Source organism: Oncorhynchus keta, chromosome 5 (assembly GCF_023373465.1).
Source record: "Oncorhynchus keta strain PuntledgeMale-10-30-2019 chromosome 5, Oket_V2, whole genome shotgun sequence".
Taxonomy (NCBI): domain Eukaryota; kingdom Metazoa; phylum Chordata; class Actinopteri; order Salmoniformes; family Salmonidae; genus Oncorhynchus; species Oncorhynchus keta.
In genome coordinates, this window is record NC_068425.1 from 5581159 (window position 1) to 5725337 (window position 144179).

The window sequence follows — 144179 nt, forward strand, 5'->3', positions numbered from 1 at the left end:
GGTACTGTATATATACTTAAAAATGTCAAACTATTTTTTAAATGTATATACAATTATTGAGCATGTTTTGCCTTGAAAACAATTCTCAGTCAAACATACATGGATCATTACGAACATTTGGAAACAGAAATCACTAAGGTCTTCAGCTGTTGGCATGAAAGAAGAGATAACAAGCACCGGTCTGTCTGAAATCAACTGCTGGTATTCTAGTGCTAAGTCAAATGAGAGATCCCACCCCACCCCTCTGACTTTTCTCCTCCAATAGGTTTTGAGAAGGTGAGGAGAGAGGACAGGAGTATGCAATTGACATTCTCACTTGGATTTTAAGGACATATTCTATGTCAGTTACTAGTGTCAAGCCAGTGTTGGTCACATTTTGGTTGGCTGTCAACATTGGTGCATGGCGGAAAATGACTTGGCTTTTAAGTTGGTTCTGTACGTCCGACTTCTTTATTGGTGCTTACACGGCATCGTTATAGAGTTTGGTTACACATCTGTAACAGCTCAATGTGTGTAATTGTGGCTTGTCTATAGTTGTGCTTTACTGTTAGTTATTCGGTTCCTGTATGTCATACCCTGTCCTTTGGCCTGTATGATGGGATAACCGTTCAGATTTAGCACTGTTAACAGTAGGTTTGGCTTGGCTGTTAACTTGGCATAGATAGGCAGAAAACACTAAACAATGCAGTCCTCCGTGACCACGAGTAGACACCAAACAAAGAAAGCTAAACTGGCAGAAAAGATATGGCAAGCGGGTCCTAGGTCATTGTGTAATGACTGGGCCACAGTGTTGAGGCCCACAAAACACAGTGGTGTTACGTAGGACTTGTGTTGTTCTGGTCTCATCACCTATATCATCAGGTAGTTATGCACATCAATTGTATTCCTACAGTTCCTTCTTTAATTTGTGTTGATATATGTGAGAGTATAGGGGTGTATGAGTTCCAAGACTGCATCCTGATTCTCCACCTTTCTCCCAAAGTGAGCACCTGCACACCCCCCATCAAGGGTTGGTGGAAACTCCTTCCAGCCAATGCTTATACCAATCCCATTTTATCCATGATGGGGAGTATGCAAGTGCACACTTTGGGAGAAGTGTGGACAATTGGGACACACAGAAGTGAAGTAAGGCTGCAGAAAAGAACCCCTCTTCTGGTTAGAACTCTGTCTGATCCCATGGAAGTGGCCAACCAAAACTGCATCCAACCCCCCCCCCCCCACACACACTAAAGGCAAACTGCTTCCAGACACCGACCATGGTCTCTAAGAAGTCCCTCGCTTTCCCCCATACCCTGCCTCCACCTCCCCCGGCAATGCTGTAGCACTTACTTACACACACAGTGAATGCCAACCCATGATCCTGTTCCACCCTGTTAGCCACCCAAAGTCCCTGTCAGGTACTCAAGTCTCAGATCTGTTAGTGCTATCTTGCCAACTCCTACAGTGCCTTCAGAAAGTATTCATAGCACTCGATTTATTCCATATTTCGTTGTTACAGCCTGAATTCAAAATTGATTAAATAATGTACCTTATACCTTATAATGACAAAGTTAAAACATGTTTTTAAAAAGTTTAGGAAATGTATTGAAAATTAAATACAGAAATACCTCATTTACATAAGTATTTACTCCCCTGAGTCAATACATGTTAGATCCTTTGGCAGCGATTACAGCTATGAGACTTTCTGGGCAAGTCTTTAAGAGCTTAGCACATCTTAAATTGTACAATATTTGCCTATTAATCTTTTTTAAATTATTCAAGCTCTGTCCAGTTAGTTGTTGATCATTGCTAGACAGCCTTTTCAAGTCTTGTCATAGAGTTTCAAATTGATTTAAGTCAAAATTGTAACTAGGCCATTAAGGAACATTCAATGCAATCTTGGTAAGCAACACCCGTGTATATTTGCCCTTGTGATTTAGATTATCGTCCTGCTGAAAGGTGAATTTGTCTCCCAGTGTATGTTGGAAAGCAGACAACCAGGTTTTCCTCTAATATTTTGCCTGTGCTTAGCTCTATTCCATTTATTTTTATTTAAAAAAAATAAAGAAAATCCCTAGTCCTTGCCGATGACAAGCATACCCATAACATGTTGCAGACACCACCATGCTTGAAAATATGAATAATGTGGTGGTCAGTGCCATTTTGTGTTGGATTTACCCCAAACATAGCATTTTGTATTCAGGACATAAAGTTAATTTCTTTGACACATTTTTTGCAGGTTTTACTTTGGTGCCTTATTGCAAACAGGAATATTTTGATTCTGTACAGGCCTCCTTTTCACTCTATCATTTAGGTTAGTATTATAGAGTGACTACAATGTTGTTGATCCATTCTCAGTTCTCCCCTATCACTGCCATTAAACTCTGTTTTAAAGTCACCATTGGCCTCGTGGTGAAATCTCTGATGATCCCTTGAGTTAGGAGGATGCCTGTGTCTTTGAAGTGACTGGGTGTATTGATACAGCATGCAAATTCTAATTAATAACTGCCCCATGCTCAAACCAAGCACATTTTTACACCTGAACTTATTCGGGCTTTGCCATAAAATAAATAATGGTTGAATACATATTGACTCAAGACATTTCAGCTTTAAATTATTATTATAAAAAAATAATAATAATGTCAACATTTCTAATAACATAATTCTACTTTGACATTATGGGCTATTGTGTGTTGGCCAGTGATACAATCTAAATAGAATATATTTGAAATGTAGGCTGTAACACAACAAAATGTGTAAAAAGTCAAAGGGTTTGAATACTTTGAAGGCTCTGTATTTCATTATCACACCTACCACAAACAGATCTGGAACATGGCTACCTTTAAGCCACCCCATGTCCCATAAACCACAAACATGTCCCCTTAAACCACCCCTGATGCTAAATACCCCTCCCTGGGCTTTCTCCTCCTCCCTTGGCCCTCTGGCTCAGTACTCCTGGCCCTGGTAGCCAGTGGAGCCATCAAAGGCTTGCTCTGTGCTTGCCGCGGGGTCAATGTCGGCGGTGTAGCCCGTGTAGTCAGTGCCCATGGGGGCCGCAGCGTTGGGGTCGGCGGTAGGGTCAACATACTCCTGGGAGAAGAGGGCCGAGTCAGCCCCCAGCTTGTACTTCTGAAAGCCCAGGAAGGCCTGCACCGCCTTCAGAGCAGAGAGGGTGTTATGGGGAGGGCGAGCAATTGAAAAGGGAATGGGCAATAGTATAGAGGCGATGGCAAAATAATGTATGCGTGGAGAAGGGAAGAGGGAGCACAAACCATAAGGGGCAGCGAGCGATTGGAAAGGGGATGGGCAACAACATGAAAGCAATAGCAAAACAATATGTAGGGGGGGATAAACAGGAAAGGTAGAGACATGGGGTTGTGTGGGTGGGATTTGAATATGACAGATGGGCAGAATGAGATGACACGATCGACTCAACCAATGATAGTTGGGGGGGTATATCAGGTAGCATGCCATTGATTAAAAAGGTATGAATTAAGATTAGGAGGATGAATGGTAGTTAGATGATAAGAATGGTGGGATAACGAGAGAGAGGAAGGAAGGAAGGAAGGAAGGAAGGAAGGAAGGAAGGAAGGAAGGAAGGAAGGAAGGAAGGAAGGAAGGAAGGAAGGAAGGAAGGAAGGAAGGAAGGAAGGAAGGAAGGAAGGAAGGAAGGAAGGAAGGAAGAGAGAAAATGTTAGAGCGGGAGGATTAAATCCGTTAGTCGGCTTTAAGTGGGGTGTGTCAAAACAGATTACAGTGAGTGGTCTTGGAATGAAGCGAGTAACCTTTCACCTGATCAGGCACCGTCTTTGTTTTGTCTTTTCAACACAACAACAACGATTTAATAATAAACATTCACAAATTATCCCAGTGTCATATACAAGGCAAAAATATCCAAACAAAATTTAAAAAATCTGATTTTAATCCTAACTCATAATACAAAATAACAGAGGAAGATTCACAGTGGTTGCAGCCAGCTGGACCAGGTAACACTAAAGGCACGTCATTAAGCTGTAGTAGTTAGCTACAACTGTGGCATGTGTGTATGGGGGAGCATAAGGCTAGATTAGGGAAAGGAGGTCAACAGAGTTCATAGCTAGGCTTTTACTTCACAGATTTGCAGTTTTGGCATTGAAATACAATGTGAAAAATTAACAATTACTACATATAATAATAATAATAATATATGCCATTTAGCAGACGCTTTTATCCAAAGCGACTTACAGTCATGTGTGCATACATTCTACGTATGGGTGGTCCCGGGGATCGAACCCACTACCCTGGCGTTACAAGCGCCATGCTCTACCAACTGAGCTACAGAAGGATCTAAGAGACAATCTATCAAGGTCTGGGGTCAAACTGGTATGAACGCTGTAAATATTTGTCACCATCTAATAATTTCCTGAATTGACCCCAAACATGCAAAGTGACTCTACAGAAAATGTTCAATCTAATTTGAATGGTACCATGAAATCAAATGATTTCACCAAAAAGTTATTTTACAAAATAATACTTTCCATAAAAATATATGGAGACAACCAGCAAAGGGAAACATAGATAAAGTGGATTACTACGCCAGGCAATGAGAACCTAATATGTCAACAGTACCACTGTTTTAACACCACAAAGACACTAATTTCCGGCAATGTCAAGGCACTTTGGAAGTGCAATCTGAATCCAGCAAGCATATCCTAGCTAGTAAACAAATACAAGGTACTCCTTCACTGTGTTTGGCCATCTAAGGAACATATCATTCAGACAGCCTGGATGGGAAGTTGGTGTGAGGGAAATGATTAAGGATGAGGGTCAGGATATCTATCATTAGGCTAGTGGTGGTGTGCTCTGTGGAATGAACAGTTTGTTGTACTCTTCTTCGAACGACACTCTCTTTATCCTCTCCAGGGACAGCAGTGTCAGAGCACCCTAGAGAGAGAGACAGACAGGTCAGGGACTGGGTCAGTTATGGTAGAAAGGGTGGTGAGAGGATGACCCCAATATTCACCAGATACAATCCTTCCATAAAGTACAATTTTATAACAAAAACCTTAAGCTTTTTCTGAAAAAGACAGAAGCAAAGATTAAATTGGCAAAGAGGGAGAAACTTAGTTCAAATCTAGCTAAAAACAGAGATTAGACGTTACTGTGGACAACAATATAGCATAGACAAAGATTGCAATGGAGAAAAAGAGAAATCGAAACAGACCCAAAAGGAGAAGAGAAAATAAGGAGAGAAAGTTGAGATCCAGGTTTCAAAACTGCAGAAAAACAGAGACAGTAGACACTTCTAAAGATGAAGAAAAGCAGTGTTAAACAGAGGTAAGTTAAGACTGACAAAGAGGAGCAGAATGTTAGGACCAAGCTTCAGACTGAGCAGAATTAGAGCCTGATGAAGAAGGCAGAGGCGCTATGTAACCAATTTATTTGAAGGGCACTGATGGAAAAATGTGATATTAATACATTTTGTGTAATATACACAATATTTTCTATATTGTAGATGCACAAATGGCCATTACTCCAGACAGGAAGGTTCATTAAATGGTGGGCTGTTGTACTGTACGTACCCAGGTGAAGATGGAGAAGAAGGCGAAGGTAATGGCGGCTCGGGCTGCGTCCGCGCCCTCCCTTAAAGGGTTGTCCTCCTCTTTGGCAACCTGCCACTGGTTGGCCAGGAAACAGAACCCCACAAACCAGACAAATGACCAGAATGCTACAGGAAGGAAGGAATGATAGATAGAGATCGAGAAAGGGAGAATTACAAACAGAAACCATTAATACTATGGGTGGTAAAACTAAAGAAAGAAATCTGCTCTTAAAATGTAACATACTCAGTAATAGCAGATTACAAATGTCATGCCAATAACAGACTGGTCATGCAACAATATAAAAACATTAGATCAACTACTGATAGACAACATATTTTGCAACCAGTTTACAAGCCTCACAGTAATCAAAACCGAGCCTCTAAGTTCATAACGAGTATATTAGGGTATATCAGTCACACCACAACTAACCAGAGGGGGGAACCTATGCACATACAAAATGGCACCTACAGTACTCAAGTCTGCCAATGTCCTAGAGCGGTGATTCAAATTCCAGGGCTCTGTTCCAATACTATTAATATGCATCCTTCTTTAATCTTTTCCTTGATATAATATAATTTGTGAGAGCAATGCAGTGAAGAGCTTGCTTCTACACCAATCCAGTCACGTCGGAGTGATTGCAATCAAGGAAAGGAGGAAGGATTATACAGACAGGGCCCCAGCACACCTAATGGCTATTGAAGAAACAAGACCTTTATCAATGTCCATGTATTGATCAGTGTTTCCTAAGAGTTTAGAAAGGCTAAAGACAAAGGCCACATCCACCTCTGAACCGAATCTCCACAGAGCCCCCAGAAAAACCACGTGCCTCCAAACACACAAACTCTTATCATGACCAACTTCAACTAAAACAACCCGTCTTTGCTGTTAACGAACACACAATAACCTCCACCGACCCCCAGTCAAAGATAGTGTAGACGCACACCAACAAGCCAAAACAACATCCTTCCTGTGTGGGGTGAAGTCTGGAGTGATCTGGGTTCAGTTTTGAAATTGACCATAGTTATGGTTAAGGTTCGGCTTGGGGGAGGAGAAGCTGTTCCTAGATCGGTGCCTAGGGGAAACTACACCCCAGAGCTTACCAGACACTCCGATGTCAGCAAGCACAGCCTTCTTGCGGTCCTTGACGCTGCTGATCTGGGGGAAGTAGACATCCAGGGCCAGGAAGGCAGCACAACTTAGGAAAGCTAGGGTGCCCATCCCCACAGCGTAGTTACAGGCATTCTGGTTCCTGTTGAAGATGCAGAACTCCTCAATCTCGTCAGGCCGGTTCACATAGCCCTCGTTGGCTATACAGCCAAAGATCACGATGGAGAACAGCTTGTGGGGAAACAGAGAGGAAGGGAATATAGAAAGGGTGTGAGAAAGAAGTGGATTGAGGAGAGAGAGGGTAGAGTAGGGAGAAAAGGAGAAATGCAAAGGAGAAGACCCCGGCAAAATCAGTAGCTCCAGTATTAAATTAATGTTTTTCCTAAAATCTACACACAATACCCCACAACGACAAAGTAAAACGTTGTTTTTTTCAATATCTAATTTACATAAGTATTCAGACCCTTTACTCAGTACTTTGTTGAAACACCTTTGGCAGTGATTACAGCCTCGAGTCTTCTTGGGTATGACACTACAAGCTTGGCACACCTGTATTTGGGGACTTTCTCCTATTCTTCTCTGGAGATCCTCTCAAGCTCGCTCAGATTGGGAGCGTCGCTGCACAGCTATTTACAGGTCTCCAGAGATGTTTGAACTCTGGCTGGGCCACTCAAGGACATTCGGAGACTTGTCCCAAAGCCACTCCTGCGTTGACGTCCTGTTGGAAGGTGAACATCCGTCCCAGTCTGAGGTCCTGAGCGCCCTGGAGCAGGTTTCAATCAAGGATCTCTGTACTTTGCTCCGTTCATATTTCCCTCGATCCTGACTAGTCTCCCGGTCCCTGCAAAAATTCCCCACAGCAGGATGCTGCCACCACCATGCTTCACCGTAGGGATGGTGCAAGATTTCCTCCAGACGTGACACTTGGCATTCAAACCAAAGGGTTTAATCTTGGTTTCAGACCAGAGAATCTTGTTTTTCATGGTCAGACTCCAAGCTTGCGGTCATGTGATTTTTACTGAAGAGTGGCTTTTGTCTGGCCACACTACCATAAAGGCCTGATTGTTAGAGTGCTGCAGAGATTGTTGTCCTTCTGGAAGGTTCTCCCATCTCCACAGAGGAAGTCTGGAGCTCTGTCAGAGGGACCATCAGATTCTTGGTCACCTCCCTGACCAAGGCCCTTCTCCCCCAATTGCTCAATTTGGCCAGCTCTAGGAAGAGTCTAGGTGATTCCAAACTTCTTCCATTTAAGAATGATGGAGGCCACTGTGTCCTTGGGGACCTTCAATGCTGCAGCCATTTTTTGGTACCCTTCCCCAGATCTGTGCCTCGACACAATCCGGTCTTTGAGCTCAACAAACAATTCCTTCGACCTCATGGCTTTGGTTTGGTTCTAACATGCACTGTCAACTGTGGGATCTTATATAGACAGGTGTGTGCCTTTCCAAATCATGTCCAATCAATTGAATTTACCACAGGTATACTCCAACAAGATGTAGAAACATATCAAGGATGATCAATGGAAACAGGATGCACCTGAGTTCAATTGAGTCTCATAGCAAAGGGTCTGAATACTTATGCAAATAAGGTATGTTTTCTGTTTTCACTGTCATTATAGGGTATTGTGTGTAAATTAAATACATGTTTCTCCTCATCAATCAAGGCTGTAACGTAACAAAATGTTGAAAAAGTCTAGGGGTCTGAATACTTTCCGAATGCACTGTAGTAATGTATGGCGTAATGCAGAGATGACACAACATGATCATATCATCGCACCACCCACCTCAATTAGGCTAACTGACACTTTGGTGTAAGGTGAATCCAAAAACCTACACATCCACATTTGTACCCAGTTGTCTACATTCAGATACATGCATGACAGGACCTGATCTGACATGAGTGTAGATGAAGGAAGATCCTAATGACACAATGTGAAACAGTAAGCAAAGTCAAAACCGGCCCCTCTTGCACCAATGCCAGTAACTACATCATAAAACCACCTAGCATTATAGCAACATTAAAAACCTCTACTCATTTAAGTCACATACATTAGAAAAATGACTCATATGCTGGAGTAGTCCCAACTGCTTTAATCTAGGTTCAGGTCAGGGTTGGTTTGTTTTGTTGATGATGAGACGGAATGATATTTGGGGGCTTGTGTATACTACTGCATCTATTACGCTCAGGCACGTGCACATATAGTCAACCTGTGCCCAGCATATGCCTCTTTGAACTCCCACTCGCCAAGTGCCCTTTTGCGTGGTGGTATAATTATTATTTTATGTATACGTTTTTGTCGTTGTTGTTCTGAACCCATTGCCCACAAGTCGTTCTGATGTTGTCAAGTGCACCACCTCCAAACCGGTCCGTTGGTTGCACCGGATGGTCTGCCCTGTACTGAGATTGGATATCGGGCGTGCAAACATGCATGGCTTAAAATGAGGTCACCGGTCAAGTGTGTGTAGCAAGCCAACTAGTTTAAACAGTGCTGCCTCAGCTGCATAACGTTTGATAAACATTATTATTAATATTCAGTCTGGTTACACGCAGCAGAGAAAGGCTGAAAGAGAGGAGCAGCTGCATCAACGACCCTCGCTCCGACCCAACTCCATCCCTTCCTCAATCGGCAGCACAGGTAGTCTAGACTAGTTTAACCACCATATACTAAAATATCCACACAAGCCACTAGCCATATCATGAGTTAGAAGACTATGAATATTATGAAGTTATCTTTGAAAGCATAAGACATAGATCAAACTGTAAAATATATATATTTCCATCAATCATCAACGATCAGATGATAGCCCGCTCTCTCTTTCCAATGTCAGTTTGAGCACCTGCTCGCTGAAGGAGCTGTGCAAAGTGCTGACTCCACTCGGGGTGTGTATATGGTGTTATATACCACATGCATACCCATCCGTCCGTCCGTGTGTCTGTATATAGAGTTCCCCATCCAGCACTAGGTATGTGAGGGGTTTAGCGTGGGAGCCGTCCTGGCAAAGCCCGGCGGTTTTAAAAAGGGACGCACGATATAGCGGTAAGTATAGTGGAAAAATCGGCCGAGATATTTCAATACCATAAACCTAATTACTCATTTAAAAGTGCATCACCCCCAGACCTTCAGCTACTTCTTAGAACAAAAGCAGAAAAAAATAAGTGCACACTAAGTCGAGCAGTCATTTGAAAGAGTAAGAACATTTCAGCGAGGCAACTGAAATGACAAGATAATGGCATTCATTGCCCTTGTTCCGCCTTCCTTAAAAGTATGGGTAGCGACCCAAAGTGGGTCGCGGACCTGGTGGTTCGCGATGTGTCAGTCTACATTTATAATGGTTTCATTAATTATTGGAATTGATTTGGCCATGTACATCTGCGCTCTCTGTTCAGATCGCTTTCTGCTTAAACAGCGGCCTCTGCTCAGTTTGGCAGCTGCGAGAGTGTGAGGGAGATGCCCGTGTGCTTCGCGGTTTACCGGATCTTTTTTATGCAGTCTTCTTGAAGATCACTCCGCAACACACACGATGTAGCGCAGTCGTTCAGGCAGCAGATGATGTGCTGTCAGCCACTGACTTGTCATTCCCACTCACCGCTAGCATCAAATGTACTCATACTAGCCACAAGTTACGACTGAGTTCAATTGTCATGAAAGGCATATACAGCGATTAGTTTCGGTCTCTTTCATACACACTTATAACGAGGAGCGCCCACAATGTGTATTGTGTGTAGAATTGCTTAGTAATGAGACTCGCATAATGAACAAATTAATAAAACGACACGTCCTGACCAAACATCCACAAGGAGTTATTTCAGAACAGGGCATAATGCGTCAGGCAACAGTGCTTCGACAGTGAAAAAGTCAGCTAGCAAGGCATTGTTGTCATTTTATAACAGGTGATGGATGATACGCAGTAATATGGGAGTACTAATAACTCATAGTACTCATATGTGAGTTTCTCTTTCAAACAATCCCCTGGCCTTGTACACAGCTAAAAGCTAACATTCGCCAAAGCAAGCTGGCTACTTACTTAGTGCAACCCTAAGTAACAGTACAGCTGAAGATGAACAATCAGGCCTACTGTACATCTTACTGTAGAAATTATTGTTGAAAACAAGTCTAGGTTGGAACTGCTGCTGTTAAAATACAATAATAAATTGATGCAAAATGCTTTTTGAGGCAAACACACTCAGTTCTGGGTTGTTCATCGACAGCAGGAAGTAGTCTCCCGCCTGACTGGGAAACAGTAGATGTTCTGATCCAGTTTAGTACCACATACCTATGCGAGTCAGGGTTCTCAACTCTAACATACTTAAAGAACAAGTGCAGAAATGACCTCATTGCTGAGTATGACCTCAATGGTGCACTGTCAAAAACGGAGCCCAGAATAGACAAGCTCGTTAAAAACTTCAACCAGCTACACACCTCTCATTAGGACTGTGTGTTTATTTTCTGGATGTGATCAATCAGTTTATTCAGTTCAGAATAAAAAAACATGTATTGAATTTTAACAGCAACAGTTCCAACCTAGATTTTCTTTCAACAATCATTTCTACAGTAAGAAGTACAGTAGGCCTGACCATTTTTCATCTGTACTGTTACTTAGGGTCGCACTATCAAAAAGCCTGTGTGTGTTGTTATTCATCTGTGTGATGTGATCAATCCATTTATTCCAATTCAGAAGGAAAATGATTTATTTTATTTTAACAGCAATAGTTCCAACCTAGACAGATATGTAAGAGTGTTTTTAATGGGGGAAAATAAACATGAATACATATTTAATTTAATTGTTATTTGTTTTTGTCTATATTGCATTTGTTTTAGGCATAAGGGCAATTAAATGTACTGATATTTATGTATAGTTGCACATTTTCCTAAGCTTGGGTCCCAGTAAAACACAGAATTTCTCATTTGGGTCCCAGACTGATAAAGTTTAAGAACCCCTGCCCTTGACAATCAACCGTTCTCTTTCGTGGATGATGTTGGCTTTCGCCGACTGGTCGAGCACCTCGAGCCCCGGTACACACTACCAAGTAGGCGCTATTTTTCAGATGTTGCCCTACTGGAGTTACACAGTAGTGTTGAAACGCACATCCATGAGCTACTTGCTATGGGCGTCACTGCTATTAGCTTCACAACTGACATTTGGACCAGCGATATCAGCCCCATGAGCATGCGGAGTCAGAGCACAGTGGGTCGGCGAGGATTTCGTACTGAGGAAAGCCGTATTGCATGCTCAAGTAGGTGCTAGTTTTCATACCGCTGCTGCCATTTCAATGGCATTTGAGAACATGAACACACTCCAAGCTCCATTCGAACGATTGTCTCGAGAAATAAACTCATCAACTGAATCTGCAGTAGATGTGACGACAGAAGAGGCCATGGACAGACAGCTGAAACTTCACTGCTTGACATGTATGATGAAATCCTGGTTGAGAATGAAAAGACTGAACAACGAAACAGCACAGCAAGTAAGTGAAAGAGATTAGGTTTTGATTAGGTTTTACTGGTAATGGGGACATACGTAAATGCCAACAAAATAACTTTTTGGTCTTTAACTGTACTAGAATGCTTAAAAGTCTGCTACAATTTTAAACATCTGTATTGGAATTTTTTGTCAAGGAAAATATCAGATATCAGTATAGGCCAAAAACGTCATATCGGTGCATCCCTAGTTTTAACAGCTGGCCTCTTCATCAGACAGCACTGTGTGTGTGTGTGTGTGTGTGTGGAAGACAGAGAGAGAGCATGCACGAGGGGGTGGGGTGGTATGATAGAGCATCTCTGATGTAATACTGTGTGTTTGGTGAGCCGCAAGTGTGTGTGTGATCAGAAAATACACACTGTAGTGCCTTTACAGAATAGATTGTAATTCGGCAGAGTTTTTCCATTTGCTGTCAATCAATTCCCTATACACAGTGTGAGTGTGTGTGATGGTTACCCAGCCATCTGTCAAGTGAAGCGTGGGAATCTGATGGATCGTGGCTGGTAAGCATCCAGATGAGTGGATAAAAACACCATATGTACGAGAGGAAGGAGAGAGTGAGAGGAAGGAGAGCGAGAGAGGAAAGAGGGCGAGAGAGGAAAGAGAGCGAGAGAGGAAAGAGAGCTTCTGTAGCTCAGTTGGTAGAGCATGGCGCTTGTAACGCCAGGGTAGTGGGTTCGATTCCCGGGACCACTCATACGTAGAATGTATGCACACATGACTGTAAGTCGCTTTGGATAAAAGCGTCAGCTAAATGGCATATATTATTATTATTATTAGGAAAGAGAGCGAGAGAGGAAAGAAAGCTAGAGAGGAAAAGAAAGCTAGAGAGGAAAAGAAAGCTAGAGAGGAAAAGAAAGCTAGAGAGTAATGGCCTTTAGCCTGCTTTCAATGTGCATCTTTCCCATTGAACCATTATTAGCTGTGCTGAAGCTGGCCCACCCTGGTTGCCAGGAACTCCCAACACCTCAGGCTCATAACCAATTGAGTGTTGTACGCTCACTGCTCTTTGACTAAACTGATACTCATTCAATGTGAATATGCTACCTTCGAAACATACACTATATAGTGTGTATAGACTGTATATACACAATATGTCGAAGGAACAAGGCGAACTGAAAGCTGAATACTAAAGATTACTGTATATAACCAGATCCCTTGACACAAGAGAAAGCAAGGGGGCACTTCATGTTATTACATTCTCAAGGGTACAAGGTGAACTGACAGCCGAAAACTATAAAGACTATATAACCAGATCCTTTGACAGAAGAGGTATTACATTCTCAATACTTTAAGTGCTCACGTGCTTGTTAGCATCTCACAATGCCTAGTTTCAACCGTCCAGTATTTATATGAAGATTGTATCGTTGCCTCCTTTCTTCCATGTTCTGAAAATTAAAATAAATAAATAAATAAAGAGTACTGACCCATGGCTGCTATTTTGGGCTCCCGAGTGGCGTAGCAGTGTAAGGCACTGCATCTCAGTTCAAGAGGCATCACTACAGACCCTGGTTAGATTCCAGGCTGTATCACAATCAGCTGTGATTGGGAGACCCATAGGCCGGCGCACAATTGACCCAGCGTCGTCCGGGTTAGGGTTTGGCCGGGGTAGGCCATCATTGTAAATAAGAATTTGTTCTTAACTGATTTGCCTAGTTAAATAAAAATCTGCTCCATAATTTCCTGCTTTATTTGATCGCAGTAGTGATAGTCTTCCTTTGCCCTCGTTTCTCATCCCAAACTCCTTTTAACCATGCTTTATAGTTCCTAATGTAAGCATTTCATTGCACCGTTTACACTGTAGCCTGTGCATATGACAAACTTTGATAATGCAAAGAGGATAGCGGTTCTGCTTGTGGACATGATCTTTGGTCAGGATTTCATAAATCTGTGAATTCCCTACTCTCTAGTTTTGTCTGCTGGTGTGGTCTCCCTCCCGGTCCATTCACCTACTCCGATCTAGAATTACCAGGCTAGCAGCACCGCTCTCAGTCCTGTCTGGAACACAAGGCCCCAGCACCTCACAGACATATGAAGGTAGGCATTGTGGCTGGCACCACGTGGGATCCTGATCCTGTGATCATTAGCAGTAGGCCTTTTATGCTCCTGATGGGATTTAGTGTGTGTATCATGTGATCAAAAAAAATAATACAACTGCTTATGCATGACTTTCTCAAGTTGAGCAGCACTGGCTGTCTGTCTGAGTTCCAGGTTGTGCAGGGTGTCTTTCAGGCAGGCCTTCCAGTCAATCAGGCTATGCACACAATCACAGCTAGAGCCCCTTAGCTTTGCTGCAAGCTACAACAGAGCCCTACAGAGGCCATTCACTCTTGCTGTCATAGCAATACTGTGAGCAGACTGCACTGGATGCCCTCTCTCCCCTCAATCTGCTTGTGCTAGTCTCCTTCAGTCGTCAGTGTGGTCTCCTCCATCATGGAGTACCATTGATACAGAAGTACACAAAGGAGTCCTTGACAAACAAACATGGACACGCACACACACACACACACTATCACACAGACCACTTGCTGGCCAGGCGCCACATTTCTGCCCTCCCCCACAATCATTCCATTTTAATCTCCGTGACCTTGTGTTCACACACAGAGATGGAGAGAGAGAGAGCGAGCCGGAGCAACCAAGACTGTCAGATTCTTTGAGTCACAAGACTGGAAGTCTTTCTCCATCCTAATGCCCACATAAGTACTACCAGGAAACCAGAAATGCCAACTCCCTACATAGCGATGACTAGCTGAATATAGGCCTACCATGAGGTTACAGGTTTACACTTGAACGCATAGCTAGCATACAGCTCAACAAAAACAAACACAGGAGGAAAAGGCACCTCCATCCTAGTCAAACCAACCTTCAAACCCGATGTTTGCTATGGAAATATCAACAGAACAATGTTTACTAGTTAAAGTAAAAACAGAATGAAAACCAGTTACAAAATGAAAACCGATTGCTAGAGCAAGGTTGGCACTTGCAACTTCAAAACAAAAGGCTAAACAGTGTTTTTGAACACACCACTACAACCATGTCCCTGGAAAGCTAAGTGATGTCCATATTCTCCACGAGTCTTCTCGGAGTAGATTGTCCTCAGCTACTTACATCATAAGTCCTTATAACATGTCCCAGTCCATCTGCACCTAAAAGGCTGTGGTGAAAAAACCCTGTGCCCAGTAGAGCGTCTAGATCCAGATGCTGGTTTTGGCAGGACAACTATTATCTAAAAACAAGTGTGAAAACCACACTCAATGACACGGTCATTGTTGTTTTGGGTAACTGTATTAGAGCTCTGCTCCAATGAGCCGCACACACACACACAGACTCCGAGGTCCTCTCCACATCGCAGCGAATCATCGTCACACAAAGCACAAGGAGAGAGGGAAGGAAAAGACATGGCTAGTCGAGAACGTAGTGCTCGTAATAGAGAAGAGAAAGATAGCATTGGTATTGTGGTGGTGAAGTGTAGCTTTAGAATGACATTTAGCTGCTGTACCATAGTGTGTGTGTGTGTATGTATGTATGTATGTATGTATGTATGTATGTATGTATGTATGTATATATACACACACATATATATATATACACATATATATATACACATAGTTTGCTGCACTGAAAGTGAAGGGGCTGAATAATTTTGCACGCCCAATTTTTCAGTTTTTGATTTGTTAAAAAGTTTGAAATATCCAATAAATGTCGTTCCACTTCATGATTGTGTCCCACTTGTTGTTGATTCTTCACAAAAAAATACAGTTTTATATCTTTATGTATGAAGCCTGAAATGTGGCAAAAGGTCGCAAAGTTCAAGTGGGCCGAATACTTTCGCAAGGCACTGTAGGTAGGGGTAAAGTGACTAGGCAAGAGGATGGATAATAAAAAAATAGCAGCAACGTATGTGGTGAGTGTGAAAGTTGGTGTGTGTCAGTGTAAAAGAGTTAGTGAAACAGCAACAAAAAGGAAACCTAGATAGTCCGGGTAGCCATTTGATTAGCTATTTAGCAGTCTTGTTAAGTTGTCTTATGGCTTGGGGGTAGAAGCTGTTCAGGGTCCTGTTGGTTCCAGACTTTGTGCAGTGGTACCGCTTGCCATGTGGCATAAGAAAGAACAGTCTGTGGCTTTCAGCAGGACACACCGTAGCAAAATGTTCTGCAACGTAAAACAAAACAAGTTCCAGGTGGCAACTCCACATTTTCTTTTACAATTCTCCCTACTGAACATGGTTTGGAAAGCAAGCAAGAGTCAAAAGGACCAGGACTAGCAACATTCTGCAGAGGTAAAAAAAGCTCAACATCCAAACCTGGTCACCTTTTAATCTTACATACCAAACAAACAAACAAACATACATTCCTCTTTGGCTGGAGAACATTTCAAATCTGTCCCAAGGTCCCCAGCATTACTGCCAAACACCGGTGCAAAGCCTGACTGTGGAAATTAACTAATAGTGCTCTGGCTATAGTGACTCAGACATCTGAATGAACATGCCATCCACCCACACAGCCTTGTCTAATACAGTTCCATCAACTGTGGTGGATGCGTCATCAGGACAGTGCAGTAGAGTCTGGCTCAGCTCTGCTCAGTATTGTGAATAGGGTATAAGTGTCTATTTTTTGATTTGAGCCTCTGTGCCTAATTGGATAATTAAACACATTGACTAAATAGAGACTACACTCCCTTGATTTACCAAACCTAAAGCATCAGTTGCTAATTACAAGGTAACAACATTGACAAAGTAGCAGACATTGCAGCCTTCCAGGACCAGAGATCCACCCAAAGAAAATGCTTCTCTATTTCCAGGTCCCCTTCATCAATTAGCTCAATAAAGCTGGTACTGATCTGGTGACAGGCATTTCCCAATTGGACACCATCATGCATCACCCAATATCACTCGACAGATCCCAGTGACAACATTAACAGGAGTAGCAGAGAAAAATAACCATGTTATTCAGAGACTGCTTCCATGGAATTAAGAAAAAAAAACAGACAACTCATTCCACATTCCCTCATGACCCGCAAGCACGACTATTCTATTTGCTCAGACAAAGGCTTCACACTGAAAAGGCAGCACTTGATCGGACAAGGAAAAGAAAGCTGAACTAAAAAGGGGATGATAGATCATGTAACGTGACAGTTTAGTACATCTTATAACACCCCTAGTTACAAGGTTGCCATGATATAAAAGATCCAGCCATTCTGAAGACCGTCCCTATCCCCTTCCTCTGGTGAATAACATACTTGTGTCGTGAGCAAGTCTCCTCTTATTTGTCCCCATTCCTCCCTCCCTGCATCCCTTTCATGAGTGTGCTTGCTGGTGACATCTTGCCGGTGGTCTCTGACAGTCGTCATGCCAACGCAGCAGATCTCAATCAGCCAATCAGGATCTCGGTCAGGGGTGGGGGGGGGGTGCCTCCCTCTCATCCTGGAGAGAGAGCTGTGGGCCAACAAGTTAATACTAACCTATCATCATCACCACAGCACGCAGGGCTACAATGGCAGACTTTAAAATGGGAGTGGCTGAGCTTACATTCCCTTTCTCGATATACAATGGCAGATCTCTCCAAGACAAATGTGTTGGTGTCCATCTTTGTTTTGCCTTAGTATTCGTGAAAGCAGGTTCTGATCACACATTTCTGGATCGTAGCAGAATGAGGAATAAAACCTCCATGATCATTGGAGTAGCCACCCCAATCTGATGAACATCAAATATGCTGCAGTCCTATATAGTGTTGTACACCTTTTCTCTAATCACTATGCTTGACAGACATACATACATACATACACAGTATTTGTTACATGTATTTAAATTATTTCTGAGCATTTTGTAATTTTGTATTGCACTGGGTTACACTACAATGTATTTTGTAACAAGATACTCCCAAGAGTTGCAATTTGTATTTTCAAAATGCTAAATACTTTTCTACACCGGCGCACCATTTTGTTGCTCCCCTTTCACCCTGCATTGGTATCAGAAGTCTGATGGCACTATGGTATGATAAGAGCATCTGCTAAATGAAGTAAATATACATGTAGATGTAAAAATGAACAATTGCAAAGCATGCTAGGTATTATTCTAATATCCTCCTTCCCCCTCTCCAAAAAGGCTAATAATAATAATAATAATACCCAGTGTGCTCTGCAGTTAATTTAGGTATGCTCATTTTCACGTATACCTTTAGGTCATTTAGCAGACACATTCTTATCCAGTGACTTACAGTCCCTGCAATCAACTAGATACACCACAAATCACAGTCATAGCAAGTAAAATGTTTCTGTAACCATTACTGAGAATGTTGTTGTTATTGTTTGGGCTGGCTACTTGCAAATTTATTTCTGTATTTAAAAATAACAAATGAATGTTTTTAATTAAATACATTTCAAACTACAAGCATTTTTTTTGTTTATTTTAATATTGATCTTTATGATATTTTGTCAATTTTTTCCATCCCTGCACTCACACATATCACAGAGACACACACTCTTGAGAGATGCTGTATTTTAGGCTTGGCTATTGATTACTACAGTTATTGATTAGGACTATTTGGAAACATCATTTATTATGCAAGTCATTTCTCAGATCTAAATGAAACACCAGAACAAGAGAAAATGTATTATTTTTGTCTCTCTAGTTTGTTTAGATACAAAATAATATCCTTCATTCCATTTACATCTGTTTGCAACATTAAGGGCCTGAGAACCTGAACATTTTTTAAAAACCTTTACTTAACTAGGCTAGTCAGTTAAGAACAAATTCTTATTTTCAATGGCAGTGGGTTAACTTCCTTGCTCAGGGGCAGAACGACAGATTTTTACATTGTCAGCTCGGGGATTCGATCATGCAACCTTCCGGTTACTAGTCCAACGCTCTAAACAACTAGGATACCTGCCACCCCTGTAATTGAACGTAGCCTATAGCAGACAGGAATCTTTGGCTCCAGTGATTGAACCTGACGGTCCGCAGACACTGACGAGGCGCCAGGCTCGTGCCACCACTGTACCTGAGCTTGTAATCACAGCCTACAAAGCCTTGTCCTTACTAACTCTTTAAATCCTAAGCTTGCTGATCATTGTCTTTGTAAATACTAGCCTACAAAGGCCTTGTCACTACTAATTGTGCACAAAGAGTCCCATAATAACAATAACATTAAAGGGACAGTTTGGGATTTTGGCAATAAATCCTTTATCTAGTCAGATTAACTTGTGGATACCATTGTTATGTCTCTGTGTCCAGTATGAAGGAAGTTAGAGGTAGTTTTGAGAGCCAATGCTAACTTGTGTTAGCGCAATAAATATATGGATATCTACTAGCATGCTTATTGCCAAAATCCCGAAATCTCCCTTTAACGAGAGGAAATCAAGCTCTGGTTATCACATTGATGTGTCAGACTGAAAATCCTTCCATTCTTGTTTACAGAGTTCTGAGATGGTTCCAAAAATAGCCTGTCTACAATTACACAGACAGACCAAATCTAAAATTTTGCCAATCAGATCTTTACACGTCTTACAAAGCTGATTTGATTGGTCAAAATACCTATTAGTGAGAAAAAAATCATATCAGAATTGAGCTGCCTGTGCAGGTTGGTCTCAGACTAGACGTAACACAGTAAACGAAAATCAGGGCCTCTCAAATTAGTTTTATAGGTTACATTTGGTATGGTTACCAGGGCTCGGATTCCCTGTTGGCATTGATGGCCCGTCAATGCTCCCTTGTATGACAATAATGCCCCCTAAAAAAATCCATTAATTGTGGCCAAAGTGGACATTTACATTTTTTTTTTTTTTTTTACCAGGTAGGCTGGTAGGAAAAGAACAAGTTCTCATTTGCAACTACGACCTGGACAAAATAAAGCAAAGCAGTTTGACACATACAACAACAGTTACACATGGAATAAACAAACATACAATCAATAATACAGTAGAAAAATCTATAAACAGCATGTGCAAATGAGGTAGGATAAGAGAGGTAAGGCAATAAATAGGTCATGGTGGGGAAGTAATTACAATATAGCAATTAAACACTGGAATGGTAGGTTGTGCAAAAGATGAATGTGCAAGTAGAGATACTTGGGTGCAAAGGAGCAAGATAAATAAATAAATCAATACAGTTTGGGGATGAGGTAGATTGGATGGGCTATTTACAGATGAGCTAGGTGCAGTGATCTGTGAGCTGCTCTGACAGCTGGTGCTTAAAGCTAGTGAGGGAGGTCAGTAATCTGTTAACTTCTTAGTGATCCCTTCCCGCTCAGATCCCGGTAACAGGATTGATTTGACAACATCCAGTGAAATTGCAGTGCGCCAAATTCAAAAACAGAAATACTCATAATAAAAATTCACAAAACATACATGTATAATACATCAAAATAAAGCTTAACTTCTTGTTAACCAAGCTGCAGTGTCAAATCTCAAAAAGGTGAAAGCATACCATGCGACCATACATTGCAACCAGCCAGGTGCAACACAAAACTCAGAAATAACGATATAATTCATACCTTACCTTTGAAGGTCATCTTCTGTTGGCACTCAAAAATGTTCCAGAAACATCACAAATGGTCATTTTGTTTGATAAATTCCTTCTTTATATCCCCAAAATGTCAATTTATTTGGCGCGCTTGATTCAGAAAATACACCGGTTCCAACTCACCCAACATGACTACAAAGTATCTAATAAGTTACCGGTAAACTTGGTCCAAACATTTCAAACAACGTTCCTAATCCAAACTTCGGTATCGTAAAACTTAAATAATCGATACAATTTAAGACGGGATAAACTGTGTTCAATACCGGATGAAAACCAAGTGAAGCGCGTTCCAGGTTGCACGCACCAAAAGACTAGAGTCCATCTGGAGTGACACATGAAAATAACAGGGCTACTTCTTAATTTCTCAAAAGAAAAACATAAACCAATTTCTAAAGATTGTTGACATCTAGTGGAAGCCATAGGAACTGCAACCAGATTCCTATTTAAAAGGGCTTACCATAGAAAAATTATGGAAAACAGATTGAGCTCAAAGAAAATAACCCTGGATGGATTGTGCTTGGGGTTTCACTTGCCAAATCAGTTCTGTTATATTCACAGACATTATTCAAACAGTTTTAGAAACTTCAGAGTGTTTTCTATCCAAATCTAATGATAATATGCATATCCTAGCTTCAGCATCCGAGTAGCAGGCAGTTTACATTGGGCACGCTTCTCATCCAGACGTGAAAATACTGCCACCTAATTAACTTGGCTTTTAAAGACCTTAGAATGGCAGGGTAGAATAGATATAGGTCTGTAGCAGTTTGGGTCTAGATTGTCTCCCCCCTTGAAGAGGGGGATGACCGCGGAAGCTTTCCAATCTTTGGACGAAACAAAAAAGATGTTGTAGAGGCTAGTAATAGGGGTTGCAAAAATTTCGGGTAGATACTTTTAGAAAGAGAGGGTCCAGATTGTCTAGCCCGGCTGATTTGTAGGAGTCCAGATTTTGCAGCTCTTTCAGAACATCAGCTATCTGGATTTGGGTGAAGGAGAAGTGGGGGATGTTTGGGCGAGTTGCTGTGGGGAGCGCAGGGCTGTTGACCGGGGTAGGGGTAGCCAGGTGGAAAGCATGGTCAGCTGTAGAAAAATGCTTTTTGAAATTCTCAATTATTGTGGATTTATCGGTAGTGACAGTATTTCCTAGCCTCAGTGCAGCGGGCAGCTGGGAGGTGCTCTTATTCTCCATGGACTTTACAGTGTCCCAGAACATTTTTGAGTTTGTACTACAGGATGCAAATTTATGCTTGAAAACACTAGCCTTAGCTTTCCTAACTGCCTGTGTATATTGGATCCGAACTTCCCTGAAAAGTTGCATATCACAAGGGCTATTCGATGCGAATGCAGAACGCCACAGGATATTTTTGTGCTGGTCAAGGGCAGACAGGTGAACCAAGGGCTATATCTATTTCTGGTTCTACATTTTTTTTGAATGGAGCATGCTTATTTAAGGAAGGCACTTTTGAAGAATAACCAGGCATCCTCTACTGACGGGGTGAGGTCAATGTCATTCCAGGATGCCAGGTCGATTAGAAAGGCCTGTTCGCTGAAGTGTTTAGGGAGCGTTTGACAGTGAAGAGGGGTGGTCGTTTGACCGCAGAACCATTACGGATGCAGGCAATGATCGCTGAGATCTTGGTTGAAAACAGCAGAGGTGTATTTGGAGGGCGAGTTAGTTACAATGATATCTATGAGGGTGTCCATGTTTACGGATTTGGGGTTGTACCTGGTAGGTTCATTGATAATTTGTGAGATATTGAGGGCATCAAGCTTAGATTGTAGGATAGCCAGGGTGTTAAGCATGTCCCAGTTTAGGTCACCTAGCAGCACGAGCTCAGAAGATAGATGGGGGCAATCAATTCACTTCTGGGGGCAGAGGGTGGTCTATAGCAAGCGGCAACGGTGAGTGTCGTGGTAATTTCCTGTATTACTAAACATTGAGAGAGCAAACCACACACACAAGTCAGAGTTATATTATAAAGTCCATCTTTAATTATATATGAGCTTCACCATAGCCCGGTGACTCTCAGATCAATTCAGTGTCTATAAATGAATTCTCTGAGTGCTTTCAAAACAATTCTTAGTATAATTTATAGCCAAGACACACCTATCTCAACTCACATGACGAAACACAGATCTCAGGAACAGTTCACAAAGAATATTTTACTTGAAAGGTGAGTATCCCATAGCTAGATAGCATTAGCTATAAAATTATCGTTCAGTTTGGTCTCTTTAGATGTGATTCTAATTTCGTTCTTGGTACCACTTAGGACCAAAACATTACCTCATCCAATGGCATATATCAATTGTCAATTCTAAATACTCCCATCTCAAATACAAACCCTCATGGACAAGCTCACGGAGACAGTGAGCCTCTTAGGTCATATACTAGGTCAATATAAGGGCAACCTCAGAGGGGACATACAATAGTTACAGACACATTCCCATAAGAAGACAAGCCTCCATTCTGTCCTCCTCCCCTTCTGATATTCTTCATAGCATCACATGGTTTAACAGATACATTGACATATGAAGACAAGCCTGACCTCTCCCCTCTCTGGGCCCCTAGTGACTAAGCCCTGGAGAAGAGAGAGGAAAATGCAACTGCCAACAGTATTATCCAAAAGAAAACATCCTAATGACAAATATCACATAAGCATTATTATCTTATTTATTGATCAATGTTACCGAACTAATTCTGATTCAGCCACGACATTAGACACTTGTTTCTGGAAAGGGGAATTTTTAGAAGTAGAAGCTCAAATTGTTTTGGTACAGACTGGAGGTCGACCGATTAATTAGGGCCGATTTCAAGTTTTCATAATAATCGGAAATCGTTATGTTTGGACACCGATTTGGCCGATTTTTAAATTTTATTTACACCTTTATTTAACTAGGCAAGTCAGTTAAGAACACATTCTTATTTTCAATGACGGCCTCGGAACGGTGGGTTAACTTCTCTAGGATAGGGGCTGCATTCAGAATTTTGGTGAAAAGTGTGCCCAAATTAAACTGCCTGCTACACATGCCCAGAAGCTATGATATGCATATTAGTACTCTGAAGTTTCTAATACTGTTTGAATCATGTCTGACTATAACAGAACTTATTTGGCATGCGAAACCCAGAGTTTTTTTTTTTGCTTTTGAGGTCACTCTCTTTTCAATGAGATTTCATTGGGAATCCAGATTTCTAAGGGACCTTCTTGCAGTTCCTATCACTTCCACTGGATGTCAACAGTCTTTAGAAATTGGTTGAGGTTTTTCCTTTGAGAAATGAAGAAGTAGCCATGTTCAGAATGAGGCTCGAGGGAAGTGTACTCTTTGCTAGAGCCGCGTGACCTGAAAGCATGCTACACATCGTTTTCCTCCGGTATTGAACACAGATCATCCAGTATTACATTTTATTGATTATTTACGTAAAAAAATACCTAAAGTTGTATTACAAAAATTTGTTTGAAATGTTTGGACATAGCTTACAGGTAACTTTTGTAGTCATGTTGCGCGTGTTGGAACCGGTGTTTTTCTGGATCAAACATGGTAAATTTTGGATATGTATTGACGGAATTAATTGAACAAAAAGGACCATTTGTGATGTTTATGGGACATATTGGAGTGCCAACAGAAGAAGCTGGTCAGAGGTAAGGCATTAATTATATCTTAATTTCTGAATTTTGTGTCACGCCTGGAGGATTGAAATATGATGGTCTGTGTTTGTTTGCTTGGGTGCTATCCTCAGATAATAGTATCGTTTGCTTTTGCCATAAAGCATTTTAGAAATCTGACACATTGCTGGATTCACAACCAGTGTAGTTTTAATTTGGTATATTGAATGTGTGATTTAATAAAAGTTTAAATTTATAGTAATTTATTTGAATTTGGCGCTCTGCGTTTTCACTGGATGTTCGCCAGTTCAGTATATATTTTTAAACCTGTATATTTAGTTAATATTGCCTGTTAACATGAATTTCTTTTAACTAGGGAAATTGTGTCACTTCTCTTGCAACAGAGTCAGGTTATATGCAGCAGTTTGGGCCGCCTGGCTTGTTGCGAACTGTGTGAAGACGATTTCTTCCTAACAAAGACAGCCAACTTCGCCAAACGGGGGATGATTCAACAAAAGCGTGCAAAAAAAGACTGTACCTAACGACTGTACCTAACCATAAACATCAATGTCTTTAAAAAAAATCAATACACAGAAGTATATATTTTTAAACCTGCATATTTAGCAAAAATAAATCCAGATTAGCAGGGAATATTAACCAGGTGAAATTGTGTCACTTCTCTTGCGTTCATTGCCCGCAGAATCTGGGTACATGCAACAGTTAGGGCCGCATGGCTCGTTGTGAACTAATTTGCCAGAATTTTACACAATTATGACATAACATTTAAGGTTGTACAATGTAACAGCAATATTTAGACACCCATTAGATAAAATACGGAACGGTTCCGTATTTCACTGAAAGATTAAACATTTTGTTTTTCGAAATGATAGTTTCCGGATTCTACTATATTAATGACCAAAGGCTCGTATTTCTGTGTATTATGTTATAATTAAGTCTATGATTTGATATATGATAGAGCAGTCTGACTGAGCGATGGTAGGCAGCAACAGGCTCATACGCATTCATTCAAACAGCACTTTCGTGCGATTTGCCAGCAGCTCTTCACAATGCTTCAAGCATTGAGCTGTTTATGACTTCAAGCCTATCAACTCCCAAGATTAGGCTGGTGTAACCGATATGAAATGGCTAGCTAGTTAGCGGGGTGCACGCTAATAGCGTTTCAATCGGTGACATCACTCGCTCTGAGACTTGGAGTAGTTGTTCCGCGGCTTTTGTGGAGCGATGGGTAACGATGCTTCGAGGGTGGCTGTTGTCGAGGAGAGGGACGGAAGCTATACTGTTACACTGGCATTATTAAAGTGCCTATAAGAACATTCAATAGTCAAAAGTATATGAAATACAAATGGTATAGAGAGAAATGGTCCAATAATTCCTGTTGAAAGGAACCACCAGCTTTCATATGTTCTCATGTTCTGAGCAAGGAACTTAAACGTTAGCTTTTTACATGGCACATATTGCACTTTTACTTTCTTCTCCAACACTTTGTTTTTGCATTATTTAAACCAAATTGAACAGGTTTCATTATTTATTTGAGGCTAAATTGATTTTATTGATGTATTATATTAAGTTCAAATTAGTGTTAATTCAGTATTGTTGTAATTGTCATTTTTTATAAATAAATAAACATGTTTAATAATAAAAATAAAATAAAAAATTATTAAAAAGAATGCAAAGAAAAAGAACCTGAGGAAAATCCATCCAGTAAGTGGGATATTTTTGATGTGGGTGGTTTTCAATTGAATGCCTGGGTTAGGACCCAGATTGCAGTTCCTATGGCTTCCACTAGATGTCAACAGTCTTTAGACATTGTTTCAAGCTTGTTTTCTGAAAAATGAAGAAGAATGAGACCTTTCTGTGAGGGGATTGGGGAAGCGTGTAGTGCTGGTTTGCACGCCCTTCATTATTTTTCCTTTCTATTGAATACACTATTGTCCGGGGGAAATATTATCGATTATTTAGACAATTGACAACCTGAGGATTAATTATAAACATCGTTTGACATGTTTTGACGAACTTTACCGGTACTATTAGGATGTATTTGTCTGATTGTTTTGACCGCCTTTGAGCCAGTGGATTACTGAACAAAACGCGCCAACAAAACTGAGTTTTTGGGATATAAAATGAACTTTATCGAACAAAACAAACATTTGTATAGCTGGGACTCTTGTGACTGCAACCAGATGAAGATCTTCAAAGGTAAGTGATTCATTTTATCTCTATTTCTGACTTTCGGGACTCCTCTACTTGGTTCGAAAATGTTTGTATGCTTTCGTAAGCGGGCGCTATCCCGCTTACAAACCCCCCCCCCTTTGTTTAGGGACACATTATTTAATTTCTGTTAAATGTCTGTGGAACTTGTTCAGTTTATGTCTCAGTTGTTGAATCTTGTTATGCTCATACACATATTTACACATTTACACATGTTAAGTTAGCTGAAAATAAATGCAGTTGACAGTGAGAGGACATTTCTCTTTTGCTAAGTTTATTTAGCATGTTAGCTAACCCAACTCCAATCCTTAACCCCATCCTTATGTAACAGTGCTGATTCTATCCCTCTCCTCTCCCCAACCTGGGCTCGAATCCGGGACCCTGTGAACATTTACATTTAAGTCATTTAGCAGACGCTCTTATCCAGAGCGACTTACAAATCGTGAACACATCAACAACTGCCTCCCACGAAGCATTGTTACCTATTGCTCCACAAAAGCCGCAGCCCTTGCAGAGCAAGGGAAACAACTTCTTCAAGGTCTCAGAGCGAGTGATGTCACCGATTGAAACGCTATTAGCGCGCACCACTAACTAGCTAGTCATTTCACACCAGTTACACTTACTCCTCCCCCTTTGACAACCTCCTTTTCCGCTGCAACCAGTGATCCGGCACCAACATAACAGTGTTGCTTACATCCCTCTCCTCACTCCAACGGGCTCGAACAAAGGACCCTCTGAAGAAATCAACAACTGCCTCCCTCAAAGCATTGTTACCTATTGCTCCACAAAAGATGTGGCCCTTGCAGAGCAAGGGAAACAACTCCTTAAAGGTCTTAGAGTGAGTGATGTCACCGATTAAAATGCGTGCACCGCTAATTAGCTAGCCATTTCACACAGGTCACACTTAAACCAATCTTTAACGTTAGCCACCTAGCTAGCTACCTAGCTAATGTTAGCCACAACAATTTGGAATTGGTGACATATCATAAATATTGCAAATTCGTAACACATTGTATTAATTGCAATTCGTAACATATGATTCGAAATAGATGACATCAACAAATTAGTAACAAATCATGCTTATTTCAATGTCCCGGATTTTGTTTTACTATGTTACGTCTACCACCTGATTCCAGGTTGGCCCGTGTAAACGCAGCCTGTTAAAAGGGGCAATCTGCAGTTGCTACATCCATTTTTGGACAAACAAATTATTGATATGTACCCATTGAGTCTTGAACAGTATAACTTATAAATACACTATGAGCTCAGTTCAACTGTCTTACCCCAAAATATATGCTTTTTTTTACTCCAATGTTTGTAAACAAAGTACATGTAAACAAACACTCAATACCCTCAAAACATGGTTAAAACTAGAATGTTAATAGTATGGATGGTCAGTCCTTGGATCCATAGCTCTGTCTATGAATTTGAGAGTGGTTACATTACTTCCGCTCCATTCCTCAGCTTTCTGGGGTTAATAATGGCTGGGTGTGTGGCTTTGAATTGTTTGAACTACTGATTGCCACTTTAACTGACATTTAGTAGTCTATAAAATAGGGGTCTTTTTTTCAATGGTAGCCATAACATTTTAATTGAAGACAAATGGTTTTCAAGACAAGGTAGCTATAGTCAGTAGTCAAATATTATGATAGTATGAAAACAATATTTATTCTGTGCGCCCCATTAACGCCCTTCCACTCAAATGTGTGCGTAAACAGGGTATATAGCCTTACCTATGGGGTTAACAGATTGCCTAGGAATCAATCGGTTTGCTTTTAAATCCTACACATTTCTCGAATGTTTGTAGATATTTTGCTGTACACACACAGATGCCCGAATTATTATTAAAACGACATGCTCAAATAAACAACACAAAACATGACCACTCACCCAGCACACAAGCCGAAGGATAGTTTGAGGCTGTTGAAAGAACGTCAAAGGGTCGAAGGCTCCTCCAGCCTTCCCCGCTCCGTATGCTTGCATCCCCTGCATCACCCCCTCCATCTTCAGCTTCTGGTGGTGATTTCCCCGTCTCCGAATTCAGTACCCAGCCTAATACGTTCAATTACGTGGGTTTGTGCGCTCGTTCGGTGTATTGACCTTGGTATGATTAGAACGCTGCCCGTTGGAACGGGATTGACTCGGGTTTAATGTATTCTAGTATCTGCTCTGCCCCTTTGCCAATCCAAAGCCTTCCACCCGTGTCTGCTTTCTGTGGTTTTGAAGCTAATTTATTTCCCTAAAACAACCTCTTCCCCTTCTCCACTATATAGCCCTTTCTCATCTGAAAGGTGGAGAGAAATAAGCCGAGCAGACAAGCATTTCTTGTGAGTAGCGCGCGCATACGGCGCAGTCAAGTTTTTTGACGCGCACTCACTCTCGACAATCACAGGCGCGCTCCTGACATAAATCTTATTCAATAACACACAAAAAAAATCACTATTTAAAAAGAAACGTACACGCTAGAACTTGAAGTGTGGAGAAACACAAGCCCACTCACTACAGGCTCACATATTCAATATATGCATGGCTAATCAGCGATCTCTTCCTGATTTACAAATGGGATCAACTGCTTTGCTCAATCTGTTCGTCTCCCCAGTCTACGGTGTAGGAGAGGCCTATGCCACCTGGCGGATAACTATTCGCAGTGGCTCTCACTGAGGCAAAAATGGTTAATGACTATGCATTATGTTGGTTATAAATCTAGAATGTATGTTCAAGTAGTTTACAGACTGAGTTTTTAGTCCAGGGCCTAAAGAGCCACCTACAAATCCCAACGTAAAATTATATTTCATGAGAAATTGTGACATTACCACAAAAAAAAGATAGATTTAAAAGCCTATTGATTTTTCTTCAACGCTAACTGAATGACATTAGGACAATAAATGCATAGAAAAACATCTGTAAGTGAGCTGCTGATGCCACGCACACGGTACATATTCCAAGCACGCAGATGACTTGTTAAATGCTTTAATTATTGGATTGTATATTAACATTATTAATAACAAGCAATAAAAGTTAGCAAAGATTTGCCTCAGAAATATAGATCTGAGGGGGAAAGGAGGTGGCACCAGTTTACCATAACAGCACATCATCCCTCTGTCTGTTGCCTAGGAGACAACAACTGACCTTGTATAAGCACTCAAACAGTAGGCCTATAGGAATTATGATTAACCAGGCATTCACATATATAAAAATAACTGTAAAAAAAAAAAGTTAACAAAAATAACTTTCTCAAGTCATATTTAATCAGAACACACCCAATGTACACTGTTTCTAGCAATGACACCATCGTGTGGTAGGCTGTGATTTGTCAGAATTCACAGATGCTGCACTTGCTAATATGGGTAGTTTCATCAGTGGCTTGCCCTGCACTGACAGGGGTGGAGAGACTTGACACACTTTCAAAGATCTGACTGTCTTGTTTATAGACGTCGAACAACAGTATTATCCTTGTCCTCAGAACAATTTCTGATGTCAATTTCTGATGACGCCACATAGAACACACTATTCAGTAGTGCTTCGTAGGGCCAATATAACTAGTAGTGTTCGTGTCCCTTAAAATGACATCGGACATGAACTTTATCCCAAAAACATACCCTGGCCCCCAAAAAAGAAACAAAATAAGGAAATTCCATATCAGAGCTGAGCTGGTTAATTCACAGAGGCAGGTGGCTCAATTCTGCAAGCTTAAAACATCAAACCATTTTGAAGTTGAGAGAAGATGGAAAAAGAACACAACTCCACAAATGCTTATGAGAAGAGGAACATGCATGTTCGTTGTAATCTTGAGTCTCAAACCACAGGGAAACCACTTCACATACTTGTATCAACTCAGTAACTCAAAATGTGGAAAGTGTCAAACTTTAAAAAGAGATTTTCAAGGGTCATTCACATACTTTTGAATGGAGAAAGGGGGGAGAGAGAGAGCAGTGACAGTGTTGTTATCCCCCCCCAAAAAACAGTGAGTTTAAAACAGGGATTGTGACAATGCAGGTTTGAAATGAAGAGGACCATTGCTGTGCATCTCAAGCAAGGCCCTACACCTGATTTCCTTTAGGCCGTGCTGTATATTAGTCCACAAGGCAACGTGATAGAACTTCAACTGGACTTCATAAACCTGATAGTGTGTGTATGGCTTGATTGCCTTCAAATGACCCCTGATCATCAAGGTTGTGTACTGTTTGTTTAAATCAAAGTTGATTAGATAACGATAGCTGAACATTGTGTACGACTCAATATCGTAACCTGAAAATAATGAGAAAAACCATGTTACAGAGTATGTGTTAAACCCCAGGTTTAGCCAGTTGCTTTCTGAATGGTTGTACAATGGTACAACTGCTAGGTTAACATACCGAGGCCTTATGCTAAAAAAAGGCACTTAAGAGACTAATTGTTTGGTGTGATTTGTTGAACATGAACATTTTTAGGTCTGAGAAAACCTGGATGGATTCCTGTCTTATTGATCTGAAGGCTAATGATTAGATGTTTTGAGAATGAGCCAGTGGAGATTACTGACAATATAATATGGGAAGGTTTATGGGAACATTAGGTCATTGTGATTTCCACTCAGTCAACTCAGTGTCTTTTCCTTTCACAACATCTTTCAAGTTAGCAATAATACCCAATTATTCTGTTTTTTTAAGCTAATGTCTTACATGTCGGTATCATCCAATCCATGTCTGACTTTAAATTGATATTGCAACAAAAGGTACAGACTTGCAATGCTAAGCTAACAAACATGTTCTAGCAAACCTTTCTGTGATGCTCTAATTTGTTTCCAGCCATACTGCTTAATGAACATTTCAAATAATTTTTGTCAGGTACATGCTTCCATAGATTTTAATGTTACAAGTCACCAGGTCAGCAGGTTAGTAAAGGAAGAAAAAAAACATGACTAACATTTTCTGTCAGTAAGGAAAATGGCAACGCAAAACGGTTTGCATTATCCTCCAGGCTTCAGTGATAGTAACGTAGAGGTGGTTTTCTGCCATTATCTCCAAGGAAAATGTTAGAGTACAAAATGAAACAACAACATTGTTGTAAACCCTGGGTTCTAGGACATACTTATTAGGATTTCACAATCACAACAGCAACCTTTTTTCCAATGTTTAATACATTGATCTGACTCCTCAATGACATTAAGTACCACTCAGTCATAAAAAGAAGGCCATCTAATCTGTTAAAAAAAAGAAAAAGATTAAAGAGTTGAAAAAAAGATATACTAATTCATTCCAATTCTGGCCGACAGTCTTGGTTTTCCATAGGAATCAAAAGTTTCTGTTTGGCCAGCTGACACCTCCCAAAAGGTCTGTAAAAATGACTTGAGGTTAATGCTAAGGTAACAGCAAAATCGGATAGGTAACATTTCCAAGGCATTCTACAAACAGCATAGTGGAGAAAAACATTGTTGAGCATTTCTCAAGAATCTCAGAATACCAACCAGTCAGAGGAACTCTCCCATTTGTTCCCTCTCCCATTTGTTCCCATCTACATGCTTAGGGATCATGATTTAAAAAATAAATAAATCCACAGCCATGTGAAATTTCTAGAGATACGGATATAGCTACCGATCTCAGTGATGTTTTTAGAGATGCAGATATAGCTACTGATCTCTGTGATGACTACAAGCAAATGTGGGTCTTCAAAACACCTGGTCCTCTCTCGACTCATGTGACAATTGTGCTTCTTTGTTTGATTTCCATTCTCACGTCATAATCTCTTTCACACACATCTTTCTCTTGGTTCTCCAAGACAAACTCTCATATTCTCTGCTCTTCTTTCTGTAGAGAATCTACAAGGGACACAGTCAGAAATTAGGCGTTCATTGACACAGTGGTTTTTCTCACCCTGTTCTCTTGTAGCTCAATGTTCCCTGAGAGCCCTAGGTATATCTTACTTCCATACCATGAGGGGTCTCTCCTCGCGCTTCTGCCAGGGACTCTTCTTGTTCCCCTCCTCGTCTTTATCATCGGCATCCTCCCCATCCTCGGGGCTGGTGGCTGAGTCCCTGCATGTCACCTCGCTGGTGGTAGTGGTGGTACTGGTCCGGGCGCTGTTATCCTGTCTACGGCTCTTCCGGGGGAACGTGCCCCCACGGGGGGTCGTCTCCGGGGCCTCATCCAGCAGCGGAGCCAGAGAATTGTCCTCTGGAGAGTACATGGCAGCCTGGCTCTCGCTGCTGCTGCTGGGGGGGTCTGTGGTGTCGATGCAGGGGAGTTTAGTATAGGTCTTCCCTGCGTGACCCTTCCTCTCAACCGCAGCTGCAGCCTCCTTTGCTTCCTTGGCCTTCCTCTCCTCCTTTCCCTTCCGCTGCTTCATGTTGGCTTCGCGAGCGACGTCTACTCGGTTGTCATGATGACTCCCCGTGGCTCCTCCACCCCCCCCTCCTCCAGGGATGCTGAGAGTGTCTCCCCCCAGCTCGATGTAGGAGTGGCGAACCAGGGAGTTGGAGCGGCCGTCCAGGGAGACGAACCAGGCCCGGGGGTGCGGTTTCACCCCCAGCTCCAGAAGCTTCTTCTCCGTCAGCGCCTGCAGCTCTCCGTTCATCTGAGATATGGTGTTGTCATTGAACAGGACCGGGATGTGGACTGGAGCCGCGTTAGGGTCCGAGGCCCAGTTGGAGTGTCCTTCTGAGTCCTCCCTCTGCTGGCCTGGTTCTTCCCCTTCCTCTTCTTCCTGTTGCTGGTTCTGTGGTTTCTGCTGCTGATTCTGGTGTACCTGTCCCTGCTGCCTGGGCAGAGTCATGCTAACCTGGATTCCCTCCATGTCATGCTGCATCTGTTGCTGCCTCTCCAAGGCCTGCTCCACAGCCGACAGGTCCGACGACAGGCGCATGTAGTGGGCCGGGATGACCAGCGTGGGCACCACACTCCGGTACATGCTTTCCTTCATCTGGTCCATGGAGTGGCAGAAGATGAGCTGGCCAGGCTGGGTGTTTAGAGAGTTGGGCCTGGCTAAGAGGTCCCCGGTCTGGGACGCTGAGTACTCCGGGGGCAGTCCAGAGTACTCCTGGTAGTGCCCGGCGAATGGAGGCAGTAAAGGTGGTGGAGATGGTTGATCTGAGGAGTAAGCCTGGTTGTCATTGGCGTTGTGATTGTGGCGACGTCGAGGATCATGGGTATTATCCTCCGCTGAGCTGAAGCTGCGGGTGTCGTTGTGGAGCAGCAGCTGAGGGTCCAAGTTGTTAGTGTTAGTAGAGCGTGTTGTCACCTTCATGGGAAAACTCTCCCCACCGCCACGTCTGGTGATACTGTCCGTGTTCACCTTGGAGTGGCGCTGGGCCTTTCCTGGGGGCGTGTGCCGGAAGAAATCCTCCCTGGAGCTGTGGAGATCCCGTGTGGAGGACAGGTCTGATTTGAGGGCGTCTGGGTCACCACCGGTGGAGGAAGCTGTGTCGATGTGGATGTGGCCTGAGCTGATGAGGTTGAGGTGGGACATGGAGGTGCATTGATCTCTTTTGGAGCCGTCCATGCCGGAGGAGACATGCATCTTGCCGTGACGGTACTGCTGCCGTGGTTTCAGACATCTCCGCCTAAAACAAAACAGGGAAGGATTAAAGGGAGAATGCAACCAAACGCATCCATGTATCAAATTTGACTCCCTGTAAACAGGAAATTAAACAACAAGAAGAGTCCCGGATTGGTTATATTTTTATTTTACACTTTGGACCCAGGCCAGTAATAACGCCACAGATTCAACTAAGCAAGTGCCTGACAGGGTTGGGGTCAATTCCATTTCAATTCAGAAAGTAGTTCCAAATTTCCCTTGTTGAAAAGCATTGAAGAGAATTGGCATTGTAATTTCAGTGTATTTCCTGAAGTGACTGGAATTTAAATGGAATTTACCCTAAACCTGGTGCTTGATGACTCAGAGTAGCTAGTTCAAAACCAGTGCTGGGTTGGAACAAAAATGTGCCACACTGGGACTGACTACTCCAGGACCTGAGTTGAGACACGTTGGGCCTGATACCAACCTGCAGTAATAGAGCAGCAGACAGAGCAGCACCAGCACCAGCAGAGCCATGGAGCCCAGGATGGTTAGGAGGAAGATGGTGTGGTAGGTGGTGATGTCTCGCAGGCCCATGGGGTTCAAAGCTGAGCCTGCAACATAGGGGTGCACTGTAAAACATTTCCTGTCATTTTTATAGTAAATTACTGGCAGCACAGTAGCCTGTAGCTTATTGTAAATCTACAGTAAAATACTGTCAGCACAGATTTACAGGACCTTTACTGAAACACAAATGTACAAAATATTACTGTTACACCTGACTACAGCTACATGTGGTCTTTCCCAAATTTACAGTGCATTACTGGAAGTGTAGTGGTTGGTAAACTGTTGCAGATTTACAGTGCAGGCAGCTAGCGCCAATGATGGGCAGTATATCTGTTAGGTATTTCAATACCAATCATTTGTATTTCACTGGCCTGAAGTACAATTCATGTATTTTGTAACAGTTTAATTATAATACATGTATTTGTATTTTCTAATACAAAAATAAACCTGCAAGTAGCCCGCTTAATTACAACAACATTCTTGTTTAATGCACTCACTGTAAGTCACTCTGGATGAGTGAATTACCAAAATGTAAAAATGAACAATTGCAACACACACTGTTGGGTATTATTCTAATGAGCTCCACCCCCAAACAAATAGTTTGAGTGTGGAACTCACTAGAATAATACCCAGCAGTTTGCTTTGCATGTGTTCCTTTTTAAAATGGACATTTGGGTCATTAGCAGACTTTTCTGTCCAGAGCAACTTACAGTCATTAAACAAAACACGTATCACAGTCATTGCAAGTAAAATGTTTCTGTAACTGTTACTGAGAATGGTGTTGTAGTTAAGGATACATTGGTCTTCAAGGTATTTTCTATTTGTAACAAGATACCTTTTGATATATCTTTGCCCAGATCTGGCTAGTGCCAAGTACATTACTGTAATATTCACAGTAACTTGCTACTAGGTTCCTGTAAGTTACTGTAATATCAGAGCAACGATACAGTACAGTAAGAAAGTAAATGCTACTGTAAATGTAATATTGGTATTTTACTGCAATTACATGGGATTGGTGCAAGCAGGTTGGCTGCTAGGTATGTGTATATTACAGCATATTTATGAATATTTGGTGTTTTATATCACTTGCACTTCTAGAAGCCTAAACAAAGGCTTCGAAACTGTCCGTGATTACAGTAGTGGGCGGGAAACGAAACTTCTTGTAGCATTGAGGCTTTTCCAGCCAATTGTAACAGTAAATTCCTGGCAGCACATTAGTCAGTAAATTACTGTCAATTTACAGGTCAAGGTTTTTAGTTTCCAAAAATACGGTATGGTAGTGTATTCTATGGTGTACAGCATTCTCACTAATGGGTGCAACAAATATAGCGTATTACAAGGAATGCTTTTAAATATTTTAAATAGACCGAGATTCTTTCCCCGCCCACAACATTTTCCCACAATATTCCATCATTCACATTATGCTGCTGTAAATATACAGCAAAACAGGTAATACAGTACTCTACTGTAATTTTACCGCAGTGTAGCGGAATGCCATTGAGCCCCCATAATGCATTGCTCTTTAGAGTACTGTACATTAATATAGAATTACAATAGCTAACAAAATGTTTAGCAGTAAATTCACAGAAATTTGTTACAGTGATAAATAAGATACTAGGATGGGCCAAGTCTGCAACAGGACTCCCTATAAAAAGCTTTGTAATGGACAGACCACAACCCCTAGCTACACAGTTTCTTCGCAAGAGTGCACAAACAAGTGTTCATTATTCAATTTCTATCTCATATTGACATAGTCTTAAGACAAGCATCACCAACTAGATTCAGCCGCGGGACGTTTACATTTTTTTTTTGCAGATTTCCAAAATGAAAAACAATTTATTTTTGCTTAGAAAACTTAGGGGGCCAAATAAAATCACCCAAGGGCCACCAGTAGGGGGCCTACAGTGGGGCTGTAGAAAAAAAAATGTTAGAATGATGCAAACCTGAGCTATGTCAACATTGTTGACATCGTAAAAAAAATAACAAAATACCATTACAAAATACCATAAAAATCTAAGTATCAAAATACTTGTATTTTGAAATGTATTTCATTAAAATGCATGTATTGTGTATTTTAAAACAAGAAAATACATTTGCAAGTAGTTGGCACGTGCAGCAACAACATTCTCAGTAATGGTTACAGAATCGTTTTACTTGCTAGGACTGTGATATGCTGTTTATCTAGATTAGTTGAATGCAGGGACTGTAAGTCACTGGATAAGAATGTCTGCTAAATTACCAAAATGTATATGTGAAAATGAACATAGCAAAAGTATAGTGCCATAAGACTTCTGATTCCAATGCAGGGTGAAAGGGAGACAAAACATTGAAAATACAAATTACAGCTCTCGAAAGTATCTTGTTCCAAAATACACTGGACTGTATTTCAGCCCATTGTAATACAAATAGCAAAATACTCAGAAGTCATTTAACTACATCTTTCAAATACATGTAACGGAAATACTGCCCATCTCTGGACATAGTTACTGTACCTGTGGTTGAGGGAAAGGCAGCCAGCCAATATCCTAGCTGGTTGGCCACAAAACTCCATGTAAGCTGTGCTCCTTCTTTCTTGATGTATCCGGTACCTTTCCTGACCCAGAGTCCTGTTGAAGTCAGCATGAGGGCAGAATTAGTTAGTAGTAGAGTAGGAATTACATTAAACATTGTACGTCAACTTCCTTAACAATTTAAGAGATGTGTGTGTGTAGATTTCCATTAAGATACTTATCACTCCAAAATATATTCCCAAAACTGAAAATATATACAAATAAAAGGGAACACAACACTTAAACAACACAATGTAACTCCAAGTCAATTACACTTCTGTGAAATCAAACTGTCCACTTAGGAAGCAACACTGATTGACAATACATTTCACATGCTGTTGTGCAAATGGAATAGACAACAGGTGGAAATTATAGGCAATTAGCAAGACACCCCCAATAAAGGAGTGGTTCTGCAGGTGGGGACCACAGACCACTTCTCAGTTCCTATGCTTCCTGGCTGATGTTTTGGTCACTTTTGAATGCTGGCGGTGCTTTCACTCTAGTGGTAGCATACAACCCACACAAGTGGCTCAGGTAGTGCAGCTCATCCAGGATGCCACATCAATGCGAGCTGTGGCAAGAAGGTTTGCTGTGTCTGTCAGCGTAGTGTCCAGAGCATGGAGGCGCTACCAGGAGACAGGCCAGTACATCAGGAGACGTGGAGGAGGCCGTAGGAGGGCAACAACCCAGCAGCAGGACCGCTACCTCCGCCTTTGTACAAGGAGGAGCAGGAGGAGCACTGCCAGAGCCCTGCAAAATGACCTCCAGCAGGCCACAAATGTGCATGTGTCTGCTCGAATGGTCAGAAACAGACTCCATGAGGGTGGTATGAGGGCCCGACGTCCACAGGTGGCGGTTGTGCTTACAGCCCAACACCGTGCAGGACATTTGGCATTTGCCAGAGAACACCAAGACTGGCAAATTCGCCACTGGCGCCCTGTGCTCTTCACAGATGAAAGCAGGTTCACACTGAATACATGTGACAGACGTGACCGAGTCTGGAGACGCCGTGGAGAACATTGTGCTGCCTGCAACATCCTCCAGTATGACCGGTTTGGCGGTGGGTCAGTCATGGTGTGGGGTGGCATTTCTTTGGGGGGCCGCACAGCCCTCCATGTGCCTGCCAGAGGTAGCCTGACTGCCATTAGGTACCGAGATGAGATCCTCAGACCCCTTGTGAGACCATATGCTGGTGCGGTTGGCCCTGGGTTCCTCCTAATGCAAGACAATGCTAGACCTCATGTGGCTGGAGTGTGTTAGCAGTTCCTGCAAGAGGAAGGCATTGATGCTGTGGACTGGCCCGCCCGTTCCCCAGACCTGAATCCAATTGAGCACATCTGGGACATCATGTCTTGCTCCATCCACCAATGCCACGTTGCACCACAGACAGTCTAGGAGTTGGCGGATGCTTTAGTCCAGGTCTGGGAGGAGATACCTCAGGAGACCATCCGCCACCTCATCGGGAGTATGCCCAGGCGTTGTAGGGAGGTCATACAGGCACGTGGAGGCCACACACACTACTGAGCCTCATTTTGACTTGCTTTAAGGACATTGCATCAAAGTTGGATCAGCCTGTATTGTGGTTTTCCACTTTAATTTTGAGTGTGAATCCAAACCCAGACCTCCATGGGTTGATACATTTGATTTCCATTGATCATTTTTGTGTGGTTTTGTTGTCTGCACATTCAACTATGTAAAGAAACAAGTATTTAATAAGAATATTTCATTCATTCAGATCTAGGATGTGTTATTTTAGTTGCCTTTATTTTTTTGAGCAGTGTATTTGCGTGAGTATCCCTGCTCTGCACTAACAATACTGATTTACCAATTATTTTTTTTCCCAAAGCATGCTCATAATCCCTGTACACAACAATTTCAATGATAATCACATGTACAGTGTGGAGAACAAGTATTTGATACACTGCCGATTTTCCTACTTACAAAGCATGTAGAGGTCAGTATTTTTTTATCATAGGTACACTTCAACTGTGAGAGACGGAATCCAAAAATCCAGAAAATCACATTGTATGATTTTTAGTAATTAATTTGCATTTTATTCCATGACATAAAATACAGACCTTCTCCAGATCCTTCAGGTTTCGGGGCTGTCGCTGGGCAATACGGACTTTCAGCTCCCTCCAAAGAGTTTCTATTGGGTTCAGGTCTGGAGACTGGCTAGGCCACTCCAGGACCTTGAGATGCTTCTTATGGAGCCACTCCTTAGTTGCCCTGGCTGTGTGTTTCGGGTCGTTGTCATGCTGGAATACCCAGCCACGACCCATCTTCAATGCTCTTACTGAGGGAAGGAGGTTGTTGGCTTCACGGTTGGGATGGTGTTCTTGGGGTTGTACTCATCCTTCTCCCTCCAAACACGGCGAGTGGAGTTTAGACCAAAAAGCTCTATTTTTGTCTCATCAGACCACATGACCTTCTCCCACTCCTTCTCTGGATAATCCAGATGGTCATTGGCAAACTTCAGACGGGCCTGGACATGTGCTGGCTTGAGCGCGCTGCAGGATTTTAATCCATGATGGCGTAGTGTGTTACTAATGGTTTTCTTTGAGACCGTGGTCCCAGCTCTCTTCAGGTCATTGACCAGGTCCTGCCGTGTAGTTCTGGGCTGATCCCTCACCTTCCTCATGATCATTGATGCCCCACGAGGTGAGATCTTGCATGGAGCCCCAGACCCAGGATGATTGACTGATGATCTTGAACTTCTTCCATTTTCTAATAATTGCGCCAACAGTTGTTGCCTTCTCACCAAGCTGCTTGCCTATTGTCCTGTAGCACCTTCCCAGCCTTGTGCAGGTCTAAAATGTATCCCTGATGTCCTTACACAGCTCTCTGGTCTTGGCCATTGTGGAGAGGTTGGAGTATGTTTGATTGAGTGTGTGGACCGTTGTCTTTTATACAGCTAACAAGTTTAAACAGGTGCAGTTAATACAGGTAATGAGTGGAGAACAGGAGGGATTCTTAAGGAACAAACTGAATTCTTACTGGTTGGTAGGTGATCAAATACTTATGTCATGCAATAAAATGCTAATTAATTACTTAAAAATCATACAATGTGATTTTCTGGATTTTTGTTTTAGATTCCGTCTCTCACAGTTGAAGTGTACATATGATAAAAAAAAATGTACAGACCTCTACGTGCTTTGTAAGTTGGAAAACCTGCAAAATCGTCAGTGTATCAAATACTTGTTCTCCCCGCTGTACACAGTATATTCTTTGTAATCCTGGAGTGAGCAGATGGAACAGCTCCACCGTTACTGTACTGAACGTGTGCTGTGAATCTATTACTTCACATTGTAAGGCCAGCGGTGTTATGCATTCATATCCAGTGATGCGTAGCTCGTCTGTGCAGAACATACACAAATGATGAGCGAATAACGTGATCCAGGGAAGGAAGACAGCTTTGAGTCCAGGGAGATGCTTTCCGACCAGAACCACAATAACAAAAGAGGGGCGAGGGGGGACAAAAAAATATAAAAAGAGAAGAAATAAAAACTTGGTCACAAAAAAAAGAGAAAAGAAGAAGAGAAGAACCATTTCCCATGATGCCAGGCGCCCTGAGGAGAGGGTCAGGATTCAGTAGCTTAATGCGTCTTGACAGGGAGACCTCTGCCCACAGTCAAGGTCCCCTTCTACATCATCCTCCCGCTCCTAAAATAGTTTTAATTTCTGTCATTCTCGTTAGCATTTTCACTTTGCAGAAAACAAACACAGAAGCAGGTTATGATTAGGCCTACATGTTAGGTTACCCGATGTTACAGGAAGGTCATGCCTGTTCAACCCGCTATCATCCAGAAGGCGAGGTCAGTACAGGTGCATCAAAGCAGGGACCGAGAGACTGAAAAACAGCTTCAATCTCAAGGCCATCAGACTGTTAAACAGCCACCACTAACATTGAGTGGCTGCTGCCAACACCTTGACTCAACTCCAGCCACTTTAATAATGGGAATTGATGGGAAATGATGTAAAACATATCACTCGCCACTTTAAACAATGCTACCTAATATAATGTTTACATACCCTACATTATTCATCTCATATGCATACGTATATACTGTACTCTATATCATCTACTGCATCTTTATGTAATACATGTATCACTAGCCACTTTAAACTATGCCACTTTGTTTACATACTCATCTCATATGTATATACTGTACTCAATACCATCTACTGTATCTTGCCTATGCCGCTCTGTACCATCACTCATTCATATATCCTTATGTACATATTCTTTATCCCTTTACACTTGTGTGTATAAGACAGTAGTTTTGGAATTGTTAGTTCGATTACTTGTTGGTTATTACTGCATTGTCGGAACGAGAAGCACAAGCATTTCGCTACACTCGCATTAACATCTGCTAACCATGTGTATGTGACAAATAACATTTGATTTGATTTGATTTACTTATGCAAGTGTCCTGAATGATTTTAACACATTGTATGGGGAGAATGCAAACAGTGGTCTAAAATAAAAATGTCAAGTTTAAAGTAAGGTATAGCTTATGATTAATAACATATTTGAAAAAAATAAACATAACATTGCCTTTCAATTCGAATAAGCAATACAACTATTAGCTTAAATAACTATTAGATCAATATAATCTGTTTAGACTACAAACATTTGTTGGACTCTTTTAGTGCTAATACCCCAGGCAAGGGAAGTCTGTGAATATATTGCCTTTGTCATCACAGCAGCAATACAACCAGGGCCTGTATTAATTAAAAGTGCTCATCTAGGATCAGGTCATCTTATTCATTATGATCTAAAAGTCAAAACTGATCCTAGATCAGCACTTCTATTGACGCTTTGTGAATACAGACGGAGGCCTGAAAATCCATTCGGCCAGCTTTACTGCCCAATGGCTACAGTACATCTATTTTTAGACATTAATAGACGATCTGGCATCCACAACCTCAAACATCGAACCACCTGAGAAGTCAACATAGGACTTCTAGGCTACATATTGAGCCAAGCTCTAATTAACACAACCTAAGTGGTGTGAATAGAAACACACTCAACAATCCTCTAAAGTAGGGTAAAAGGGAGGTGAGAGTGAATTGAAGTGTGAATGTGTGTCATGCCAGATCACTTATCTCGGAAGTGCTCGACCATGGATGTAGTTCTGTATGTCGACCACTAGGGGTCGCCATGCACACTGATGAACAGTAGTAGGGGCTTTTGTTTATCTCCTCAGTATAAGGCAGGGGGATTTCCAAGCCACCCCCCACAACCCCCTGACAGAGTGTGTGCATGCATGTGATCCGTCTCCAAAACAAACACCGACACACAGCTGAGTCTGGAGAGATAATGGCGCCTCTGATTTAGAGTCTCCTGGGCTATATGGAACAAGAAACACTGTGTTGTCCTTCTTCCTCCTCCTTTCCCTTTTAAAGACGCCTTGAAGGAGGAGGATGGGAGGAGATCGCATGGGAGGGGTCATCATGGACAGAGAGAGAGAGAGAGAGAGAGAAAGAGTTCTCCTCCCGCCTGACGAAAGGGTCATGTTCAACTTTGATTCAACTTTTTTGACTCATCATCACACTGCATTTTCTCTTGTACTCAAGTGTCATGCCTATGTGCAAATGGATATGCACAGACTGCACGCATGCACACCCACATACACACAAATGTGTGATTCAGTCCGAAACAAATCCATTTCTCTCTTCAGCGGCAGCTCACTCTGGCCATCCACCCACGTCCAATGAATATTCATCTTCTCCATGTTTTCACTCTAAAATCTCATTTCCTCTCAGTCTCAATGTAGACTGACAGTCAGCAGCCTGGCATTACAGCCCATTTAGCTCTTCCTTGATAGATCTGTCACAGTGCCACAGTACACTTACAGTACCCACCAACTAAAGGCTTCCATGGCACCACCTGATTCTATTTGCTAGAGTATTCCGAGTGCTCCTGGCAGGTTTCCCAAACCTCCCCTTCTGCCCCAAACATCTACAAAACACATTGTGGATTTAAAGCCTTGGCACAAAGTCTTGCAAGTGTAACCTGGCACACTGGAGGAGTGGAGTGTGTGTGTGTGTGTGTGTGTGTGTGTGTGTGTGTGTGAGAGAGAGAAATCTGGTGTTAAACCTAACTCTGGAAGAGAGGCCCAGGCATCCAGACTTACAGTAACTCATAAATCTAGAGGACCCCCTGGGCATACTAGACTAGAGGCCCATTTCTCGACTCAACACTGATCTTAAAGCTCCACGGGAGTTTATTTTATTGCTCTGTGTGGGATTCAGTGTGGGATTCTACCTGTCTAGTAACCTGCGATGTTACTTGATTTGTTTTGAGTAGAAACTTTCGTGTTTACTGCTTCTGCATAGGTCAGGGAAAACTCAGGATAACTCAGGGAAAGAACGTGACTCCGTTGGACGTAAACTAAACCATGACGGAAACAAAGAATTCCTTATTCCTACGCGCTGTTCTCCAGAAGTGAACCCGCTTTTATGTATACAATATATAGTGAAATACTGTATAGAGCACTCGAGACATAATGTAGGACACCACTTGCTGCAGTACTACATGAGGGTCAGTGGGGGGGCACTCTCCCCTCTTAAGCAAACAAAAGCCCACATCCCCAGAGCAGGGTGTGTGTATGTGTGTGTGTGTGTGTGTGTGTGTGTGTGTGTGTGTGTGTGTGTGTGTGTGTGTGTGTGTGTGTGTGTGTGTGCGCATGGTGGAATTAGAGGTGACCCCTTTAGAGATGACACGGTTAAACAACACATCCACCCTGGTGTCCACATTATAATCAGTAAGCCTCTCACCACCTAGCTAACTGATCGTTCGCCACTGCAGATAATGAGATATGAGCTCTGGGCCTCCCACTTAGTGGACAGTTGAATAAAAACCCATACAGTTAAATAATGCATTAACCTAACGCTGCAACGCTCTGTTTGACTAATCCGTTTGCTTAAATCCTGTGCTATATTGTTATTTTGGGTTTTACTGTAAATATTTGATTTCCATTTACTCTCAGCTACGGTACAGAGTAAAACATTTGCACGCAGCGAATTTGAGCAAACTACTCAATTCAACACCCACAAATACCCACAATATAAGCCACTTAATGGAGCTCGAGAGTGAGAGATTGTTGTTAGTGGGGGGTGCCTAGTCAATTGGCAGTAACCTGTTTTGTCCCAACACTGAACGTTAGGGTCAGCACTCACAACCATTCATCCTCAGTCATCTTAGCCACCCTGACAGGATGTGAGCAATAGCCTACAGCTAACTCCAACAGACCAGCTCATCCCACTATCCAAAATCTCTCCTTCCACCACAGCTTTGTTGTCCCCTTTCTCCTCTACTCAAAAACAATAACCCTTCAAAACCTCTCCCCCCTCCCTCCTCCGTCCATCTGTGTCTCTGTTTGCATCTCATAACACGTCACCATGGCAACATAGGACCGGAGAGGTGGGGAACATTGCCTCCTCTGTCCCAGGCCTCCTGGAGCTACATAACAGGCCTAATCACATCATCAGGCTTCAGGACGACAACAACACTCTTCAGCTGCAGTTTTCCCACAGGGTGTTAAAAAGGGATGTTCACACAAAGCTTGTTCTCATATTTGCTGCACATTGAACCCACAACTATGGTATCGGAATGACACACCCATCTGTTGTGCATCATTGGGATCTGCCGATCAGTGCATGTCCATGATTTCTAAATGCGATAGTTCCGAGTTGTGCATGCATGTTGCTCTCTGTATTGAAGATACAATCATGGAAGGACCCCGGGAATCCAAATGGATCCTGCCAGATAGGTGCTTCATCATCTACCCTTGGGAAGACATATCCAGACAGGGCAAGTGTCTGGTTGGTTATTACTTTTTATTCATTAGACTTGCTCTTCTCAGTCCATTGTGTACTGTCCCATCCTTGACATCCAACTTCAAGAAGTTGAGGTCACCATGGAGATCTGTAGAAATAGGCCCATGGCTTTGGTAACACTTCCGATGAATACCCTCTTCATAATGCATTATAAGCGCATTTAGAACGCCTGAGCTACGAATCATGCATAATAATGCACAACATAGGCACTAATAACTGTTCATAAACATCTATGACTAAATCCATACTGCGTAATGAAGAGGACATTCATAGGAAGTGTTTACCAGGGTTTCTTCAGCATAGTTATGGTAATGTGAATCTCGGTAGGGAAATGCCAGGCATGTCAATGAGATCTGCAGTGATCTGCATGTTCCGGTTCAGACACACTGGAACAATGGCTGCCATGGGAAGTCCGGACCGGTTGTCAGGACAAGAAACAACCCTGGTCTGGAGTTTTTAGGCATCGGTTCCATAAAGCCAGCGGTGGAAAAAGTACCCAACTATCATACTTGAGTAAAAGTAAAAGATACCTTAATAGAAAATAACTCAAGTAAAAGTAAAAGTCACCCAGTAAAATTCTACTCGAATAAAAGTCTAAAAGTACTTGGTTTAAAATATACTTAAGTATCAAAAGTAAAAGTATCAATCATTTCAAATTCCTTATATTAAGCAGAGAAGATGGAAACATTTTCTTGATTTTTTTGTAATTACGGAAAGCCACGGGCACACTCCAACATTCAGACATAATTTACAAACAAAACATGTGTTTTTAGTGAGTCCGCCAGATGAGAGGCAGTACGGATGACCAGGGATGTTCGGTTGATAAGTGTGTGAATTGGACTATTTTCCTGTCCTGCTAAGCATTCAAAATGTAACCAGTACTTTTGGGTGTCAGGGAAAATGTATGGAGTAAAAAGTACAATATATTCCTAAGGAATGTAATGAAGTAAAAGTAGTCAAACAAATATATATAAAAGTAAAGTACAGATACCCCAAAAAACTACTTAAATAGTACTTGAAAGTATTTTTTACTTAAGTACTTTACACCAATGCATAAAGCAACGGAGGAAAGTGAGTGTATGAGAGAGAGAGAAAGAGAGAGAGGCAGAGAGAGTGTGTGCGTGAGAGAGAAAAAGGGGGCTCCTGAGTGAAACAGCGGTCTAAGGCACTGCATCTCAGTGCAAGAGGCGTCACTACAGTCCCTGGTTTGATTCCAGGCCGTATCACATCCGGACGTGATTGGGAGTCCCATAGGGCAGCGCACAACGTTGGCCGGGGTAGGACGTCATTGTAAATAAGAATTTGTTCTTAACTGACTTGCCTAGTTAAATAAAAGGTTACATTTAAATAAAAAATTCAAAAGAGAGAGAAAGCAAGAGGGAGAGAGAGGGAGGCAGATGCAGAGCAAGAGAGAGGCAGAGAGAGTGTGTATGTGAGAGAAAGAGAGAGTGAGAAACAGAATGAACGGGAGAAAGAGTGTGTTTGTGTGTGTGAGAGAGAGAGAAAGAGGGAGATGTGTAAGAGAGAGAAAGAGATGGAGAGCATTGTGTGGCTCCCTCCCTATGAAAGCATGCACGGCAGTTGTATAACAGTACTGTCAGCCAAGTGAACTGCGATATTTTAGACACTGAGAAGCAGCACGGAAGAGGATTAACCCATGTGAGACAGGATCAGATAGCCTGGGTAAACCACACTGAACTGAGGAATAAGGTGAATGCACCAATTTGTAAGTCGCTCTGGATAAGAGCGTCTGCTAAATGACTTAAATGTAAATGTAAATGAAAACACTGCTGGGCACAGCGTTCAGTCTGGTTGAACCAGGCTACCTGTGACCAGCTGGGAGTCCAGGCAGCCACAGTTAGTGCAGATGGACTGGAGGTTCCTCTTATTCGCCCCGTTCCAAGCTCAGACCACTGCCATTTATATGCCTTAGATTTGTGGTCCGACAGACGGTGGCTTACTATCAATGGCAGTTTTTTTTATTGACAGGCATTTTCATGTATGTATTTGAGTATAGCAGTAAGCCCAATTTTGATGAACAAATGAAACTGGCTAAAGTATGTACGAGGATGGTTCTGTATACAAGGACGTTTTTTTAGGGAAACCATTTTCAACTGACAGCACTCAAGAGTCAGCACTCTATCAAACAAATTGATGACACTTGTACATGGAGGGCTCTCAGTATTGGTCAGCTACGATGGTGGGTGGTTCCCTTTACCTGTCTTGTCGTCGAACCTCCACACGGGGACACTGGTGGCTGTCTGCAGGGGTGTGTCTAAGGGCAGGGGGATGCAGATATGGACGGGGTCCCACACCTGAACACTGGTCCCGTTACGACTGAAGAGCTGGGCATTGACCGCCGCCACCGCAGTCAGGCCCACCCAGCTACTGTTCGCCCCTGGGGAGAGACGACGCAAAGGTCTTTAGACCAAACACCAGTGTGGTGTGGAACCCGACAGTAGAAAATCCCAAACAAGGCTCGCTACCACGCCTCTCAACCCAAATAACGCCAACGCTACCATCACCATGCAAACATCACAATATTCACCCTCAGCATTTTACAGTTTGTTCACCATTCTAAGGCATCATCATCATCATCATGGTTGACCTGGTTTACACTTGTCAGAAAAGTCTTTCCAACAGACACTATGCATTGGCTTCTCATCATTCATGACACTCAGACATAATACTATGTAATCATACTTCTCCCATGGTTTCCTGCCATCATTCCTCCTCCACTTGAGCAATTCTGCATTTAGTCTTTTACCCATTTATTCCCCTCCATCTCATCTCCTGTTTCCCACCTTCCTTCTCCTTTTCAATCCTCCTGTCCCCCCCTCCCCTCCCTCTTCTTCCACTGTCCCAAACCACCCTCCACCCCCTCCCTCTATTTCTCACCGGTGGCATTGCTCTCCAGGCCCAATGGGTAGGGGAAACCTCCTATCTCATACTGACTCTGTGCGGAGGTCAGCACTGCAGAGAGCTCTGGGTTGGTAGAGTTGAGGGCCAGAGTCACTGCTTTCCTCTGGAGCTGTATCCATGGCTGGTTTTTGACTCCTGGAGGGGGAAGGGGTGAGAGAGGAGAGAAAGTGGGGGAAGGAGGGGAGAGAGAGAGAAGGAATCTGTGAGATTGGGGGTGCAACTGAACAAGCAGCATAACGTTTACGGCCTTGATGTGGCAATCATATGGCCTATGAAATAATACAAAGTGAAGAGTTGTAGACAGTTTTCATGGAATATAGATAGTACCGTTTATAATACTAGTAATAATAGAATAACAATATTTCCTCCCCACAAAACCGTTTTAGAGAGACACTAAATTATTTATGTATAATTTATTCAGATTATACAGAACCTAACCACGGGATCAATCCAACCCTCAAATTGAAATGACAACCAGCACACATACAGTAGCAGCATCCAGGGATTGTGACGGCTAACAGGATTTGCTGGTCTATAGTAAGACAATAGAGACTAACCCTGCAGGTTGGACAACAGTCAACCTGCCTGTCATACTATAATCCCATTCTCCCAGTTTGATTCGGCTTGCCACAAGGGGAAAAAAAAAGAGGCCTAAAAATACACTGGCCCCTCGTAACGGTGCCACTTGTCTAATATGATTAGTATTTGGTGACCATGGGGCCTGATCTGTGCAGACAGCCAGGCGAGCATGTCCATGCAGAGGGTCTATACTATACTGAACACCCCAGGCCGGCTGCATTGTAGTATCTCCCTCTCTCCCCCTCCCTCCCTTCTCCCTTCCCTCTCTCCCTCCCTCCCCCCCTCCCTTCCCTCTCTCTCTCTCCCTCCCTCCCTCCCTCCCTCTCCCCCTCCCTCTCTCTCTCCCTCCCTTCCCTCTCTCTCCCTCCCTCCCTCCCTCTCCCCCCTCTCTCTCCCCTCCCTTTCTCTCCCTCCCTTCTCTCCCTCCCCCTCCCTTCCCTCCCCCTCCCCCTCCCTTCTCTCTCCCCCTCCCTCCCCCTTTCTCTCTCTCCCCCTCCCTCCCTTTCTCTCTCTCCCTCCCCCTCCCTCCCTTTCTCTCTCTCCCTCCCCCCCTTTCTCTCTCTCCCTCCCCCTCCCTCCCTTTGTATATAGTGCGTATAGTGTTGAGTCATCCTCATACATAGATACTCTGGCTTTACTCAAAGTCAGTGGCATGTCGTTAGTAAACATTTTAAAAGGCAAGGGGCCTAAAGATCTATCCTGGGGAATTCCTGATTCTACCTCGATTACGTTTGAGAGGCTTCCATTAAAGAACACCGCCTGTGTTCTGTTAGACAAGTAACTATTTGTCCACATTAAAGCCATAACACATACGTTTTCCAGCAACAAACTATAATCGATAATGTCATAAGCTGCACTGAAGTCCAACAAGACAGCCCCTACAAATCATTTCATCATCAATTTCTCTCAGCCAATCATCAGTCATTTGGGTAAGTGCTGTGCTTGTTGAGTGTCCTTCCCTATATAAGCATGCTGAAAGTCTGTTTTCAATTTGTTTACTGTGAAATAGCATTGTATCTGGTCCAATTGTTTTCCAGGAGATTACTAAGGGTTGGTAACCGGCTGTTTGATCAGCTATTTGAGTCAGTAAAGGGGGCTTTACCATTCTTGGGTAGCGGAATGACTTTAGCTTCTCTCCAGTCTTGAGGGCACACACTTTCTAGTAGGCTTAAATTGAAGATGTGGCAATATCATCTGCTATTATCCTCAGTAATTTCCCATCCAGATTGTCAGAGCCTGTGGCTTGTCATTGTTGATAGGCAACAATAATTATTTCACCTCTTCTACACTGACTTTACGGAATTCAAAAGTACAATTCTTTCATAATTTGCTCCGATATACTTGGATGTGTAGCGTCAGCTGCAGAGTTGGCTTATCTTGCCAATGAAAATGTCATTAAAGCAGTTGGCAATATCAGTGGGCTTTGTGATGAGCCATCTGATTCAATGAATGATGGAGCCGAGTTGGCTCCCCCAAAATGTAATTTAAAGGTGCCCCAAAGCTTTTTACTGTCATTCTTTATATAATTTATCTGTTTCAAAGTATAGTTTATTTAGTCACATGATTTTTTGGAAGTTGGGCTTCCAGACTTATTTGCCATACCTTTTGCCTCATCCCTCTCAACCATATTATTAGTCAATTCCTCATCAAGCCAAGGGTATTTAACAATTTTAATAGTCATTTTCTTAAATGGCTGCATGCTTATTAGTAACTGGAATAAGCAATTTCATAAATGTGTCAAGTGCCGCATTTGGTTGCTCCTCATTACACGCCACAGACCAGCAAATATTCTTTACATCATCAACATATGAATCACTACAAAACTTATTGTATGACCTCTGATACACTATATTAGGCCCAGCCTTTGGAACTTTGGTTTTCCTAGATATGTCTACTATATTGTGATCACTACATCCTCTGGATTTGGATACCATTTTAAAGCAAATTTCTTCAGCATTAGTAAAGATGTGATCAATACATGTTGATGATTTCATTCCTGTGCTGTTTGTAACTACCCTGGTAGGTTGACTGACAACATGAACCAGGTTGCAGGCACTGGTTACAGTTTGAAGTTTTTTCTTAAGTGGGCAGCTTGATGATAGCCAGTCAACATTTTAAATCACCCAGAAAATATACTTCTCTTTTGATATCACATACATTATCAAGCATTTCACACATATTATCCAGATACTGACTGTTAGCACTTGGTCTATAGCAGCTTCCCACAAGAATGGGCTTTAGGTGAGGCAGATGAACCTGTAGCCATATTACTTCAACAGTATTTAACATTAGATTGTCTCTAAGCTAAACAGGAATGTGGTTCTGAATATAGACCGCAACACCGCCTCCGTTGGCATTTCTGTCTTTTCTGTAGATGTTATAACCATGTATTGCTACCACTGTATCATCAAAGGTATTATCTAAGTGAGTCTCAAAGATAGTCAGAATATCAATGTCATCTGTTACAAGCAAGTTCTTGACTTCATGGGCCTTGTTTCTCAGGCTGCTTATGTTGATATGGGCTATTTTGAGCACTTTTCTGGGTTGCTTGATTGTTTTTAATGCTTTACTGGTAAGTTTATCAGATGTAGACTTACTCGTGTTATTTACATTGGAGCTGATAGTGCACTGCGAGCTGCACAAAGTGGTCTTCCTACTAGGGCACACCACCTCAGTGCTAACAGTAACTCTGGATCACAGGCTCACGATTACTGCATACAATAGCTGTAGGATAAACAGAAGTATTCGGTGCAATTAGGGGCACATAAATGAAGTTACTTACATTGTGTTTGCCAATGCCCCTAGGATCATGTACATTTGATGCAGCATTATGACGACTCATTGTCACAATGGTAGAGTTTAACTGAGCTGGACCCATTAGGTCTTTCAGGATAGATTTTCCTCCATCGTGGAACTTCTTCTCATTAACCATAAGTGCAAATAACACAACATTCAGGTATGTAGGCCCATGGTACATCTTTTAACATAATTTGAGAAAAGCGTGGTTAAGATATGGCTGAGTTATTGATAAATCAGAAAATCTGATTTTGTGTGTCCATTTATAGTGAACAAAAATATTAATGCAACATGTAAAGTGTTGGTCCCAGCTGAAATAAAATATACCAGAAATGTTCCATACGCACAAACAAATGTATTTCTCTAAAATGTTGTGCACAAATTTATTTACATCCCTGTTAGTGAGCATATCAACTTTGCCAAGATAATCCATCCACCTGACAGGTGTGGCATATCAAGAATCTGATTAAACAGCATGATCATTACACCGGTGCACCTTGTGCTGGGACAATAAAAGGCCACTCTAAAATGTCCAGTTTTGTCACACAACACAATGCCACAGATGTCTCAAGTTGAGAGCGCGTGCAATTGGCATACTGACTGCAGGAATGTCCACCAGAGCTGTTGCCAGAGAATTTAATGTTAATTTCTCTACCATAAGCTGCATCCAACTTAGTTTGAGAATTTACCAGTATGTCCAACTAGCCTCACAACCGCAGAACACCTGGGAAGCTCATCTGCGTGCTCGTTGTCCACACCAGGGTCTTGACCTGACTGCAGTTCGGCGACGTAACCGACTTCAGTTGGCAAATTCTGACCTTCGATGGTCACTGGCACGCTGGAGAAAAGTGCTCTTCACGGATTAATCACAGTTTAAACTGTTCCGGGCAGATGGCAGACCGCGTGTATGGCGTTGTGTGGGCGAGTGGTTTGCTGATGTCAACGTTGTGAACAGAGTGCCCCATTGTGGCGGTGGCAGGCATAAGCTGCGGACAACAAACACGGTTGCATTTTATTAATGGCAATTTGAATGCACAGAGTTACTGTGACGAGGTCCCGAGGCGTACTTTTGTGCCATTCAGCCGCCATCGCTTCATGTTTCAGCATGATAACGGACACCCACGTCGCAAGGATCTGTACACAATTTCTCGAAACTGAAAATATCCCAGTTCTTACTCACCAGAGTATGCCACCCATTGAACATGTTTGGGATGCTCTGAATCAACGCGTATGACAGCGTGTTAGGGCTTAATGAATTAATTTCAATTGACTGATTTCTTATATGAACTGTAACTCAGTAAAATCTTAGAAATTGTTGCATGTTGCATTTATATTTGTGTTCAGTGTAAATCCTTTGTAAATCCACTTCAACCTGAGAGTTTTTACGTGATCAAAGACATTAACATGATGAACAATTAAGTTTGGCATTGATATCTTTAAAAAAAACATTTTGGGACTATGTAGCGCTAATGCTTCAAATAATCAGAAAACATTTGTCTTCTTATAGAGTAAAAGTCAGATTCACTCCAAAGTTGATCTTTGGACTCATCACAATAGTCTCTAAAGAGATTGAGAAAATAATGCTGATGCATTCAAAGATGGCCACACTATACCATTAGATACTTATTAGCGCATACACTAGCAAAAATATGATTTAAAAAAATCTTCCTCTCATGAATCATGTGACCAAATGAGTCTAAATCGTACACGGCTTAACATAGTTTCAGAGAAAAAGCTAAGGGATTGGCCAAAAGAGTTACAGACCAATAAAAAAAATAATCAGATTTTACGTGTCCATTTAAACCACTGTAAATCCACCCCATAGTGGTCTATGAACTTGAAACTTGTCATTGCTATCATGGACATCCCTATGGTAGAGAAATTAACATGACATTATCTGTGTTGTGTGACAAAACTGCACATGTTAGAGTGGCCTTTTATTGTGGTCCTTCTGTGGCTCAGTTGGTAGAGCATGGCGCTTGTAACGCCAGGGTAGTGGGTTCGATTCCCGGGACCACCCATACGTAGAATGTATGCACACATGACTGTAAGTCGCTTTGGATAAAAGCGTCAGCTAAATGGCATATATTATTATTTTATTATTATTGTCCCCAGCACAAGGTGCACCAGAGTAATGATCATGCTGTTTCATCAGCTTCTTGATATGCCACACCTGTCAGGTGTGTTTATATTTGTGTTCAGTATAATTATATGGACCTGTAAAGTGCGGACTTCCTCATAGAAGCCAGACCACTCCTTGGTGGAGCTGTGCTTTAACTTCTTATTCTTCACCATCCCTTTCCTGCCTCTGTGCTCCTTCCTTTCTGTAGCCCCCCTCCATCAGAGGGGCCAAGCTGCTGCCTTTCCTTCACTGAAGCTAGCCCAGGGCAGGGACGTGATCTGGGGCATGGCTCTAGAAAACACAGAGCTGATTGGTTGGTACAGGTGGTCCTCCCTGGGTCCTCTTGCCATGAAGAGCTCTGAACAGTGCCCGTCTGTTAAGCAGAGCAGGATCCCAGCCAGACTGAGGAGGAAGCAATGGCATAAAGGAAAGCTGGAGAGAGAAGAGGACTGAGGAGAGGGGAGTTTGAAGACTCACACAAACAAACCTCAAAAGGACTCTGCAATGGCCCTGAGAGGCAGGCAGACTGGGTCACTCCTTGGGTTCTGCTCTGAGAGGAGGGAAGGGCCAAGGAGGGAGTGGTGGGGTGGTTGCAGGGGTCAAAGGAATCAAGGGGGAGAGTGGCAGTAGGGGTCCCAAGAGAGAACATGGGTCATCCATCAACAAAATGTCTGCTGAAAGCCTGGTTGAGTAAGATTAAGAAGAGACCCCCAGAGGGAATAGGACACTGATTCATTCCACCCAGCCATTCATCAGTTAAAAGTACTGCACTCCATTTCACAAAGCGTGTTGGAGTTTCATTGGGCCATATAATGTAATTACTCATTCACTCACAAAAAGTAAGGCCATGCATAGAAGATAGAAGACGCATTGCCTTCTGCAATAAAGGTGCAGGCATACAACTGAGTGCTTTTGACCTTGAGGGGGTACCACCATTAGAGGTGACTAATGAATGGCGGTGCCCTGCATTGTCTGATCTAGTCTTATTGATGCTGCCCAGAGCCAGGGTTTGGCTGGGGGTGAAAGCTCAGCCTAAGCGTGCCATCTGTCAACGAGACTGGAAAACACACAGGAGTGAGGACTGGAGAGCAACTCTTTGTGTGCTGCGCTGTAGAGCCAATGCCAACCGCTGTCATTTAGCAGACGCTCTTATCCAGAGCGACTGGATTCACCTTATGACATCCAGTGGAACAGCCACTTTACAATAGTGCATCTAAATCTTTTAAGGGGGGTGAGAAGGATTACTTTATCCTATCCTAGGTATTCCTTAAAGAGGTGGGGTTTCAGGTGTCTCCGGAAGGTGGTGATTGACTCCGCTGTCCTGGCGTCGTGAGGGAGTGTGTTCCACCATTGGGGAGCCAGCAGCGAACAGTTTTGACTGGGCTGAGCGGGAACTGTACTTCCTCAGTGGTAGGGAGGCGAGCAGGCCAGAGGTGGATGAACGCAGTGCCCTTGTTTGGGTGTAGGGCCTGATCAGAGCCTGGAGGTACTGAGGTGCCGTTCCCCTCACAGCTCCGTAGGCAAGCACCATGGTCTTGTAGCGGATGCGAGCTTCAACTGGAAGCCAGTGGAGAGAGCGGAGGAGCGGGGTTCAAGAGTTCAGTGGCTGGCTGAGGGGGCAGAGGTGCCTGTGGTCTGGGATGGTTTGACAGCTTTCCAATGGCTTTCTGGAGGCACTCTCTAGGTATTTTATCATGCTGGACACACCATGTCCAAACTCCCATGGGTGGAGTGGCAGTCTGGCAATTCTGACAATTATCAGAAGGGCCAGACCATCTTCTATTAGAGTGGGCTGGTTGAAATGCCCCCCTCCCCCAAAAATACAATAATAGTAATAACACATATACAGTACCAGTCAAAAGTTTGGACACACCTACTCATTAACGGATTTTTCTTTATTTTACTTTTTTTCCTACATTGTAGAATGATAGTGATCACATCAAAACTATGAACATAAATAACATATGGAATCATGTAGTAACCAAAAGTGTTAAAAAAAATCAAAATATATGTTATATTTGGGATTCTTCAAAGTAACCACCCATTCTTTCAAACAACTTCATGAGGTAGTCACCTGGAATGCCTTTCGATTAACAGGTGTACCTTCTTAAAAGTTCATTTGTGGAATTTCTTTCCTTCTTAATGCATTTGAGCCAATCAGTTGTGTTGTAACAAGGTAGGGGTGGTATACACAAGATGGCTCTATTTGGTAAAAGACCAAGTCCATATCATGGCAAGAAAAGCTCAAATAAGCAAAGAGAAATGACAGTCCATCATTACTTTAAGGCATGAAGGTCAGTCAAACCTTAACATTTCTAGAACTTTGAAAGTTTCTTCAGGTGCAGTCTCAAAAACCACCAAGATCTATGATGAAACTGGCTCTCCTGAGGATCACCACAGGAAAGGAAGACCCAGATGTACCTCTGCTGCAGAGGATAAGTTCATTAGAGTTACCAGCTTCAGAAACAAATAAATGCTTCAGAGTTCAAGAGACACATCAACATCAACTGTTCAGAGGAGACTGCGTGAATCAGGCCTTCATTGTCAAATTGCTGCAAAGAAAACGCCTACTAAAAAGGATACCAATAAGAATAAGAAACTTGCTTGTGCCAAGAAACATAGACATCAGCCTGATGGAAATCTGTCCCTTGGTCTGATGAGTACAAATTTGAGATTTTTGGGTCCAACCGCTTTGTCTTTGTGAGACGCGGAGTAGGTGAATGGACGATCTCCGCATGTGTGGTTCTAACTGTGAAGCATGGAGGAGGAGGTATGGCGGTGTGGTGGTGCTTTGCTGGTTATTTATTTAGAATTCAATGCACACTTAACCAGCATGGCTACCACAGCATTCTGCAGTGATACGCCATCCCATCTGGTTTGCGCTTAGTGGTAATGTCATTTGTTTTTTCAACAGGACAATGACCCAACACACCTCCAGGCTGTGTAAGGGCTATTTGACCAAGAAGGAGAGTGATGGAGCGCTGCATCAGATGACCTGGCCTCCACAATCATCCAACCTTAACCCAATTGAGATGGTTTTGGATAAATTGGACCGCAGAGTGAAGGAAAAGCAGCCAACAAGTGCTCAGCATGTGGGAACTCCTTCAAGACTGTTGGAAAAGCAGTCATGAAGACAAAATGTGGCTACTTTAAGGTCTGTTAGGATCACCACTTGATTTGAAGAATGTGAAATGTCAGAATAATAGCAGAGAGAATGATTTCTTTCAGCTGTTATTTCTTTCATCACATTCCCAGTGGGTCAGAAGTTTACATGCACTCCATTAGTGCTTGGTAGCATTGCCTTGAAATTGTTTAACTTGAGTCAAACGTTTCGGGTAGCCTTCCACAAGCTTCCCACAATAAGTTGGGTGAATATTGGCCCATTCCTCCTGACAGAGCTGATGTAACTGAGTCAGGTTTGTAGGCCTCCTTGCTCGCACACACTTTTTCAGTTCTTCCCACACATTTTCTATAGGATTGAGGTCAGGGCTTTGTGATGGCCACTCCAATACCTTGACTTTGTTGTCCTGAAACCATTTTGCCACATCTTTGGAAGTATGCTTGGGGTCATTGTCCATTTGGAAGACCCATTTGCGACCAAGCTTTAACTTCCTGACTGATGTCTTGAGATGTTGCTTCAATATATCCACAATTTTCCTTGCCATTGAAGCCATCCATTTTGTGAAGCGCACCAGTCCCTCTTGCAGCAATGCACACCCACAACATGATGCTGTCACTCCTGAGCTTCACAGTTGGGATGGTGTTCTTCGGGTTGCAAGCCTCCCCCTTTTTCCTCCAAACATAACGATGGTCATTATGGCCAAACAGTTCTATTTTGGTTTCATCAGACCATAAGACATCTCTCCAAAAAGTACGGTCTTTGTCCCCATGTGCAGTTGCAATCTGTAGTCTGGCTTTTTTATGGTGGTTTTGGAGCAGTGGCTTCTTCCTTGCTGAGCGGCCTTTCAGGTTAAGTTGATATAGGACTCGTTTTTCTGTGGCTATAGATAATTTTGTACCTGTTCCTCCAGCATCTTCACAAGGTCCTTTTCTGTTGTTCTGGGATTGATTTGCACTTTTCGCACCAAAGTACGTTCATCTCTAGGAGACAGTTCTTCTTCCAGAGCGGTATTTCAGATGTGTGGTCCCATGGTGTTTACTATTGTTTGAACAGATGAACGTGGTACCTTCAGGCATTTGGAAATTGCTCCCAAGGATGAATCAGACTTGTGGAGGTCTACAATTCTTTCTGAGGTCTTGGCTGATTTATTTTGATTTTCCCATGATGTCAAGCAAAGAGGCACTGAGTTTGAAGGTAAGCCATTGCAATAAATCTACAGGTACAAATGACTCAACGGATGTCAATTAGACTATCAGAAGCTTCTAAAGCCATGACATAATTTTCTGGAATTTTCCAAGCTGTTTAAAGTCACAGTCAACTTACAGGCTGACCACACCACTCGCGTCACGTGCGTTGCAAAAATAATTTAGGCATCTATGTTATTCAATTATTGCACCCACACTACTCGCGCGTGTCAATGAGCATCTGTGTTGCCAAGGGCTAAAATAGAAGTCATTCCTATTTCTGACGCAGATCGCACTGCAAGTCCTGCCTCTCCCATCTCCTCATTGGTTTATAGAAGCAGGTACCCACGTGCCATCTCCTCATTGGTTATACCCACGTGGGTGATTGAATAACGAACTGTGTTGCCGGTCAGTGGAGTAATACAATGAAAGTTTAGATGCCAATCACATATAAGTTCAAAGATGAAAAGACCTGGAAGGAGCAGAGATGACTAGAAACAATTTGGTTGACCGTTTTATGTGTGGTTTAATTGTCGGAGTAGAGGACCTTGTGCATGTCAGGTACAATAACAACCTAATGTTTATATCCCAGGACAAATTAACTAGCAACAGCAAGCTAGCTAAATAGGACAAATTAGCTAGCAAGTGCAAGCTAACTAGCTAAATTGCCATATATGTTTAATGCTTTTCGACCTGTCCCCAAAATAATGACATTGGTTCAGAGTTTGTTTTGATATTTTAACCTGCGTGTCGTGATCGCGTTTGGTGTTGGGGGAATCAAATACATTTATGCACGATGGCGCACGATGCGATGGCGCATGCGTGCAGCCGGTTTGGGTTATATGTAAACTTCTGACCCACTGGAATTGTGATAGAGTGAATTATATATGTGAAATAATCTGTCTGTAAACAATTGTTGGAACATGCACATAGTAGATGTCCTAACCGACTTGCCAAAACTATAGTTTGTTTAACAGGAAATTTGTGAAGTGGTTGAAAAACAAGTTTTAATGACTCCAACCTAAGTGTATGTAAACTTCCGACATCAACTGTATATATACACACACTGAATTGAAATATAAACGCCACATGTAAAGTGTTGGTCCCATGTTTTATGAGTTGAAATAAAAAGATCCCAGAAATGTTCCATGCTCACAAAAACGTATGCCCCTACCTCATCCAGACTCAAAGACAGGGCTTCGTACTAAATGGGTGCTGCTGAATACTTGCGCTATATGACACAGCGCTAATCAACATATAAAATGGCTTGATGCTGCGACATGGCTAGGCTTAGAGACCAGCGGAATGAGATAGAACAAGTTGTGATTTTAGTGAACCCTTTGTTCCCTTGTTTTCATACCAACGGACAAGGCCCAGGTGTTCAGTAAGACATCACAGAGCATCGAGAAAAACAAAATGGACAAGGCAGAGCATATGGAGGGAGGCATGATGGGAAAGTGTGACCACCGAGCGTAGCCACCGCAGAGCAGCATATGCCAGACGCGGAGGCCGCTCTAAATTTACATAATGTTGTGTGTGTGTGTGTTGTAAAGGCATGACATTTGAGTTAGAAGTGCAGCTGGGATGCAGTGATTGATTGAATCACAGCATGATTTGTGTTAGTTATGTTATAGTCACTTACTGCTGACACTATATGTGTTTGCCCATTTTTTTTACCAATTCACTTCCCTGGAGGTTTTTCTGTGGACACATCAGGCTCAATGCCATAGCTGAGAAATAGCCTTGTTGATATCCCTGCTATGGTTCCTATCATGAAGCACACAGATAAGACACACAACCAGATGAGTAAAGGTTTAGACACACTTCTAGGGCCTATGACTGGCTAACAACCACTCGCAGCATAATACCTTCAGAGCCTGCATATGCCTCCACCAAAAGACTGTCGAGGGGATAACTTTGCCTTCCGTGTTGCTCCAATGAATTGTGTGTAACACTGCTTTATCGCCAGTAATGCATTATCATGACGTCTGACCCAAGAGACTTTTATGGGCAAAGATAGTGTTAAGTGGGTAACGTTGTAAAGATGATTCAATATACAATGTAACAAAAGAGGTAAAAAGATCAAGGTTGTACAATGATGCATTCATTCATTGCAGGCCGTCCTTGAATGATATACATTAGCTGCTACTACTTGCGCAATGATGTCTCAACCATAATGGCAATAACACAGAATGCACTAACACTCAAACAGGCTACAATGTTTACTAAATAGCTAACATACCTTGTGATTACACAGCTTAATTACACCAATCACGTGCTGCATGCTTTCAAGTACACAGTCACACCAACAATCTCATTCTACCAAACACAGCATTTTGGGTTTTGTCAAACACAGCTTAAAAAGTACCCCCCTTTCAAAACACTTCAGTTTCCTGCCACCGGGTCGTCTCCATGGTGACTAGCCTCAGCACTGAGAGCTGCACTTTCCGATGGCCTCTCATCAGTTCCTATCCGTCAGCACAGGGATCTACTGTCTGTCTTCTCCCAGATACTAGAGCCCTCGTCGCGACACACTACCATGCTTGGTCCTCCTGAGAGACTCGTCTCTACCGCTTAAAGATACAGCAGAGCAAACGTACTAAACTGCTCCTCGCTTAACTGACTGAGCGAGACTACCCTGGAGGCATTGTGAGAGAGAGAGTGGGAGAGTGTGTGTGTGTGTGTGTGTGTGTGTGTGTGTGTGTGTCAGCAAAACGACCACATCCTCCATTCATGTCCCTCTATAAAAGTTGCCAGATGCTCCAACGTGTTAACAAGAGAGTTGTGTAACTGTATCTCATCCTGATTCAATTAAAGTATTATTCAAACCTGACTAACTAAACTAAGAACACAGGGGTAAATCTGGTCATTGGAACTGGTTAGGTATTTTTTTTTTCTTCAATTTTATTAGAATCCCCATTAGATTTTGCGAAAGCAGCAGCTACTATTTCTGGGGTCCGCACAAAACATGAAACATAATACATTAATAGACAAGAACGGCTCAAGGACAGAACTACGTAAATACAAGTAAATGGCACAGCCTACATATCAATACATACAGTACACAAAATATATAGGTAAAATGGGGGAGAGGCATTGTGAGGTGTTGCTTTATCGGTTTTTGGCTGTTGATTTGAGCAAGATGAGACGGAAGGGAGTTTTTTTTCCTGAATTTGGGGACAGTGAAAAGACATGTCTGGTGGGTTAAGTTTGCACAACAGTTGTACATACAACTACCTCAGGTAGACCCAAATCAATTGAACAAGTAAAGGATGCCTCTCCTCGCCACATAAAATCACCAACACACTACTAAAACCCCACAGGGGGGGGTGGAGTAATATGTAGTCAATTATGGCATGAAAGGCCCTTTTGACAGAGGGAATAGCAAAGGAATAAAGAAAACTGTCTGGGGCATAAATAAAGTGGACAGACAGGGCTCTCATTGAGGCCGTTGCTACCAAAAATCAATGTGCTGCAGTCACAATAAAAGCCTCTCATCTTGTCACGCGCGCGCACAAATACAGTCACGTCAGTCCCGGATTCTGGGATCGTTAAGGAGACAAGGGAAAACCGCTGCATCAGGGGCCCTGGGCTTGACAGTTCAGAGAGGAGGGGGAAGAGAGAGAGAGATTTAGGAGGTATGGAGATTCAGTTGATCGACAGTAAAGAGAATGTGTGTTGTGTGGGTCTGAGAGAGAAAGCGAGAGAGAAAGGAAGAGAGAAAGAGAGAGGGAGCATGATCTACAGAGAAAGTGGGAGCATGTCGCATGTACAGCTTTCTTAAGGGGCCTTGGTTGGAGCAGATTACATCATTCTGGCTCACTCATTGGACTGGACAGGTCACAGGACGTTGAGGGCTCTGGCACCACGTACAGCACCGTACTGGCAGCGTAAGCAGAGAAACTGACAGAGATGACGAGAATGAGGAAGAAGGATGGCTAGAAGACTGGGAGGTGTACACTGTGCCTATTGCTAACACCTCGTACTGTATATTTAAGAGGAGTACAGAGGGAAAGATGGAACATTTTCTAAAATTATTGGGTATTGTTCCTACCCAGCATTCCCCGCAACACACACACCCCAACTGCATGTCATGATTGTTTTCCTAGCCACTGTGCGTCTAACTCTGCATCGCTTGCTCTTTTGGATTCGAGGCTGGGTATCTGTAAAGTACTTTGTGACAACTGCTGATGTGAAAAGGGGGTTTTAAAAATACATATGATTAAATGAGATGTTCACACCCAGCGGGTATCACTAAACAGACAGTATCTATCACGTTTATCACATCCCATAATGTGGGCTGTAACAACACAACAATAGTACGTACTGCTGCCGCTGCTGCTGTGAAAGCAATTATTAAAATCATATGGAACAACGACCAGTGAATCTATAGGTCTTTCTTGAATTGATTTAATCAAGATGAACAAAGCATGGACTGCACACCCAGCCAATTCATAAACCGGTGTAAATTCTGGAAGACATTTACAGCCTGTTTGGTTTGCCTAGAAATGCCTTGAGGCAGATAAGAGTGCTGTATATCTAGGTCGATTTCGTTTGGATGCTTCATTTTCTGTATTGATTTACCGGTGGGGTAATAAACACAACACACACCATCTGCACACGCACGCGTACACACACAATTTAGAGCTGTGATTAGCTGATTAGACAATAAAAGCCTGTTTCTCTTTTGCTGTAGTGTAGCAGCCGAGTGATGTAACTGACTTTGAATACAGAGAGGCCCGCTTTGTCAGAGGACAGCACGCTCCATATGTTATGCCAATTACTCTTCAGCTCCACTACAAGGGTTGTGTTGCGTTTTACCTGCTACGCCGAGCATTGTTTTAGAGATCGGAGAAGAGCAGAGAGGGAGAGCATCTTTATTCTATACGATTATGCGTAAGTACAATAGCTTTGGTCCAGTTTTTCGCAGGTACTCATTAAATCTGCAATTATGTCACTTTTTGGGCGACGTGACCAAATTCTCAAGAGTTACAGATCTGTCAGTCTCATTGAAAGCAAGTCTAAGAAGTGGTAGATTTCTGTGCCTCCTGTTCTTAAAATTTGTTTTGTAAACCAGCTTCAAAAAGCTGGGTTATTGAAATAATATATAGTATAGATGGTACAAAGATTCTCTGTTTGTTTTGTCACAAACTGAAATGGAAGAGTATTTTCTGCATAATGAACCTTTAAATTGTTGCTAGTGGTTGTTCTAAATGATCCTGTAATTTCACAAGTTGTTTTTGTTTACATTGTGAACCGAGCTAGTCAATGTAGCTAGTAGTAGTAGCGTATTATGTCAGCCATCAACATTTTTACTTTTGTAATTTTTAACCGCCATTTTTCCCTAATTTCATGATTACGATCTTGTCTAATCGCTGCAACTCCCCAATGAGCTCGGGTAGGCGAAGGTCGAGTCATGCGTCCCCCCCTGAAACATGACCCACCAAACCACACTTCTTAACAATCGCTCGCTTAACCCAGAAGCACCAATGTGTCGGAGGAAACACCGTTCAAATGACAACCAGTCATTCTGCAGTCGCTAGAGCGCGGTGAGCCAAGTAAAGCCCCCCCCCTCCCGAACCCGGATGATGCTAGGCCAAATGTGCACCGCCTTATGAGACTCCAAGTCACGGCCGGTTGTGATACAGTTTGGGATCGAACCCCAGGCTGTAGTGACACTGCAACACTGCGATGCAGTACTTTAGACCACTGCGCCACTCGGGAGGCCAGCCATAGAGAATTTAACCATGGCGATTCTTGAGCTTGGATTCTGCCGTTGGGCGTGACGCAACGTGAGCGCAATACGGGCAGTGAAGCAGCTCTCATTGATTTCAAAGGAAGCATTTCCTCAATGGTTGATGGCTGACGGCAATGTCTGTCTGTCTGTGCTAGGGTGTACGGAACCCAATGCTATGCTTTATGTGTTATTTCAACCCTAACAGTCCACTGTGAAAATATATTTGGGCCCTCAACCATGTGAAAGTGTTTAGTATTTATATTTACAAATGTGTGATTACTGATCTAAGGCCATATGGAGACGTGTTAAAAAGCCACAAGCCAGACATTTTGTAATGGAGATTTGCCTTTGGAAGAAGAGGAGAGATACGTGACAGTATAATGTAAGTATAATGTGGAGACAGGTATATATTTTTCATATTTTTGTATATGCCATTTAGAAGCTTCTATTCAAAGTGACTGACAGTCATGCGTGCATACATACACTTCACAAATGGGTGGGCCCCGAGAAACAAACCTACAATCCCGATGCTGCAAGTGTCACGCTCTACCAACTGAGCCATACAGAACCACATACAGGACCAGGCACGTATAGTATGTAGAGACTCACCTGGGGATCCTAGCAGCACCTGGACTACATCATCATACAGGATCAGGGTGGCAGGCCGCTGGGGGAGCAGGTAGAGGCTGACTGTAGCATACACTGAGAGAGAGAGAGAGAGAGAGTTAGGTATGACAGATCTGTCATCAATCAGACAGACACCTGTCTCTGTTGACTGCTGTCGTTTTGTCCCCCCCACTCCCAGTCATAACAAAACAATGTTTATCAAACACAGAGAGACAGTCATGACCTATTTTGCTCCCTTCAAAGTGTTTCCAGCCTTGCAGCAAGACAAAAATACAGCCAGCGTGGGGTTATATAAAGAAACCAGGCCACCTCATTCATCAGCGGTCCACAGAGGATACTATATACGTGTGGTGAGGAAATCCTAGTGCATCCCACCTGAGAGTTCCCTCCCTGACAGGCAGACTGAGAGGTGTGTGTGTGTGTCTGCAACCAGAGTCCACTAGGGTGAGGAGACACTGGCAATGAGCAATAACAGTTGTGACGAGGCATTGAAATCCACCCAGAGGGAAAGCGCTCAGGATAGATTCAAAACACTACTGATATTGACAAGCATCTTTATCCGTTCACGTTTGTGTTCAGGGGGCGTGGAAGGATGTGTGCTGTCTTTACACTCGTGACAGGTGTATGCTTTGCTGGTCAAGAGAGTGACATGTATTGGATTATAAATCTCGAAAGGGTGTAGACTAAACAACCAGCACTATTTGGTGAAACCTAGGACTTGTCTCAGTTTGTTGTCAGGTATCAGCATTAGGTATAAGTGGGGTATTACAGAGAGCATGGTTCCTGCCATTCAAACGTTTTCACTCAGGCCCCCCTTCCAGCATTGGGAACATCCCACACCGGGTATATATATTTATATGGGTACAAGCACTATTCATGACACAAACTGTTCACACCCCTCTTGTTGGTGGAGAAAACATTTTGCAGGTTTAAAGCTTATTTCCTGCCATTCTACACATTTTTCCACAGGATGGAGGCTTTTTTGTTGTTGCCATTTTAACACTAGAAAAGCTGTCATTTTGGACTGCTCATGAAAGAAAAATAAATATTACTCTTCCACTTGTTAAGTCATGTCCCCCTCTGTCCTTGCCTTTTCCTAACACATCTACATAACACATGACACACTGTCGTTGTTAGAATCTTAATACCACAAACAGAACTGAAGTTACGATCAGTTTTAAGAGGGCATGTCATTTTATGAATGATTTTCCACTCTTGCCTCTCCGTCTCCCGACAGTAGCGCTTGCTCCGCTCCTTGAAGAACAGCAGTCCAAACAGTCTATTCTGGCCTACTTGGAATACACAGTGAGTGTGTGTGTACATTTTCAAAAATCTGAAGGAAAACAACTGAAATGGTGGGGAAGAAATTAACCATGACACCTCCGAGGCCTATTGCGCAAAAAAAAAGCTGACCGGGCTACCACAAAATGAAACCGTGAGACAGGAGTGAGGAAGGGACAGCACCGTTTGGATAGAACAAGCCGGTGAAAATGCTACGGGACTAAAAATGTATTGGATACCTTTCTTTGGAGATAGCATGTCACGGGATCGCTACAGAGAGATCATGCGCTACCTGCATTTCGATGACTAAGAAACTAGAACGCGACATCTGGTAACAGATTGATTGAACACTTGAATGCTGGTGTTTTTAGTTGTTTTTGTTTTTACATATAGTCTACAGTAACAAACTCATGAAAATCCTATTTTTATTTTAAATTGTAAAAAATAAATAAAAATGGAATCTTACCCAGACCTTCATAAACACAACAATTATTTTTGCGATAGCATATATGAAATGTATTAGTTACACTGTTAGAACGTTGCAGTCAGAATTACTGCTCATTAGCTTAAAGGCCTAGCGGTTCTAGTGTTAAAGCTAATTTCCTGCAATTCGATAAACTTTCTCATGGGGTGCAGAGAAAACATTTTCAGTTTTATGGCTCATTTTCTACAATTCTACACGTTTCCCCATATCTTATGTGTTGATGTGATATTTGAGCGACTCAAACATACAAAAAAAAAAGATCAATGGGCTAAAAAAAACCTTGCTAAAAAAACTTTAGCTGATCTGGACATTTCTAAGTTACAAATAGCGCTCTGTAATAACTGACATGACAAGAGGAAACCTGCTGATGCAGTTTCAAAATTGCACCTTGCGCACTATACTATCACAACTTTCAGGAGTAAGTTGAAAGTAGGACTGAGTTTTTGGGGGCCATTCACGCCCCACAGTTTGGGAACCACTGAAGCAGAGTAAGGTTATTGAATGGCATTGTTTACTTGGCTTAGCATCAGCATAAATGACAACTCAACTGTGTGGTATTTGGGCATTGTTTTCTCCAGAACATTTTATCCCCCATCTGTCTCTAGGGATCTGACTATACCCACTGACCAGTGTAGCCTTGGGCTGTCTGGACTCTCTGAAGTTGTAGCAAGTGCTGGCTACTCTCTAGGACACATTAGCATGGTGGCTGGAGTAAGCTGCAGTGCCCAGGGCCTATCTAGCCTGGTTTAACCAGACTGAACCATGAATGAATTAACCAGTGTTCAGTCTGGGTTAACCAGGTTAATGCCCATTGGGGAAGCAGGTAGCCTAGTGGTTAGAGTGTTGGACTTGTAACCCTAAAGGTTGCAAGATCTAATCCCCAAGCTGACAAGGTAAAAATCTGCCGTTCTGCCCCTCAACAAGGCAGTTAACCCACTGTTCCCTGGTAGGCCGTCATTGAAAATAAGAATTTGTTCTGAACTGACTTGCCTAGTTAAATAAAAGGTCAAATGTATTTTTAAAATCTGTTATTGAGAAGAATCGGGGTGTTGCTGATACTGATGTACCCCCTGAGCTATAAGCCTGTGTGCATAAGGCAGCAGAGACATCAAGACATTTATCAAACTTTTTGTGAATTTTTTCATTGCACAGATCCTCACAGTAGAAGTGCACACTCATCTGCATACGTCAATTGGTATACAGTTGTCATTTGCTTGATACAATCTGCTAAAAAGACAATAATTAAAATGATTATTATATATTTTATTATACTGGATGCACAATATATCTACAGCTTGGTAAGATATAGACTGTGTATTGCATGTTAAATGCTGATCACTCCTGTCTGTATTGAAGTCACTGTTGTTGACCAGGAGAGTTGATGCAGCATGCAGTGTTTACACCGTTCCCTGCAGCTTGAATTATTAGGCTGTATGAGTATGCTCTGTGTGTGGGTGGATGCTTTCCAAGAGCTAAGAGCTACAGTTAGCGTGAGCCTGGCAAGGTTACGTCAGCCCAGGTTCATAGACGCTGCTTTAACTGAGAGAACTGGGACATTCGTCCCTTTCTCTCATGCACACACACACACAGATCGCAAACACACACACACACACACACACACACAGATCCCACAGTGCTTAATATTCTCCACCATGGGAAGCAGAGAAAAGGGAAGGTGACTGCTTGTCAGACCAGAGCATATGCAGCACTGGGCCTGGGGCACAGATGGGGGGAGAGACAAGAGCCAGAGCTAGAGCCAGAAAAGACTGTGCAACAGAGGGAGACATTTTTTGTGTGAATTTGACACAGGGGAGAAGGGAAGGGGGATGGGGAGGAAAGACAGATGGAGATGGGAAAAGTGAGAGAGAGAATCCACATTAGGGGAAAGAGAGTCAACATAACAAGAAAGCAACGCAAAAATGCTGCCTCCAAGACACCAGTGTTATCATCCATCCTTCCAGGTTGTGTTCAGTTTGGGTTCGGTCCTCTGACTTCAGCTGAGTCAATCAAGAGCTGTGAGCAAGAGACACCTCGTTTCGCTGCACAAGGAAAGATTTGAGCGATGGCAGTGAGTCATCCATCCCTGGGACTTGCATGACAACCACAGATTATAGAAGGGCTGGAGGGGATAGCCTAGTCGGGCTGTAGGACACTGCAGTTTAAAAAAAAACATTTGGTCTCTCTGAGACCAACGATAATAAAATACGAGAAGAATAGAGGGGCGAACAAAGTCAGTGATAAACAGAACACTACTGACGGAGACTGTTGAAGAGACTTCTCTCTAAGGGGGAAGGCATTTTGGGTTTGAAAGCATAAGGGACAAAGGATGCATGGCTGACCCTCTCTCAGATTGTTGAGTCATGGTTATAGTACGTTAACAGTTACCCATAGTTATTCTTTAATATATGGTAGTTATTGTGATGTGGACACAATGGTGTATATCTCCAGCCTCGCCCCAGATCTGTTTGTGCGGTCTTGCCAAATCCTACCCTATGATAAACGACCATATGAGTTGACTATATAAACAGATATGGGACCAGGCTAGCATCCCCCTTCAGATTTCTGCAATGTCATAATGGCTTAAGTGTCTATAAAGTTTGTGAAGTGCAAACAGACTGAGCGGATTCTCATTATCACAATCATCAAAGACATGATTCTGTTCTGTTGTCAGCACTCTGCAGCCCTCTCGAATTTCCATATAATGCCTTGTTAAAATGGCTCAGGAATTTATATGGATATACTGTAATTAAAAAGAAAAGGATTATAGTATAGACCTATAGAGAATACATATATTATGAAATATATTACAAGTGAAGTTAATTTAATCAATCCAGTTCACTTCAGAATGATTCCAGAATCCATGGAAACTTAATTGGGTTAATAGGCAGGGCCCAGGGGGATAACTTGAGGACAATGAAGTTTGGAATTATGGGTATACAGAAATAGACAATGTTAAGGTCTGCTGACAGTGTGTGTGCTCTGTGGAGAGAACTTGTTGACAGAGACAACAATGGCTAGGGACAAATGCAGGCATGAAATCATGAAATGAAAGAGCAATTAAAACCTCTTCAGCCTATGGCTTACTTTTTCGAACATTCTGTTAAAAATCGCGCAACATTTCAGCATCCTCCTACTCATTCCAGGACTATAGTATATGCATATGATTAGTGTGTGTGGATAGAAAACACTCTGACGTTTCTAAAACTGGTTAAATCACGGCTGTGACTATAACAGAACGTGCGTTTCGTCGAAAAGCCCAAGGAAAACTGATCACCAAAAAGTGGAAAGAATATCAATGCGCCACTTGCATGTATTGTCTATGGCACAGCAAAATAGATGGGGCCGAGATTACAAGTCCTACAGCTTCCACACGATGTCGCCAGTCTTGGCAATTGCCTAGAGGTTGTTCCTTGGTCAAACGAAGAAGAGAGACCCCATACCATCCGGTCTACGACAGGATGTTTTGGAAGAGAGATTTCCGACCATGATTTGAAGACGTGGAGCTATTGAATACACATCGCCCCGTGATCAATTTGATAGATTATTAACGTTTACTAATACCTAAAGTTGGATTACAAAAGCATTTTGAAGTGTTTTGTGAAAGTTTATAGGCAACTTTTTTAATTTTAAAAAATGACGTTGCGTTTTGAAACAGTGTTTTTTTCTGGATCACACAGTTTTCATAGATGGATATTTTGGGTATATATGGACCAATTTAATAAAAAAAAGACCCAATAGTGATGTTTATGGGACATATAGGAGTGCCAACGAAGAAGCTCGTCAAACGTAATGAATGTTTTATATTTTATTTCTGCGTTTTGTGTAGCGCCGGCTACGCTAATTATTTTGTTTAGGTCCCCTTCAGGTATTTCGGGGTGTTGCATGCTATCAGATAATAGCTTCTCATGCTTTCGCCGAAAAGCATTTTAAAAATCTGACTTGTTGGCTAGATTCACAACGAGTGTAGCTTTAATTCAGTACCCTGCATTTGTGTTTTAATGAACGTTTTTAACGAGTGCTATTAGCATTTGGCGTAGCGCATTTGCATTTCCTGACGGCTGGGTGGGACGCAGACGTCTCAGGGGACGCTAAGAGGTTAAAAGGGTTTGTGAAAATGAGAAACACAAAAAGAAATACAAAAAGAGAAAACAAAAAGAAAACTAAAAAGACAAGAGGTTTACCACTTGGATGAACATTGTTTCTCATTAAATCATTATGACTATATGCCATTGAATGCAGGCTAAAGTATCAGAGAGCGCAGGTAAAAAAAAGAAGGTATGCTGCAGTTGATATAATGGAGGAAAGAGCTACAGTAAGGCTCCATCCCATCTGAAGCAGGCAAACTAAAGAGCCAAGTAGACTACTATCTATGGTGGTGAAATGGACAGAGCTCTCCAAGGTGCTGATTAATTTAAAGCATTTTAGATGTCACTGCAGAACGCCCCACATACTCGAGTATACAATGCATTGCAAAAGTATTCATCCCCCTTGGAGTTTTTCCTATTTTGTTGCATTACAACCTGTAATTTACATGGATTTTTATTTGGATTTCATGTCATGTACATACAAATAGTCCAAATTGGTGAGGTGACCAAAAAAAAAAACTTGTGTGCATACGCATTCACCCCCTTTGCTATGAAGTCCCTAAATAAGATTGGGTGCAACCAATTACCTTCAGAATATATAATTAGTTAAATAAAGTCCACCTGTGTGCAATAAGTGTCACATGATCTCAGTATATATATACACACCTGTTCTGAAAGGCCCCAGAGTCTGCAACACCACTAAGCAAGGGGTAGCACCAAGCAAGCGGCACCATGAATACCAAGGAGCTCTCCAAACAGGTCAGGGAAAAAGTTGTGGGGAAGTATAGATCAGGATTGGGTTATCAAAAAATATCCCAAACTTTGAACATCCCACAGAGCACCATTAAATCCGTTATAATTATTTTTGAAAGAATATGGCACCACAACAAACCTGCCAAGAGAGGGCCGCCCACCAAAACTCACGGTCCAGGCAGGGAGGGCATTCATCAGAGAGGCAACAAAGAGACCAAAGATAACCCTGACGGAGCTGCAAAGCTCCATAGCGGAGATTGGAGCATCTGTCCATAGGACCACTTTAAGCCGTACACTCCACAGAGCTGGGCTTTATGGAAGAGTAGCCAGATAAAAGCCATTGCTTAAAGAGAAAAAATGAGCAAACACATTTGGTGTTCACAAAAAGGCATGTGGGAGACTCCCCAAACATATAGAAGTAGGAACTCTGGTCAGATGAGACTAAAATTTGAGCTTTTTGGCCATCAAGGAAAACGCTATGTCTGGCGCAAACCCAACACCTTTCATCACCCCGAGAGACCATCCCCACAGTGAAGCATCATGCTGTGGGGATGTTTTTCAATGGCAGGGACTGGGAAACAAGTCAGAATTGAAGGAATGACGGATGGCGCTAAATACAGGGAAATTGAGGGAAACCTGCTCAGGACCTCAGACTGGAGTGAAGGTTCAACTTCCAACAGGACAACGACCCTAAGCACAAAGCTATGGCTTCGGGTCTTCCAGAGATTTGAGACTGGGACAGAGGTTCGCCTTCCAGCAGGACAATGACACTAAGCATATTGCTAAAGCAACACTCAAGTGGTTTAAGGGGAAACATTTCAATGTCTTGGACTGGCCTAGTTTGTAAAGGAAAAATGTACCTGGGTTTTCAAAATCTCCCACAATGACTCTCCCCATGTCAAGTGCATTTAACCTGTCTAGGACACGGGTTCCCGCTAGCGGAACCCCCCCAACATTCCACTGAAAAGGCAGCTTGGGAAATTCAAAAATATTTTTTTCTGAAATATTTAACTTTCACACATTAACAAATCCAATACAGCAAATGAAAGAAACATCTTGTTAATCTGCCCATCGTGTCCGATTTAAAAAAAATGTTTTACAGCGAAAACACAACATATATTTACGTTAGATCACCACCAAATCCAAAAAAAACACAGCCATTTTTCCCAGCAAAAGATAGTCACAAAAGCAGAATTAGAGATAAAATTAATCACTAACCTTTGATAATCTTCATCAGATGACACTCATGACATCATTTTACACATATGACATATGACATGTTACACAATACATTTATGTTTTGTTCGATAATATGCATATTTATATCCACAAACCTAAATCGAGGTTTGTGGATATAAATATGCATATTATCGAACAAAACATAAATGTATTGTGTAACATGTCATATGTGTAAAATGATGTCATATGAGTGTCATCTGATGAAGATTATCAAAGGTTAGTGATTAATTTGACGCCATGTTCAGAAATGCCTCCAAAATATCTGGAGTAATTACAGAGAGCTACGCCAGATAACAGTAATACTCATCATAAACTTTGACCAAAGATACATGTTTTACAAATAATTAAAGATACACTGGTTCTTAACTCCTGACAGTACATTATTTCTCAAAGCCATGATGTTTAGTCTCCTTGTAAATGCTGTTTGGAAGACTCTGGCTGTAGTGTCTATTTTTCAATTTTGAATGTTAACTATAACCTGGGCACCCTCTTTAACCTTGTCTACAATGCTTGCTGCCACCAAACGCACCTTGGTTCAGGTATGTTACTGTACATTCCACCTACTCTTTTGCTAATTTAATCCCTCTAGTCTTTTCTAGACCAAAGCTCCCTACCTGTTTGCATGTTGTACAGCCCAGCTTTGAATTTTGCATGAAACACCAGGAGTTATACATTTGCTTGTTCTTGAACTGAGCTTCCGTCCAAACTGCACCTGCTCCAAGCACTTCGTCGGTGGATTCACTGTCCCCCAAACTCTCCCCAGTCCCCCTCTCCCGCCAAGTCTGATTCAACAGTAGGCCTACTAGCTAGCGGAAATGCCTGTGGTGGTGCTGAACTGGTGGGATTAGCAGCGCTGCTAGCTAAGGCATTGCGATCAGGAGCAATTAGCCCCTCATTCCTCTCCTCCGGCACTGACCGTTCTCCGGCTTGTTTCGGGTTCGATTCACCATCTTTCTCTTTATTTTTGGGCTTGAAAATGTCATAAAACTCTATTGTCTTTATCCATTTTTTATTTGGCTTTCCCACATTTCAAATTCAGTAAGAAGATGACTAACCTAGGCTAAGTGACAAGATTACATAGGGACCTCTTCATTAGCTGATCACCACTACCAAGACCTGTGTCAAGATCAGTTACTTACCCCACCGACCTTCCCCATAACCTCTATGTAGAAATGAGAGAGCAGGTCTGTAATCAGTGAAGGATCGCTGCGCTTTGACAACATGTTTTTTCTGAGTGGGCGGTAGAAATATCGAGGAGGCAGCTTGACTTAACTCTGATCACTTTTATTAGAATGTTTATAGTGCGAACTGTGAAACAATGCCGTGAGAGGTACCGGATCTGTGCAAATAGGTGCCGGAACAAACTAAGTCAAATCTGTCCCGGCAGGATCCGGGTCAAATTAAGCACTGATAAGTTAAGTATAACTATAACAAATCTAATGTGTAAAATAAATTATATCCAGCTCAGGGGTCCAGCTATACATTTGTTTTTTCTCATTTGTTAGCTAAGTGGCTAAGTGGTCAAGATCAAGCTTCTGGGTTACAGCAGAGACATTAAATCCCCTCCTGGATCAAGAGCCCTGTTGCCTAAATTGTTTTGTGCGTCCAAAAAATATATCATAAAAAAAATTCATGTAAATAGCGGCCCTTGTGTGCACTTCTGGTAATACCGTATACCCCTGTATGGTACAGAAACCTATGACGGTATGAAAACCTGGATACCGCCCAACCCTACCGCACGTCCTCTTTTTGATTGCCTGGCCATCCCATCTTCAGTTAGATGTTTGTTCCACAACATCAAATTCTAAAACTGGCTAGTTTTTCTTCCTCTCATTTGTCCTTATATTGGCTGTTATTTGTAAAATCAGGATTACTTTTACTTTGCGGCTTTTGTGTAAAATATGTCCACTTGAATATGAAATTGATAAAAAAAAATATATTAAAACAGTTATGACGGTTATTTTCTTTTCATGACCGGTCTTCATCCATAATTGTCAATTACACGGTTATTTTTTTTAAATGTCACAGCCCTATCCATGGCATGACGGCATCCATGCAATTCTACCCTCAAGAACCAGTGCCATGTCAGAGAGGATATGCTCTAAAAACACCAAAGCCATTGCCTGCATCCCAAATGGCACCCTATTCCCTATGTAGTGTACTACTTTTGACCAGGGCCCATGATGCAACCATGGGGTTGCTTAACTCTTAAGGGTGATGGTGGAAAACAACATACAGTTCATACAGGCCCGGGCTCCTGTCACTTTTTGGCTCTAATGCTAAAAGTAAACCAGCACTAACAGCTAAGTGGCTTCCAGCCGCGAGTGCCGACAGGACAGCTCTTTCCCTTACCGCTGAATTTGCAGCTCCGAGGGTGGGATATAACTACAGCAACAACTGGGTGAGATGGGGTGGGCGGGTGGACACAGAGATACTGCAGACTGTGTTACATGGATAACTCCCTGGCAGTGGACCCAGAGAGGAGAAGGCAATGGAGGGGAAATGGGGTGGGGATTTGAGGTCAAAGAACAACAACTGGGTAGGACTGTCCCCACCCCACAGAGGATAGATTGGCAGAGACCGCTTGTTGGATTCCATCAAACGTCCCAAAGGATTCTGGTAATTCTTCAATTACTTGCATAGTTTAACCATCAGTATTTAAAACATACTCCTCACAAAGCTAAGTTCTCATAACGTGATCGCACAAAGTAGCATGAATAAGACTGATGGAATGGTGGTAAACCACAACAACACAACATTCTTTTCGTTCCTGAGGTGAAAGAGTGATATGTTAGGGATGAAACGCAATACTTACAGGGGATGCGGCTGGCATGCCAGGGGGCGGAGTTAGTGACAAAGCCCTGTTTTGTTGCCGTGACAATGACCCAGGTGCCAGGGCGGTACAGGAAGGTGACCATGACGACACCATCTTTGGCAGCCTTGCTGGATGCCAAGTTAGACTGGTTCCCATAAACCTCCACTGCAGCCTCTGCCAGAGGTGAAAGGTCACTGTTGTCAAACACCTGGACTCTGATGAGCACCTCTGTGGAGAGACAGGAAATAGAATGATTAAATTATTCAAACTAAAATCAGAACTCAAACAGGATAATTTGCAGTGAACGCACAAAAGTATTGTTTGGTTTTGATTCAAAGTTGGAGGCTACACTTGTAGGCCATCGTACAATCTGAGAACATGCAGATTGTTCTGCTTTTTCACATATAGCTGGGTTATAATTTCTAAGTTCCCTTGCAGCTAACGATAGGAAATGTGTTGCTATTTAAAAAATGAAAGTGTCATCTTACCCTACATAAAGTAGGTGACTGGGCAAGCTTGTCTCTGTTCAGGTGTTCTAGTTCTCAGCTGACAAGGCATGATGACTCATCGTTGTTTACCATGCATGAGATCAAAAAGCATTTCATGGATTTTAGCGGTACAGTGCCCGACCCTATGAGGACACGCTGGGACTTCTGCCATCAGATTCGATTGAGCCTCCAAACCCCAGCCAAACTGTCTGGAGGGGCAGAACTGCTGGCTGATTCCACTGCTATGACCATGTGCTTTCTAGTACCCATGGTGATGACCTGTATCATACAGGCATACTACTCATAAGCTGTTCAGTACAATTCTAGTTATTCAGTTCAAGAATATATTCCATGGAAAACATCCTCTCTCGTGATCATGAGATCTCACACACACACACACACACACACACACACACACACACCAAGGTCTTTTGACAGGAAGTTAACAGTTGCTTTTATTGGTTGTGATACTCTCTCTCAACATACCGTGATACAGACTCTGTAGGGGATAACATTATGCAGAATTGTGTGTGTGTGTGTGTGTGTGTGTGTCTGTCTGTGTTGTTTTTGTCGCACTGCTTTGCTTTATCTTGGCCAGGTCGCAGTTGTAAATGAGAACTTGTTCTCAACAACCTATCTGGTTTAATACATGTGAAATAAATAAAACAATTAAAAAAAGTGTGTACGGCTAGCCAATTCACAGGACCATTGATTGGCCCAGTTCACATTTTCCAGAGTGTCCTTCAGAAAATTATTTCGATTCTAAATGGGTCAATGGCTCAATTGATGCAGGCTGCTATGAGGTGTCCCCAGATAAGAATTTTGGGAAAATGGGTCGCTTGCCAGCTCCATCTAGCATGGAGAACAAGGCCCAGTGATTCCATGGTGCCATACCGAGAAGATGATATCATCTCCATAATTAACATACAACATGAATCAACAAACACAACAACCCACATGAAGCTATGCGGGAAATCACATTGTATGAACCTGTACTCAATAGGGGTACTCAATTCCTCTATGTGCCCAGATTACAAAAACACTTTCTCTGTGACTTCAGTAGGTTGTTGGTGGTCCACCATATACTGTAGTGCTAGGCAGAATATTATTGTGCCAATGCAGCAAGCTGAGGTTGTTGAGAGTGCCTCCTTGATTTTTGTGGATACAGAGCCAAAAGGATGAAATCATGGCAGGAAATACAAGGAGATGCAAATTAAATGTCATATTAAACCTGACACTGAACTGGCTGACAGTACCCCCCTCCCCTCTCTCGCTATCTTTCCAACCACACTCTCTGGTACATATCTCTTTGGTTCTTTTTACATTGATGAAAGGTGAAGGAAATTCTCGAGAGGTATCAAACAAAATCCTGAGAATGGACGTATTACTGTAATGCAAATTTGTCACGTCTTGACCACTACGTCGTGAGGTTGTGTACGACACTCGCTCCTCTCCAAGCAGGGCAATATAAACATAATTATCTCGTTGAGGTGTAAATTGCAATAGCACAGCAATGTTTTTGAAACAACTGAAATTAATAGACATATATTATATTTGCAAATATTAGACTCTGGAATATTGCAACAATTCCCAACCATATGCAAACAATTAAAGGGTTTATTTATTGTTCGTACCCGCTAGCAAACACAATACCAAAGAGAAATTTAGAATGTAAAGTAGCTAGTAAGCGCAATTTGTTTAGGTAATTTTACAGCTATCAAATTAGGACTCTACAATCTCACCATGTTCAACCTGCAGATCAACGTGCCTCTCAAAGTGGAGTCTAACATTCGCCACGGTAGATACACTTTTGAGGAGATCGGAAACGTTGAAAATGATACGCCAATGGTCACGCGTTGCATTCTGGATGATTCTGGGACAAGGAGCGCTCTCCTTCAAGGTATGAATGGGAGTCTATTGAGTGCGAGCTCAAAAGCCCAACATGTGCATGAATTTCGTCAACCTCTTTTCTGAGATGTGAGATAATTAACTTGCTATCTGTAATATCGTATAGCTTTGGAATCATTCAATTTCGCACTTTCGAGATTAGTTTAGCAACCGCGCGACACAGCATGAACGCGATTGGTCGACCAGTCGGGCGTTATTACAATCCTTCATTCATTGGATTCCTATCTCATTTCTATAATATCTCTGGCAACGGCACCATGCAATGCACCCTGGACTAAAGAGGCAGACAAGTAGGAAAAATGTGCTCGACCCTCCATTAAATTACACATTTCTCGAGATAGGAATATCGCAAAAATATGATCAATGGCTTATTCGAGAGTAGACATCCTCTCGAGTTATGATATCAGCCAGTATTGAAATATGACATGTATGAAAGACGTTTTCTCAATCTAAAAATCGTATTCCTATTAACTTCCAGTGTAGTGAGAGCGACTTAATCAGTGATGTGTCATACTGGCGTGAAGTTTGCCTGCTTGAATGCCAATATTTCAGATACACATGAAAACAACATGAAATTACCCAGAGAATCAATAGAACATAACTCAGAGATGCACAAACACAATATAACATTCAAAATGGGTGAGCCTTTCATGTAATACGCTGAAGTGGTAATGTAGGCCTAAGCGCTATCTAGCTATGGTTCAGCTAATGTCCCCTAACGTCAGCATTCCGCTAACTAGCTGATGTAGCAAAGGAGAATGCAGAAATAAGTTAGTTTAGTTTGCTACCAAGCAAGCTCTGTAGCTATTCTACTATGAACGACACTGTATGATAGTTACTGTACCTTTATATTCGTATGAGGGGTCAACATTCATGTTTGATATGCAAACGTTACTAGCTAGCCAGCTTTGCAAGCTCATTTAATGCATGTACGAACAAGAAATAAACCCTTTAATTGTTTGCATATGGTTGTGAATTGTTGTAATATGGGTTGGTTGTATTATTTAAGAGTGTGAAAGTGTTGTTTCAGATGAAAAGTTGCTTGCGGGGATCAGTGTGCTTAGCTTCCTCCACTGTCCAATTGCCCCATACTGGGCTCGAACCAGTGATCCTCTGCTTTGCAACACACGTTACCGCACTCCTTGACAACATACCAACAGTTTGGTGCACCTCAAAGTCACTGATTGGATGGCTCCATCCGCAACATTTCAAGCAAGCTCTGAAGTGAGCTTATGGCAGTATTGAGTAGCTTGGATGAAAAGGTGCCCATTGTAAACGGCCAGCTCCTCAGTCTCAGTTGCTAATATATGCATATTATTATTAGTATTTGATAGAAAACTCTAAAGTTTCCAAAACTGTCAAAATATTGTCTGAGTATAACATAACTGATATTGCAGGCGAAAACTCCATGTTCCATAGCCTCCCTTTGCTGGATTTAAAGGGATATGAACCAGATTCAACAGTCTTCAGAAAATAGTTTCAGGCTTTTATTTTGAAGAATGAGCCAGAACGATAACATCGCGTCAAGTGGTCACATGAGTTTTGCTTGCGCAACAGAATTCGGACAGCCATTTCGTTTCCCTCTCCTATTGTGAAAGACATTTGCGCTTGATATATTATCGATTATATGTTTTAAAAACAACCTGAGGTTTGATTATAAAAAACATTTGACATGTTTCTGTGGACATAATGGAAACTATTTGGAATTTTCGTCTGCGTTGTCGTGATCACTCTTTCCTGTGGATTTCTGAACATAACGTGACAAACAAACTGAGGTATTTTGGATATGAAAATCATCTTTATGGAACAAACGGAAGATTTGTTGTGTAACTGGGAGTCGTGAGTGAAAACATCCGAAGATCATCAAAGGTAAACGGTTAATTTGATTGCTTTTCTGATTTTCGTGACCGAGCTACCTGATGCTAAGTGTACTTAATGTTTTATCGTGCGATCGATAAACTTACACAAACGCTTGGATTTCTTTCGCTGTAAAACAACATTTCTAAATCTGACACGACAGGTGGATTAACAAAAGGCTAAGCTGTGTTTTCCTATATTGCACTTGTGATTTCATGAATATAAATATCTATAGTAATATTTATTGTATGTAGCGCTATGCTATTCAGCGGTTGTTGATGACACTTATCCCGATTGCAGCCATAACAGGTTTTTAACTCCGTTACACTTGTTTATCGGCAACTCTGATGTTTAAGGCAAATTGGAGCTGCAGAGCAAGAATGTCATGTTGCCAGCTGCAACAAAAGGTAAGGCAAAGATGTGATGTAAATTGAAAAGTGTATGTACATATGTCAATTAAAATCTTGTTGCAGTGTGCTCCTTCAACTTTCGTCAATGAGAATAGGCTCCCCCACCCTCGCTCACTCCTCTTTCTCTCTCCCTCCCTCCGGTAACTCTTTTTTCCCCACCTCCCTCCCTCTCTCCCTCCTTCCCTTCCTCCCTCTGCAGATGGGTTTTCAGAAAAGGCTGAGGGAAGCTGAGCAGCAGGGTGTCCTTGGAATAGGAAGGTAAGTAATTCCTGCAATCCAACAACGTCCCATTTCCATGTCTGCTCACAGCCAGCTCTTCCTGTATGTGCAGTAGGCTCATTTCCATTCCATTGTTTAACACACACATTACCCACCACGATCTGATCTGAGCCATCTCATTCTGGCTACGGGCCACATCTCATCTAGTCACTTCACACCTCGCTCACACTACACAACTCAATATAAATTGGTGATTTTGCTGATTGAGGTACTGTAGGCTATTTGAATAGAAATCATATGTTATTCAATGTTCACACACTTTCTTTCTTTAGCCTCCCCAGACATGACGCACAAACCTATTCAAGCATACGTGAGGGTTACTAACAATGAGGTTTAGGGGGTGAACGAGGACAGTGCCGGTCAGTGACTGTTTAAGATGAGGGAGAAGTTTTTTAAATTTTATTATGAGCATGGCCATATTTCTATTACAGAATATAACTGTCATTCATATTCCATTCACCCAGCTCAATGTAACGTCAATAGGTTTAGGCTAGAAATGTTCCCTATACCTATCATGAGGTTGCAACAATCTAACTTAGCCTATGAATGAAAGTTTATAACGTAAGTACACAGGTCGAGGGAATTCAATTGAGTAATCAAGGTGACAGACAGTGACACATTCAATACCACCTTGCACACTCTTGCCTGCATCAAGTTGATCTAGGGTGTAATCATTAGTCCAACAATTGCAAAATTGTTTATATTGTAATCCCAGTACTGTGAGTGAAAGTGAGAAAAAAGATATATACAGTGCCTTGCGAAAGTATTCGGCCCCCTTGAACTTTGCGACCTTTTGCCACATTTCAGGCTTCAAACATAAAGATATAAAACTGTATTTTTTTGTGAAGAATCAACAACAAGTGGGACACAATCATGAAGTGGAACGACAATTCAAAAACTGAAAAATTGGGCGTGCAAAATTATTCAGCCCCTTTACTTTCAGTGCAGCAAACTCTCTCCAGAAGTTCAGTGAGGATCTCTGAATGATCCAATGTTGACCTAAATGACTAATGATGATAAATACAATCCACCTGTGTGTAATCAAGTCTCCGTATAAATGTACCTGCACTGTGATAGTCTCAGAGGTCCGTTAAAAGCGCAGAGAGCATCATGAAGAACAAGGAACACACCAGGCAGGTCCGAGATACTGTTGTGAAGAAGTTTAAAGCCGGATTTTGATACAAAAAGATTTCCCAAGCTTTAAACATCCCAAGGAGCACTGTGCAAGCGATAATATTGAAATGGAAGGAATATCAGACCACTGCAAATCTAACAAGATCTGGCCATCCCTCTAAACTGTCAGCTCATACAAGGAGATCGCTGATCAGAGATGCAGCCAAGAGGCCCATGATCACTCTGGATGAACTGCAGAGATCTACAGCTGAGGTGGGAGACTCTGTCCATAGGACAACAATCAGTCGTATATTGCACACATCTGGCCTTTATGGAAGAGTGGCAAGAAGAAAGCCATTTCTTAAAGATATCCATAAAAAAGTGTTGTTTAAAGTTTGCCACAAGCCACCTGGGAGACACACCAAACATGTGGAAGAAGGTGCTCTGGTCAGATGAAACAAAAATTTAACTTTTTGGCAACAATGCAAAACGTTATGTTTGGCGTAAAAGCAATACAGCTCATCACCCTGAACACCCCATCCCCACTGTCAAATATGGTGGTGGCAGCGTCATGGTTTGGGCCTGCTTTTCTTCAGCAGGGACAGGGAAGATGGTTAAAATTGATGGGAAGATGGATGGAGCCAAATACAGGACCATTCTGGAAGAGAACCTGATGGAGTCTGCAAAAGACCTGAGACTGGGACGGAGATTTGTCTTCCAACAAGACAATGATCCAAAACATAAAGCAAAATCTACAATGGAATGGTTCAAAAATAAACATATCCAGGTGTTAGAATGGCCAAGTCAAAGTCCAGACCTGAATCCAATCGAGAATCTGTGGAAAGAACTGAAAACTGCTGTTCACAAATGCTCTCCATCCAACCTCATGAGCTCGAGCTGTTTTGCAAGGAGGAATGGGAAAAATTTCAGTCTCTCGATGTGCAAAACTGATAGAGACATACCCCAAGCGACTTACGCTGTAATCGCAGCAAAAGGTGGCGCTACAAAGTATTAACTTAAGGGGGCTGAATAATTTTGCACGCCCAATTTTTCAGTTTTTGATTTGTTAAAAAAGTTTGAAATATCCAGTAAATGTCGTTCCACTTCATGATTGTGTCCCACTTGTTGTTGATTCTTCACAAAAAAATACAGTTTTATATCTTTACGTTTGAAGCCTGAAATGTGGCAAAAGGTCGCAAAGTTCAAGGGGGCCGAATACTTTCGCAAGGCAATGTAGCTAGCTCTTTCTCTCTCTTGCTTCTTCGTTTTATGCACTGCTGTGCAAATTAGCTAGATTCATTATCTGATCCTTTGATTGGGTGTACAACATGTCAGTTCATGCTGCAAGAGCCCTGATAGGTTGGAGGATGTCCTCTGGAAGTTGTCATAATTACTGTGCATGTCTTTGGAAGTGGGTGAGAATCATAAGCCTCCTAGATTTTCTATTGAAGTAAATGTACCCTCCGGCTGGCTATACCATGGTGCTACCCTATAGAGTTCCGGCAGCTACTGTAGGCCTTGATTGCAAAACAGTGTATTTTAATTAGAGATCGACCAATTAATTGGAATGGCTGATTAATTAGGGCCGATTTCAAGTTTTTTTTTGACACCTTTATTTAATCTTTATTTAACTAGGCAAGTCAGTTAAGAACACATTCTTAAGTTCAATGACGGCCTAGGAACGGTGGGTTAACTGCCTTGTTCAGGGGCAGAACAACAGATTTTTACCTTGTCAGCTCGGGGATTCAATCTTGCAACCTTACAGTTAACTAGTCCAACGCACTAACCACCTGCCTCTCATTGCACTCCGAGGAGCCCGCCTGTTACACAAATGCAGTACGCCACGGTATGTTTCTAGCTAGCATTAAACGTATCCTATAAAAAACAATCAATCATAATCACTAGTTAACTACACATGGTTGATGATATTACTAGTTTATCTAGCGTGTCCTGCGTTGCATATAATCGATGCGGTGCGTATTCGCGAAAAAGGACTGTCCTTGCTCTAATGTGTACCTAACCATAAACATCAATGCCTTTCTAAAAATCAATACACAGAAGTATATATTTGTAAACCTGCATATTTAGCTAAAAGAAATCCAGGTTAGCAGGCAATATTAACCAGGTGAAATTGTCACTTCTCTTGCGTTCATTGCACGCAGAGTCAGTGTATATGCAACAGATTGGGCTGCCTAATTTGCCAGAATTTTACGTAATTATGACAACATTGAAGGTTGTGCAATGTAACAGGAATATTTAGACTTATGGATGCCACCCATTAGATAAAATACGGAACGGTTCCGTATTTCACTGAAAGAATAAACGTCTTGTTTTCGAGATGATAGTTTACGGATTCAACCATAATGTATTTCGTATTTCTATGTGTTATGTTATAATTAAGTCTATGATTTGATCAAGCAGTCTGACTGAGCAATGGTAGGCCCCAGCAGGCTCATTCGCATTCATTCAAACAGCACTTTCGTGCGTTTTGACAGCAGCTCTTTGCTGTGCTTCAAGCATTGCGCTGTTTATGACTTCAAGCCCATCAACTCACGAGATTAGGCTGGTGTGACCGATGTGAAATGGTTAGCGGGGTGCGCGCTAATCGCGTTTCAAACGTCACTTGCTCTGAGACTTGGAGTAGTTATTCCCCTTGCTCTGCATGGGTAACGCTGCTTCGAGGGTGGCTGTTGTCGATGTGTTCCTGGTTCGAGCCCAGGTATGGGCGAGGAGTGGGACGGAAGCTATACTGTTACACTGGCAATACTAAAGTGCCTATAAGAACATCCAATAGTCAAAGGTATATGAAATACAAATGGTATAGAGAGAAATAGTCCTATAATAACTACAACCTAAAACTTCTTACCTGGGAATATTGAAGACTCATGTTAAAAAGAACCACCAGCTTTCATATGTTCCCATGTCCTAAGCAAGGAACTTAAACGTTAGCTTTCTTACATGGCACATATTGCACTTTTACTTTCTTCTCCAACACTTTGTTTTTACATTATTTAAACCAAATTCAACATGTTTCATTATTTATTTAAGGCTACATTTATTTTATTGATGTATTAGTCATTATTACAAATACATTTATTTGTAAATCGGTATCGGCTTTTTTTTGTTCTCCTATAATCTGTATCGGCATTGAAAACATCATAATCGGTCGACCTCTAGTTTTAATCAATTATTTGGTGATGTGAATATATTCAGTATAGTTGAATCTAAAAATGATAACTTTAATGTTTCACTTTTTATGAAATTCACAGAGGAGGATGCCTCCACTGAACGAGGGTGTAAAATGGAGATCCTCTTCATTGTGTGTCTTTAGCTCCGCTGTCCCGATACCTATACACACTGCTGCGGTCTCTTCTTGTTAAAATGTGCCATCGATTACACACTCACTATCAGGTGGTCTCAGTGCAAGCAGTAATTGTTCCAGAATGCAATTCAGTAACAAGAGCTCCGTCACAGAGAGATAGCAGTCTTGTTTGTTAAAGGAGAGAGAGGTGGGGGGGAGCAGGAGCATACAGACCACAGCCATGCAGGAATGTCTGTCCTTGCCTGTGACCCTCATCAGTAGCCAGCAGACTCTGGGCCCTCCATCCAGTCAGTCAGACAGACAGACAGCTCTCCTGAGACTGCTTGATATGGTGGAGCACTTTGACTGATGAATAGCTCCGTAGAACTTGTATCTGACGTGGGGTAAGAACTTCCCTTCTGGAAAAACCACATGAATTTCACGTGATCTTATGTGAAGTTAATGTGATCATTTGACAAAATGTAAAAGCAACATGCGATATCAAGAAACTACACATGTGAAAACATTTGAGCACATGTGAAAACATGAATTAATATTAAATAAATGGGGATGCAACATTTCAACATGTGATACCACGAAACTACACATGACAACATTTGAATGTTTAACTTATAAAAACATAACTTTTAAATGCCTCATCAGCTTAGTTCAACCCAAAATACAAGCTTCTTTTACTACAATGTTTGTAAACAACAAATGCTAGTTTCTTGTAAAACTGCAATTCATATGCGAGGTGAAAAATGGGATTCTCCTCATATGTGAAAAGGTGGTGGTATCATGTGAACTCTACACTGAATACACGTGAACAATGTACATCACACGTGTCTTATGTTTTCACGCGAACATTTCAGCTCAACGTGTGAACATATGTGAAAATATGATTTCACACGTTGTTTTGGTAAGGTAGGTAATGAAATGGTATGTTTAAAAAAAAAAAAAAGCTGGAATCCTTAGTTGCTATATCCATTTTTGGACTTAATGATACAGTTGAAGTTGGAAGTTTACATACACTTAGGTTGGAGTCAGTAAAACTTGTTTTTGAACCACTCCACAAATTTCTTATTGACATTGTGCATGACACAAGTCATTTTTCCAACAATTTATCACAATTCCAGTGGATCAGAAGTTTACATACACTAAATTGACTGTCTTTTAAACAGCTTGGAAAATTTCAGAAATTATGTCATGGCTTTATAAGCTTCTGATATTCAAAAAAATTGTAGACCTCCACAAGTCTGGTTCATCCATGGGAGCAATTTCCAAACGTCTGAAGGTACCACGTTCATCTGTTCAAACAATAGTACGCAAGTATAAACACCATGGGACCACGCAGCCGTCATACCGCTCAGGAAGGAGACGCGCTCGGTCTCCTAGAGATTTTATTTTATTTATTTTTTACTTCACCGTTATTTAACCAGGTATGCAAGTTGAGAACAAGTTCTCATTGACAATTGCGACCTGGCAAAAGATTAACGTACTTCGGTGCGAAAAGTGCAAGCACCCTGTGAAGATGCTGGAGGAACAGGTACAAAAGTATCTATATCCACAGTAAAATGAGTCCTATATCGACATAAGCTGAAAGGCCGCCCAGCAAGTAAGAAACCACTTCTCCAAAACCGCCATAAAAAAAGCCAGACTACGGTTTGCAACTTCACATGGGGACAAAGATCGTAGTTTTTGGAGAAATGTCCTCTGGTCTGATGAAACAAAAATAGAACTTTTTGGCCATAATGACCATCGTTATGTTTGGAGGAAAAAGGGGGCTTGCAGACTGAAGATCACCATCCCAAACATGAAGCACGGGGGTGGCAGCATCATGTTTTGGGGGAAATTTGCTGCAGGAGGGACTGGTGCACTTCACAAAATAGATGGCATCATGAGGAGGGAAAATTGTGGATATATTGAAGCAACATCTCAAGACATCCGGAAGTTAAAGCTTGGTCGCAAATGGGTCTTCTAAATGGACAATGACCCCAAGCATACTTCCAAAGTTGTGGCAAAATGGCTTAAGGACAACAAAGTTGAGGTATTGGAGTGGCCATCACAAAACTCTGACCTCAATCCTATAGAAAATGTGGGCAGAACTGAAAAAGAGTGTGCGAGCAAGGAGGCCTATAAACCTGACTCAGTTACAACAGCTCTGTCAGGAGGAATGGGTCACAATTCACCCAACGTATTGTGGGAAGCTTGTGAAATGCTACCTGAAACGTTTGAACCCAGTTAAACAATTTAAAAACAATGCAACCAAATATTAATTGAGTGTAGGTAAACTTCTGACCCACTGGGAATGTTAGTTAATAAATACTTAAAAGCTTAAATAATTATCTCTACTATTATTCTGACATTTCACATTCTTAAAATAAAGTGGTGATCCTAACCTCATTTTTACTACGATTACATGTCAGGAATTGTGAAAAACTGAGTTTAAATATATTTGGCTAAGCTGTATGTAAACTTCCGACTTCAACTGTATATACCCATTGATTCTTGAAGAATTTAACTTATAAATGCCTCATCAGCTTAGTTCAACCCAAAATACAAGCTTGTTTTACTACAATGTTTGTAAACAGCAAATGTAAATAAACACTGTATAGCCACAAAACATGGCTAAAAATATAATTTTGCTCTGTCTACGAATTTGAGAGTGGGTTACATTTCTCCAGGCCCATTGCTCAGCTTTTCGCCAAAACACAGGTGGAGTGACAGCTTTGGTATTGTTTCAATGAAGGATTTTAGCTTCAAGCTAAATGGCACACTGCTGAGCTAAACTGTGTACCGGTAATACTTTTTGTTGTTGTAGAATTCTCAAAGTCCCCTACACATTAATTACCTATAATACAGTACATCTCTGCATGTAGCAAATGAGTGCCGTCTGCACTGCTATTTTAGTTATTTGTTAATCTGACAATTTTCTCATCATTGATCAATTGTACTTCTCTCAGCAATTTGAAAACCCTCAGATTAAAAAAATGTAATCAATGATGAGAGAGTACATAGTCAGATATCACAGAATTTCATGTGAAGTTTTCCAAAACCACATGGTTTTACATTATTTATAATAATAACAACATTACAAAATAAATTGTTGCATGTGCAAAATATGTGAAATCTGGTGGGGGGTTTTCCCCATAAGGGCTTCCTCAATCTGGACAGCCTTGTAAAACTGTTTGGGTGAGTTTCCTGAGAGGGCAGATAGGATGGAAGGCTGACGTGTCACAATCACAGTCTGTCCTTCTGCTGTGAGCAAGGTCAAACCTCCTTGGAAACTCTTTGCTCTAAGAAGACTGACTCACTCTTAACCCAAATGAAACACAAAGGGTTTGAGGTAGAGGTACCAAGGGCGAGGAGAGAGTTAAGAGGAGATAAATCAAACCAAATCACCTCCTCCCTACTCGCATTGACCTGCTGGAAGTCATCATGATGGACTTCCTCAGGCTGCACAGAGAGGGGGAGAGAGAGAGAGAGAGAGAGAGAGAGAGAGAGAGAGAGAGCAAAGAGAGAGACATGGTGGGTGGGGGGGTCCATGGTTAGGTCCACAGCTGGAGTACATCAGTAGAGAGGATCTCTCTCAGGCCTCAACACCATTATCTACCAGGGCCCAGGGGGAGAGATATATGGTGTGTGAAGGTTGTTAGGGGTCCTTAAAGTTGGGTTACAGCTTTGGATGAGACTTTCAGCTTGAACCCTACCACCTACATGCTAAAAATGCTATCTTTGGTTACACACAAGAAGGGCCCCAAAAGCACTTCATCTTTAGCAAGACATTTCAGAATAATTACAGCTCCTCTCCAGCATAAGATAAGCTTAGAAAGTGAATGGTTTGCTGCTTTTTTCGTAACATGCGTGGAGGTTTCTGACTAACTCTGCAAGCGATGATAGCTTAGCTTGTCATTACATGAGTAAAAGTTTCGATGAAATGAAAAGTACACACAGGTTGATATGGCTGATTTCCAAGTGTCATAAACTACTGCTTAGTATCCCCAGAGAGGAAACCCATCCACCGGTCAGACAGTGTTGGCCCTGGTGCAAGACATTGTTCCATGTGGAAGCACAGCCTCACAGGACACATCAAGGCTGTTCCAGTACAGGAAAACACAGTTCCACGCCAAAGTCCACAAACAGTTCCCCCTACTGTGCTCTCCCTGAGAGCCAGGATCCCAGTGACAAGAGGCTAGTCCCCTTGATTACCACAGAGGAAAAAGGAGAGGACACTAAATACTCTTGATATGAGAAAACAAGATAATACACACCAATCAAACAGATGGCACCATTTCTGATTGATGAAGTAGAAACATAACTGTTACAATCAACTCAGAGTTAAATGCATCGTCCCTGCTTTTTCTTTACCGGTGCCACCCTGCTCCACATGAAACCAAAAGTCATTTCTGATCTGTAATTATGAACACGGATTCATATCATTAAGGGGGTCACTACTTTTCATTGCTGGGTAACAGTAATTGTTTCCGCTCATTTGCACCAGAAGGAAGTGGTGAACAATCCAATAGAAATCACATGATTTCGCCACATGAATGAGTGTGGTGCAACTGAACGATACTTCCATAGTTAACAGTCACAATTCCACAGCACCTGATGTCTACACAACAGGCCGAATGCGGCAATTTGTTACCATGGCAGTCATCGAAGAACACGCTCGCCCTCGCCCACAAAACCCCAGCTAGTACATATTAATGGTATCGAAAGCTTTTGTGTTGGATAGTTATACATAACTCACAGAAGAGTTGAATCTACAGTGTTCAGGCACTCGTAGCACTCTGAGCAAAAAGAGTGGTATCTGAATCAAACAGCTGCTGGAAGGGAAAAAAAAAAACACAATTGCACGATCTGGTTACACTCGGAATAATCTGTGGTCAGAGTGAGGCCACGGCAGCTTGCTGGGATGCAGTAATACAGCTTGGTCATCATGTCCAGATGTTTTGGATCTCTGCAGCCTAGCCCAGATGTTTAAAGCTGGCCTGGGACATCACATTGGCTTGTACTGCATGTGGTCAGTGAGAAGATTAAGATGAGTAGCTAGAGAAACTTGCATGTGGAGGTGCATTACATACACAGAGCCTTTCATACAGTATCTCCATACAGTATATGGCACCGACATACTGACACTGTACACGGTTGTTGTATGTATCTCACAATTGAATTATGGCTGATCATGCCTTAACCTAACATAATAAATCAAGCAAAGCTATGACGGTTATGCGACGATGTGGCTCACTCACCCTCACACCGAGAAAGGGTTGTTGTGTCCATAATTTCCTGCAACTGTTTTTCATTTTCTTTGCAATTTCATAAAGCGGCAGGTAAGAGTATTGAGCCAATAACTGAAAGGTCGCTGTTTCGAGCCGACTAGGTGAAAAACCTTTCGATGTGCCCTTGAGCAAGGCACTTAACCCTCATTGCTCCTGTAAATCGCTTTGGATAAGAGCGTTGAAAAAAAAGTTATTTTCTTACCAGTCTTTTTGAGTCATTCTTTCTTTACAAAATACGTTGTGTGCCAACTGTATTTTGGGAATATGAAAGCAAATTCTCCTTGGACATTTTTATAAAACGGGTATATGTGGCAAATAAGCTTACATGCCAATTTTGTCAACTGTTCTCAAACATAATCCATATTAAAATGTGGGAGCCTACTTAACACAAGTGAGATAATAGAAACAGAAAATAATGAGGGGACTTAGTTTTAAATGCCAATCCACAGAGGATTTGATATGGTTTCTTACTGGAAGCCTTTCCAAATATCACATTTTCCAAGGAGCAGAAATTCATCCATTACTAAGGGCAGGAAAGTTGGATATGAACTGTGAGTATCCTAGCCAAACTGAAAACTATATAGCAAGTCAAACGATATACACTGCTCAAAAAAATAAAGGGAACACTAAAATAACACATCCTAGATCTGAATGAATGAAATATTCTTATTAAATACCTTTTTCTTTACGTAGTTGAATGTGCTGACAACAAAATCACACAAAAATGATCAATGGAAATCAAATTTATCAACCCATGGAGGTCTAGATTTGGAGTCACACTCAAAATTAAAGTGGAAAACCACACGACAGGCTGATCCAACTTTGATGTAATGTCCTTAAAACAAGTCAAAATGAGGCTCAGTAGTGTGTGTGGCCTCCACGTACCTGTATGACCTCCCTACAACGCCTGGGCATGCTCCTGATGAGGTAGCGGATGGTCTGCTGAGGGATCTCCTCCCAGACCTGGACTAAAGCATCCGCCAACTCCTGGATAGTCTGTGGTGCAACGTGGCGTTGGTGGATGGAGCGAGACATGATGTCCCAGATGTACTCAATTGTATTCAGGTCTGGGGAACAGGCGGGCCAGTCAATAGCATCAATGCATTCCTCTTGCAGGAGCTGCTGACACACTCCAGCCACATGAGGTCTAGCATTGTCTTGCATTAGGAGGAACCCAGGGCCAACCGCACCAGAATATGGTCTCACAAGGGGTCTGTGGATCTCATCTCGGTACCTAATGGCAGTCAGACTACCTCTGGCGAGCACATGGAGGGCTGTGCGGCCCCTCAAAGAAATGCCACCCCACACCATGACTGACCCACCGCCAAACCGGTCATGCTGGAGGATGTTGCAGGCAGCAGAACGTTCTCCACGGTGTCTCCAGACTCTGTCATGTCTGTCACATGTGCTCAGTGTGAACCTGCTTTCATCTGTGAAGAGCACAGGGCCCCAGTGGCGAATTTGGTGTTCTCTGGCAAATGCCAAACGTCCTGCACAGTGTTGGGCTGTAAGCACAACCCCCACCTGTGGACGTCGGGCCCTCATACCACCCTCATGGAGTCTGTTTCTGACCGTTTGAGCAGACACATGCACATTTGTGGCCTGCCGGAGGTCATTTTGCAGGGCTCTGGCAGTGCTCCTCCTTGCACAAAGGCGGAGGTAGCGGTCCTGCTGCTGGGTTGTTGCCCTCCTACGGCCTCCTCCACATCTCCTGATGTACTGGCCTGTCTCCTGGTAGCGCCTCCATGCTCTGGACACTACGCTGACAGACACAGCAAACCTTCTTGCCACAGCTCGCATTGATGTGCCATCATGGATGAGCTGCACTACCTGAGCCACTTGTGTGGGTTGTAGACTCTGTCTCATGCTACCACTAGAGTGAAAGCACCACCAGCATTCAAAAGTGACCAAAACATCAGCCTGGAAGCATAGGAACTGAGAAGTGGTCTGTGGTCCCCACCTGCAGAACCACTCCTTTATTGGGGGGTGTCTTGCTAATTGCCTATAATTTCCACCTGTTGTCTATTCCATTTGCACAACAGCATGTGAAATTGATTGTCAATCAGTGTTGCTTCCTTAGTAGACAGTTTGATTTCACAGAAGTGTGATTGACTTGGAGTTACATTGTGTTGTTTAAGTGTTCCCTTTATTTTTTTTTGAGCAGTGTATTTAGGTATTGCTTGCTGGCAGTCCTTGTTTCGAGACAAGGCAGGTTGTTTAGATTTTTATCAGGCTCACTTGTGGAGTAAATTAATCTCATTCCAGAATAAACTTGTCATTAGGAGGAAAATAAAATCACAAGGCAAGAATTCGAGGAAAGAGCCACGGTTCAGGGATCCACCCATTGTGCGGAAACAAGAAACAGTTGTTGGTCTTAAAAGACTTCAAAAAAAAAAAAATGCGACCTGTGTCAACAAAATGTCCAGTACGAATGCTATTTGTTCAAATATGCTATCATCAGCCTAGGAAGAATAAGTGCATGTGTGTATAACTTGAATGACGGTCCACCTATATATACACAGTACTGTATGGTCTAAAAAAACAAGAAGCACCATTAACCTGTGTCCTGCACACAAAAACCATGGAAGACTTTTGCTGTGAAGTAATCCATGTACGGACATGACTTTTGTTGTGCTTTAAGAACAACCAATAAAGACATTCTATAGAATAAAAGAAAAGATTGAGTACTCAATGAGTAGGGCGTGTCTCTGTCGTAGCAGGACTGCGCCGGGTGTGTTAGGCTGTCTATATTTCCAAAGGGGTGCTATGCTGTGCTACTATGCTATGTCCAGACAGCTCTACTAGTCTCCTCTGAGTGGAGAGAGGGTGTTAGGTGTCAACAGTCGGATTCCTCCCACTGTACAGCTGCCTGGGCAAAAATTCCTCAGCAGACAGCCAGCCCCCCTTCATAGGCTACCGCTACAGCAAAACAGCCTGGCTGGTCCTGGTCCACGCTGCTCTGAATCCTAATACAAGATGTCAGTCAGAGCAAGTTCCTGACTCAGATAGACCCACTCTTTCTAGCCTGGTCCTAGATCATTATTGTACTGTCTTTTGCCAACTCCTATGGTCATTGTGACCATATGATTTGGCAAGACAGCACAAACTGATCATGGACCAGGCTACGACTCTTCAGTAGAAGCCAACTCATTTTTCCCGTGTCTCAGCTCCACTCCCGGCAGTAGAATGTATAATTAAAAAGAAACGATTGAATTGCTAATTACAACTGACCCCTTCTTGACATTGCTTCCATATTTGACATAAGTGTATGTCGACTCTACACTGCCTGTTATTTCCCCCAGACGGATTAGTGAGACAGCATTTTCACATCACGAATTTAACCAGATGTTACATTTTGAGATTTTCAAAAGATCCACAAGATTTTTTTTTGTGGCTAAACATCAAATAATATGACCTGGAGAGGTTGTCGCCGTAAGCCATCAGGAAAAAAGGGGTCCCCAATGACCACAATGAAGGAAAAACTCCGTAAAAACTATATGGATGCTGGAGGCATAAAAAGATAAAACACCAACCGACAATTTTTGTCGGAGCGTATGGTCCGGGGGCCGGAAACAAAATTATAATAATTTGTACACTGCAAATCGACCACAATTTAGCCCAAAAATGGATTGTATTTTAAAATAACTATCAATTTATACCTTGATCACGTGTCTTTTAAAATGTTTTATTCATGTGAATAGTTGTCCTAAATTAAACAGGCTCAAAGTGCAGCAGTGTATAGATATGGACAGACTACCCCTGAAGTGTAGCTATGCAGAACAACCACCCTGTCACTAAATTACCCCATGACATCGATAGAAAACAAACAAGAAAATGTATAATTTTGCTCAATAAAACCTAGATCTCAGGGCACAGAAGGGACTGTTCTGCCAAACAATTACGAATCTGAGCCTGTATGGTTCACCTGCCCAGCGGCAGTGGGGAGAAAGACAAATCCATGGCAGTCAGCTCACATATGACCCCTGCCTGGCCAGGCATCAGCCGGCTATTGTCCGCAGACCGGGGCAGGCTGCAAAGGTTGTCAGACCGATTAGAACAGTAAGGTGTTGGTCATGCAGAAACAGTCCCAAGAATAACACACATTTTTCATGCTTTGGTTGTTGCTCTGGGCAGTGGGCACAGTCAGTCTGCAAGTATTTTTTATTTTTTTACTAGGCAAGTTAGTTAAGAACAAATTGTTATTTTCAATGATGGCCTAGGAACAGTGGGTTAACTGCCTGTTCAGGGGCAGAACGACAGATTTGTACCTTGTCAGCTCGGGGATTCGAACTTGCAACCTTTCGGTTACTAGTCCAACGCTCTAACCACTAGGCTACCCCGGCTACACAGCTGATGCTTTTACATAAACCCCTGAACTCAACAATAGCAACACTGCCTCCGTCCTCACAAAAAAAAAGAAAAATCAACCTCAGGCGCTAAGTAGCTAGCAATACGCCTCAGACGTTTGAAAAATCAAGGATTCGTACCATAGAAGCATCAACAACCGTATGAGTATCTCTGTCTGAATGACAGACAGCACCTGGCTCTTGTAAGACAGATAAACACGAACTTCAAAAGAAAGCCACAAATGGACTCGTGACAAACTGCCTCAACTGGGTAGGAGACAACATAGAGGTCACTGATAGGGGAAGGGGCAGGACTCACCATGGACAGATTACAATGGCAACAACATCAAGTGACGAAGAGAGGACAAAGAGAAGACACGTTCCACTCAGTCACTCTGATCTCAGAATTCAGCATGGAATAATGTTAAGACAAACCAAGATCACGGTTAACATCATACTGAAGATGACCTGGAATCAAAAGTTCCTTTTCAGGACAATAATTCAGATATGAGGATTTCTAATGTCAGTGAAAAGTCAAATTTGTTTGAAAGAAAAATGTGACCATTTTCATATATAGTAAACCTGCTCTCTGGGGACATCAGGCTGACATTGAATATTGCGCTATTAGACTAAATGATGAACAGAGAACATCCCCATGACTAGGTTTAATCCCTACATAATACATTTCAACAGTATATCCATTAATATGTATGCCTTGATTACTGATGCTGCAGAGAGTGTGCACCGGAAAATGTGCGTCCCAAATGGCACCCTATTCCCTATGAAGTGCACTACTTTTAACCCGGGCATATTGGACATAGGGTGCCATTTGGGACGTATCCAAACACCTACCCATAACTAAATATGAATCTTCATGAGGAGCTGAGCTGACAAGACGACAGTCGGTCATGATTAGACTTTGTCCACAGCATCACCCTCCACTGATCTCTAAAATAATTTCCTTTTAATTCCTAGACCAAGCATTTCATGGTAATATGATACTTGTTTTTAATAGGCTGTGGTGATTCATCTCATTCTTGCTGAGCTACTGAGCTGTTAAAAGAAAGGAAATTCTACTGCGATTTAAAAAAAAGAAAGACACTCCAGCTTTTTCCCATCGGCCTCAGTTCAATCCACAAAAGCCTAATTCTTTCAGCGACTCAACTTCGCTTTGGATGGGAAACTCTCTTACTGCTTCAAAGGGACCTCTACTTCTGAGGGGAGATTGAGGTCATGAGCTCCATGATAAAGTAATGAAAGAACATCGTCTGACAAATCAATATGGTTGACGACAACACCTTCAAATGAATGAATCAACATTTCCTGTCTCTCCAGTTGGGATCCTTTCCATCAACCCACAGTGTAATAGCATGGTATAACAACAAGGTGCTAGCGACTTTGATGTGATTTCCCATTTGAAAGTGTTTCAAGAAAGTTGAATCTATATAGCTATACTGCAAGGACAAACTATTAGACCAACCACAACCAGTTTGCTCAGTCTGTGAAACTAGTGGTCTTCACATGGATAATCTATGGTTATTCATAGATAAGATTAGAGAAGCTAAACTATTAAATGACACTGAATTTGACATGTATGGGTTAAGAAGCTCTACCCATCTTGACAGTCTTGTCCAAAGCACTAAGCAATAAGCACATCTTCCAGAAATAGGCTTCTTTGGTGGGAAACAGCTCAGCTAATGAAATATAGATAGCGGACACGACTTCTTAAAAGCCTGCTTAGCTATAAAAAGAGGCATCTACAAGGAATTGCAACATATTGAAAGTATCTGAACTAAACCGTGTTGAAGGATAGGGAACTGTATGGGAGAGGGGGTCTAAAATCACTACCAAGCATTGACACTAGCATCCACTTCAAGCACCTTGAAAGTCTCCCTTTCTCCTGTTCAGTTACAATGACAGGCAGTAGGCCTATATCAGTTTGTTTAATTGCAAAACATAGTCTACTGACTCAGGACAGCCTATTTAATAATAATAATAATAATATAAAATGGTGAAATGATTCCTGCTGAGAAACTGATTTTAAACAGGATAAATGAAATGTGTCAAAAGTACTGTGAACCCAAAACAAACATTGTTGAAATTATAAAATGTCCTTTGGTCATTCATGAGGCCTCTTGGGACATAACAACAACAACAACAAGAACAATGTCAACAATGGGTGCGTGCAAATGACAGTAGCCAAAACATATAGGCCTATTTTTCTCACATGGAATGATTTTATTGATTTAGTTCTACTAACCATTGGTGTCTGACAATTGACCGTTTGCTAATTGAAAATATCTAGTTGGGATCTTCCAAAGTTACATAAAGTTAACGGGCAGGGATAGAAGTTTGAACTAAGCTGACGCCTCATCATAGTCTAATTGCTATTGGACATCGTAACGGAATAATGCAACTGCTATTGATCGGATATATTGCCTAGCGTTAAATTAGATTGATTTACAGATTTAACCTACAGATGGCCTATCAGGGGAGGGTGCTGCACTTCAGTATCCTTTGTTTCCTATTCTGCAATGAAGTAGCCACAAGACCAGAGCATGCGGCGACTACATTGTATTCATTCGTGCGTAGACTGTTATAGCTGAATAAATGCGACGGTTACATAATAACACAACCTCATCACTGAGAGGGGCACGAATAATAACAACATCCAATGCGTTAGCTATAGCAGCTTATCATACTCGCCATCACAGACTTTCCCCTCAACTCGAACCTTGACGAATCTCTACGAATAACTCACCAAGTGCTCCCTGGTCCGGAATGGATTTAGCAAGTCCTTCCCAGAGATTGCCGAGAAAAATAAAGAGAAAAAGAAGACGTGATATGTGCGGTGGTGGCATTCTCACTGCGACATCACCAATTCCACTTAGGTGGCCATTCATCCATATTGCTTTTGAGGTTGGCATTGACTGCTCCCTTTTCACGCTGCCTCGGATGCCTACTCCTTGCTCGGCTCGCGCTCCGGAGTGGCTTCACAATTCCATTGTCCTACGTGGGAGGGGACGCTTGCTCTGCTTAGTGGGTGGTCGTGATCGCCCCCTAATGGTACCAAAGTAGAGTGTGTTCACAGATGGGCCCCTATGAAGGTCTATGGGCCCTTATAAGTCCATCTCGAACCCTATTAGGAGGACGGTGTAATGACAAATGTAAGAACACAGTGTTCCATATCACTTAAAAGTAGGCTATCTATCTATTTGCATGCACAAAAGCCGCTATTCATTTTGCAGTTGTTTTGAAATGCATATAAAATGTCAATGTAACAAAAAACCAATGCACGTGTAATAAGTATTGTACTTTTCTTGCCATATCTGGGTATTTATTTATTATTCTTTTTAATTATAAACACATGATTGCCGGGTCTGAGTGTTATTATCACTAGGGTCTACCCTCTACAACAACAGGAAGCTGGCTCAGCCTTCAGTGAGTCATGATGGTCTCCCCAACACAATGGTTGCTTAGAGAGCAGGCCGATGCCATCACACTAACAAGGATATCACCTCTGTGAACATTGGAATGCCAGTTTGGCTTCAAAAGGACACAAAGTGTTTAATCGCGATTATATGATTATTTTAACACAAAATGCAACAGCTATAAGTTACCTTAAAAAAAAAAAAAACATCTTCAGGGTGCATCTTTTAGAAAATGTGCAGTTATAGGGAGTAAAACAAGAAGCCCACAGCAACATTTACAAACCATGTGAAACAGTTCAGCACTCGGAAAACGTGTGGACGTCTGTGTCAAATCAAATAAATACATAAAACTCCAGGGTTTCCAGGGTGATACAGCAGTTGTTTATGCTTGCTTGTCCTCTGCGTTTGTGGGCATCTCAGCGTATTCTGACTGCCCAGCCCCAGCTAGGTGTTCTGCATCGTCGTCATCATCACACGGGGGACGGTTACGATTAAAGAACCCCACCTGGAGCATAAACACAAAACATTTACATTTACACATATTGTTTCCCGATTCCGGTTTAATTCGTGTGTCATTGAAGACATTCTCCTTTCTGTCCCCTCCAAATTGTCTCCATTTTAAGAAAACGTATCATTAAAAAAGACTGAGTGATCGATACTTAGATGATAGCTGAGTAGCACCTTCTAAATGCTACCCAGTTATAGGGCCCAATCTTGCGCCACCTGCTGGTTTAACGATGTCAGTACATTACCTTCCAGAAGATCAGAGCTAGCAGAGCAAGGAGGAAGAGGCCAGAGACCACAGCCACAACAATCCACCACACCGGCACTTCCTTCTCTCCATCAGGAGCCCTCCACACCACACTGGTCTGGGTCTACACACATACACACATGGTCAACTGGCTCCAATTAAATCTGTCCAATGACTACTGAAGAAATTGTTACTTTGTGATATACGGTTGTGTATGTGCCTCAAGTTAGTCATTTATGTCATTAGTAAATAAGTGTTGTCTTCACACTAGTGGAAAGGGTCAACTTTTTTTTTTTTTACCTCAGCCTGTCCACTTGGCAGCTCTTCAGGCTGGATCTTGGAGGGCATATCTATAACCTCAAAGCGTGCTGTAGAGTGGAGAACATAATTCTCATAGGGCCTCTAGGGGAAACAGAATGAGGGTTCCATAATCATTACGGAATAATGTCAAAGAAGTAAGATCTTACAAAATGCTATCTCAAAATTATGCAGAGCTGTCTTGGAGCGCTTTTCCTTTAGACCTATGAATGCAGATATAGTGAAAAATGGTGTGGAAAATATGTCACTGTGATTCTCTCTTTCCCTATCTCTCCCTCCCTCTTCTTGCCTCCCTCCCTCTCACCTCCAGGAAGGTCTGTACCCAGAGTCGAGACATCACCTTCACCACAGCGCTCCAGCCTCTCTCCAGACCTGTGGCCTCACACACAAACCTCAGACAGGTATCTCCACTAGTGCAGTTCTGTAGAGAAATAGAGAGAGGAATTATTATTAACAGACCTAACTGAGTCAACCTGTTTCCCCCATTACACATCAATGGAATGTACCCATCCACATGAGATGTAATATTTTGTTGTTTAGCCCCCTCTTGTGGCACATATAGAATATTGCAAGTTGTCCCTGAAATTGCAGCAAAAAGGAACTAGCCTATCGTACAGTATCAAGTAAAGACAAGACAGTTTGATTGTATTGCTGTCAGAAGTACACTGATGCATGTCATTATGTTAATCGAGTGAGGCGACACTTGTTTACCACGTGAACGGTCTCTTTGCGCTGAGGCTCCTGCTGTGCCACCTCATTCTGTTTGACCTTATACACTTTACCAACAGTAGCATTCCCGGTCTTCACCAACTGCCAAAACAAAAGAGCGTACTCCAATTTCATATGACCAAAACACCATCAAAAGAACAATAGAAAATCTGTTTTTGCTTCTATTTAAGGCAAATATCAAATAAAATAGTGATTTCCTTTTAAATGAAACATAATTCATGGAAAAACAACAGTTTTTTCCCGCTATAGAAAGATTTGCTGTCTGGCACACTGCAGGGCCACATCATGCTACCTCTCTCACCTGATATGGGTCGATGTCAGGGGAGTCAGTGTGGCAGGTGAGGAAATCCTCAGAAGCATTGGCAAACACATAGAGCAGGACGTCTCCATGGTGATGGGTAGGGAACTCTACCTGCACCCTGGCGTTGACCGTGCTCGGACCCAGGTTTCTCAACTGAGTGTTTCAACAACAAAAATACATGCTTTCAGATTTCGCTCACTAAGTTGGATCTCATTGTCTTTGCTTATATATGACATAACATATACAAAACATACTCTATAAGGGCCTTATGGACTCTTCAAATAGATGTTACGCATTTTGACCTTAAAACTGCACCAACCTCAGAGAGACAAATGTCTTAAATGATCTGTTTCTTTTCCGAGTGAAGCATAAAAAGGTTACCTCATAGACGTGTTCCACTAGCGGGCCAACCTCCTCTAGGTCAGCAGGATGCTCCTTCTGTTCCCACTTGGCAATGGGCAGGACACACTCAGGTGGAGAGGAGCCCCTGTCCAAAAAACAACAGGCTACAAGGGTGGACCAAACGCTGAGGACAACACTGATAACACTAGCCTGGTCCTAGTGATAATTAGTAAATACGTGTCCTGGGAAAGCCAATAACTACAAGGACAAGAGGAAACCATGGTGTTACTGTACTGTATTACGCTCTTATTAGGACAACATCTTACAATTGGCAAACATCACTCATCCCTTTTTGGATATTAGATATTCAGTCTGCTACTTGTCTGGATTGGCAGCTCTGAAGGCAGCTCGGAATTGTCACACAGAAAGTGTGTCTCGGGAGTCAGGAGGAGTGCTCATTTCCATGGTAGCACAAAACAGCACAGTTTATGGCTCTGATGATAATTGGAGGACAATGAAGGAAGGCCCACCCACCCCCGCATCTCCAGAGCTGCCTCAGCGCTGACATCAATCCTCAGATGGGTCACGTTACTTTCAGGGTTCTGGCTGTTCTTGCTAGAGATTATAAAGGAAGGAAGAAGCTTGAATGAATGTTGACCATTTCCCTTGTGTCAGTAGAAAGGCCATGAACCTTCAGCTGACACCTTGACTGTCTAAAATACAGACAACTTGATTAACAAGCATGTAAACCATGTGTGTCTCAAAGACCCTAAATATGCCTTACATTGTGCTGATCACTCTACACTAAACATTAACTTTAGTGATCTTGAATTTCCCCATTAAAATGTTGTATTAAAAACACAAAAACAAAGCCTTGGTAGCATCGAAGGCATTCAAAACCACAAGACGGGATGAAAGTGTTGTTCTTGTTGTTCTTGCCTTTTGATCTGTAATGTGAATGACACGTGACTCTCCACCTCCTCCAGGTTCCCCACGCTGAAGAACAGACCGGCCAGGAGCTACGACAGACAGAGAGAAGAACATACTGTACTGTATCATTCAGACTGACAGAGCTGTTGCAAACACAGTCACATGTCATCCACATCCCGTTGACAGTGACGATCCAGAACGGCACTATTACTCTGTGTGTAATTCCATGCCAACTCTGTGTGTCCGGACAGAGTTTGGAAGGTTGGGAGTTCGATCCCCGGCCAAGTTATACTACAGACTGTGAAAAAGGTACCCAATGAGTCTCTGCTTGGCACTCAGACAGCATTAAGGAGATTAAGGTGATGGATTAGTGTCCTGTCCATCAAGCTGCCTCATGCTACAGAAACAGGAGATAGGCTCCTGCTCCAACGAGCCGTTCTGACTCATGCAAGGCACTTGCGAGGGTATTTACTTACACTATATTTAATAACACGGTGGTTACCTTCTGGCCCTGCTTCATAGGGTTCCCCAGCTCACAGACCATCACCACCGTCTGGTTCTCCTTCTTCTGAGCACAAATCAACTTGCTGAAGCCCTGGGAGAGATGGCACACTCAGACATGAGGCTCTGGTCAAAAGTAGTGCACAATATAGGGAGTAGGGTGCCATTTCAGACGCAGACAGTGTGTTTTACGTAGGGCCGGTAGGCTATGCTGACCAAATAACCTAACCAGCAAAACTCTGGGCTCATAGTTTTTCCTGCAGGTGTGGGACAGTTGATGCCACTCTGTTAACAATTCCCTTTTATTATGAACAGGAGAGTCACAGTCACCTTTCTGTCAGTCACCATACTCTGGTAGTGTGTGTTGGCTGGTGGGCGTATCTCCAGCTCGGTCTCGTAGGCCCCCTCTCCTCTGTTCTCTGCTGTGATGACCAGCAGGGCAGGGTGGTCATCCCCTATCAGAAGACGGTCAGTACCTCTGAGGATGGGTCAAAGGGTTGTATTAGTAGACCGGAATAACATGCTCTAACTAAACCCTATTTCCTCCGCACACTGATCCCACGAGACCTTACTTGGTCAAAATCCTGAACATGTAGAATGACCAAGAAAACAGATGACACTACTGAGTGATGAGGAACTCAGGGGAGTTTGACACTCACGCTTCAGCAGTCAGCCTCAGGTCAGGGACACAGATGTTGTCCTCTCCGCAGTCCAGAATGATCCTGGTCTGCACAACACACAGACACATACACACATTTTTATACCCAAAGAAACAAACACCTACGCTAATTCATTGGTGTCGACTGTGTAATTACCACTTATAAATGTTATTCCTTTGCAAATGAAAATGTTTTAATACATTTAGAATGTAATGGGTGATGTCACCTGTGCGACCACAGCTCTCTGGCCATGCAGCATGGCCTCCTGGGAGTTGGACAGGCTGTAGTTCAAGGAGATGAAGATGGGGCTGAGCTTGTCCTTGAACTCTGACTCATGCTGGAAAGAGAGACAGGACGCAGTACTGACATTGATGCAATTAACCCTCAATTCAGTTGAAATTCAGTAAAGACCTACTGCAGTTTAGTGGATCACGTAGTGTTAAGACAATATAAATCTATTCCCCTTTCAGGTTTGTCTGTTGCCACTGACAATGGCAGTGGTCACAACCTTTTTGTGAGGTTACTAATGGTATTGTGATTGGAGCCTGTTGTAGTGTCACTTCAGTGAATGGCCACTTGGGGGCATCAGCCTGATAAGAACACTGCTGCACCATTATGGTTTTATTTCAGTTTTTGAGCACTGACTGTTGTAAACCAAAATACAGGTCTATAAATTGGCTAAACTGGCACAAGCAACCCACCCGTAGGTAAGCGGTTTGGTTCCTGCAGACCACTCCCACATCTCTCTGAATGGTTAGCTGAAAATACTCTTGGGGCAGATTGGTCTGCAGCAATAGGGTTCTCCTGGCCATTGTCTGTTTCATCTTGTCCAGCTGAAGCTCTGCATCTAGAACTACAAGAGTGGATTTAGTGTCTTGAACAAACAGAAAACTCAAACTCAAGGAGAATGTGTATGTTTCCACAGGAATAAATGACTTCAGTATGCGTCTCCTACCTATCTCCTCTGGAATGCTGTGGCCAGACACACTAATGCACATCATGACTGTGAAGCTGTAAGGAGAGAGACAGACCGCATCAGTCATAATGCCATTCTGAATTTACAAGAACAAATACTACAGCAATTCTGTATAGTGACAACACGTGCATGTTTGCCGTGCCCACCAACATTTGTCCATCATAAATGTTCTTCCCAGTTGGGTGCTGCAGCACCCCCTGAAAATTGTAATAAAAAATAATATTGATTTAAAAGAACATTTGTCACAAAAGTATTGCACTGGACCTTTAATAGTGCTGTATTAGCGGACCGATATAGTGTTTGTAGGGCAGGCAAAATGTTTTTTCAGCACCCCCACCACCTCTTGAAAATACAAAAATATCAAATATACATCATAATTAACACAGCACCCGCACCCCCAAACAACTTCCCATGGCTATGGATAATGCCCACACTAATGGTATGATACTCTGGTATGAGCAGAATCTTTACCAGGCCACAGGCTCGTTGGTGGTGGGGCGCTGACACTCCTTCACATCTGGGTTCAGGAAGTCAGGGTAGAGGGAGAGTTGGGTCTTGGCCATCACCACGGCTTGAGCCCTGGTACCACCCCACACAAACAGAGAATAGACGGTGTGGGTACATTGTGAATGCAAATGTTAATCTTTCTCCAGATAACATTTCTCAAGTTAATTTAAAGTAACAAATAAACTGTTTGTTTGTCTCACACTACTGTACCTGTACACAGCAATCTTATTGACTCCCCATGCACCAACAATTAGATCTGTGAGGCAACAAAGATTGACAATAACAAGTTGCAAGCTCTTATTTTTCTAGTCTTGAAACATAAGAAATATAAAGTCATGAAACAGCTTTGGAAAAAAATGACATGATTGACACCCTTTCATGAGAAAGTGCTATCAAAAAAATAGTCCATGGGATTGATTGCCCTTTGGTAACAGCCAGGACCTCTGCTTTCATATCACAGTGACTCCTAAGAAACTTAAAGTCGGAAACTAAACTATTTTCAGGGGACGAGGTCAGCTGAAGTTTTCACAGTGACCAGTTTGTCTCAAAGAGTTGAACTGTAACAGGCTCACTGGGGGAACAAGAGACAAAGAGCGCCATGAGTGTCTTTCAAAGCCAGAGGTGTTGCACATCAAAAAGGATTGCTGTGTTGAGAGTAGTTCACTAGTCTCCAAGGGACACTAAATGTATCTCCATTTTAGTGCTCTCCCCCGACAAATGTTGGCCACTCTACTGGATGAGTGACCTTTCTGTTTCTCTCTCGTGTGTCCGAGAAACTTTGCCTTCGTCTCCAGGGGGACGGGAGACAAACAACATGTCAGAGGACATTTTTACTGGGACTGAAAGGACTTTGTTAAGTAGTGGCAATTTGTCCTTGGGTAGTAGTCAACTACAATGAAAAATACAACAGAAATCGTTGCTGCTGCTGTTGTTGAACTGCGCCAGAGGCTGATTGTGGAGTTGTAAGTGACCTCCACGTGATCTTACAGGTTGACATCTCCAAGTGGTCTTGGCAGGATTGACACTGTGGCTTAACAGTAGTATCTCCTCTAATGCGTAGTGGTTTCGTGCAAACAGGGACTTGCCCAGCTCGATCATTGCGTTTACTTGATAGCTACCTACACAAATAGCTAGCTAGAACAAAGTGTTAATAAGATAAATTCATTTAAAAAGATTAAAAGCAATACAAATAAGTTATCCAGTAGGCATCTACTGAGGGAGCTAAGAGCTGTGTTGTCATTGTTGGGAATTGTTGGCCGGGGTAAGGTTTGTTGTTCCATAACTTCTCAAATCTTGATGAGATTATAATTTCAGTTTTTTTGGGCTAGAATCAAATACTTCAAGTCAAAACACAAAGTCAAAACACAAAGTCAAAACACAACACCCAATATAATCAAATCCACATCTATTCTAAATCAAGGTAAACAAGCCTACAGTTTCCGAAGAGTTCGTTTTCAGACTAACCTGGGTAGCCATTTGAATCAATGTCAGTGGCCCCTCTCAGGGTGAAGCCAAAATGTGCTGGAGAGCCTAGGGACCGGAAGGGACTCTCGATGACCTGGGTATACTGGGGAGACAGTCCATCACTAGTCCCCATGTAGATGAAAACCCTCCCTTCAACGCCCGAGGATGGGGCTCCCACGGCAACATCTGAGAGAGACAGAAACACTTTATAGTGATGAGTAATCCACGGACGGAGTGCATTGAAACACTGCTATGACAAAAGCATTCCTCACCATTAGAAAATGTAGCATTTCAAGAGGGAATCATGAACTAAAAGATTAATCTCCTTTCGGAAACAAAGTGTTTTGAAGGGGATATTTTCACATTTAATATCATTCCTTGTTTAAGTTACCCAGAAAATCAGATACTACTGATTCTGCTGCCCCTGAGGCAGTTACTATATTAGAAGGGAAGATACGTATATTGTAAGTCAAATTATTGCATATCAGAGCCTCACCGTTAAAACCGTCCTTGTCTAGGTCACCGAGGGGGGCGATGGTGCTGCCAAAGCGTCCGTACAACTGGGAACCTGTCAGCTTCTGATCTGGCTTGGAGTGGAAGGTGCAGCGCTCTCTCTGCAGGTACACACTCACCTGGGAAAGGATTACACACATCCATTGTCTCGGAGCTGGGTATAAAAAAAAGGTGAATGGAGACTGCACACTATGCTCCCATGTGCTAGACTGCACACTATACTCCCATGTGCTAGACTGCACACTATGCTCCCATGTGCTAGACTGCACACTATGCTCCCATGTGCTAGACTGCACACTATGCTCCCATGTGCTAGACTGCACACTATGCTCCCATGTGCTAGACTGCACACTATGCTCCCATGTGCTAGACTGCACACTATGCTCCCATGTGCTAGACTGCACACTATGCTCCCATGTGCTAGACTGCATACTATGCTCCCATGTGCTAGACTGCACACTATGCTCCCATGTGCTAGACTGCACACTATGCTCCCATGTGCTAGACTGCACACTATGCTCCCATGTGCTAGACTGCACACTATGCTCCCATGTGCTAGACTGCATACTATGCTCCCATGTGCTAGACTGCACACTATGCTCCCATGTGCTAGACTGCACACTATGCTCCCATGTGCTAGACTGCACACTATGCTCCCATGTGCTAGACTGCACACTATGCTCCCATGTGCTAGACTGCACACTATGCTCCCATGTGCTAGACTGCACACTATGCTCCCATGTGCTAGACTGCACACTATGCTCCCATGTGCTAGACTGCACACTATGCTCCCATGTGCTAGACTGCACACTATGCTCCCATGTGCTAGACTGCACACTATGCTCCCATGTGCTAGACTGCACACTATGCTCCCATGTGCTAGACTGCACACTATGCTCCCATGTGCTAGACTGCACACTATGCTCCCATGTGCTAGACTGCACACTATGCTCCCATGTGCTAGACTGCACACTATGCTCCCATGTGCTAGAACACACAGGACTCATCAGGTTTTCACTCACCTGTCCCACCTCCTGCAACTGCTGGCCCGACACACGCTCCATGAAGAGGGGCGCCCCGATTAGGATGTCGTCTATTCTGTAGTGGACAGAGGACAGAGCAAGAATGGCTGGACATTTGAGCTCTCTTTCATGCTTCCTTGAGACACCAAGCCAACAACCAGTGGCTTAGATGTTATCAGGTGGTTAATTCATGTTTAATACTTCCATGATCAAGGACTTAAAAAAAGTAAGTATGAGAGTTCTAACATACCCATCATTGTTAATATCAGTCACTGCAACGCTGTGGCCAAAGTAAGAGGCCACCTGCAAGATGAAAGTTGCATGTGGTTTTGAGTGGACTTACGTTGGTCATGACTCAGATATCAACACAAAGGCATATCTGTACAGACACTTCTTCATCACTCTCCTGTAAACAAGTCAATCAAAATAAAAATGTGATGGAAATGATGGAAATGCAGTCTCACCTGAGAGCCTAAGAATGTGCGTTTAACTCCCAAAAAGCCCTGCGTGTGTCCATTATAGATTTTGACCTGGATGCAAAGCCACAGCATTAGCTTAGATCACTCTCTAATAAATGAATATGAAAAGTAAATGATCATAACGCCATTGGGAGCCCTTACTGAGCCTGCTGTGTTGCGATCGTTCGGCACTCCAACCACATAATCTGAAACAGAAAATAAATACTTGTACTGGATTTAAAACACAGTAAAACAGACTTAATGAATTCATTATTGAGAAATATTTCAACCTTTTGTATCTTACTGACAAATGTTTGAAGGTTTTGTACAGCTGTCACCATTACCACCAGGCACATAAAATGTAGGAAGTGTTATTCTCTAGTCTGGGCACGGCTCTACGGGCCTATGTGCTAATATTCCATTTTCTTGCCATTCTTTGTCATGCAAAACATGAATAAATGTTTGGCATGACAATGAGTCGGAATGATAGTACAAACTGGGACCGGGCTAGTAATTACCTGGTTGTGTGGACACTTTTGACGGGAACTTTCTCACCTGGTATTGAGTCTCCAGTGAACTCGCCAGTGGCCACAGAATACCCTGTTGGCGAAACCTTTCGGGTTTATTGAACTGAGAAGAATGCCACTGAATATCTTTGTACTGAGTATTTTAGGCCAGTGGTTCTCAAACCTCTCTTCGGGTTAGAACACCTGATACAACTAATCATCAAGCACTTAATCAGGTGAATTTGGTTTGCTAGTTCAGGGTTGCAACAGAATTGTGAAACATCTTGGCCTCTCTGAGAAGAGGCTTGAAAACCATTGCATTAGACTACAAGTCTTGCGTGTCACCCTCTTACCATGGTAATGATCGTATCCACCAGTCTCAGGGGAATGGGTTTGTCCTGCCACATAAGGTTTGGCATTCTGGCTCTTGGCACTGTCGACGATGTCAGGCAGTCCTGCACTGATGATCTGACCTGCAACAGAAAGGTTAAGCACCGCAACCATCATTTGGAGAAGACACTTTAGCAATGTTTATACATATTTATTTCATAATATTTTCAGTAACATTAGTCAAATTAAGCAGGCAGGTTGCCTCCCACTTTAACAATGTTCTGACATGTTGTTGCCCTAGGTCTGGCGAGACTATATGACAATATGATAATGAATCATGCTCAGTCATCATCAAGCTTCCCGGAGACGTTCCAACAACAGGGCTATTAGTGGATACATTTATCATAGGAGTGTTGAACAATGCAATAATGGAAGCCACCATAATTACGGAAGCCACCAGCCTAAGAACCATGTATGGTGATATTTTATATTTCTTGTTCTTAGTATTTTAGTGTTTGTCCACCCCATTTTTGTTCAATGCCCCAGCAGTGGAAGCAACCAAATCCCCATCCCCCAGCAGCCTCAGAAAGTGTGTCATCCAGCTCCAATGCTCCAGCAGCAGGAAGCAACCAACTCCCCATCCCCCAGCAGCCTCAGAAAGTGTGGCATCCAGCTCCAATGCTCCAGCAGCAGGAAGCAACCAACTCCCCATCCCCCAGCAGCCTCAGAAAGTGTGTCATCCAGCTCCAATGCCCCAGAAGCGGAAGCAACCAACTCCCCATCCTCCAGCAGCCTCAGAAAGTGTGTCATCCAGCTCCAATGTCCCAGCAGCAGGAAGCAACCAACTCCCCATCCCCCAGCAGCCTCAGAAAGTGTGTCATCCAGCTCCAATGCCCCAGCAGTGGAAGCAACCAGATCCCCATTCCCCAGCAGCCTCAGAAAGTGTGGCATCCAGCTCCAATGCTCCAGCAGCAGGAAGCAACCAACTCCCCATCCCCCAGCAGCCTCAGAAAGTGTGTCATCCAGCTCCAATGCCCCAGAAGCGGAAGCAACCAACTCCCCATCCCCCAGCAGCCTCAGAAAGTGTGTCATCCAGCTCCAATGTCCCAGCAGCAGGAAGCAACCAATTCCCCATCCCCCAGCAGCCTCAGAAAGTGTGTCATCCAGCTCCAATGTCCCAGCAGCAGGAAGCAACCAACTCCCCATCCCCCAGCAGCCTCAGAAAGTGTGTCATCCAGCTCCAATGCTCCAGCAGCAGGAAGCAACCAACTCCCCATCCCCCAGCAGCCTCAGAAAGTGTGTCATCCAGCTCCAATGTCCCAGCAGCGGAAGCAACCAACTCCCCATCCCCCAGCAGCCTCAGGAAGTGTGTCATCCAGCTCCAATGTCCCAGCAGCAGGAAGCAACCAACTCCCCATCCTCCAGCAGCCTCAGAAAGTGTGGCATCCAGCTCCAATGCTCCAGCAGCAGGAAGCAACCAACTCCCCATCCCCCAGCAGCCTCAGAAAGTCTGTCATCCAGCTCCAATGCCCCAGCAGTGGAAGCAACCAAATCCCCATCCCCCAGCAGCCTCAGAAAGTCTGTCATCCAGCTCCAATGCCCCAGCAGTAGAAGCAACCAACTCCCCATCCCCCAGCAGCCCAGAAAGTGTGTCATCCAGCTCCAATGCTCCAGCAGCAGGAAGCAACCAACTCCCCATCCCCCAGCAGCCTCAGAAAGTGTGTCATCCAGCTCCAATGCTCCAGCAGCAGGAAGCAACCAACTCCCCATCCCCCAGCAGCCTCAGAAAGTGTGTCATCCAGCTCCAATGTCCCAGCAGCAGGAAGCAACCAACTCCCCATCCCCCAGCAGCCTCAGAAAGTGTGTCATCCAGCTCCAATGCCCCAGCAGTGGAAGCAACCAAATCCCCATCCCCCAGCAGCCTCAGAAAGTGTGTCATCCAGCTCCAATGCTCCAGCAGCAGGAAGCAACCAACTCCCCATCCCCCAGCAGCCTCAGAAAGTGTGGCATCCAGATCCAATGCCCCAGAAGCGGAAGCAACCAACTCCCTATCCCCCAGCAGCCTCAGAAAGTGTGTCATCCAGCTCCAATGTCCCAGCAGCAGGAAGCAACCAATTCCCCATCCCCCAGCAGCCTCAGAAAGTGTGTCATCTAGCTCCAATGTCCCAGCAGCGGAAGCAACCAACTCCCCATCCCCCAGCAGCCTCAGAAAGTGTGTCATCCAGCTCCAATGCTCCAGCAGCAGGAAGCAACCAACTCCCCATCCTCCAGCAGCCTCAGAAAGTGTGGCATCCAGCTCCAATGCTCCAGCAGCAGGAAGCAACCAACTCCCCATCCCCCAGCAGCCTCAGAAAGTGTGGCATCCAGCTCCAATGCTCCAGCAGCAGGAAGCAACCAACTCCCCATCCCCCAGCAGCCTCAGAAAGTGTGGCATCCAGCTCCAATGCTCCAGCAGCAGGAAGCAACCAACTCCCCATCCCCCAGCAGCCTCAGAAAGTGTGGCATCCAGCTCCAATGCCCCAGCAGCAAATGTTATGCCCCAGCAATTTTATGCCCAGGCAGATTTACCTCAGGTGTAGCGTGAAATCTAGTTTAACCAGGCTAATAATGGCACCAGATGGCACATGTTACCTTGAAAATAGTAGCCTCCAGGAGCACCGATAAGGAGCCTTCCCTCCTAGAATAGTACAGCAAGAAACAAATCAAATTATTGTTATAGATGGTATCAGAACACTGTTGGTGTAATTACTACCTTACAGTATCATAAACTATGTGGATCTAACTTATCTACTCTGCTACTGTACATTGCTGTGTAGTATATAACATTATATGAGTCAAAAAGAAAAAGTTTGACGAGAAATGTTTGGAGGGCGGGCACCTTTGTTATGTCAGAGCTAAATCCCACTTCACAGTATCGTCTGTCGGTAGCTGAGAATCAAGATGAGGATCAAAGATGAAAACATGCAGAGTAGAAAGAAAGACCAGCAGGCAAACGTTTGAACATGAAGTCAACTGCGATTTTAAGAAGGAATACCCGATGTGTTTTGTGGCATAGCAGTGAGAATGATACTCAATTACTAAAAGAGTTCTGACAAGATGCTTGTTTGGCTGTGTTTACACAGGCAGCCCAATTCTGTTATTTTGCCCAATCTGATTGGTCAAAATAACATTTAGTGGCAAAAGATCAAAATTGGAGTGCATGTATAAATGCAGCCTTTAAGTTTTGAGTGGACAACAGAGGAACCTGTTACTGTACTGTACAGGTACTACTGGCATGACTAATATCTCTTACTGTACTTCAGGGCTTTGTAATTTTTCTCAGTCATGACGTCTCTGCAGGGGGAGAAGTTGACCGTTTCCCCCGTCAGTGTATTCAACACTAGGCAGGTCCCCACTGGAGTGTTCTGGGCCTCCTCACGTTCCCCCACGTCTATTACATTCCAGTGGAACAGGGGGGCACAGGCCTGGCGCAGGGGGAGGGAGGGAGAGAGAGAAGGGAGGAGAGAAAGAGAAAGAGGGGGAGAAGGAACGTGATATAGAGAAGGGTAACACAAAGTGATGAAGAGAATGACCGCGAGAGAAAGAAAGTCAAATTAAGAAGGGGCATACACACATTGGTAGAAAGAGAGAGGGGATCGGTGGTTGAGAAAGGAAGGAAAATAAATTGAGGGAGGGAGAGGGGTTCTGTAAAAGATTTAGAGGATCGATATCTGATGCATTCTATACTGCACAGGGACTGTATACAGCAAAATGAGTGACTGGTTTATGAGAATTCAAAGAGTGAGAGAGTGGTAACACTATTGTGCCACAACGGCTGGGAAAACTCACCACAATGTAGTTTCCGGAGGATCGCACAGTAGCACCAAACCACTGGTGGGACTTTGAAGAGCTTATCACTAAGTTCTGGTGAGGATAAACCTCATCACCTGTAGTTACATCAGACAGCTCAGTTTGTCAACCTTTTTTGTAATTGAGCCCAGAATAAATACATATCTTCTTTACTTACTTACTGATCTACAGTATGATAATATGTTCACAGCTTTAGAAAACATTGAGAAATGCATGAATAGGACTTACCTTTTGTGTCAAAGGTCATGGTAGTACAGGCCCCTCCTGTCTGTGCCCAGGGACAGAGATACACAGCCCCGGCCTCAGTGACTCTTGGCTGACTGGTGTTGGCTCTAGGGGCCCCAACCACAACACTGATGCTGTGGGACAGAAAATACTATGGTTCAAATATTCTCTTTGGGATTTCAGACAAGAATCTAATGAAAAGCCATTCAAATTCCACATACCTTGCCCAATTTAATATGAGAGTAATACCAGCATATATACAGTTCATGACCCACAGTATGTGGACACCTGCTGGTCAAACATCTCATTCCAAAACCATGGGCATTAAGACGGAGTTGTTCTCCCCTTTGCTGCTGTAACAGCCTCCACTCTTCTGGGAAGGCTTTCCACTAGATGCTGGATCATTGCTGCGGGGACTTGCTCCCATTCATCCACAAGAACATTAGTGAGGTTGGGCACTGATGTTGGGCGATTAGGCCGGGCTTGCAGTCGGCGTTCCAATTCATCAGATAGGTGATTGATGGGGTTGAGGTCAGGGCTCTGTGCAGGAGAGTCAAGTTCTTCAACACCGATTTCGAGTTACCATTTCTGTACGGACCTCGCTTTGTCAATTTTTGTTGTTGTTGTTGTTGACATTTTTACATGTAACCTTTATTTAACTAGTCAAGTCAGATAAGAACAAATTCTTAATTACAATGATGGCCTACACCAGCCAAACCCGGACGACGCTGGGCCTCTCAATAACCGCCGGTTGTGATACAGCCTGGATTTCAATAGGGGCATTGTCATGCTGAAACAGGAAAGGGCCTTCCTCAAACTTTTGCCACAAAGTTGGAAGCGCAGGATCGAGATTTCCCTTCACTGGAACTAAGGGGCCTAACCCGAACCATAAAAAACAGCCCCAGACCATTATTCCTCCTCCACCAAACTTTACAGTTGGCACAATGCATTGGGCAGGTAGCTTTCTCCTGGCATCCGCCAAACACAAATTAATCTGTCGGTCTGCAGATGGTGAAGTGTGATTCATCACTCCAAAGAACACGTTTCCACTGCTCCAGAGTCCAATGGAGGCGAGCTTTACACCACTCCAGCCGACGTTTGGCATTCCTTATGGTGATCTTAGGCTTGTGTGCGGCTGCTTGGCCATGGAAACCCATTTCATGAAGCTCCCAACAAATACTTCCTGAGCTGATGATGCTCCCAGAGGCAGTAGTGAGTGTTGCAACCGCGAACAGACAATTTTTGCGCGCTGCGCGCTTCAGCACTCGACAGTCCCGTTCTGTGAGTTCCTGTGGTCTAGCACTACGCGACTGGGCCATTGTTGCTCCTAAATGTTTCCACTTCACAATAACAGCACTTACAGTTGACCAGAGCAGCTCTTGTAGGACGGAAGTTTGACAAACGGACTTGTTGGAAAGGTGGCATCCTATGACAGTGCCACGTTGAACGTCACTGAGCTCTTCAGTAAGGCCATTTTACTGCAATTGTTTGTCTATGGAGATTGCATGGCTGTGTGCTCAATTTTATACACCTGTCAGCAACGGGTGTTGCTGAAATGGCCGAATCCACTCATTTGAAGGGGTGTCCACATACTTTTAACTATACAGTGTAGTTTAACAGATACCATAAAAATGATGCAAAGCCAAAACTTACCAAATCGTATATTGCAATACTCACGTTTTGTTGCTGAACTGATAGAAATCTGCAGAGAAGCCAAAGAAGCTTCCCTCGGGGCCAGAGAACTCAGTGAAGTTAACCAGGTTTAGATTTAAGGTGTCAGAGTAATGTGGGAGAGCAAATAGCAGGAGACCCATCATTTGTATTGATCTATGAATCCAGTGTTCCTCCATCTTTTTCATAGCTCTTCTATGTCTCCCTCACTGCAAATGAAACTGGAATCCAAATGTCTTCTTCCTATGTGAGTAATTCTTATCTTCAGTTGTTTCTCGCAAGTCGGGGAACTTACACAGTAACGCCGAGAGGGCTGTCATAGATAGGGCAGAGTTGTTGATGTGAGTTGAAGGATTTTTTTCTTGCTAGGCAAAATGTATTTGCGGCTCTCATTGCATTGTGTTGAGTGGAGTGTAACTAACTGTTTCCTGCAGATAGGACTTCGCAGAGAATATTTTGTGACATGAAGGGAAGAGATGTCAGTCTGTCAGAACAGAACTGCAGCTCTCAGACACAGTGGGACATATATTTATGGTGTTATATTAACCCGTAAACAATGTCTCATAGTACATAAATGAAAACAATAAGTACACGATTCAAGAGTGTGCGTTACCAAGGTATAAAACTATCGTGATGTGGATCCAAATACACATTCTTCTATTTTTTTTCACCGTTGGCAGAGAGAAAGAGAGAGACCCAGACACACACAGACACAGATACAGACACACAGAAACACGCACAGGGCAGGGTTGTTGGGTTTGAGAGATTATGGAGACACTGGTCAATTCCACCCAAGCCCTTCCTTCCTAGATGAGTCTTCCCCAGGGCATGACATTTCATGGAAACAGATGGAACATGTAAGTGGACCGGACACAAAATGACTCCTGTAGCTTCACACCCACTTTACACCTCCCCCCCCCCCCCCATGTAAACACCGTAGGACAACTCAGTTCGGTTTTCAGCTTTAATAAACTCTTGCACAGAGGACATGAAAAACATTACGTTCCGTTTCAATATAGTGAAAAACAAATGTAAAATTCATGATATAATAAAGAACGTTTTACAGAGTCATACAGCCGTTATTTAAACATGTATAACAAGACAAACACCATGATAGTGGTATATAAAAACACATATTATAGTGAGTGATCTGTCGCATAATGTGAATGATTATACAGCTGGTACCCGTACTTTAACTGACCTGAATGAAATTGCCTTGGACACTCATTGACATGTCCAGGCTTTGGTCTGAATATACATGATCTGTCTTCTATAGATGGTTTAACATCTCAGAGAGGTACACAGATGCACAAAGTGAAGTCAAACTGACAAACAACATGATTGTGAAGAACCTGAGATGGTGGATTAGTGTTTTGTTCAGTTCTGAAATAGCAGATAACTGTCCAGAAAGGGTACTATCCAGTACACTCAGGAAAAGAGAGGAGAAAGCAGTCTCCCAGAGAATACAGCAGAGTATATTATCATAGCTACATTGTAGATGTGCATGAATACTGTAGATGTGTACAAATGTTGAGTTTCTTCACTCAGTGGTACTCAACGATGGACCCAGCTAGCATGACCACTTGTGTAGACCAGTGGCAAATGGTCAGATATCAGAGAATGGTGTGTGTGGTCCCCTTTGGTCAATGGTCAGACAATGGTAAGATAATTGCCTCCATCTCTACTCCACTGTGTGTTCCAAGGTGGTGGGCTGTTTGAGTGGATCCTTGGGAAACAGTTCCTTAAACTCAGCCAACCAGTCGCCAGGGCAACCCCACCGTGGGTAGAGCACCAAGTCATGTAGTAGGCCAGCTAGTAATGCCCCCGCACACGGCCCCACCCAATACACCTGCAGAGGAGAGAGAAACTTTTTTTTGTCAGTAGATTTGTATGTGTGAACTGTGGTGTGATGTCAGTAAATAGTGTCAATATACTTTTGTAATTTCATGGAGTCAACTTGTGTTTGGCCAGACTCACCCAATGGTTTTGAAATTTTAAAGTGACCACAGCTGGACCAAAAGACCTAGCAGGATTCATCCCACAGCCAGTGTACCCAATCTGGTCAAAGGTTGAAGGTAAAGAGAGAGAGGGGGAGAAAAAGAGGGGGAGGGGGGTGAAATCAAAAGATAAGTCATAGGAAAAATGTAAAGATCTACAAAATGTTTTAATAGACAAAATCCATCAAATTACCCATATAAACTCTATTATGGTCAGACAGAATTCAAACAAACACAAATAGGATCTGGCATCTTCCTTACTGCCACGAGATTCCCCAGAATGACAGACAAGCCGACCACTACAGGACCCAGGAGGTGGAAGGCTGATGTGGGTCGAGACGTGGCGAGGACACAGACCACCAGCTGAAAGGTGATGGCTGTCTCCACTGTGAAGGCTTGGCATGGGTGGACACCCAAGCCTACCTGGAAAAATAAACATTTGTACAGATATCAGACCTGGATTCATTAAGTTCAAATGTTTATAAACACCCATAATCAATTAAGCCCATACAAAAATACAAAGACTTTTTTGGCAAAACATTTCTAATAATGACTTTTCGGAAGCTACAATACTACAGAAAAACAATACTTCACTACAACCTAGAATCAAATAAAAATCTATTAGACGTGACTCGTGACCTCGTTCAGCCCCAGATGCCCTCTGAGCGGGGCAGGCACCATTCCCATTAGAAGTGCACAAGCACAGAGTGCACCGAGGAGCTGTGCCCCCACGTAGAGGATAGCTCTCCAGGGGCTCACCCTGAGTCCTGCAGCCAGAGCCAGGGTCACAGCCGGGTTCAGGTGGACCCCTCCTCCAGAGGTAGCAGGACCCAGGCACACAGACACCACAGCCACGGAGGCCCCGAATGCCAAGGCCACATGCAGGGGGTCAGGGTGGCACTCGGAGAGGGGTTGGGAGTCAGAGAGAAGGGATGGGTCGGACTCTGAGGACAAGTCATGGAGATGATAATCACTGGTGGGACTGGAGAGGCTCCCATCCCAGGCTGGAAGCTGGGGCCATAGCACCACTGAGGCCAGACTGGTGAAGAGGAAGATGGCAGTGCCCACAAATTCACACAGGAGATCCCGGAGGAAGGAGAGTGTCCAAATGTTCTTCAGAACCAACGCCAGACTGGAAAGGACTTGCATGATGGATGACTGAATCTCTGTCTCTCTGTTGTCCTGTTTCTCTGTTTGTTTGTTGCTCTGCCATGAAACACATCCAGGAGTCAGCAGCAGCAGAACCAAACAACCACAAGGGACTGCAATGGGAACCTATATAGGGGGGGGGCATCTACCACTGTGTGACGCATATATCAGGAAGGTGGCCTCTTTCTTTCCCCGCTGCGATGATTTACCTGTCCCCTCAGTATACTGCTTGTATTGTGATGTGTTCTGAAGGTGGGTAAGGGTGGAGGTGAGGTGAGGTGGGGAGGCTTAGCTTAGCCAATGCATGTTTTGGCTTTCTGCTTTCCTGTACTCTCAGATGGCTGCCGGTAAATGTCGAGTGGTGTCTTCTTTCCGGGGGGCCACAGATTTACCCATAGGTAATGAGGGGCCACTAGCGAGGGGGCGCTAACTTCTGGTCTCTCTTTGCAGCTGGGGAGTCTCCCCTCTTCCTTCTTCCAACCCTCTCACATTCCCCCTTGCCTCTGTTTCTCAAAGAAAAGTGCTTCACCAGAGAGGATTATATGGTTACCTGAAGCGTTCTATCTTCCAGGTAGAAGAAGAGTGTGGCTGAGGATTGAGCTGAACAAGCCAAAGCCAACTAACTGATTTGCAATTAGTGGTGCCCTGGGATGAATCGAAAAGCTGTACTTTCCTGACCTGGGGTCAACCAGAGTTTAGGATCATTTAAAATAAACTGATCAAGATACTGTCCACCCAAAAAACAATCCAGATACAGCCTTTTAAGCCAGCGTAGCAGGTAAAGCATGCCAAGAGAGAGGCATTTTTAATCCCCTCAAAGGGAGCTCTCTCATCACAGAGAGTGGCCAGGGAAGCTTTAGTGTAACAGGGTGACTAGGAGAGGGTGGGGGAACTAAACACGACCACAGTAAAGCATGTGAAGGTCAGTTAGGAACAATGGCAGTACAGTTATACTGAGATTCCCCTGCAGAGATCGTTTCCTACCAAGGTCATGGAAATTGATACAGTACCTGAGGCTGGTTGAGTCAGGACAGGGATAACTGTGTAAAATATGATATGGAGAGATGGTGTTTCAACAACACGTGGAGATAGGGATGAATGTAGATGACAGGGAATGTCATAGTAGGACATTATACATCAAATGGAAAACAGGGAGACTACTGTCACGGCTTTCTTCTGTCGAAGGAGAGGCGGACCAAAACGCAGCGTGGTTATTTTGATACATCTTTAATAAAGATGAAAATAGAACAACATACAAAAAACCAACAACCGTGAAAGACCAAAAACAGCCCTGCCTGGTGTAACAAACACAAAGACAGGAACAATCACCCACAAAACCCAACACCAAACAGGCTACCTAAATATGGTTCCCAATCAGAGACAATGACTAACACCTGCCTCTGATTGAGAAACATATCAGGCCAAACACAGAAACAGACAAACAAGACATCCAACATAGAATGCCCACTCAGATCACACCCTGACCAAACAAAACATAGAACATACAAAGCAAACTATGGTCAGGGTGTGACAACTACAGTGTGTGTGTGTGTGTGTGTGTGTGTGTGTGTGTGTGTGTGTGTGTGTGTGTGTGTGTGTGTGTGTGTGTGTGTGTGTGTGTGTGTGTGTGTGTGTGTGTGTGTGTGTGTGTGTGTGTGCGTGCGTGCGTGCGTGCGTGCGTGCGTGTTAACAAGGGGAGACTATTGAGGCCTGCATTTGTGAAATGTTTGTCATGTAAAAACATGAGGTGGGTATCTTCAAAAAGCAGACTATAGTCTTTTTTTTCTTATAACTAGAGCAAAAGTTAAGAATGGTTAGCTGCAGATGCTGTGCAATTAAATACGGTATATCGATTAATTCAGTTAGTGTAGAATCTGCTGTCCCTCAGTTATTAATCATCGATCCATTGTCATATCCTCCATCATCTCTACTGATTCCTGCCTCCTTGTCTCCTCGTTCTCCTGCTTTCCTGTCTTCCTTACTGACAAAGAATTCCTTTATGCACCCCCTCCCCTGATTAAAACAGCTTTGAGTGGCCCTCAGTACTTACCACTAATGGATAAATGGGTATAGGGGATTTGGACTGTGACAGTCACGTGTGCCATGGCACCATCACAGGGAATTGGCAGCAACAGAATCTAAGGTGTTGTGCACTTGTTCCTATTACTTTTCCATCCTCCTTTGCTTTTCTGCAAAGGTCGAGCAACTTGTTTTTCTTCTATGGGACCGATTCTCTCAGATGGCCTAATCTGTTTCCCATGCCTGGCCCATTCGACATGTATCCGATGATGACCCACTTATTTGTGAGTCCCTCTCCTCTCCACTCCCCAGAAACGTTAAGAGGACTCTGTCTCAGTTTGTAGCTAACAGAGATTAAATTATGAGATTGGGTTCTGAACTTTCAATGGCCTGCCAATACTCCCCATGCAGTGGTCACACTAACACATTCGACTCTAGACTCACTTTCGACATTTGCATGGCCATGGGACACACTGGAAGATATATGCACCGTGACATCACTTTTCAGAACGGGAACGATTGGAGCTGCACAGCGGGAGAACTGAATGGGAGTAATTATGTTTTTTTTCCCTGCAGCCGCTCCAACTCATCCTCAATGTCACACCCTGGCCTTAGTTATCTTTGTTTTCTTTATTATTTTGGTTAGGTCAGGGTGTGACATGGGGGATTTATGTGTTTTGTCTGGGCCAGGGTTTTTTGTATGTTTATGGGGTGTTTCTAGTCTAGGTTTTTATGGAAGTCTATGGTTGCCTAGATTGGTTCTCAATTAGAGGCAGGTGTTTATCCTTGTCTCTGATTGGGAACCATATTTAGGCAGCCATGTTCTTTGGATATTTTGAGTGTGATTGTCTTCTGTCTTTGTGTCATTGCAACAGATAGGACTGTTTTGGTTTTCACATTTGTTATTTTGTAGTGTTCTCGTGTACGGTCTTGATTGAACATGTTGAACTCTAACCACGCTGCATTTTGGTCCTCCTCTCCTTCAACGGAAGAAAACCGTTACACTCCACTTTCTTTTTCATGGTGTATGGCACTGTGCTGGGCTTGAAAAAGCAAAGCTCGGCCTGAGGATCCACAAACAGCTTATCTGCAGTGCTCTGTAGTGTGCCCAGTTCATCACAAAATCTCACGTGTGTGTGTGTGTGTGTGTGTGTGTGTGTGTGTGTGTGATCTCACCCCAGTTCAGTTGTATTTTGGTGAGCCAGTCACACCCTAGTAAACTAAGGCCATTACCTTTTACCACCAGGAGCTGTGCTCTCGCTTCCTGGCTGTTGTATGCAATGTCCACCTCCAGAGCCCCCAGCAATGGTATGGTCTCCCCGGTGTATGTACACAGTCTGATTCCTGCCGGTGTGAGGGCAGAAGCCTGTTTCGAGCCCCACATTTGTCTGTAGGTCTCCTCACTGACAGCAGAGGTAGAGGCCCCCTGTGTCAACCTCCATCCTCATCTACCTCCGCTGTAGCATCGATAGGCTCTGCACGCGGCTCACTCACATTAAACATGTTGTAGGAACAATGCTCTTCTTCCCCTGCGTTCTCTAGGTGGTGCGCTGCTGACTGATGCTTCAACACTGTGAACATGATCTGCCCACCATCTGGCTTGCTCCTAGGACCCATGCATTGTTTAGCTAATTATCCCTTTCTGTTGCAATTGTGATCGACCACATCCTTGAACTTACAGTTGTTCGCTTAATGTGTTCCCCCACATCTGAAACTTTCCATTGCCTTTCCCCTTTTTCCTGCCGCCTCTTGTCACCTGATGCACTGCACAACCGACACTGTTGGTCTTTTGAATATTTTACTAGCGGCCATTTCCATCCGTTGCGATAGTTCCAATGCTCTCTTGAAAGTCAGTGTTCCTCCCAGCAAACAACGCTGTGTGCTGTCCTCATTAATGCCACAGACTAATCAGTCACGGAGCATGTCCTCTATAACATAGCCCCAAACTCACAATGTTCAGAGAGCTCACATAATTCAGCAACAAAGTTAGCAACAGACTGACCTGATTTCTGAACATGGAAGTTAAATTTGAACCTCTGGACAATCACCGAAGGCTTTGATTTGGGATGAGTCTGAACGAGAGCAACTAGTTCCACAAAAGGAATTTCTTACTGGACTTATTTAGGCTTGCCATAACAAAGGGGTTGAATACGTATTGGCTCAAGACATTTCAGCTTTAAAATGTTTGATTATTTTGTAAATATTTAGACAAATATAGGCTGTAACATAACAAAATGTGGAAAAAGTCAAGGGGTGTGAATACTTTCTGAAGGAACTGGTAAACATGAAATAGACTTATATTTATTCCTGACCAGCAGATGTCACTAGTGTATGGATGCCCATTCCCACCACCCATTGTTTAAAATATAAACGTCAATACCATCGCAACATTTTGAGGCGTGAGGTTATGTTCATGGGGCCCAGAGTTTTTCCTGATCTGGTAGGCTAACCTAACCAGATACAACTGTGGACCCTTGTAATAAATCAGCTGTGAAATTGTTTTATATGGGCTGTGATGGGCCCAGATCTTTTCTAATCACGTCATATGGTGTTTGAACCCTTACAAAACCGGACCCAGTTTTCCTTGCATGAAAATTAAGCAGTGATTTGGTATGTCAAAGGAGACCCGAAATAACATATTTCTGTTTTTGTTTGTATAATTCAACACTCAGCAATAGTTATAAATCCAGTTGAGCTGACATGCATTTATCTATGGCTTTAGTCATCAATCTAGCAAGAGGCCAATATTGTATTAATCCTAACTCAGTTGCTAGAGAGAAAGGAAACAACTCAGGGATTTCACCATGAGGCCAATGGGAACTTTAAAGGCCATGATAGACGAAAACTGAGGATGGACAACACTGTAGTTACTCCAAAATACTAACCTAACTGACAGAGTGAAAAGAATGAAGCCTGTTTGAAAACATGCATCCTGTTTGCAATAAGGCACTAAAGTAAAACTGCAAAACAATTGGCAAAGAAATTAACTTTGTCCTGAATACAATGCTTTATGTTTGGGGCAAGTCCAGCACAACATATCACTGAGTACTACTTTTTATATTTTCAAGCATGGTGGTGGCTGCATCATGTTATGGGTATGCTTGTCATCGGCAAGGACTAGGGAGTTAAGCACAGGCAAAATCCAAGAGGAAAATCTGGTTTAGTCTGCTTGTTCAGACACGGAAACAAATTCACCTTTTATCAGGACAATAACCTAAAATGCAAGACCAAATACACACTGGAGTTGATTACCAAGATGACAGTGAATATTCCTGAGTGGCTTAGTTACAGTTTTGACTTAATTCGTCTTGAAAATGTATGGCAAGCTGTCTAGCAATGATCAACAACCAACTTGACTCACAGCTGTACAACCGACTCACAGCTGTAATTGCTGCCAAAAGGGAACATATTTACCCTGTGAACTAAAAAACAGGAGGATTGTAAAATTTGAACGATATTCCAACATCTCTCAACGGTAGGCCTACACTGCTTCTTTTATATATATTTTTCTAAAGGACGGGGACATTGCATCTCGTTGGCCTACTTTAGAGAGAAGAGGTGTCTGGTAGGCTACACTCTGGCGCCATGCGTTTGCCTGGGCTATCAGTTTTTCTCCAGCGCCAAAAATGTGTGCCCACAAACAACCCAGTGTTCCCTCTATGCCGAAGTGAAACTCTTTAGTGCCAATTCATCATAGAAAATCATTCAGAAAGAGCCATGGGTGAGATGAGCTATTATGTCCAGTCTTGTTCAGGGCCCCAAACCCTGAGACTGTACAAATGTCTTGACCTTCATGAATTTATGTACAGTATTAATATGTTTGCTGTTTATCATTCATAACTCAGTTGTAAGAGCTGATTGGCAGTGGCACCTAAAGCCATCAGTCATTATTTTGACTGATGGAGTGAGAACCAGCGAGCTCCATACGTTTCTGACAGGCCTCCCATCTATGAAGCACCACAGGCCCTATAAAGGTGTGTGTGTGTGTGTATATGTCCAATCAAGTCAAATTGTATTTGTCACATGCGCATAATACAACAGGTGTAGACATTATCGTGAAATGTATTTATTTATTTCACCTTTGTTTAACCAGGTAGGCAAGTTGAGAACAAGTTCTCATTTACAACTGCGACCTGGCCAAGATAAAGCAAAGCAGTTCGACACATACAACAACACAGAGTTACACATGTAGTAAATCAAACATACAGTCAATAATACAACACAAAACAAGTGTGTATACAATGTGAGCAAATGAGGTGAGATAAGGGAGATAAAGGCAATTAAAAGGCCACGGTGGCGAAGTAAATACAATATAGCAATTAAAATCACTCGAATTGTAGATTTTCAGTAGGTGAATGTGCAAAGTAGAAATACTGGGGTGCAAGGGAGCAAAATAAATCAATAAATACAGTAGGGAATGAGGTAATTGTTTGGGATATTTATAGATGGGCTATGTACAGGGGCAGTGATATGTGAGCTGCTCTGACAGCTGGTGCTTTAAGCTGGTGAGGGAGATAAGTGTTTCCAGTTTCAGAGAATTTTGTAGTTTGTTCCAGTCTTTGGCAGCAGAGAACTGGAAGGAGAGGCAGACAAAAGGAGGAATTGGCCCTGGGGGTGACCAGTGAAATACACCTGCTGGAGCACGTGCTATGGGTGGGTGCTGCTATGGTGACCAGCGAGCTGAGATAAGGCAGGACTTTACCTAGCAGGGTCTTGTAAATGCCTACTTACAAGCCCTTAACCAACAATGCAGTTCAATAAATAATAGGGTGGACTTTAGCTCTTCTAAGAATAGAATTTCCACTGATATTTGCATGCTCTCACAAATGATTGACCTTAATTGCTTGCTGATTGTCCTTTATTGATTGCATGTGTGTGCTGTGACTTTGTGATTTGCTGTGCCTAAGGTCTGAACTTTTTAACCACCCTCCTGATTGGAGCATCCCCTAAACTACTGTCTCTTTCACTGCAGTTAACACCCTGTGCCTCCTATATAAACTGTGGTGCACAGCTGTTAGGGCAGTGCGGGGAGCAGGAGCGTGGCTATGGTGCAACGTCGTGTTCAGGGTTGTAGGCTATCGTTTGGAGTTCTTGCTCCAAGCACCACTCCCTGTGCTCCTCCATACTTTTGATGAAGGTGGCTTCACCAGGGAGATTTGTTATGATAATGAATATATGACATTTGCTTTAAAAGTGACAGTAATGTGATTGTAGTCCTACGTATTTATTGTAATGACATTTTATATATATATTTTAAAAGTTTTGCCTGGTCCATTGTATTGCTCATGACCCAATCCAATGGGTGGCCTGTCACAAACCTGTGTCTTATACCGATTAAGGTGTTCCCCCTCATTAACCTTTTACAGCAGTGGGCTAAATCAGGGTCACACAACCATCTCTGTAGCGGTGAAGCATGGTGGTGGCAGCATCATGCTGTGGGTCTGTTATTCAGTGGCAGAGACTGGTCAGGATCGAGACAAAGATGAACGGAGACTTAAAAATAGCTGTACAGTTGTGCCAATCTTGTAGCGGCATACCCAAGAAGATTTTGTGTAGATTGAGGAGGGATTTTTTTTTAAATACGTTTTAGAATAAGGCTGTAAACTAACAAAATGTGGAAAAAGTCAAGGGGTCTGAATACTTTCCGAAGTCACTGTAGCTGTGTAGGAGTCTACCTTGGGGACCTTCAAACAAAACACAACGATCTCATTGATATGGGTCCTGTTCGGGGCCCCTGGCCTGTCCTGGGTTGGGTTACGCCAAATGCAAACGGCTTGTAAATCATGATTAGTTCCGATGACACCTGTTCCAATGTGCTGTTCATGGTCTGATTGTCTCATTATGTCTTTCTACTGGGCTGGAAACACTGAGTCACAGCCTACGTCTCAAATGACACCCTACATAGTGCACTTATTTTGTCCAGTGTCCATAGAGCACTCCTACTTTTGACCAAGGCCTATGGGTGCCATTTGCGACGCAGCCAACATCATTTAGCAGCTAAGTTTTATTTTGTTGATGGCTATATGACCTTGGCAGCCGAGTCAGAAGTCGTAATGCACACTGCCAGCACCATTTGAGGATGGAAATGGTCAGACGTTAATGAAAAAGAGTGTTTTCTGAAGCAGGGAATTTATTATCGAGCTTCTCTGTTTTTTATTTTATTTTCATTGCAGTTAAACTAATCTAATGAAGGAATCATAAACACTTTCTTATTGCACGACTGGCAAGGCTTGTGTGCTGTAGTAAGCCCATCATAAATGTGGCAAAATGTCAATGTTAGCTTGTTTTCATGCTATGTTTGGTACGCTAAATAACCATTCAGCGACGTTACGGTTTAAGTTGTGTTTGTGAAATCATTAGCTATGCGTCAGTCAAACACACTTAATATGATTAATGGAAATGAGGGATGAGGAGAAAAGGGTTTAAGAGCATAGTGTGGGGAGATGGATGACTGCTTAAAATGTGTGTGTGCGCGTACATGTCTGCATGTGTTCTTAAAAACCTTCGTTTTTTAATGGCTTTCAGAAAGCCAGTAAACAAGCTCAAAAGGACAAGTTGAACAGCATGCGTTTAAAGACCATTTTCACTAGAGGGCAACATTGCTTCCTTGAAAAAATCACCAACTCAGTCAGATATACTGTAGTAGTACTCACCGAACCTTGTTCTGGTGACCTTCAGTAAGCAGGCTTTTACTCCAGCCCAGCACTACAACACTTAACTGAACTGATCATCCACTCGTCAGGTCCTCTCTCAAAATACAATGTAGTTCATTCACCTCTTTTGTACATTGATGTAGTGCCCCAGATTTGTTTTGCAAATAAACTGTGCTAAAAACATGATTTTGAGAGTCCCTTCATCCCCAAAAGACGGCAAATCCCTCTCCTACAGTAAGTCTGCACGTAATTGACATCACCTTGGTAACATCTGCACTCGTTTAAAACAGAGCTCCATTGCTCCCCACCGACACAATGCAGTGAGCCTAATCAAAACAACTCAGAGTATCCATTATCTTTTTTTAAAGGGTACATGTGAATCTATAAAGATGGAATGAAAAGCCAAGTAATTGTACAATGCGTTAGTTTATATTTCTTATATGTGACTTACTATACAAGAGAGAGAGAAAGAGACACTGAGACAGGAAGAATGCAAGAGAGGCAAGGCTGCTGGATAGAGAAAAAGCAGTGATCCAGCAGAACACAAACAATCCTATGGCGCCTCGCTCAGTATTGTATTCGGACATTACAGTGAAATAAGAGCTGACGTGGAGAGAAGTTTATGTTGGCAGGCAAGTCGCATGCCTCAGAAAACGATCAAGGTTGAGGCTCCCGGCCTTCAAGGTCTCCCGTTCTCGGTCCTCCAGCTCCGGACAGATTAGTGATAGCCAGGAGTGTTCACGTGGCATCACGATGACACTGGACCAGGATCTAATTGCTGAATAAATGGTAGTGTCGCCAATGGGTGTTGTTCAACTGGTCAATTGTGTGAGAGTGTTTCCTATGGCTAAATGGTAGACGGTGATTATCAGCAGAAGCCTTAGAGAGGGTTTTACAGTGAACTGTGACAGAATATTAGGGCTTCTATCGGTCACTCCTCTCCATTCAGTTGCTTCAGTTTGAGGAGCTGTGCTTGTCTATATCTATAAAGCTGTCCTAGATCTGTCCTTTTTTCCAAACTGTTCAAAATGTTTACGTTCAATTTTCATCAACTTACCGTCTTAAATGGACACGTTCAGCACATGGAGAACCATCATGTCCGTATTTGTAAAATGTTATATTCATCATTACGAGAAAAGCAGATACATTTGCACAATTATTCACAATATTCTGGTAGCCTTTATCACGCTACATATTACATGTAGTCACTTTTGACAAAGTGGTTACAAAACAAAACGCTATCCTCTGTGGTCAAACTACATGCTCGACATAGTGGGAATACTGCAAAGTACACAAACCCCAGCGATGTCACTGGAACAGCCACGGGAGCTTACACATCCCATTAACCAATCACAGTGAGCTCGATGAGAGACATTGGCTCTTTGGAACCACTTTACGGTGATACTTGGGATCCTCCCTGAAGCGTCATATCACTGTGAAGAGTTCAAGTTGAAATACAACACATACTCATTGTCTCATCGTGTTGGATAGACTTGCTAAACATGATGTAATATTTAGCTAGACCTCTCTGCCCGTCATATACTGTACCTGCTGAGTTCCAGGTATGTATTGTAGGCATACTATGCAATGACACTCCACTCACATACATAATGTGTTTTCATTATTATTTCAAGAATGAGGATCTTCTATAATGGGGAACCAACAAATTTAGCAGGCACTCAATAAATCCCTCAGCTTGTTTATGCTGGAGAGAGACTTGTTATCTTCTCCCTGTTTTGACAGGAAAACAGGTTTGTGTTGGACGCTGGACAGAGAGGATACTCCAGTCCAGACCAGTCTTCTAGTCCATTCTTCATCATCAACTGGCTCTTTATGACCAGAAGGACATTAAATCAGTAGGGATATTCAGGGATTATTTCCAAAATGTCCTCCCGAGAGGCTATCTCAAAGAGTGAGGGCTGGAAATTTCAGTCAACCATGTTTATGTGGAAAAACAGGGAGGGGGGACCCTTTAATCCTGGAAGTCACAAATACATCCAAGCTATAGACTTAAACGTTTATTGCAGTTTTCTCAATCGCTTTGGCTCAATTCTCGAATTAGAATATTTTTTTTCAAAGCAATATGTTAAAATCTCTGAACAATAAGTTTCTTGTTCAAACCAGATGTAATTTTTTTATTAATTTAATACGCAAATTTCACGAGTTTTGGCACGTGTGCAAAAGAGTAAGTAAATTGTCTACAATTTGCACAATTACTACGTGCACATGGCTTGCTGATCAAAAGTGATGAATTGATTCTCAGTGAAAATGTCATACTCTTCACAACTTCTAAACATTCTTTAATCACGTGAACAATCACATGCAACATGATCCATTAAATTATCAAAATCTGTCAGACATCAAATCAAAGTTTATACCTTATAGTGAAATGCTTACTTACAGGCTCTAACCAATAGAGCAAAAAAAGGTATTAGGTGAACAATAGGTAAGTAAAGAAATAAAAACAAATGTGAAAAAGACAATGAAAAATAAAAGTAGCGAGGCTACATACAGACACCTGTTAGTCAGTCTAATTGAGGTAGTATGTACATGTAGATATGGTTAAATTGACTATGCATATATGATGAACAGAGAGTAGCAGTAGCGTAAAAGAGGGGTTGGCGGGTGGTCGGTTAGCCAATGTGTGGGAGCACTGGTTGGTCGGCCCAATTGAGGTAGTATGTACATGAATGTATAGTTAAAGTGACTATGGATATATGATAAACAGAGAGTAGCAGCAGCGTAAAAGAGGGTTGGGGGAGGCACACAATGCAAATAGTCCGGGTAGCCATTTGATTACCTGTTCAGGAATCTTATGGCTTGGGGGTAAAAACTGTTGAGAAGCCTTTTGTCCTAGACTTGGCACTTCGGTACCGCTTGCCATGCGGTAGTAGAGCTGGTGGCAGAGCAGCAGTATTCAGCCATCAACAAGAACAAGAAATGTGCAACATGGTCATAGCCAACCATTCCATCAGGCTAAGAGAGATCCAAAGTGCAATCATAAATGACAACAATATCTTCGCAAATATCAACAGAGTTGTGAAAAAAAATCAAATGACTAGGAGGGAGTTCTGTACTTCAATGATGCCTGTATATACTTCTTGAAGTTGTAGATACCCATAAGAACAGAAAACATTTCTACTTTACTGAACTGTCTGATTCTAGAATAGGCTGTACAAAACTCAATGTATATTTTGTGTCTGTGTTACTATATAGAGAATAATGTAGTTGGAAGGACATGAAATGGCCCACATTCTTGGTTTTGTGGACGAGGCTGGGTTCAATCTGGCCAAAGGCAGGAGACGTGGCCGCAATCTCATTGCGAGCCACAATTGGCACACCAGGCCAACGTGGGGGCAATATTACAATGTGTGCTACCATTTCTGGGGATGGTTGTGCCACGCAAGGAGATTTCAGATGTGAAAACATCAGATGTGATGTTGCTAAATCTCTGGCCAGACCAACAATAGCAACAGGATGTCCACCAAGAAGATGGGAACTTGTAGTGTTACGTACTGTGAGGAAGTATAATTCATTGTTTTTTTTACAGAACTATAGCAGGTTTTTTCATTGTTGCGGGTATTTGTTTTTGCGTGGATGCCATTTTGTGGCCAGTTTTCTGTTCACTATATATGACTTTACATGTAAGAAATATGTAAAAATGGACATGCAAATGGGAATTTTCTGTTTACATGTAGTTTTCTGTGTAGTACAGTATTGTACAGTATAGACTTTTCCCAGTAAACTTTGACCTACTGTTGAAATTGGTATCTAAAAAGCTGTATATAACAAACATTTCCAGGGTTGACTGCCGTGGTGAAAAAACATTAAACATTTTAAACCAGTACGACTCACACGATGACAGAAAGAAAAAAAACATTTTGGCGGCATTGGCCACTTTACTGACACAATAACTAGGTTTTGAAGCATGAATTCAATGTTTTGGGTGAGTTACCACATTTTGCAGACATGCAATAGAGTTGTGAAATCCCATAAAACAGTTGTGACAATTGCACTTACAGTTTAGAGAATGTTATTAAGAGTGCTTAAAAAAAATGAGCCAAAGCGATTGAGAAACTGTACATAAAATCATTAAAAAAACGTTATTTTTGTGACCAAATGCTTTCAGGACTGGATTGGTGGTAGCGGTACATTAACTTCCTATGCACAGTGGTGCTCAAGGGAAAGGAAGATTTCTTTAATCACCGAGATTGACCATTTTGACCTGGAAGTGACAAATGTGTCCAAGCTATATACTTAAATGTTTACTCAAGGATAAGAAAAGAAAATCATAAAATGAAATGTGAATTCACAATGCAGATATGGCCCCACGCATGACTGCTAGGGAGCACTGCAGTTCCATCTACTGCAGTCATGGCTACCAGATGGCACTCACCTTCCTGCTGTCCTCTACCCACTCAGAAATGATGGACGTTTATACAATTTCTCCATCCGGGCAATCACTGTTTTTAGACATGGCATCTTGTAGTCTGGTTCTAGATATGCCATCAGGTTATGGAACTTCGTTTGGGTCTTTGCGGGACAATAAATATTCACTACTTGACATGTAAAATGCTTCTGCCTGCCAGCCACATCCCAAACAGTTGCACCTGATTCATTCTAGCTAGTCAAAGTACAGAAAAATTATCAATCAATCATTTTGCCAACATTGTCCCTAGTACATTGACTTCGGTTTGCAGCATAACAAAGTGACTCACAAATATAGTTTATACAGATGTTATTAGCAACTTCTGGGGTACAGTGCCTCCACAAAGTATTCATACCCATTGACTTATTCCACATTTTGCTGTGTTACAGCCTGATTTCAAAGTCGATTAAAATTATTTATTTTCTCACGCATCTACATACAATACCCCATAATGACAAATGTGAAGACATGTTTTTAGAAATCTTTGCACATTTGTTATATTAAATACAGAAATCTCATTTATACTGAATAAAAATATAAAACGCAACATGTAAAGTGTTGGTCCCATGTTTCATGAGCTGAAATAAAAGATCCTACATTTCATATAATCACATCACAAAATGTTTGCACACATTTGTTTACATGTTAGTGAGCATTTCTCCTTTGCCATCGACCAGACAGGTGTGGCATATAGAGAAAATTATTAAACAGCATGATCATTACACCGGTGCACCTTGGACAATAAAAGGCCACTTTAAATGTACAGTTTTGTCACACAACATAAATCCACAGATGTCTCAAGTTGAGGGAGGGTGCAATTTGCATACTGACTGCAGGAATGTCCACCAGAGCTGTTGCCAGAGAATAAGCCGCCTCAGCTGTTTTAGAGAATTTGGCAGTACGTCCCACTGGACTCACAACCACAGACCACGTGTAACCACACCAGCCCAGGACCTCCACATCCAGCTTCTTCACCGGCGGGATAGTCTGAGACCAGCCACCAGGACAGCAGATGAAACTGAGGGTTTGCACAACCAAATAATTTCTGCACAAACTGTCCCGTAACTGTAAAGCTCATCTGCATGCTCGTCTTCCTCACAGACTTCAGTGGGCAAATACTCACCTTCAATGGCCATTAGTATGCATGCTGGAGAAGTGTTATGTAAGGATGAATCCCTCTTTCAACTCTCCCGGGAAGATGGTGTGTATGGCGTGTGTGGGTGAGAGGTTTGCTGATGTCAATGTTGTGAACAGAGTGTCCCATGATGGAGGTGGGGTTATGGTACGGGCAGGTATAAGCTACAGACAACAATCACAATTGTATTTTATAGATTGCAATTTCAAGGGCCCTGCCATGCCATGTCATCTACCTTATGTTCATAATGACAATCAATAGCCTGATCAACTCTGCAAATGAGATGTCTCAGTGCATGAGGCAAATGGTGGTTACACCAGATACTGACTGGTTTTCAGATCCACGCCCCTACCTTTTTTTTTTAAAGGTATTTGTGATCAACAGATGCATATCTGTATTCCCAGTCATGTGAAATCCATAGGTTAGGGCCTAATTATTTCAATTGACTGATTTTCGTATATGAACTGTAACTCAGTAAAATCTTCAGTTGTTGCATGTTGCATTTATATTTTTGTTGAGCATATGTATCCATATTATTATATCCTTCCTGTTTGGGACACCTGTCCCGGGTTTCCTCGGATGGGGCCAAGTGATCTCCTGACCCCTCCTGTCTCAGCCTCCAGTATTTATGCTGCAGTAGTTTATGTGTCGGGGGCTAGGGTCAGTTTGTTATATCTGGAGTACTTCTCCTGTCCTATTCGGTGTCCTGTGTGAATCTAAGTGTGCATTCTTTAATTCTGGTTCTCTCTTTCTTTCTCTCTCTCGGAGGACCTGAGCCCTAGGACCATGCCCCAGGACTACCTGACATGATGACTATGGCTGTCCCCAGTCCACCTGGCCATGCTGCTGCTCCAGTTTCAACTGGCCTGGGCCCAAGGACCATGTCCCAGGACTACCTGATTGATGACTCCTTGCTGTCCCCAGTCCACCTGGCCATGCTGCTGCTCCAGTTTCAACTGTTCTGCCTTACTATTATTCAACCATGCTGGTCATTTATGAACATTTGAACATCTTGGCCACGTTCTGTTATAATCTCCACCCTGGCCTGACCAAATACATAAAGAAAAACCACTTTGACCGGCACAGCCAGAAGAGGACTGGCCACCCCACATATGCTCTCTAATTCTCTCTTTCTTTCTCTCTCTCGGAGGACCTGAGCCCTAGGACCGTGCCCCAGGACTACCTGACATGATGGCTCCTCTGCAAATGCTGTCCCCAGTCCACCTGACTGTGCTGCTGCTCCAGTTTCAACTGTTCTGCCTTTTAGACCATGCTGGTCATTTATTTTGAACATCTTGGTCATGTTCTGTTATAATCTCTACCCGGCACAGCCAGAAGAGGACTGCATATAGCCCGGTTCCTCTCAGGTTTCTTCCTAGGTTTTGGCCTTTCTAGGAGTTTTTCCTAGCCACCGTTTTTACACCTGCATTGTTTGCTGTTTGGGGTTTTAGGCTGGGTTTCTGTAAGCACTTTGAGATATCAGCTGATGTTGCATTATATAAATACATTTGATTTGATATCCACACCCCTGAGTCAATACTTTGCAGAAGCACCTTTGGCAGTGATTACAGCTGTGTGTCTTTCTGGGTACGTCTCTAAGGGCTTTCCACACTTGGATTGTGCAACATTTGCCCATTATTCTTTCCACAATTCTACAAGCTCTGTCAAATTTGCTGTTGATTATTGCTACACAACCATTTTCAGGTATTGCCATAGACTTTCATGTAGATTTAAGTCAAAACTGTAACTCGGCCACTCAGGAACATTCACTGTCTTCTTGGTAAGCAACTCCAGTGTAGATTTGGCCTTGTGTTTTAGGTTATTGTCCTCCTGAAAGGTAAATTCATCTCTGTCTGGTGGAAAGCAGACTGAACCAGGTTTTCCACTAGGATTTTGCCTGTGCTTAGCTCCATTCCTTTTCTCTTTTTTTTTTATCCTGAAAAACGCCCCAGTCCTTAATGATTACAAGCGTACCCATATCATAATGCAGACACCCCTATGCTCAAAAATATGGAGCGTGGTATTATGGAAGGTGTTGTATTGGATTTTCCCCAAACATAACACTTGGTATTCAGGACAAGGGAAAAAAATGGTTTTGCCACATTTTTTACTTTAGCGCCTTTTTGCAAACAGGATGCAAGTTTTAGAATATGTTTTATTCTGTACTGGCTTCCTTTTCACTCTGTGAATTAGGTTAGTATTGTGGAGTAACTACCATGTTGTTGATCCATCCTCGGTTTGTCCTATCACAGCCATTTAAATCTTACTGTTTTAAAAAGTCACTTACCATTGGCCTTATGGGGAAATCCCTGAGCAGTTTCCTTCCTCTGAGAAAGGAAGGTCGCCTGTATCTTTGTAGTGACTGGGTGTATTGACACACCATCCAAAGTGTAATTCACAACTTCACCATGCTCAAAGGATATTTTCAATGTCTGCTTTTTTTTTTTTTTTTTTTTTACCCATCTACCAATATGTGACCTTCTTTGTGAGGCATTGGAAAACCTCCCTGGTCTTTGTGTTTGAAATTCACTGCTCGGTTGAGGGACCTTACAGGTAATTAATTGTAAGTGTGGTGTACAGAGATAATTTAGTCATTCAAAAATCACATTGAACACTACTATTGCACACAGAGTGAGTCCATTCAACGTATGACTTGTTAAGCAAAAGTTTAATCCTGTACTTATTTAGACTTGCCATAACAAAGGGGTTGAATACTTAGTAAATCAGAACATTTCAGCTTTACATTTATATATGTTTTTTTAAATGTTGGAAAACAATTTCACAGACATTATGGGGTATTGCCAGTGACAAAAAAAAAAAACAGGTGTGAATAGTTTCAGAAAGGATTCCTCTTTGAGGAAAAGATTATGATTATTAGAAAGCAAATTACGGACTCCTCTTTAAACCTGCGTATTCCTCCAAACCTCAGTTGTCCTGAGTCTGCACAACTCTGCCAGGACCCAGGATCAAGAGAGACGCTCAAGTGTTTTAGTACTATATCTCTTGACACAATGATGAAAATAATCATGGCCTCTACCTTCAAGCTGCATACTGGACCCTATTCCAACTAAACTACTGAAAGAGCTGCTTCCTGTGCTTGGCCCTCCTATGTTGAACATAATAAATGGCTCTCTATCCACTGGATGTGTATCAAACTCACTAAAAGTGGCAGTAATAAAGCCTCTTGAAAAAGCCAAACCTTGACCCAGAAAATATAAAAAACTATCGGCCTATATCGAATCTTCCATTCTTCTCAAATTTTAGAGAAGGCTGTTGCGCAGCAACTCACTGCTTTCCTGAAGACAAACAATGTATACGAAATGCTTCAGTCTGGTTTTAGACCCCATCATAGCACTGAGACGGCACTTGTGAAGGTGGTAAATTACATTTTAATGGCATCGGACCGAGGCTCTGCATCTGTCCTCGTGCTCCTAGACCTTAGTGCTGCTTTTGATACCATCGATCACCACATTCTTTTGGAGAGATTGGAAACCCAAATTGGTCTACACGGACATGTTCTGGCCTGGTTCAGATCTTATCTGTCGGAAAGATATCAGTTTGTCTCTGTGAATGGTTTGTCCTCTGACAAATCAACTGTAAATTCGGTGTTCCTCAAGGTTCCGTTTTAGGACCACTATTGTTTTCACTATACATTTTACCTCTTGGGGATGTTATTGAAAACATAATGTTAACTTTCACTGCTATGCGGATGACACACAGCTGTACATTTCAATGAAACATGGTGAAGCCCCAAAATTGCCCTCGCTAGAAGCATGTGTTTCAGACATAAGGAAGTGGATGGCTGCAAACTTTCTACTATTAAACTCGGACAAAACAGAGTTGCTTGTTCTAGGTCCCAAGAAACAAAGAGATCTTCTGTTGAATCTGTCAATTAATCTTAATGGTTGTACAGTCGTCTCAAATAAAACTGAAGGACCTTGGCGTTACTCTGGACCCTTATCTCTCTTTTTTGAAGAACATATCAAGACCATTTCGAGGACAGCTTTTTTCCATCTACGTAATATTGCAAAAATCAGAAACTTTCTGTCCAAAAATGATGCAGAAAAATTAATCCATGCTTTTGTCACTTCTAGGTTAGACTACTGCAATGCTCTACTTTCCGGCTACCCGGATAAAGCACTAAATAAACTTCAATTAGTGCTAAATACGGCTGCTAGAATCCTGACTAGAACCAAAAAATTTGATCATATTACTCCAGTGCTAGCCTCTCTACACTGGCTTCCTGTCAAAGCAAGGGCTGATTTTAAGGTTTTACTGCTAACCTACAAAGCATTACATGGGCTTGCTCCTACCTATCTCTCTGATTTGGTCCTGCCGTACATACCTACACGTACGCTACGGTCACAAGACGCAGGCCTCCTAATTGTCCCTAGAATTTCTAAGCAAACAGCTGGAGGCAGGGCTTTCTCCTATAGAGCTCCATTTTTATGGAACGGTCTGCCTACCCATGTCAGAGAAGCAAACTCGGTCTCAACCTTTAAGTCTTTACTGAAGACTCATCTCTTCAGTGGGTCATATGATTGAGTGTAGTCTGGCCCAGGAGTGGGAAGGTGAACGGAAAGGCTCTGGAGCAACGAACCGCCCTTGCTGTCTCTGCCTGGCCGGTTCCCCTCTTTTTGATTCACTGTTGTGGTCATCCTGTCTGGGTTGGCGCCCCCCACTTGGGCTGTGCCGTGGCGGAGATCTTTGTGGGCTATACTCAGCCTTGACTCAGGATGGTAAGTTGGTGGTTGAAGATATCCCTCTAGTGGTGTGGGGGCTGTGCTTTGGCAAAGTGGGTGGGGTTATATCCTTCCTGTTTGGCCCTGTCTGGGGGTGTCCTCGGATGGGGCCACAGTGTCTCCTGTCCCCTCCTGTCTCAGCCTCCAGTATTTATGCTGCAGTAGTTTGTGTCGGGGGCTAGGGTCAGTTTGTTATATCTGGAGTACTTCTCCTGTCCTATTCAGTGTCCTGTGTGAATCTAAGTGTGCGTTCTCTAATTCTCTCCTTCTTTCTTTCTCTCTCTCGGAGGACCTGAGCCCTAGGACCATGCCCCAGGACTACCTGACATGATGACTCCTTGCTGTCCCCAGTCCACCTGGCCATGCTGCTGCTCAGTTTCAACTGTTCTGCCTTACTATTATTCGACCATGCTGGTCATTTATGAACATTTGAACATCTTGGCCATGTTCTGTTATAATCTCCACCCGGCACAGCCAGAAGAGGACGGGCCACCCCACATATGCTCTCTCTAATTCTCTCTTTCTTTCTCTCTCTCGGAGGACCTGAGCCCTAGGACCGTGCCCCAGGACTACCTGACATGATGACTCCTTGCTGTCCCGGTCCACCTGACTGTGCTGCTGCTCCAGTTTCAACTGTTCTGCCTTGTTATTATTGACCATGCTGGTCATTTATGAACATTTGAACATCTTGGCCATGTTCTGTTATAATCTCCACCCGGCACAGCCAAAAGAGGACTGGCCACCCCCACATAGCCTGGTTCCTCTCTAGGTTTCTTCCTAGGTTTTGGCCTTTCTAGTTTTTCCTAGCCACCGTGCTTCTACACCTGCATTGCTTGCTGTTTGGGGTTTTAGGCTGGGTTTCTGTACAGCACTTTGAGATATCAGCTGATGTACGAAGGGCTATATAAATACATTTGATTTTGATTTGATTTGATTGTAGCTAGCTAGCTTTAGCTTGGTACCTACGTAGCACTAGCACCAATGTAACCAATCTGAAAACTGCAATAATGTTACATTTTCTTAGCAATGGTTTAGGAATCCATGTGACTGGGCAGCCACTTGTTGTTCCCTTAATGAAATTGAACTTCAGTTTATGAAATAAACTAGCTAGGTGGTGGGCTGAAGACTTTAAACGTGACGTTGATCTATCCCGTCGAGGGAGAAGATTGTTTTTTGTACACGACAGTAAAACAATATGACTATAACTTTTGTTGGCTCCTTCAATTCTTGCAGATTAACCATAAAGTATATTTCAACACTCGAACACTCAGGCAAATTTGCCGAACGACTACACTTGGAACCAATCAGAACTCCCACACGCACCCCTCGTGATAAAGGCAGGCCAGTACAATGTAAACACAGCATGTAGTGAAAATGTGAGCTGCTGTCTGATGAAGATGAACAGAGATAGCTAGCTATTTCCTAGAATGAAATAAGATATATCTGTGCGCTTCAAATATGCAGCTTTCAATACAAATTGTCGAGGTAACTCCATTGACCATTCATCCAATTTATTGAAAGCTCGCCAACGTTAGAGACTAGACGAGCCAGCTACTGTACACGTCAATTTGTGTTTCATTAGCTCTCTCTGTCAGTGAATTCAATAGTTGAGTAATGTTTTGTCAAGATTCTACAGTGTGTCTCATTTCAAGTAACTAACTGCAGGCTTCAAGAAACATTGTTCTCTTCATGAAATTGAACTTCAGTTTATGACAATAACTAGCCAGCAAGGTGGTGGGCCGAAGCCTTTAAACGTGAAGTTGATCGATCCCGTCGAGGGAGGAGATGATTTTTGAGCGTCTTATTTCAAGTAACTAACTGCAGGCTTCAAGAAACATTCAATCATACACTGGGTGTAGAAAACATTAGGAACATTTTCCTAATATTGAGTCGCACACACTTTTGCCCTCAGAACAGCCTCAATTCTAAAAGACAACCACCAAATTTGCCCACTAAGAGGCAACAAAAAATCCCACAGCAAACTTAAAGACAGGAAGCAAATCAAAAAGTTGAGCAAAATGAAAACAGGGAAGATCAAAGGAATGTTTTTCTAGAAATCAAATAGGGAAAGCCAACTAAAGCTGTGGACTCCACATCTCTCAAGACAATTGGAGAACTAGGCCAGCCACTCTTAAATATCACCTGAGCCAGCACAGGTAAAACACCTTCCGTATAACAAGATGGACAAGCCAGCACAGGTGCAACACATACTGATTAACGAGGTGACACCAATCGGTGTGCTTTACACGCTAAAAGTCCAACCTCAAAACAGAAATGGAAAAGCCAAAACCTGTAACACATAGCCTACACATATAGCATACCTTACAATACAATCTTCTCTAAAAACAGTTGTACAATGTGCTCTGCAATAAGAGAAAAAGAGTTGGATTTCTAAACCAGATGAGTTCTCAAATAGCAGTTCCAAATACAATGGTGGGCATGCATAATGATGGATGCATTGGAATATCTGGTATTGAGAATGATCAAGAGCCTTTAGTATTATATAAAAAGCAGTTGGGAAATGAATGTTTGAGTTTCAAATACTAAATGTTCAGTGAATGTGTGTATATTTAGGTGGCTTAAATGATTAACTTTCTAACTAAAAGTGAACTGTGCTAAAATCTTGCCAATCTTTTCATTATTCTACTAACTATGACTGAGTGAGACATGTTTTACATAATGTACATTTCATGCATATACACATGAACAAAGAACACCATCACAAGGTGTTTGATGTATTGAGTACTGAGACAAACAGCCAAGGTGTCTCTGACTGTATTTGAAGTATCTATACTGATAGAAAATATAAACACAACATGCAACAATTTCAACAATTTTACACTTCACATAAAGAAATCAGTCAATTGAAATAAATTCATTTAGGCCCTAATCTATGGATTTCTCATTCTGGCTGGCTGGGCCTGGCTCCCCAGTGGGTGGGCCTATGCCCTCCCAGGCCCACCCATGGCTGTGCCCCTGCCCAGTCCTGGCTGGGCAGGGGCACAGAATATGTTCTTCCTCACATTACCAAAATAAATAATCCTCAGTATCATCAGCTGTCCAGGTGGCTAGTTTGAGATGATCACGCAGGTGAAGAAGCTGGATGTGGAGGTACTGGGCTGGCATGGTTACACGTGGTTTGTTGTTGTGAGGCCGGTTGGACGTACTGCCAAATCTAAAATTATGTTGTAGGAAACTTATGATAGAACAATTTACATTCAATTCTCTGGCAAATGCTCTGGTGGACATTCCTGCAGTCAGCATGCAAATTGCGTCCTCCGTCAAAACTTGAGACATCTGTGTGTGTGTTGTGACAAAACTGAGTGGCCTTTTATTGCCCACAGCAGAAGGTGAACCTGTGTAATGATCATGCTGTTTAATGAACTTCTTGATATGCCACACCTGTCAGGTGGATGGATTATCTTGGCAAAGGAGAAATGCTCACAAACATGGACGTCGACAAATTTGTGCACAGAATTGGAGATAAATAAGCTTTTTGTGCATATGGAAAATTATATTTTACTTCAGCTTATGAAACATGGGATCATAAAAGTGCTGCGTTTATTTTTTTTGTTCAGTAGTGTAACCTACCAATCAATGTATATCAAGTGCTATAGAAGGCACAATCCTATATTGCAGAAATGAGAGCTTTACCAACTATGCCAAAAGCCTGGGCCTCTAATGGAGACTGTAGAACTGCCATCAACACATGCTTCTCTCAGGGAAAATGTGTGAGCCCAGGCCTCATAGGCATATCAAAAGGATCCCTGGTCACCAACGTAGCTGATTGATGTAGAGAGAGACATTTACATGACATTTTAGTAATTCAGCAGACACTATTATCCAGAGCGATTTACAGGAGGAACTAAGTACAAGTGCCTTCCTCATGGGCATATGAACAGATTTTTGACCGAGTCGGCTCAGCGATTCAAACCAGCAACCTTTCAGTTACTAGGCCCAACACTCTTAACTGCTAGGCAAATGCACATGTGGTCTCAATGTCTAAAATAGTGACAATGAGTCAACAAGCTGATGAGTCAACAAGCTTATTTGATGCAGAAAATAGTGTTATTTGATGCAGAAAATAGTGATCTTTGAATTTGTTACTCATAGACCCCAGTTCCTTTGCCAATACACCTCATCCCTGTTTCTTTCCTATCTCAGCCCTGTTTCCCACTTTACTTAGGCCTGTATTTCCAAAGTCACCAAGCATAACCCATATCCAGCTGTTTTCTGCACATACCAACCTTGTTATTTGCATATCTTAGTCCTACGACTTCTGACCTGTATACGCTAATAATTTCATAGATAAACTCATAGTGAAGGGGTAAAACACATGTGCCCCAGCCCCATTCACTTTTTGTTACTAACACAAACTTGCTGCCAGAAAGGATTTGAATGGGAAATAGATTACCTGTGTGAGCTTTGTGTATCCCTACACCCCATTACCATGTAAATCCATGCGCATACTCATATAAAACAGGTCTACCCCAGCGAGAAAGCCTCAACATTCATACAAACCACGTCTACACTTGTATTTCAGCCCATAGCCATAGGACCTAGGGGTTCTATTTTTAAAACAGAACCCCCAAACTACTTCCCACAGCTATGTTTCAGACCCAATATTCTTACAGACCAGGTTCACACCTGCACGTCTAACCCAATATTGATAACCCCCCTAAAAACACATCTCCTGCACTTCAGCTCCAATTTAAATACCTACAAAGTCTCCACCTGTGCTTGAACCAAATTAGTCAACTAAACCAGGTTTTAATATGTGCAGAAGCCTGAATACTCATGAAGTGTAAACCAGGGCTACATCTTTGACCATCTACCTTCCTCCCACCACCCCCTCCAACTTCTCACAGTCACACATCATATAGGTGACAGAGGGGAGCAGCCCATTCATAATATTGTCAGGACCCGGTTACAAACTCAGGTCTCCGGTGTGAGGAACAGTCACTTAGCAAACTGAGCCACTAATAGTCGGCAGAACCCAGAAGATGAGGCAGACACAGCAGTACTTGAGACGGTGTTTTAATAAAGTAAAAAGGAAGGTTCTTGTCACGAATCCCGTTTCCTGAGTCTGTTTTTTGCCTGTGTTCTGTCCTGGAGTGTTTTTTCCGGCGTCCTGGAACGCACCCTGTCTGGTTGCCGTGCAATGTAGCCAGTTGGGAGTTCTGATTACCCGCACCTGTATCCCATCAGCTATCTGCACACCTAGTCCTGATCATCATCTCTCCTCTTCATAAGCCCGGACCTGACATCCATTCCCTGCCGGATCGGTAGCCATGAACAGTATGTTGTGCCATAGTATCAGCCTCAAACTGGCTAGAATTTTTTTTTAAATCATTTTTTACGTATTGCTTGCCCCTCTTAGTCCGCCCCATCCCGCATGCGGGATCGTGACTACAGCCTCAAGCTCATTACCATAACGCAAGATTAGCGATTTCTAAAAATTGCAAATGAAATGAAATAAATATGCCTGCCCTCAAGCTTATCCTTTTCTTAACAATCCTGTCGTCTCAGATTTTCAAAATATGCTTTAGAACCAGAGAAAATCAATAATTTGTGTAAGAGTGGTGATAGCTAGCTTAGCATTTAGCGTTAGCATTTAGCACGCAACATATTCACAAAAACCAGCAAAGGGATCAAATAAAATAATTTACCTTTGAAGAACTTCAGATGTTTCAATGAGGAGACTCTCAGTTACATAGCAGATGTCCAGTTTTTCCTGAAAGATGCTTGTGTAGGACACAACGTTCCGTTTTGTTACTATGCATTTGGCTACCGAAACTAACCAAAAATTCAGTCACCTAAACGTCGAACTTTTTTCGAATTAACTCCATAATATCGACTGAAACATGGAAAACGTTGTTTGAATCAATCCTCAAGGTGTTTTGTCATATATCTCTTCATTGAAATGCCGTCCCTGGAAGCGTGCATTCTTCTCTGATTCGGATGGAAAAATACTGGTAGCTGACTTTTGCGCACCAATTTCCACGCAGACACCGTGCGGGACACTTGGTAATTGCAGTCTCTTATGGTCAATCTTCCAATGATATGCCTACAAATACGTCACAATGCTGCAGACACCTGGGGGAAACGATAGGAAGTGTCCTGTCGCATTCACAGCCATATAAGGCGATCATGGAAAACGTGCCTCCAGAAATCCTGTTGATTTCCTGGTCGCTCAAACATCTTGGTTTTGCCTGTAGATTTTGTTCTATGGCACTCACAGTGAAAATCTTTGCAGTTCTGGAAACGTCAGAGTGTCTTCTTTCCAAAACTATAAATTCCAAGCATAGTCGAGCATCTTTTCGTGACAAAATATTGCGCTAAAAACGGGCACGTCTTTTTATCCAAAAATGAAATACTGCCCCTATAGGCCTAACAGGTTATTAAACTTACCTCCGTTTGTTCTGTCTTCAGTTACTCACCCGGATCATTTACCCCATTCCCGCCTGGTCGTCGGAGGATTCCGCTACCCCATTGGATCCACCTATTTACTCCCATCAACTCACCACCGCTGCCCGCTACGCCACCTGGATATATCTACCCATTCACATTCACTTGTAAATAAATACTCACCTTCTTTCCTTCCGTGAACCCAAGGTACCGACGCCTGATAAATATGAAGGGGATTTGGGAAGATGCCGTTCGTTTCTTATGCAGTGTGGGTTAGTGTTTGATCTGCAACCCCATTCTTACGCCACTGCTGCGTGAAAGAGCTCTGGAATGGGCTTCAGCCGTTTGGGAACGACAGGAGACCTGCATGGCTTCATACCAGGAGTTCACGGGAGAGATGAGAAAGCTTTTTGACCATCCAGTCCGAGGTAGGGACGCAGCTAAACGTGTGTTCACTCTTCGCCAAGGAGCTCGCAGTGTGGCAGACTTTATGATCGAGTTCAGGACATTGTCTGTGGAGAGTGGTTGGAATGAGGAGTCACTACAAGCGGCTTTTTACCAGGGGTTGTCGGAGCAACTCAAGGACGAGCTGATATCCTATCCAGAGCCTAGTGACCTAGACAGCTTGGTCACTTTATCGATTCGGGTAGATAATAGAGTCCGAGAGAGAAGGAGGGAGAAGCAGTGGGGCCCATCCAATCAATCAGCAACTCGGTTACCATTCGGTTCAGGAAGTGAACCAGAACGTATTGATCGTTATTCCCCACACGGGATTAGTGGAGGGGTCTTGCCACCAGATCCTGAACCAATGCAAGTGGGGCGACACGGGCTAACTAAGACCTTATGACTGTGTGTGACTGTGTTTCCTGGAGCTGCCTTTCCCTCCCAAGGGACGGTTATAAGTATCTCTCGACCTGAACGTGAGGCCTTGGAGACCTACATCAAGGAGTCTCTAGCTGCAGGTCTCATTCGGCCCTCGTCATCACCTCTGGGAGCAGGATTTTTTTTTGTGAGCAAAAAGGATGGCTCTCTTCGACCGTGTATTGATTATCGGGGTTTGAATGATATTACGGTCAAGAACAAGTATCCCCTGCCCTTGATGAGCTCGGCTTTCGATTCTTTACAGGGTGCTATGGTTTTTACGAAGCTTGATTTACGTAATGCTTATCATTTGGTTCGGATCAAAGAGGGGGATGAGTGTTTGACTGGGTTCAATACTCCGATGGGACATTTCGAGTACCAGGTGATGCCGTTTGGACTGACCAACGCTCCTGCTGTGTTCCAAAGTATGGTGAATGACGTTCTGAGAGATATGATTGGTATTTTTGTGTTCGTTTACCTGGATGATATCCTCATCTTCTCGAAGGAGCTTTCTAGCCACGTTCAGCATGTCAAGCAGGTCCTGCAGCGGTTATTGGAGAACCGTCTGTTCGTGAAGGCTGGGAAGTGTGATTTTCACGCCCACACGATGTCCTTCCTTGGGTACATCATCTCCAGGGGAGAGATCAAAATGGCCCAAGAGAAGGTTCGGGCGGTTCGGGATTGGGTCCAGCCCGGTACGAGATTGCAGCTCCAGAGATTTCTGGGGTTTACAAATTTTTACCGGAGGTTTATCCATGATTACAGCCGGGTGGCTGCCCCTTTAACTGTACTGACGTCTTGCACCAGAAAGTTCTGTTGGTCTCCTGAGGCAGACCGAGCATTTCTAGATTTGAAGAGCCGATTCAACATACGCCCGATTCTCTCTCAACCTGACACTTCCCGTCAGTTTGTTGTTGAGGTGGACACGTCTGATGTGGGGGTGGGCGCCATCCTGTCCCAGCGTAGCTCCACTGACGGTAAACTCAATCTCTGCGCCTTCTACTCGTCGTCTTTCTCTAGCTGAAAGAAACTACGATGTGGGTAACCGGGAGCGTCTCGCTGTGAAGCTTGACTTGGAGGAGTGGCGTCACTGGTTGGAGGGAGAGGAGCAACCGTTTGTGGTCTGGACTGACCACAGGATTCTGGCTTACGTGCAATCGGCTAAACGTCTCAACTCCCGTCAGGCCCGGTGGGCTTTGTTATTTGGACGCTTCAATTTTTCCCTGACGTTCCGACCTGGGTCGAAGAACGGGAAGGCGGACGCCCTGTCCCGGATGTTCTCCAAGACGGAGGAGAGTGGGGCCAAGACTGAGACGATTCTTCCCCAGAACGTTGTCGTTCTGCTTCTGGGTTCGATTTTGAAAGAACGTGACAGTTCTTCAGGCAAAAATATAAATCTACAACGTCAAAAGTAATTCCAAGAGATAAAGGTCATAAAGTCAAAAGGAAAATCCACAAGGTGGTAGGTACAGCAGGGGAAAAGCCTCAAAAGATAATACAAAATAAGTAAACGAGAACAAAAACAGAGTACAAGAGAGTCCAACTGGCGTAACAAATGTTCACAGCATCGCTGGGGCTGGGTGCTAACATTCAAACACAGAGTGAAGGACTGAGGAAAGCTAAGGGTT

At 42.8% G+C, this 144179-nt stretch overlaps 4 protein-coding genes across 5 annotated transcripts; all 4 read right to left on the bottom strand.

Moving 5' to 3' along the window:
• Positions 1-1230: 1230 nt before the first annotated feature.
• syngr1a (synaptogyrin 1a) lies at positions 1231-29055 on the bottom strand. 2 transcript variants are annotated; one of them, XM_035770869.2, is made up of 4 exons: positions 28385-29055; positions 6662-6899; positions 5541-5686; positions 1231-3135 (listed from the first exon to the last, which is right to left on the bottom strand). In XM_035770869.2, exons 1-4 carry the CDS (start codon positions 28496-28498, stop codon positions 2926-2928), a joined length of 708 nt encoding a protein of 235 aa, XP_035626762.1. In that variant the 5' UTR covers positions 28499-29055; the 3' UTR covers positions 1231-2925. The 2 variants fall into 2 exon arrangements, with proteins under 2 accessions (XP_035626762.1, XP_035626763.1); XM_035770870.2 differs by lacking the exon at positions 1231-3135 and adding an exon at positions 3884-4902 and having other exon boundaries at positions 28385-29035.
• A 395-nt stretch (positions 29056-29450) lies between these two features.
• LOC118384387 (protein FAM171A2-like) lies at positions 29451-96765 on the bottom strand. Its single transcript, XM_035770872.2, has 8 exons — positions 96437-96765; positions 74689-74916; positions 64014-64106; positions 47842-48000; positions 47162-47341; positions 37042-37155; positions 34470-34596; positions 29451-34028 (listed from the first exon to the last, which is right to left on the bottom strand). The coding sequence occupies exons 1-8, from the start codon at positions 96600-96602 to the stop codon at positions 32390-32392; spliced, it is 2706 nt and encodes a 901-aa protein (XP_035626765.1). The 5' UTR covers positions 96603-96765; the 3' UTR covers positions 29451-32389.
• Positions 96766-96982: 217 nt separating this feature from the next.
• itga2b (integrin, alpha 2b) lies at positions 96983-113500 on the bottom strand. Its single transcript, XM_035770871.2, has 31 exons — positions 113165-113500; positions 111491-111621; positions 111242-111339; positions 110706-110877; positions 110292-110341; positions 110045-110090; positions 107437-107556; positions 107133-107177; positions 106740-106783; positions 106584-106649; positions 106370-106422; positions 106120-106195; positions 105081-105216; positions 104585-104770; positions 103331-103376; positions 103085-103192; positions 102593-102648; positions 102339-102490; positions 101864-101974; positions 101638-101705; positions 101309-101456; positions 100980-101072; positions 100487-100566; positions 100082-100162; positions 99587-99692; positions 99206-99358; positions 98887-98985; positions 98480-98596; positions 98158-98259; positions 97859-97981; positions 96983-97611 (listed from the first exon to the last, which is right to left on the bottom strand). Exons 1-31 carry the CDS (start codon positions 113344-113346, stop codon positions 97489-97491), a joined length of 3171 nt encoding a protein of 1056 aa, XP_035626764.1. The 5' UTR covers positions 113347-113500; the 3' UTR covers positions 96983-97488.
• A 625-nt stretch (positions 113501-114125) lies between these two features.
• On the bottom strand, positions 114126-119940 carry LOC118384136 (aquaporin-5). The gene is made up of 6 exons (XM_035770467.2): positions 119760-119940; positions 119564-119667; positions 115795-116361; positions 115417-115578; positions 115136-115216; positions 114126-115007 (listed from the first exon to the last, which is right to left on the bottom strand). The coding sequence occupies exons 1-6, from the start codon at positions 119938-119940 to the stop codon at positions 114840-114842; spliced, it is 1263 nt and encodes a 420-aa protein (XP_035626360.2). The 3' UTR covers positions 114126-114839.
• Positions 119941-144179: the final 24239 nt, after the last annotated feature.

Bases quoted from the DNA above. Each gene is read 5' to 3' on its own strand.
- syngr1a (XM_035770869.2), bottom strand. From the start codon at position 28,498: ATGGAGGGGGTGATGCAGGGGATGCAAGCATACGGAGCGGGGAAGGCT. The intron at 6,900-28,384 runs GTGAGTGGTCAT...TTTCCCCACAAG, and splicing joins TCCTTCGGCTTGTGTGCTGG to CTGTTCTCCATCGTGATCTT. The intron at 5,687-6,661 runs GTAAGCTCTGGG...TCCTTCCTGTAG, and splicing joins TGCTGACATCGGAGTGTCTG to CATTCTGGTCATTTGTCTGG.
- LOC118384387 (XM_035770872.2), bottom strand. From the start codon at position 96,602: ATGCCAACCTCAAAAGCAATATGGATGAATGGCCACCTAAGTGGAATT. The intron at 48,001-64,013 runs GTGAGTCTCTAC...TTCCCCCTCCAG, and splicing joins GGTGCTGCTAGGATCCCCAG to GAGTCAAAAACCAGCCATGG. The intron at 37,156-47,161 runs GTAAAGGGAACC...TGACTTCAACAG, and splicing joins GAGGTTCGACGACAAGACAG to GACTCTGGGTCAGGAAAGGT.
- itga2b (XM_035770871.2), bottom strand. From the start codon at position 113,346: ATGAAAAAGATGGAGGAACACTGGATTCATAGATCAATACAAATGATG. The intron at 110,878-111,241 runs GTGAGTTTTCCC...CCCCTGCGCCAG, and splicing joins CCTCCGGAAACTACATTGTG to GCCTGTGCCCCCCTGTTCCA. The intron at 110,091-110,291 runs GTGCCCGCCCTC...GTACTATTCTAG, and splicing joins TTAGCTCTGACATAACAAAG to GAGGGAAGGCTCCTTATCGG.
- LOC118384136 (XM_035770467.2), bottom strand. From the start codon at position 119,940: ATGGGTCCTAGGAGCAAGCCAGATGGTGGGCAGATCATGTTCACAGTG. The intron at 119,668-119,759 runs GTTGACACAGGG...TCACACCGGCAG, and splicing joins GGAGGTAGATGAGGATGGAG to GAATCAGACTGTGTACATAC. The intron at 115,008-115,135 runs GTGAGTCTGGCC...TCTCCTCTGCAG, and splicing joins TAAAATTTCAAAACCATTGG to GTGTATTGGGTGGGGCCGTG.